Source organism: Lepidochelys olivacea (assembly GCF_965140295.1).
Source record: "Lepidochelys olivacea isolate rLepOli2 genome assembly, chromosome: 2".
In the NCBI taxonomy this organism is placed as follows: Eukaryota; Metazoa; Chordata; order Testudines; family Cheloniidae; genus Lepidochelys; species Lepidochelys olivacea.
The window spans coordinates 42,786,718-42,930,896 of NC_140412.1; positions in this window are offsets into that span (position 1 = coordinate 42,786,718).

Below are 144,179 nucleotides of genomic sequence, written 5' to 3' on the forward strand. Positions count from 1 at the left end.
CTAAATTTCGTATGACTTATCTGACCAATCACACAGCTCAGTCACAGAGATCCAACAGCAAATATTTGTCATCAAGTCAAACACACACACACACACACACACAAAAGACAGTGAAATAAAGCTGAGTAAATCTGAGGGAACTGTGATTGCTTAAAGATGTTCAGTAATCTGAAAAAGAGGTGAAATGTGTCTATTAAATTTGTTGGGCATTATCTGCTCAGCTTCAGGGCCAGGTTCACTTCTGTGGCTGAACTCCATTTAACACAGGAGAGGGGATTAGGGCAGGGGTTCTCAAACTTCATTGAACCCCTTCTGACAACAAAAATTACTACATGATCCAGGAGGGAGGATTGAAGCCTAAGCTGCCTGAGCCCCACTGCCCTTGGCCTGAGTCCTATCACCCTGGGCTAAAGCCCTTGGGCTTTGGTCCTGGGTGGCAGGGCCATCCTTACCCATATGCAAAGTGTGCAGCTGCGTAGGGCACCAGGAAATTTCCCCCCACTCCCCCAGGGACTGCAGCAGGGCTCGGCTTGCACTCACCGGCGGCGGGAAGTGCAGCAACCCAGCCCCAGCCATGCCGCCAGTGAGTGCTGGGGGAGGTTCCCCCTTGCCCCCCAAGCCAGCCCCGCCTCCCCAGTAGAGGCCTGTGGCCAGTCCCATCCCACACAGAGGCCTGCCCTTCCCCCCCCCATGGGGCGGGGGGCTGCGTAGGGCCCCAGAATAGCTAGGGATAGCTCTGCTGGGTGGTGGGGCTCAGACTTTGACTTCATCGCCGGGCAGTAGGACTCGAACTTCAGCTTTGGCCTCGGGCCCCAGCAAGTCAAACACCAGCCCTGGTGACCCCATTGAAACAGGGTTGTGACCCCCAGTTTGAGGACCACTGGATTAGGGAGCTGGTTACAGCTCCTTGAATCTGCTCTGGTCCTGGCCCTTGTGAGGCCAGTGGAGTACAGGCATAGCATGGCAGAGCCTGGCCATGCCTCTTTCCCTCTCCCTCCCCACAGGCCTCTGCCATTCCCCAACATGCCTCCTCCACTGAGTGGAGATGACACTACCGGCATTCCCTGCTAGCTGTTTGCTTTTGCAGCCAAAATCTGGGTCCTTCAGACTGGATCCTTTGAATGGCATAAAGAGGCCATGTTTCATCTGATAATCCGTCCCTTTCTCTAGAGGTGTGAGCACAGGGCTGAGAGCAGGAAAGCCTGGGTTTTAATCTCTGCTCTGACAGTGACTCGCTTTCTGCTTCTGGGTAAGTCGGGCAACACCTCTGCCTTGGTTTCGCCGTCTTTAAAGCGGGGAGTTTGCTTGCCTACCTGAAAGGGCTGCTGTGAAGATGACTGTGTAATGTTCTCTGAAGATGAGGAATACCATGCTGCTGCTGCTGTTTCCATGTGTGAAAAGGAAAACAGGCCCCGTCTGTCGAATGACTAAATGACTTCTATTTCAGAGTAAAGAAAACAGCCACAAGACAGAACAAAAGTGAGGCCTCAATGAGAGAGCACAGTGTTTAGAACTACTCTATTACAACACAGAACATCTATGGGAAAAAAAAAAAGCTGTCGAATGCTGCACAAAAGGGGGAAGGGGTTCTTAAGCATTGTACACAGGATACTAAAACCTTCACAGCCTCATAGCAAACTATACCCAAGCTCAGCCAAGATTTTCAAAAGGGACTAGTGATTCTGGATGCCTCAGTTTTTGGGTGCCCAACTTGAGACACATTACAGAGACCTGTGTTTTAGAAGGTGGGTGCTCAGGACTTGCTGGAAATCAGGACACATTCAGGTGTCTCAAGTTGGTCTCTCAAAAATCCCTTTTGAAAACTTTGGCCATCATAGGATTTGTATTTTGAATAGGATATGTTTCAAAATGGCTCCCAGTGCCTCTTTCTGGGATAATCAGGAGGCAGGACATAGTATTCCTAATGGTGAAATTCACTGTTGTGCAGGAAGCCAGCACACAAGGCATATGCATCACTGAAGTCCCTCTTAAGTCTTGTTTTGAAGAATTTTGTGGGGCTTAATTAATAAATAGGTTTTGTGCTGTTCCTCAGCCTGGAGGTGATTTTCACCCAGAGAACTTTGAGATCTTAAGCTGGAAAGAACAAAATAAGTGCAAAGGTAGGTAATTCTAATTTGTCCTTTGCTTGTGCCTGTCACCAGGGAAAACTCCACAACAGTGCTGTGAGTCTGGAAAAAGATCTGTCACTTGAGGAAATCATTTGAGATGAAGGAGTAATCTGAACTCGGGCACTGAGATGCCACAGTGCTGCAAAAAAATACAAATAGATAAATAGATAGATAGATAAATAGAGCTAAATTTTTGTACACCCCAAAATGGCTCTGGCTATGTTCCTTAAGTAGAACAAATGTTCCTTTTGAATAATAGAGACAGTGGATTGATGGGAACAGTGGGTATGCAAGCCAAGTTTCTGACATCTATGTCTGTCTTGAATCATATGTTTGTGATAAGCAAATAATATTTTATAGCCCACAGTAACTTCACAATCCTGAATATTTTGCTGCCTGCGTATTTCACTAAAAAGTCCACTAATTTTGAAAGGTCACACAAGTGTAATTGCTGGCCCAGATGTGGAAACCAAAGAGACAATATTATCATTACTGAATAGAAAGGGACTATGTTACCTTTGGATTCTTAAGTCATCACTCATTAGTATGTTGGATCAGCTGCATGCACTAATTATCTATGTGTAGCTATTAGGTCCCAGGCCAATACTTGCTCCTAGATCATTTGCAAACCTTTTGAAAAGAGATCCTTTTCTTTTCCATTTCTAAATCCTCCTTCATTCAAGTGATATAAAAGGCTGAATTATAGCATTATAAAACAGAGGGGAAGTAGAGGGAGGCATCATGTCTATTGAAGACATAAAATCTGATTTTTAGATCTGATGTGCCCCATTTAAGGCATCCCAGCCAATGCAGAGGGACCACAAAGCCGGTTTATCTGGCTCCAGGGGAATATCCTTGGTGCAAGAGAGTTCTGTGTGTGGCATAAGGCTGGTGGAATGGCTGCAGGAATGGCTCTGGTATAGGGGTGTGCTGGGTGGTGCCCAGGCATGAAGGTGCATGCCTGGGATGTATGGGGGAGTGACCACAGGGCTGCTGTAATTTACAGAGGTGAGGCACGGCCCTGTCAGGACCCAAAATCCTGCAGGTTCAAAGGCCGTGTAAAGTCATCATATCCCCTCCGTCCCCTGAGCTGAGATTTCTGTGAAGTACCTCTATAGCAGTAGGAATATGCTATCAGCCACCTGGCTAGGACGGTGACCGTGATTGTGAAATGCTCAGGGAGACTAGAGAGGCTACAAAGGCAGAAAACAATAGTAATGGGGGATTTCAGCTATTCTCATATTGACTGGATATATTTCACCTCAGGACAGGATGTAGAGGTAAAACTTCTAGACACCATAAGTGACTGCTTCTTGGAGCAGCTAGTCCTGGAACCCACAAGGGGAGAGGCAATTCTTGATATAGGCTTAAGTAACACACAGGATCTGGTCCAAGATGTGACTATAGCTGAATCACTCGGTAATAGCAACTATAATGAACTTAAATTTAACATCCTCATAGGGAGAAAACTGCCAAAGAAACCCATCACAGGAGCATTTTACTTCAAAAAGGGGAATCACACAAACAAGAGGAGGCTAGTTAAATGGAAATTAAAAGGACCAGTCATAAGGGTGAAATACCTGCAGACTACCTGGAGACTATTTAAAAATGCCAGAATAGAGGTTCAAACTATATGTATATCTCCCGCACCCCACCCCCTCAAAAGAGTAAGAGATCCAAAAAATGCCACCATGGCTAAACAGCAGAGTAAAAGAGGCAGTTAAAGGCAAAAAGGCATCCTTAAAAAATTGGAAGTCAAATCCTACTGAGGAAAATAGAAAGGAGCACAAACTCTGGCAAGTCAAATGTAAACGCATAATTAGGCAGGCCAAAAAAGAATGTGAAGCACAACTAGCTAAGGGCACAAAAACTAACAATATATTTTTTTAAGTACACCAGAAGCAGGAAGCCTGCCAAACAGTCAGTGGGACTACTGTTTGATTGAGGTGCTAAAGGAGCATTCCAGGAAGACAAGGCCATTGTGGAAAAGCTAAATTAATTCTTTTAATTGGTCTTCATGTGCATAGGATATGGGGGAGATCACCACACCCAAGCTATTCTTTTTAGTTAACAAAGGTGAGGAACTGTCCCAGACTAAGATGTCGGTAGAGGAGGTTTTGGAACAAATCGATAAATTAAAACATAATAAGTCACCAGGACCAGATGGCATTCACCCAAGAGTTCTGAAGGAACTCACATATGAAATTATAGAGCTACTAACTGTGGTATGTAGCCTATCACTTAAACCGGTCTCTATACCAGATGACTGGAGGATAGTTAATGTAACGTTGATTTTAAAAAAAGGCTCCATAGACGATCCTGGCAATTACAGGCTGGTAAGCCTAACTTCGGTACCAGGCAAATTGGTTGAAACTATAGTAAAGAATAGAATTATCAGACACATAGATTAAACACTACATGTTGGGGAAAAGTCAATGCAGTTTTTGTAAAGGAAAATCATGCCTCATCAATCTACTAGAATTTTTTGAATGTGTCAACAAGCATGTGGGCAAAGATGATCCAATGGATATAGTGTACTTGGTCTTCAGAAAGCCTTTGACAAGGCCCCACACCAAAGGTTCTTAAGCAAGCTAAGCAGTCACCAGATAAGAAGAAAGATCCTCTCATGGATCAGTAACTAGCTGAAAGATAGGAAACAAAGGGCAGGACTAAATGGTCAGTTTTCATAATGGAGAGAGGCAAATAACAGGGTTCCCCAAGCATCTGTACTGGGACCAGCACTATTCAACATATTCATAAATGATGTGGAAAAGGGGGTAAATAGCGAGGTTCTCAAAATTTGCACGATATAAAATTACTCAAGATAGTTATGTCCAACGCTGACTGTGAAGAGTTTCAAAGGGATCTTGCTAAACTTGGGGCCTGGGAGACAAAATGACAGATGAAATTCCATGTTGATAAGTACAATGTAATGCACACTGGAAAAAACAATCCCAACTATACATACAAAATGATAAGGTCTAAATTATTGTTACCACTCAAGAAAGAGATCTTGGAGTCATTGTGGATAGTTCTCTGAAAACATCCACTCAATGTGCAGTGGCTGTCAAAAAAGCAAACAGAATGTTAGGAACCATTAGGAAAGGGATAGGTAATAAAGCAGAAAAAAACATTATTCCACTATATAAATCCATGTTACGCCCACACCTTGAATACTGCATGAAGTTCTTATGGCTCCATCACAGAAAAGATATATTAGAATTGGAAAAGGTACAGAGAAGGGCAACAAAAATAATTAGGAATATGAAACAGCTCCTGTAGTAGGAGAGATTAAAAAGACATGAACTGTTCAATTTAGAAGAGAGATGATTGAGGGGGAGATATGATAGAGGTCTATAAAATAACGAATGGTGTGGAGCAAGTGAATAGGGCAGTGAATACTCCTTCATATAACACAAGAACTTGGAGTCACCTGATGAAATTAATAGGCAGTAGGTTTAAAACGTAAGAGGAAGTACTTTACACAACACAGTCAATCTGTGGAACTCATTGCCAGGGGATGTTGTGAGGGCCAAAAGTATAAGTGGGTTCAAAAAATATTTAGATAAGTTAATGGAGGATAGGTCCATCAGTGGCTATTAGCCAAGATCGTCAAGGAAGCAAGTCAATGCTCTGGGTGTCCCTAAACCTCCAACTGCCAACAGGTGAGACTGGATGACAGGGGATGGATCAATTCATAATTGCCCTGTTCTGTGCATTCCCTCTGAAGCATCTGCCACTGGCTACTGTCAGAAGACAGGCATCTGGGCTTGATGGACCATTCGATCAGAGGTTTTCAAACTGTGGGCTGTGGCACCCCAGTGGGGGTGTGTGGAGGAACATTTGCAGGGGCACCGCCAGCCCCCCAGAGCTGACAGTGGGAGCCCCACCTGGCATCCCCCTGGAGCTGACAGTGAGGGCCCCAGCCAGCAGCCACCCAGGGCTGACAGTGGGAGCCCTGGCTGTCAGTGGCTGATGGTCGGGGCTCCCACTGTCAGCCCAGCCGGCTGCCCACTGTGGATCCCACTGTCAGCCTCGTGGCTGACAAAATTGTGGTGGAAACCATGCTCATTTCCATAGCAACAACTACCTCTTCTGCCTTTTTATAGCAACAACTACCTTTCCCACTTTCCGGTTTAGTATATCATCTCCTGTCCTTTCAACAAACAGTTGTGTGGTGCTTATTCTGCTGGTGAGGTTGATATTTTTTCATATCGTTGTGAGGTGAAAAATGGTTGGGTACTTATTGCCAAAAGATGGTAGTGTTCTGAAATAAAAGGCAAGAGCTGAAACGGCTAAAGTCAATACAGAGAAAAAAAATCAAAATCAAAAATAAAAAAAATCTGATGAAACATAATTGGACTTTAGTTTCACTTCTGTTGCAGTTAACAGAGAAATTAGGCCTCTGTGTGTAGTCACTTTAGCACATGATAGCCTGAAGCCAACAAAATTAAGAACCAAAACATGGAAATCTGGTAGGAAAGAACACAGAGCTTTCTGAATGAAAGCTACAAGAAATTAACCAACAAAAATCCCACAATGACCTGCTACTTTGCCTTTCCACTCCTGATCTCGCTTCCTCCATCCAATCCCACATTCCAGCCTGTCTTTCTGATGTCTCTTTCCAGATGATTTGCCATCACTTTAAACTTAATATGCCCTGAATTGAATCCCTGGGGTTAGATTCTCAGCCCCATTAAGGCTGCATTATGCCATTCTAATGATGCAAAGCAGCCTTAAAGCTGGCTTAATCGACCAGTGTAGGATTCCCTCTGTGAAGGAGAATCCTCTGGTGTCATATAGCTGCCAGAGCAGCCCTTATAACAACTCCTACCTGTCCTCAGCATAGGAGATCTGTCTAGGGAAAGGAGGGTGTAGATAAGACATCCTTATGTCCTGTGAATCCTTGACTTTTAAAATAGTTCCTTGGGGCTCTGGGTAGCTGGCCATAAATTACAGCAGCCCTGAGCCTGCGCTATGTTACACTGGAGATTGAAGCATCCACCAGAAGACCAAAGGATCAGGGGAACAGAAAGGCGTTTTAAAGCTTTGCCCCTCAAAAAGGTCTGGGGAGGACATAGGACCATGGCTCTGCCCATCCCCTGTGCCAACCAGCTCCACAGTGGCCTGCATCCTAAAAGATGGTGTGGCCCATGAACTCCCCTGTATGCTAGGGAGATTCTGTAGAGATTGTGCCTAAAGGTAATGCAGCTTTGAATAGCCTCTGTAAGAGGTGATTGTTTTCAAAGCACATTCTGACCCCTTAGATTTGTATGTTTTTGAGCAGTAAGAGTAACATAATTCAGACTGTCTTTGTCTTAGGTTTTATATGCAAGGGGACACTATATGCTGCATGATGGATCAAGAGTTCTTACCTCAGTAACTAGACCCGTTTGTCTAAGGAGCTACACCTTAAATCTCAAGCTAGGCAATGCTTCTCTGCCAGATTAAGTGTGTAACAGTAGCCCTTGGATGGTTTAAGATTCTATTTCACTTTCTAAAGATAAAAGGATGTTCCTACATGATGTTCCATGCAAGTGGCATGGAATATGCCTATTCTTTCATATATTGTTTGCAGTGCTGTTGTAGTCCTGTCGGTCCCAGGAGATTAGAGAGACAAGGTGGGTGAGTAATACCTTTTATTGGATCGCCTTCTGTTGGTGAAAGAGACAAGCTTTCAAGCTACAAATGATAAAAGACAAAAACATCCTACCATCCGGGATCGAACACTTTTCACAAAAGAGTCATACCATATCTGATCTCTCGGTCCTCATCCTCAAAGGAAATCTGTACAAAACCTTCAGAAGATGAGCCTGGGAGCTTAAATTCATAATTCTGCTAGATACTAAAAATCATGGTCCCAGTAAAGTCACTTGATTTACGGTTTATTACAGCAATCTGTAAACCACTGTCAGAGCTGTCCCTTGGGTATGGTGAATAGGGGCGACCGCTCCAGGTTCTGCACTTTGGGGGCCCCCGTGCTTCAGTGTGTGTGTGTCATGCGAGGGGGTGTGTGTGCTAGGCCGGCCTGGGGGGGGTTGGGTTGGGGTGCCTCGGGGGCCAGGACAGCCTGGGGGGTGGGGTTACAGGTGCAGGGGGCCAGACTGGCCCAGGGGCTTAGCGGGAGCCCTGGTGCCGGCAGTGGGGGTTGGGCCTGCATTCACCGGCGGGAAGAGCACGTTGTATTTCTTTTTCTTGCTCGGCATTGTGGGGCTCGGGCTCAGTCTCCAGCAGCAGCAGCAGCGACCCCAGCCTGCCCAGCTCCACCTCACCAGCTCCCAACGTCACCCGCCACTGCACCGGCCGCCAGCATCCTAGCATCACCGGAACATGCCTGTGCCAGGCTGACCCATCCATTGCCCTTCCGCTCTGGACCCCTCCTTTTTCCGGGATGCCCCAGCACAGGGGGCCCCCTCCCCGGTAGCACCGGTGCCACCCTGTGACTTTCCATTGTCTCTCGCCCCCCAGCACTGGGGTCCCCTCCCCACACCAGATTTCACCTGTATAAAAAATGTTAAGGGGGGCCCATATAGGCTGATTTGTCCCTGGCCCCAGACCCCACTAGGGACGGCCCTGCTCACTGCCCTGTGACTGCAAAGGTGTTAATGGGCCACTTCACTTTGAATGGTCTCTTACAATATGTGTTAACTACGTGTGCAAAACAATCTGTTCCACCTTCTATTTAGCTCTGACACTCTGGGTACACTTAGGCTTTGTCTACACTAGCACTTTTGTTGGCAAAACTTTTGTCGGTTAGGGGTGTGAGAAAAACACCTGTCTGACAAACATAAGTTTCACGGACAAAAGCACCGGTGTGGACAGTGCTATGTCGGCTGGAGAGCGTCTTTTGCTGACATAGCTATCGCCGCTAATTGGGGGTGATTTAATTATGCCGGCGGGAGAGCTCTCTCCGGCCGGCATAGAGCAGCTACACAGGAGACCTTACAGCGGCGTAGCTGTGCAGCTGTAAGGTCCATAGAGTAGCTGTAGCCCTATGCAGAGATATAAGCCCTATGGCAGGGCTGCAGCTGGCCTGGATCAGCTGCCTTGGGCTTGAAGGGCTTGGGCTGTGGAGCTAAAAATTGCAGTGTAGAGGTTTGGACTTGGGCTGGAGCCCAAACTCTGGAGCCCTCCATCCTCACAGGGTCCCAGAGCTTGGGCTTCAGCCCCAACCCAAACCTCTACAAAGCAATTTTTCACTCCCGGAGCCTAAGGCCCTTGAGCCCCTGTCAGATGACCGGGGCCAGCTGCAGGTTTTTTATTCCCCTGTGGACAAACTCTCTGAGTACCTTTCCCAGACCTGAGGAAGAGCTCTGTGTAGCTTCAAAGCTTGTTTCTCTCACCAACAGAAGTTGGCCCAATAGAAGATATTACCTCACTTATGTTGTCATCGTTCTAATACTCACTTTGGCTTCCCAAGATGGAAGGACACAGGGATCCTACATAAAAGGTAACAAATAGAAAACTGAGAAGTCAAATTGAATATTAAAGTAATTAACGCAAACTTTCTAATAATACTCAGCTCTCACATAGTGCTTGTCCTCTTCAAAGTGCTCTGAACCTTTAACTAGTTCATTCTCACAACACCTCTGTGAGGTAGGGAAGTACTTGAATTTTAGTTTTACAGTTGGGGAAACAGGTAGAGGGCCAGAACCTAAGGCCTGGTCTGCACTACAGAGTTAGGTCAACACAAGGCAGCTTATGTCGCTCTAACTATGGAAGTGTCTAGACTTAAATTTCACTCCCGTCGATGTAACTGACCCTCTATGCCAACTTAATAACTCCACCTCCATGAGCAGCGTCGAGTCACGGTCCATATAGTTAGATTGATGCAGTGTCCGTGTAGACACTGCGTTGCTTTGTTGACTGTTACTGGCTTTCAGGAGCTGTCCCAGAATGCTCCACAATGACAGTACAGTTGATATAAGTGCTCCTGGTGAAGATACACACTGCTGACACAAGAAGCAACGTGTAAATAGGCACAAGCAATGTAATTACTGCAGTGGCTGTACGCCAACATAAGTTAGGTCAACTTAATTTTGTAGTGTACACATGGCCTAAGGTTTGTGTACACAGGGACACTCAGGAAGATTAATCCAAATTAACTAAAGGTTTGAATTTAACATGGATTTGTTAAACTGCATTAAACCCATGAGTGGATGCTCTTATTCAGAATTGAAGTTAATTTAGTTAGTTTTATCTTAATTCACTTTGTAAATGAGTTAAGCTAAACTGAATTAAGGCCACTTTAATTCTGAATAAGCGTGCCAGACAGGGGTTTCATACAATTTAGCTATACCAAATTAAGGTCACTTTAATTCTGAATAAGAATGTCCACACAGTGGTTTAATACAGTTTAACTAATCCACTCTAAATGTTAATTTGAATTAACTTTCCTGAGTGTCTCCTTGTATACAAGCCATAAGGCCTTGTATACACTTAGGCCAGGTCTACACTACAGATGTTTACCGGTATAACCATGTCACTCAGGGGTGTGAAAAATCTACACCCCTAAGCAACGTACTTATACCAACCTGCTCCCCTGTTTAGACAGTGTTATGCTGACAAGAGAGCTTCTCCCTTAGACATAGCTACCGCTTCTCAGGAGGTAGATTAACTACACCAACTGGAGAAGCTTTCCCATTGGTGTAGGAGTGTCTTCACTTAAGCACTACAGCAGTGCAGCTGCACAAGTGCAACTGTGCCGATGCAGCATTTTAAGTATAGACCTGCCCTAGAAAAGTTTTGCTGGCATAGCTATCCTGGTAAAACTATACCAGCAAACCCTCCTAGTATAAACACAGCTTGTACCAGTATTAAAATGCTTCAGCCAATACACTTACACCAGTTCCCTGAGAGACATAGTGGTTCACAGTCATACTAGAAGGGCATAACAAGTCGTGTCCCGCAGGGACCAGTTTTGGGTCCAGTTCTGTTGAATATCTTCACCAATGATTTAGATAATGGCATAGAGAGTAAATTTATAAAGTTTGCGGACGATACCAAGCTGGGAGGGGTTGCAAGTGCTTTGGAGGATAGGATTAAAATTCAAAATGATCTGGACAAACTGGAGAAATGGCCTGAAGTAAATAGGATAAAATTAAATAAGGACAAATGCAAAGTACTCCATTTAGGAAGGAACAATCAGTTGCACACATACAAAATGGGAAAGTACTGCCTAGGAAGGAGTACTGTGGAAAGGGATCTGGGGGTCATAGTGGACCACAAGCTAAATATGAGTTAACAGTGTAACTCTGTTGCAAAAAAAAGTGAACATCATTCTGGGATGTATTAGCAGGAGTGTTGTAAGCAAGACACGAGAAGTAATTCTTCCGCTCTACCCCGCACTGATTTGGCCTCACCTGGAGTATTGTGTACAGTTTTGGGCACCACATTTCAGGAAAGTTGTAGACAAATATGAGAAAGTCCAGAGAAGAGCAACAAAAATGATTAAAGCTCTAGAAAACATGACCTATGAAGGAAGACTAAAAAAATTGGGTTTATATATTCTTGAAAAGAGAAGACTCAACAGATTTCAAGTACATAAAAGGTTTTTACAAGGAGGAGGGAGAGGAATTGTTCTTCTTAACCTCTGAGGATAGGACAATGGGGCTAAATTGCAACAAGAGAGGTTTAGGTTGGACATTAGGAAAAACTTCCTAACTGTCAGGGTGGTTAAGCACTGGAATAAATTGCCTAGGGAGGTTGTGGAATCTCCATCACTGGAGATTTTTAAGAGCAGGTTAGATAAACACCTGTCAGGAATGGTCTCTAGATAATACTTAGTCCTGCCATGAGTTCAGGGGACTGGATGAGTTGATCTCTCAAGGTCCCTTCCAGTCCTATGAGTCTGATTCTATATCAGCAAAACCAGTTTTATACTGGGATAAGTGCATCTTTGCTATGGTTTATACCAGCATAGCTGTGTTAGGAACAAAATCACATCCCTAACTGACATAGCTATTGTTACCCAAAATTGGGCCAGCTAGTAAGCTTAGAGAGGACTAATGACCCACCAGAGTTTGGCAGAAAGCAGCACGTTTATTATATTGATAACTAAGCTCAAAAGAAAGGGGACGGGGTCACACTCACACTCGCATACTCACGCTCCCAGGACAGGCACGGCACTGGAGATGTCAGGATCCTTCAGGGTAAGTGTCCCACAGCACAGCAATGGGTGGTGCAATGAAGGTAAGTCTTCCCAAGGCACGATGGAATGCAACTCAGTGAACCTCTGGCCAGGCGGTCTGAGCGAAGGGCCTTTTTGGGAGGTACAAGCTTGTGAGTTCACTCCTGAGCACATGGCCACTTCCCCTTTTAAGGACTTGCTCCTCATGGCCTGCAACTAGAGATGACTTGGCTGCATCTGGTTGGTCACACTCCACCACAGGCAGTGTCCATGCATTGGATGTGTGATCACTGCTTAAGTAGCGTCCCAGACACCTTGTCTACCTTGGAGCTCTTCTGAAGCAGCCCATTCATCCCACAAGCATTCCAGGAGGGAGAGGGAGGGGGAAAGCCACTTCACAGGTATTCAAAGAGGAAGAGGAGACAAAAGGCGAGGGGAGTGTAACAGACCTTTTTGAGCATAGAGGTTATACATAGCATAGTCAGACAGAGCATACAGATCACTGCTGCTCCTACAACAAGTATAAGTTTTAAGTGTAGACCAGACCTAAGAGTCTAAGGGCTTGTCTACATTACCCGCAGGATCGAGGGGCAGCGATCAATCCAGCGGGAGATGATTTATCGTGTCTAGACTAGACACAATAAATTGACCACCGAGCGCTCTCCCGTCAACTCCGGTACCTACCAGAGCGAGAGGCGCAGGCGGAGCTGACAGGGGAGCATCAGCTGTCGACCTACTGCAGTGAAGACACTGCGGTGAGTAGATCTAAGTAAGTCGACTTCAGCTACATTATTCACGTGGGCTGAAGTTGCGTAACTTAGATCGATACCCCCCCACAGTGTAGACCAGGCCTAAGAATTCTCACTGTAATTATTGTTTCAGACAATTTACCTGGTGCTGAAGTAAAGCTCACTGCTCTGTAATTTCCAGGACCTCTTTTTTTTCAAGCTAGGTACCACATTTGCTACCCTCTATCAGTCTGTGTATCATATAGTAGCTGGTTTTAACAAGAGGCTGGACATTTTTCTTACCAGAACCACACTGGAGTTTTACCTCGTGACAGAAGTTGAATGCTTCCTGCTTCATTTTGTCAATTAGTTCCAGCACAGACTCTTTGGACACCTCAGCCTCTGACAATGGGTCAGCTTTATGACTTGAAAAGTATACATCTTGGGTAGATTGCTCCTCAACAGTCAGAGTGGGGAACAGAAATTGTTTAACTTCTCTGCAATCACCTTATCCTCCTTAATTGCTCCCTTCACCCCATCGCAGTCTGGAGAATCCACTTGTTTTCTTGCAGGCTTCCTGCTTCAGATAAACTTAACAAATTCCTTGTGACTTATTTCTATGTCTTTGCCTCGTTGTCTTTCAAAATGCCCCTTAGCCCTCCTAATTTCCATCATACACATTAGCTGCCATAGTTTCTTTTCCTTTCAACTGCCTTGCCTAGGATTGAATTTCCATTTTCTGAAGGATACCTGCTTGGTTTGAACAACCTCTTGGACCTTGCCATTAACTTTATGATTTTTTTCTTGCCTTCCTATTTTCTCTTGTGTTTAGAGTCATGCATTCTTTCTGTAGTTCTATTAAGTGTGCTTAGGTAGCCTCCATGCTGACTCTAAGGATTTTAATTTCCTTTCTTTTGACCCTAGGGTCTTTTTCACCAGTTTAAACTTTAAGCTAAAGTCAGGGGGGTCTTTTTTGCTAGCAAATCCCAAAGGAGGGCACTGGTAGTGTCACACTGCCTCTGCCATCTTTTTCCTCTTTAGGGTCCAAGCTGCTGGCTGACATAGGGTGGAATAATTTACAATCCCGAGTGGAGACAAGAGTATCTGTCCCATTGTCACTTCCAGGACTTCATTCTGGAGTGTTTATATTACTGAACGTTTGACACTCTGAGGGAGCTGATTGTTGATTTATTGTACATTTTCCTTTCTAGATCATTTCCCATGTGAAACAATGTAAGCAAACTGCTCTGATCCCCAAAGAACAAATCCTTGGTTTAATCTTCCATTTCCATCAACCTTCAACTTTTGCTTTGACAGCCAGGAAAAGGTGCCAAATTCTGCAGTTTAATTACAAAGTATTATTCATTGCGGCTAACCCTCCTGCTTTCTGAACAGATTTCTTCTCTCCTTCACCTATCACCAGTGACTTGATCCAATAAAAGTATCAAACCTCATACATCATGCTTGGTAAGACATTGTAAAATATGTCTTGCTGGTTCCTCCTGGTACTAAAGAGCTTTTTTATCAGTGAAACACAGTTTCTTTGCCCACCTCCTAGCTATTCCTCTTTGGGATAGAACCACACTGGAGTTTTACCTAGTGACAGAAGTTGAATGCTTCCTGCTTTAATGTTTATTTAGTAAAACATTTTACATTCCTGGAGAGATACCAGTCTGCCATTAATGGATTCTTGGCTCAGGGCCAGCAGCTAATAGTGTTATTGGTTCTCATAACATAGCTATGTGATTTGGGTAACTACACTGAGCTGCTGCTGCTTTTTTTCTTTTAAGCCAAAAAACTGCATGAAGGGCTAGGTTTAGGAAGCCACTAGGTATCTCCATTACATGGGGGGAAGGGCAAGGAAAAATGCTCCCTCCCAGACCTTGAGGCAGCTGGAAAGCCGCTCAGAGGAGGCTGCTCAAGCCCTGTGTGGCCCGCATTTCGCCCAGCCTGGGGGAGGGGGCAGAAGGCAGACCCATGAGATCCATGCGGCGGTTGATCAACCCCTTGTTGCATAAGGTGCAGTGGCGGCTCGCGCCTCTTTTGACAGGTGAGGCACAAAGCACCTAGTCATTGCCACCCCCGCCCAATGTGTCTATGAAAAGCTTACCTCACTGATAGCGAAGTAGCAGCAGGTGGACCTGGGAGCTGGAGCTACCCAGGCATGTGCAGGTGGCAGAGCATGAGGTGGTTCTAGGGCTCTGTGGCGGTTCCTCGTGCATATGCATGGGACCCACCTCATGGGGTTGGGGGCCAAGGAGGTGCAGGTTGTAGGGCACGGGCCCCAACCCCACCCCCTGCAACCCTTCCGCCCCTGTAGCCTGGGCGTTAACCCCTACAATCCTGCTGTGGCCTCCCCGAGTGGTGGTTACCACAGCAACACCCTTTTCAAGGGACCCCTGGGCATGGTAAATTGCCGTGGTAGCAAGGCAGCTTTTTGAAGCACTAGTAGCTATACCAAGATTTGAGCCTCATGCAACACTGCACTCTTTGAACTTTCTGGCATTGCGCTTCACTACTGGAGCGAGTGAGTCATGCCATTTAAATCCAATCACAATTTGTCCTGACATCTGTATACCTGTATCAGTTAAACCAAGGAGAATATGGAACATGTATTTGGTAGCATTTGGGAATTCGTGGCTAGGCTGGGCCTCTCTTGCCTGGGCTGCCACGCTGCCACTGGTAAGATGCCCCCACAAAACTCAGTCCTGTCTTACACGTAGGGAATGTGCTCACCACCAGGTAGGCCCACCCCGTACCCTCTCCCCCCAGCCGAATTACACCAAATCTGGTGCCAAGCAGATTGCTGCAGGCACAGGAATGGGTGCAGGATTTGTAAACATGATTGTACATTTAAACTGTCTATCTGTCTAGCTCAATCTCATCTTCCTACGGCAACTCAGATGGAAACATTCATCTTGTTAGAATCTCCTTGTTATTCATACTTTGGTGTATTTTTCAAAAGGAAAGGCAGTGTCCTAATTATTTTTAAATAGGGTTGACTTTCGTCTTTCAGCTGGAGAAGCCAGACTGTTATATATGTGCATATGCATTTCAATTGTATGACGTAGCTGGAGAAAAATGAGTGCTTTGGTGCTACAGGTCAAGTTTATTTAACACTGCAATGCTTTAAAACAGGATGATGCCATTTCAATTAAATGTCCCAGAATAACAGAATGTTTTGCAAGGTAATTGTTTAAAAAACTTTTCAGAACAACTCTTGCAAATCAAACAAGTCTTGTATAAAATACACCAGCAATAAAATAGTACGTGTTAAAAATGAAACTTGGGACTTGGTAGAAATGAGGGAAGCAGTAATATCCTTTTCAGGACTGTCTGGTTTGTAACAGAACATTATTACATAAATCAGCGGTACCAGTTCAGGCCATATTCCATTCGAAATATGAATGCCTTGCATCTATCTTGTTGTATGATACACAGACAATTAAAAGAAAGAAAAGACCAAGGACAAAGTGTTTGCATTTCTGGTGAGAGCACTTGCAACTGCTTTTCTTTCAGTCCTGGCAGCTCTTCCTATGATCTCCATTCCCATTTCCCACCCATCAAATTCATTACCACAGCTGAGACTGGCTGATACTCTTAGTAGGAATGTATGTGACACACGTGAATGGATCAGTTACAGATACAAAGGACATTTACAATTTTAGCTGTGGCAAGGTACGTCAGCTTTGAAATCTTTGAATTTGAAACGAAACTTTGTGGCCCTTCCTTAGTATTGTCAACCCCACTTGAAAATGTTGCTAAAATTGCTGGAATTTTGGTCTTTTTTTAAAGAAACATTTGAAAACTTGTAGGACAATGGGGTTGGGTCCAATCCCATTTTCACTGAACTCAAATATAAAGATTGGAAAACATGCCTTATAGTGCAAGGCACTCAATCTATTCAATTTAACAGAGGGATGGTCTAAGGGTGATTTGATCATAGTTTCTAAGGGCTTGTTTACACGATGCTTTAGTCTATACTAGAGTGTAAATTTTAGTCTGTACTAGTGTGTTGTGTACTCACTGGCCTGTGTTTGAAACAGCACTACAATAACATGCACTAGGGAACTTTGAGAGTGTGCCAACAAGTAGTACAGGGGCCAGTTAGGTGCAATACGCTAGTGCACGCTAGAATTCATACCCATCTGGTGTGGACTAAAGCACTGGGTAGACGAGTCCTACATTTCTACTCGGGTAACAAGAAATTGGTAATGGGCTCTTCAATCCAGCAGACAAATGTATAACAAGATCTAATAGCTGGAAGTTGAAGCTAGAGAAATTCAGACTTGAAATAAGGCATACATGTTCATTAGTTTTCAGAGTAGCAGCCGTGTTAGTCTGTATCCACAAAAAGAAAAGGAGGACTTGTGGCACCTTAGAGACTAAATAAATGCTCAAATATATGTGTTCGTCTCTAAGGTGCCACAAGTCCTCCTTTTCTTTTTATGTTTATTAGTGAGGATAGTTAACTGCTGAAACAATTTACCAATGATCATGGTGGATTCTCCATCACCGGCAATTTTAAAAGAAAGATTGGACGGTTTTCTAAAAGATGTGCTCTACTTCAAGCAGGATTTATTTTGGGGAAGGCCTGTAGCCTGTGCTATGCAGGTCAGACTACATTATCAGAGTGGTCCTCCTGGCTTTATAATCTCTGAATCTATGAACTGCAAAATTCCCTTTGGCATCAGTGAGAGCTGTATGGAGCCCATGGCTTAGACACTGGGTGCCAAATTCTGATCTCACTTACACCGGAATTCCAAAGTAACTTTGATTTCTGTTGCGTTACTCCAGATTTATGCTGATGTAACTGGGGTCAAACTTTAGCCCTGGGATTCTCTATCGGTTCCTCATTTGCTCAGCTAATATCTGCCTGCTTGTTTCTTGCTCTTCCTATTGATTTCTGACCTGCCTTGTCTCACCTGCTGCTCATGTCAAAGCTGAGCGAACTTGAGAGTTAATTTAAATGGAGCTCTCTGTTCCACCCAGTGGCAAAACTACAAGTGGCTGTGGATCCTCCACATGATATTTCTGGTTTCCCAAAGGCTAGAAATTAATGACCAGTAAATGAATGGAGAACAAATAAAAGGAAATATTACTTCACACAGCATGTAGTCAACCAGTGGAATTCACTACTACAGGAGGTCACTGATTCAAATAGCATGGCTGGATGTGAAAACTGGCTGAGTAATTATCTGACAATTAATCACCGTTGGAGTTACGCAAGCTAATATTGAGGTAATCAGATCTCTTGCTTCAGGGTGCATGCTGATTGTCTGCAGTAGTCTAGAAAGCATTTTCCCCCTTATGCACTGTGTTGCCCAGCGGCAAATTCCATGATGTTTTCCCCCGTTTTCCTCTGACGCACAAAGTCACTGTTGGAGGCAGAACGAAGGAACTCATGCATCAGTGGTTTGAATGGGTTTGTCTACTTCAAAACCATGGATTCCCAGCTCCTCACAAATTTGGGTCAGTTAAGATCTAAAATCCAAGATCCAAATCTTATGCTTGGGCCCAATGATTAATTATTAGTTATTATTATTATTACTTGAATGTTGTTAGTGCACTGACGTCTCTATATTCACATTAGAGAGAGAGAGAGAGAGAGAGAGAGAGAGAGTGTGTGCCAGAGTCCTTGCCCTGTGATATTTACAACATACCTCAAGCACACAAACTCAATTCAAAAGCCAAGATTTTCAAAAATGGGTGGCCTAAGGCTGAACTCCTGCTCCAAAGATTATATGTAGGGACCCAAACAAATCGCTTGATTTTCAAAACTGCTGAGCACCCAGCAGCTCCTATTGAAGCCTCTGACGTGTCTGCATATGGACTCAGAAGCCTAATTTTGGGCAGCCATTTTTGAAAACCTTGAACTGAATGCACAGTGCAAGAGAGAAGGTTGTTTTTTTAAAATTACCTATTATAAGGGGGAATTCGCATGCGGTGGTGGAAGCTGTGTGTTTTATGGAGATATTTGAATGAAGACAAGGAAGTTGAATAGTACACAAGGTGAGGCTGTGAGCTACAATCTATTGGGATTCCCTCCAAGACCTTTTCCATTCGGACACCTTGTCCAGTTCTGGGAGAACACTTCCTCCTGTTCTAGGGGATCCAAAAAACTCAGTTTGACTCCAACTCATTACTCAGTTTACTTTACACTTCTTGCATATAAAGACCAATCACTTTGAAGATTGCGTGTAGGTCAGTTGCTTTGCAGACTGAGTAAGGTTCAGTTCAGGATGTTCCTGCGTACTTTATTTACTATAAACATGCCAACAATAGTTTAATTAGGTTCTGTGTCCCTTATTTATTATAAACATATTCACAATAGTTGTTTCAGCAATTACTTGTTGGGGCTTGATCAGCAATTACTTGTTCAGGCTTGTCATGTCTTAACTGGGGCCTGCTCATGTCAGCTAAGCTAGTCCTACATTCCACTCCCTTTCATTTTCTTTTAAGTTAGCATTTGTTTCATTTGCATCACATTTCTCTGTGCTTGCTTTTAAAATTTTATTATCCAGCAACACATTCTCATGACCACAACAGTTGTTATTATTTGAACTCCCATTAAGACTAAACTTACTGTATTTACTGGGGGTGCAAGCTCACCTCCTCTGGTATGGGTGTTTCCAGAGCCTGTATGGCTTTGTCCCCAGTTTACTGTTGCTTGACTAGCAGCTGGGTAATGGGCACCAACTGCTGTTTGACATGGTCTACGCTGGGGTGCGGGGGGGAGGGAAATCGATCTAAGATACACAACTTCAGCTACGAGAATAGCGTAGCTGAAGTCGACGTATCTTAGATCAATTTAGAATCACTTACTTCGCATCCTCACGGCGCAGGATCGACGGCCGCTGCTCCCCCGTCGACTCCGCTTCTGCCTCTCGCCCTGGTGGAGTTCCAGAGTCGACGGCAGAGCCTCTATATGGCCTTTAGGGCTGACTCATATCAAGCAGAATGGGAATCTCTTGCTTATGTTTAGGAAACTTTGCCCCTCAGAGTCCAGATAGCATGAAGATCCCAGTTTTTCCTTGTCAGGATTTTTATCTCCTTCACTCCAGAATCCAAGCTGATGGGATGAGATCATACGCAGGCTTCCCCTTCCTGGAGGGAGTGAGGAATCCACAAGCATCCTTTGATGCTACCCAAAGCATAATTTGCCTTCAATGGGCCACCTTGTTTGCAGGATGAGCACTTCACCTAAATTAATGCTTCTTTTCCTGTTTGGTGAGTTACATAATGACAGAGGTTTACAATGCAAACACTCAATATAACTTTATACCACGGGATACAGATATTATAAGTAGGATTAATACATGCAGCATCCTACAAGCATTCCATAAAGTCTAAACACATTATTATAACACGAACATCTATTTCAAGTATACTAACCCACAGGTAAGCCAGACTGGTTTCCAGCTACGCATTTGCCCTGGGCTTTTGACATGAGCTAGCACCTGGTTTGACAGTGTCATAGATACCACATTTTTTTGCACCTGTAAACTTTGCTTCTGGAAGTCCTGTACCCAGGCTCCTGACAAGGCTATGGTTGTCAGATGGCCTGGTTGAGAGTGCATCATATTCTCCTGCAATCTCATTGGTCTCCCCAACAAGGCCTCATCTGGGGAAAACCCCACAGATCTACATTCTCTTGCTCCGATGCACATAAAGACCAGTCACAATATTTCATCCCAATTACTACCCACGTGGTTTACTCCCTTCTGGAGTTCAGTTTTAATGGTTCTACTCATTCTTTCCATTTGCTCCATTCCTTCAGGATTATAAGCAATGCATAATTTCTGATCAATGCCCAACAGTGTACACACTTTCGTGACCACTGATCCACAAATCCACTACTACTGTCTGAATCAATTACGGTAGGAACCCCTTCAATGACTGAACAACTGATGGAATAGTTGTTTAGCTGTTGTCAATGCAGTCATATGTTTAGTTGGGAATGTCTCCACGCAGTGTGAGAATACGTCCACTACAACTAGTATGTATTTGTTCCCTCAGGGGGTTAAGGGTTGTTCCCCAGTGTAACTGATCCGGATCCTTTCCCAGGGTCTCCAGGAAGCCTGTCTCATGAGTGCCCTGCTGTATTTTATATTTGAAGGATTTATCTAGCACAAATAAGGCAAGAATTAAACTGTTCATTCAAATCCTGTTCCCATCTGGACCACCATCTTATTTTCATCAATCTTTTCTGGGCCTCCTTCTGTTTAGGGTGACCACCCATAGTAGATCCATATTCTCATGTTAAGAGGTCTTTCTGCATATCCCTTGGTACGACCCATACCGAATCATCTTCTGACTTTACACTCAGAGCCCCTGCTCTAGTATTAACTCCTGACCATCCACCTTTAGTCCCAGGCTTTGAGCTTCCTTCTCTAGCGGACCTAACTCTGACTACTGCTGCTGGATGCTCTGCAATCACCCTGTCTTAGCTTGTATCGATTGCTGCTGGCTTTGGTGACCAGTGCTGCTGGAACAGCTTGTAACGCAGTGTCCTGCCACCAGAGTGGTCCAGTTACCACTGCATCTTTGGCTGCCAAATCTGCTTCCTGACTTCCTTTTACCAACTGCCCTTTCTTTCTATACACTTGCATTTTTATTATAGCTACTCTTGCAAAATATCATCCAGCATTTGCCATGTAGTGCTGAACTGTATTTCTCCTCCAACCCTGCCCGATACTCAGTCTGTTCCCACCAGCTCAGCATCAGCACAGCTCCCCTGAACACCCAATCCAAATCCAAGACTCGTTCTGCCTGCTGAGCGGACTGACTCCCACACAGTCCGGGAAGAAAGCAAATCCTCTGTTCTTCTGTAGAAATCCTCACATGTTCCAAAAGGCTTTCTGAGAGGCAAGCATTGAAGTGAAGGGGAGAAATCTCTCCGCCATTTTCAGAGAGAGCCTCTGATGGTGACCCTTAATAGCAGAAGGAATTAAAAGAGGCTTCACGAAAGCACCATGACTTCTTTCTATCCTTTGTTCTTGTTGATTCTCTTCTGACTGCTGCCATTTCAAAAAATCTTCACAGGGAACAGGCCTGGGACACTACCTGACTGAGATATTTACGTTCCACATAGTCAATAATTTTCAGCCTTGGTTGGGCACCCAGGGAGTTGTTGTTAATTTGCTGGAAGAGTGAGGGCCACATGTAATTTGTATGTGACTGTCAACAGGAGTTTAATTAGAGAGCCATGCACAGGTCACTAATTTTTTGTTGATAGAGCACAGTGAGCACACTCAGCACTTTCACCATGGGGGCGGGGGGAGGGATAGCTCAGTGGTTTGAGCATTGGCCTGCTAAACCCAGGGTTGTGAGCTCAATCCTTGAGGGGGCCATTTAGGGATCTGGGGCAAAAAAAAAATGGGGATTGGTCCTGCTTTGAGCAGGGGCTTGGACTGGATGACCTCCTGAGGTCCCTTCCAACTGTGATATTCTATGAAAAGAGAAATGAGGTTTCTTGTTATTTCAGTGAAAGAAGGATCAATAAGCATGCAACTTTATCACCAGTGGTGTTTTGGTGTGAGTCTGTTAGGCAACCGCAGTGGTTTGAGTTGTTGAGATTCTTACCACAAAAGGTCTCTTCACAATCTAAGTGCTTCCAATGAGGTTTACACAAATGCCAACCCTCTGACATGGCTCAGGGGAGCTGTCACTTGGCAGGTGCTTATAGAAAATCAGTTTCTTTCTTGAAATTTGACAGCACAGTGGATCACATCCATTCTAACTGGGCATTGTCCTTATCTTCTTTGGGTTCAGTCGAAAATGAGTTTGCAGACATCACAAACATTTAATTTGTTCCTCTGGAAGTTTCTGAGCTGTCAGTCAAACAAATCTTGAAGTTTCTTACCGCATTCAGAATAATTAGGAATGGTTTCTTGAGCATTTATTGGCAAGCAGGAAAGATCTTTCTTTTGAAGTTGTCCATGATAAAGCTTGCAGCTGTAAAGAAAGATCTATAGCCCCCCACCCTTCTTGGAGATGAAAACAAAGGCCTCCTCCCTTGGGGCTTCTGGTAAGCACCAGCTTCTGTTTTCCTCTAGTTTTTTGTCAACTACAAATGTAACTCTTCTACCCATCAGAGTTGGCAGCAACAAGGGCCAGGTTCAGTATCTAGGGGTTCCATTCCAATAACACAATGCAAAACCAGCTCAAGCCTCCACCCAGTGACCTGGGACAAATATATACCACCCCCGCTGGGTGCCTCTAAGAGACAATACTTCCCCTCTCGCAAGCACAGAGTCTGAGTGTAGCAAAAGCCTTTTAATAACAGAGAGAAACAAGGTGGCATTATGTTGGGGAAACACCACCACCCGGATTCATAACACAACCCATGAGCCAAAACCCACCCCAAGCAAATTGAGCCGTATCCTTTCCCTTTGGTTCTTGAGTCCAGCAACCCAAAAGTCACCCAAAGTCCCAAAAGTACAACAACCCAAAAGTCTCTGTCCCTGGTCAGTGCAGCCCCAGAGTTTGAAAGTTTATCTGCAGAGTTTTACCTCCCAACCTGGGTGGAAATGGGGGGGGTTAAGGGGCATGTTACATGGTCCGAAGCCCACTGCCCAACCTCTCCTTGGGGCTCCACTTTGCTCCACCAGCTGTCCCATGAATTGCTCTGCTCTGCCAGCCGCTGTGCTCCACCCTGCTCCACCAGCCATCCTGTGAGCCACTCCCGCTGTCCCACAAACTGCTCTGCTCCGCCAGCCATCCCACAAACTGCTCCGCAATATATCTTCAGCACCCCCCCACTACTTAACACAACACTCAATGATGTCAGCTCTTAGTAATTTTAGCTCTTTAGTGATTTCAGCTTGTAGTAGGGGAGCCTCAGGGCTGGTACAGCATTGGGCCAAAGCGAATTCAGCTCAACAGCCTTGTAACTAGACTTCTAGCAGAATCAAAACTAACTTGGATATCCCACCATAGAGAGCAGAGAAGATACACTTGACATATATGGCCCATACCACTAAATATTAGTGCCTATCCCCAGCCTCTCTCAATTCACTGGGTTTGGGAACCCATGACCCTTGCCAGTGAGTGCTGCTTAGTTGATGGTGAGTCCCTCCATCATAACAAAAGGCCAAGGACAGCTCCACTGTCCTTGATTCACATAATCAGGATAAAAACAGTTTATTTTTCCTGTCCCAATAACAGAGAAACTGGGTCTCCTACAGCAACCAAAGTGACCTTCTAGGCGGGGTGGGTGTGCCTATGCAAATAAGATCATCCCCTGAAGTTCTTTTCCATAACCCACCATGACTCACCACCAGATGTCAGAGTAGAGCTCATCCTGACTCTGCCTACACAAACAAAGACCCAGTAGCACCTGCAAATGAGGGTCCCCGCTCACCTCTGCTCCCCTAGCAGCTGATCACAAAGGTCCTGCTCTCTGGTGGAGTTTAATATGTTAAAGTTCCTGAAAGTAATGCTTTGTCAGCTGTTGAGAGTCAAGAAGGGGTTTAAGACTTGTTGAGAGTGGAGTCCTCATTCAGCCTTGCAGAGAGTCCCACCATCCAGGATAAGCTACAGAATGAGCCTTCCACAAGCTTCACCAGTGGATGCTTCTGAGCTGCTCAGACACTTAAATCAGGTCTGCCGCTGCTCTGATAAGACCTCAAATCAGGTCAAACTATTTAGGGCACACACAGAAATTCTCTTCTCTTATTTTCTCTTCCAGAGATTTACTATAACTGGGAGCAGTTCAGGTGCTGTGGGCTGTGCAGCACGGACCAGCAAGTTCTTTTCTGTTAAAAGCTGATGTAAAGAGCAGCACAGAGGAAGCCATTTGCAGTACACAGCAACAATGAACTTTTATTGGTACCACAGAACCCATAAACAATGTTACACATTCTTGAATGCCACCTACTGTCACACTTTCCATTAATTATTTACAGACAGACAGAGCACTCTCATAATGTTTTCCATCTCTAACTTCCAGAGAAGGAAAATGGTGCTCTGCAGTCATAATGAATATAGACATTAGCTGGTGTGACAGTTTGGGGAATCTGCTTTTGTACAGATTATGAATTCTGTTTGATGTTGGGGATTCTCTATGTGTGTCTGGGCTATATTGCAAACTCCATTTGGAATGTGGGGCTTGTCTGCCCTATCGGCTGCCTTTCAACTCCATATTGTGTTAAAGCCCACAGGAAGTGGCAGGTGAAATTCTTGCACCTGGCAAATGGTTAACAATGAAGGGTCATTAAACAGTGAAGGGTCATGATGAACCATTCAAATGGAGTACCCTTGAATGAAGAAATGGCTGCCATCCAGGGCAAACCAATTTCTCAAGTCTGAACTCCATGGGGGTGATAACTAAGCAATGGATCACTTGGTGGGGGATTTGGATCACCTGATGACACTGATCAGGGTGGGAGTGGGGGCCACCTGACAACAGGGACAGGAGGTTATAAGATAAAGGGTCTCTCATTGGCTATTTGCTACACACACACACACACACACACAAAAACACCAACCAAACAACCACCCCAGACCCAGGAAAGCTGGCCATGGAAGAGAGAGAGAGAGAGAGAGAGAGAGAGAGAGAGAGAGAGAGAGAGAGAGAGACTCCATGATTTGGAAAAGATGTCCTATGCAGGAAGGGGGATCCTAGATTCCTTGGAGGACTCTCACCTAAGCCGAAGGAACACTCAAGAGTGGTGAGGAAACTGAGGCATGGAACTGAGTATAGATGATTTATTGTTTTGTCTAGATATGTATATCTCTTGTGCTATCTAAAATAAAGAGTGATTGGTTTTGAAATCTTTGCAAAGTCTCCGTGTTATGTGTGTCCACTATCACATGTCCCTGAAGGGGTAAATTGTAAGCCAGAATGCCCAGAAGGCTGAATTTCTTGTACTTAAACAACTGGGGTGTTTTGAGGTATCAGCACTGGTCCTGAGGTCCCAGGGCAACTGGATTGCTATGTCCCACTACTGTGAGGGGTGGCTGTACTAAAGAAAGCTTGGGCCAGAGACAGTGGCTTGAGTCTACTGAGACCTATGGAAGCTTAAAAGGGTAGGCCTCACTTGACATAAGTAACTTGCCTCATTTCTTAGTGGGCACGACTGGGAAGGTGAATGGAAAGTTAAATTGTAAATAAGGGCTTAACAAGCACTAGGCTAAAAAGACAGAATGTTGGAGCCAGCTAAGATAAGCAGGAACACCCTGATGTTAGGGACAATGGATAAGATAAACCTGGAATGTAAAGATCAGATTCTACATGAACAATGTATGGACAGAGCATGCTATACAGGGATTGGTTCCTGCATCGTAACCAATCCAATTTTAAAAAGTGTGATGCAATGCAAGTGTAAATGTATACAAAGGAAGAGGTTTTCTGTGTAACCTTGGATGTGTGGTGCACTCTATACCCACCCCCTATGCTTGAGTCTGATCAACTCACATGCTGTGCTGTGTGCTAAATAAAGGAACCTGAGTGACAAAATCTGGAGCTGAACTGAGTTTTTTGGATCCCAGAGAACTGGACGAAGACTTCTCCCAGAACTGGACAAGGTGTTCTGGATAAGCTGAGTGGAAAAGGTCTTGGAGGGAATCCCAACAAAATGCACATGGGTCCAGTATGTGGGACCCAAATAGAGCAACCTGGTGAGTGTTGGGAGGAACTGTGGCAGTGGGCTATATCTGTTAAAATTGTCAGCAATAAAAAAATGTTGATATTTAAATAGCCATCGGTAAGTTCAGCGTTAACCCACTGAGATTAATGTGGGCAGTTCACAATCTTCTAGAGCTTTTGGTCCAAATCCACTGGTCTGCTCCACCTGGGCTTGGTGCAAGAATGGAGTTTGTATGTGGTTGTGGTGGTTTGCAGCTCCCTGGATCCTGGGACCCACCTATGTCAGCCTGATGAAAGGTAGAGTAGTAGAGCTCCTCCACTAACTTCCCTCCCTATGCAGGGGGTGAGTCTGAGGAAATCAAGGGTGGCTTTATCTCTCCATGGTTCAGTGTCCCCCAGCTGCCAGTACAGTGCATAGGGCACCTGGCAGCCAGCACAGCTAGGAGACCAGTCCGTCACTGAACAGGCTGAGATGCATATGGTTACAAAGTCAGCACCTAAAGCACCTTTTGCCCCCGGCCCACCAATTCTTGAGCCACGCACACTCAGCTGGACCAAAGAATCTGGCCGTCAGATAGCTTTAACTGCATCCTAATAATTTCTAAATAGGAGCATTTATAAGAGGTTTTTTCCCCCCTCTTCGCGCATGTTAATAGTAAGAATAACCATGATGTCTATATCCCTGTCCCTGTGGAATTCCATGCACCGCATTAATCAGTCATGATACAGGACTGTGGTTAACGCTTTGGGGGTGCCAGCTGATTGGAGTCATCAGCATTACAGTCTCTCTGGGGTCACTTGTAAAGAGATGTCGTCCACATCATGTTGATTTGCCAGAAGCTGTGTCTGACCCCAAAGGACTTTGAAATGTGATTCATTTTGTGTTACAGAATGTCCATTCCTCTGGGCCGTGATTAAAAGGCCTTTGATGCAGATCACTGTGTAAGGACGACGCGGGCTAAATGATGTCATCAGTTTCCCTTCTTTCCTCTGACGGACTTAGTGTTGCCAATGTCAATATGAAGTGGTGACGCTTGATGTTTGTGACCAGTGTTCTGAGTCGTTTAATTTTATAGGAACAGCCAGTATTATATCTTTCAGCTGAGGTGCAAAGTTTGCTTAATGAGTATTTAAATTTTTTAAAAGGCAACTTTTTTGGGAGCAATAGTTTCCATTTTAGAAAAAGGCCAATTTTTTGACAAAAAGCTTTTCATTAAAAAAAAAATGTGACCATCTCTAATTGTTTTATTTATTATTATGTGTTTGGGTTGTTTGGGTGTGTGTGCACTTTTTATTCGACGTTAGTTTGATGCAATTCATTTAACTAATATATTTATTAACTCAATTTACCTTTGGTTTGTTCAAACAATGATAGGTACTTTGAGTTACATCTTGCTAGAGACCTAGAAGACATCAGGAATGGAGTATCATATAAATAAATACATTCATGCATCATAAGTATAATTATGTAGCTATTATTAGCAGTATAACTATAATAATTATTATTCATTATTAAAAAGTGGTCTTTAGTTAGTGACAGAAAAATCAAATTGGGTAGTTCAATGCCAGAGGCAAAGCCTATCTGACTGGATCACTATTAATATAGAGGGTTTACCAGTATTATCAATTAGACTTTTTAAATTAAAAAAGGAAGACAACCCAATGTTTAATGTTCTGCCCGTGTAGTTGTTGGTGTTCAATGAATGTGTTTGCCAGCAGGTGGAAACAAGAGTCTTCTTTCTGAACCAGCTCCTAGTGTTGGCGCCAGCAACTCTTGTTGAACCGAAGGGGAATTCTGGCTGCTCAACACCTCTCCAGATGTGTGCCTCTGGAATGAGTGGTTCAAAGTATTGCATTAGTAAGACCAACTGCCAGCAGGCATATCTGTGTAGCGTAGCATGGATTTACAATGGCCCTCATTCTGCCACAGTGTCCAGTCCCAGTAACTCAGCTGGAAGTAGGGCACTCCATGGGGGAAAGTGAGAGAAGAGTCTTCACCCCACATCCCAGAAGGGGAGTGGAGTTGTTCTATGCTTGTTTCTCCAGCCTGAGGGGCAAATCCCATTAATCTCAGTGTCAGCATTCTCATTGATTTCAATGGGACTAAGATTTCCCCTAAAAGTAGCCTCTAGGTCTATTGCCCCTTTCCCCTCTGTGTGAGGAAGGACTGAAGGCTCTATGTAATGGCTGGTTCCTCCAGCTCTACCCCCTGTTCTTTATGTGCCCCCCCACAAAGAGCCACTGCTTGCGGTGTCACTGAGAGCCTCCTGGATCTGTGCTCTCCAGCACCCATAAACTCCAATCCATATGCTCCTTCCAGGGCAGTGAGACTGTAGAAATTTCACTGTGATGCAGAGGCGGGAAGATTTGCACCTAAATGAACCTAGGGATTGAGATTTTAGGTCAGAATTTGCTTGCTCTCCTCTCCCCAAATACTCCCGGAGGACATTTTTATGTGTCTCTCCCACCATGTTTTGGACTTGGAAATAAGACTGGGAAAAATTCTATACGGTGGCAACATAGCCTCAGATGCTAAAATCCAATCTCTCATGTGTATAGGATCTCATTAATACAAATGATTTACAACCAGCGGAATGAGAAAGTGACAGCCTTGACAAATTACAGCTTTTTAATGGTTGTAAGGTAGCATTATTAATGTCTGCTGACTTGGTGTCCCTCCTTTCACTTTGAACTGCTCCTTCCCGTTGCATGGGCCTGGACAAAAGCTGTGTGAGTTTTGAAATACATCCACATAAAATAAGCTCTTGAGCAATGTGAGTGTCCTAATGGGCCATACTAAAAAGAGAGCAGAAAAAGCAGCAATCATCGTTCTCAATTAAAACCGAACAAGAACTCAGCGAGAATAAATATGACCCACAACTGCAGTCCTCTACCAGGCAACGCCCAATGACCAGAGTGGCATTTTAAAACATGCATTTAGAATACCATTCACCTGATTTTTTGAGGCATGACAACTTGCTCGGTAGTGTCAGGGTCGGGCGAAACGGGCACCTTGTCTCACTGCAGTAACCACGGGAGCAGCAATCTCCTGAGCGACTAACACTGGGTCTGAGACTGAATTCACTTAAATGTGAACAAGATGATTCAGTAGGTGCTAATGCTGCTAATTCACTAGGTGCTAATGTGTGAATAATTATAGATGTATTTAAGCAGCTGCTGCGCCTTTCATGCCTTCTGTGCATGAGAATTAATAGTTCTCTGGTTGGAGGTGTATGTATGACTATATTAGAAAGTGAGGGTGCTGGTAGCAACTCCACAGTTAAGGCTGCACTGAGATTTGCACTTGAGGGGGACTCTTTTGCACTCTAATCATTGAATTTAGTCTCCAAACATGGCACAAGAACTCTTCAGAGGGTAACTGAATTTTCTATGTATTACTTCAATAAAATGACTCACTTAAATTTTTTAAATGCTCCCTTCTAGAAAATTTAAATTTTTCCTCCCATTTCTTGGGGTTCCTCTAGCTGAAATTCCCACAAATTCCCCCCGAACCCTCCACACCCAAATGATATCTCAGATGTAGACCACTTTTGAGATTGTAAAATTACACACAGAAAAGCACGTTCCCCTTATTTGGAAGAACTGTTTTGTGCTATGCACAGAATACCCAGCTCAGCACTCAGATAGTGACTGAACTTGTTCTAGATTAGGGAATTAACATAGTAGGGCCTGAGTACCCTCAACTTCCACTGCTTTCAGTGGAAGTTGTGGCACTCAGGATCCTGCTGAATGCTATGCTCAGACAATATATTAAGGAGGAAGTATAACAACACAGTGTAATAGTGAAAACAGGCTGATCTAATAGCGTTTTAGAATGACGTGTTTCAGTGACTATCCGAGTTCTAGTGAGGTCATATCTTTTATTGGACTGGCTGCTGTTGGTGAGACAGACAGGCTTTTGAGCTACACAGAGAACACATCTTACTGTTAAGACAGTAGGCGCCAAGCATCTCCCTCAAGATATTCAGCACCTAGTAGAATTTGGCCCCTTTTCTGATACAGGCACGGACAAAAACTTTCTCACATGTCCTCTGTTTTGCTTTAGGACAGTGAACAGGGCAAATCTGACGCAGTCGGGTAGGTCTCCGTGGTTTATACATACAGCTGTAGAAAGGGCTTTATTGCATCTTCCTGATGTTTGTGAAGCCTGCTTGCTTTCTTTTCCATGACCCTTTGGGAACCGAGGGGGTTGGTGACATTTCCCCTCTAAGTGCTTGTGCTGAGATACTGCACAGGACAGGCCCTTGGAAAAGAGAAGGTTATCCCAACAGAGAGAGACTTCAAGAGAGTTATGAAAGCCGCTGGGAATACTTCTGCTTCAAGATCTGCTCACTCAGGCAGTCATCGCTAATGCAACCTCTGACGTGAACTAAAGGCAATTTCTTTCCTTGAAGTGATGCTGCAGGGACGTAGCTTTCCAAATGATACAATGCACCGTATGTTCCAAATGAGGCGCCATTTAACAGCACAGACTTCCTTCAATCCCCCAACATAACACATATGAATATGAGCATTCCAGACATGGACCAGTGTATTTTCCAAAGAAACACGTTACATGAAAACAGTTAGATCAACCTGATTGCTGACATGTTAGCACTTTTACTTAGAGCTAGCAATGTAGGCTCAGGTCTGTATTTGTTTAGACCACTAAAATGGTCATTCTTGAACAGTGGCATAAGCTTGGATGAGATCCAGTCTGCCGCCATCTAGCCTGTCTCAAAGCTTAGATTAATTATAAAGGTATGCAAGGGGGCATTGCTGCAGCAGCTGGTTTAAATAGCTGTACATCAGTTTGACTTTCAGTGCCTCCATTTTTAATAGATTATATCATGTGAAGGTTTCACATTATCAGTTGGATGAAAGTCAGATATTCGGAGATGGAATGATATCCAGAGCTTTTCTGTGTTTCTGGGAACTTTTCGTTAATATACTCTGTGTTCCTTTGCAAGATGCATAAAGCTCTCGTCCCAGGGCTTGACACACTGCATAAGAATGGCTTACAACTGCTAATTAAAAAAAAAAAAAATCCAAGATGACAAGCAGGAAGGCCTACTCCCTTGTACTTTGTACACAGGCAGGGAAGTATCTGAGTTCATGAATGGTTCATTGATACTGCACGTTAACTTATCTGCTTTTTGAGTGCTCCCAGTCTGCTAAAAATGTCAGATGAATTTGCACTAGATACCCCTTGCCTAAACTGATTGTCAGTATCAGATCCAAAAATAACTTAATTCTTCTACATGTTACCTTTGCTTCCTATTACACTGGATAGTACTTTATTGTCTCATTGTGTTGGACCACATTTTGGCATGTCAGTTGAAGCTATTTGATGGGATAAAATGGGAGATGAAAGTGCCCCTGTAGTCTTTTACAAACAACAGAACAATCGACTGGGAAATACACGTTAGCTTGGATGCCCTCTAACAGTCTGGATAACAAAAAGTTCATTTTAACGTTTGCACGAGGATCTGTTAATTGTCTGTGGTTCATGGCCATCGCTGGCTCCCTTCCTTCGCTCTTTAAGCATGCCCTCTCTTTGCCTTACTGCTCTCTCCTATCAGCTCATCTCCCCCCTCCCCTTTCTCTTCAAAAGTTAGACTGGAAACTGAACCATGTGCCCACACATGGGAATAAGTAGGAGTGTCCCCCCCACTTCTGGTGCTGTGTGGGTGACCTGGATCTTGGTCTGGGTGTGCATAGGTAAGAGGTCTTGCACTCCCAGCTATTCCCTCTGCACCCAGAGCAGGCAGGTGGGGAATGGGTAGAGTTTTAGCTTGGACCCCTCATGTACCAATCTGCAAAGCTGAGCTGGCCTGGGGACAGCAGGGATAGTAATTTTCAGCTGTCCTGAAGGAAATTACAACCCTCTCTGGAACAAGGGGGAGCAGGCAAGAAAATGTGGTTCTCTTTGAGCCCAAATTCCTCCCCTGGGGCATGCAGCTCCCTTGGGCTGTTTCCTTGAGACACACTGAGGTTCCTGGGTTTGCCTTTCCTGAAGCCTCAACTTCCAGTCCTGCAATTATTTATTACGTCCTCTTCAGTCAAGCTCTGGCCTCCTCCTCTCATTATGGAAACTAGTCTCCTATAGTCCCTGATAAAAATCTGCACCGTGAGGAAGGTAAGGCTGAGAGCACATAAGAGTAATGACAGGTTTCAGAGTAGCAGCCATGTTAATCTGTATCCGCAAAAAGAAAAGGAGTACTTGTGGCACCTTAGAGACTAAATAAATTTGTTAGTCTCTAAGGTGCCACAAGTACTCCTTTTCTTTTTTCGTAAGAGTAACGTAAGTGCGAAACCCCTAAACCCTTATCTAGCCTGTCTCTCTATTTGCTTCTCATTCTGCCTGTCCACAGCTCTACTTTCACCCTGAGTTTGCTCTGGACTTTCTGCCTTCTCCCTGCTCCATGTTTCAGCCTCTCCAAAGGGACTAAATGCAAACAATTTAGATGCAAACAATACATTGAAAGAGTGCCTGTCCAGGGCTCTTGGCACTTCTGGTGTGTTAAGAATACAACCACACTCCTACTGGTTCCAACAAGCCCATTAGCCTCACCCCTACATAAAAGCTAAACAAAAGAAAACAACTCCTCATCCTGCCCAGCCCCCAAATACCAGTGCCCAGCTCCCAAATACCAGCCCTCTACTTAAAGATGTAAGCAGAGACAGGGTGGGCTCCACCCTGACATCTGGTGGTGAGGTGTGGCAAGTTGTGGAAAAGAACTTCAGGGGCTGATCTCATTTGCATAGGCACACCTACCCCGCCTAGAGTGAGGCCATAGCTGCCCAAATCGTCACTTTGGCTGCTGTGGGATCCCCAGTGTCTCTGTTATTGGGGCGGGAAGAATAAATTGTTAGTACCCTGATTATGGGAACTGTGCTTGGAACTGTACTTGGCCTTTTTGTTATGATGGAGGACTCACCATCAACTGAGTAGCACTCACTAGGCAAGGGACATGGGTTCCAAAACTCTGTGAATTGAGAGAGACTTGAGACAGGTATTAGTGCCTGGTGGTGTAGGCCCCTTTGTGAGGGCCTGAAGCACCAATTGCACCTCTGTCTCTCTCCACTGTGGAATGTCAGAGCTAATTTTGGGTCTATTAAGAGTTTTGTTACAGGTACTGTGCTGAATTCACTTCAGCCTTATAGTGCAGCAGCACTAAGGCTACCACTACTATGAGCTGAAATCACTGAGAGCTGAAATCACTGAGCACTGTGTCAAGTAGTGGGGAGCCGGAAGATCTAGTGTGCAGTAGAGCCGGTCGTGAGACAGCGGTGTGTTCGTGAGACGGCGAGCTGAGCGGAGCCGGTCGTGAGACAGCGGTGTGTTCGTGAGACGGCGAGCTGAGCGGAGCCGGTCGTGAGACGGTGAGCTGTGCAGAGCGGAGCCGGTCGTGGTGGAGCGGAGCAGAGCCCTGTGGGGCAGTCAGCTTCAGGACACGTAAGGTGCCCCTTACCTCTTTCCCCCACACCCAGGCACATTTTAGCTAGATTGGGGAGTAACACTCTGCAGGTGAACTTTTGAACTCCGGGGCTGGACTTTTTTTTTGGACTTTGGGTGATTTGTGGATTGCTGGACTCAAGAGACGTTTGGGTTCTGGGACTCAAGAGCCTGAGGGAAAGGATGTGGCCCAATTTTTCTGGGGTGGGTCAGTGTTCATGGTTTGGTTAATGAACACTAGTTGTGGTGTTTCCCCAATTTAATGCTGATGTTGTTTGCCTCATGTTATTAAAGATTCTCTACTACACCAAGACTCTGTGCTTGCGAGAGGGGAAGTATTGCCTCCTTGAGGCGCCCAGGGGGTGTGTAAGATTTTCCCAGGTCACTGGGTGGGGGCTGGAGCCAGTTTTGCATTTGCTTTAATGAGAGGGAACCCCTGTGTACTGAACCCGGCCCTTGCTGCTATCAACTTGGCCTGGCAGAAGGGTTACAAAAATGCCAGTCCTCTGTGCACAAATACTTCCTGTGCACTTCCCTCCTGTCCCGGATCCTGAGAAAGACATAGACTTTGCTGCATGCCTCAGAGGGCAACAAATTTGGTTATTTTGGGCCCAGGGAAGGAGTGAATGTGAAAGTTGAGGGCCCATGCCAAAGAATGTCCTGCGAGCAGCTATTTCTTTTTCACAGTGCTGGGCTCCGGCTTGGCTGGTTGTGCTGAGCACAGCTGTGGCAGGATGGCATGGCGGGGACAAGTGGTGATTAGGCTGAAAGAGTTCATCCAAATCCATCCTTAGCAAGGACAAATTATTTGGAAGCCACCGAACTTGCGCTTGTCCACAGCACTTGTTTACTAACCACGTGTAAAGGCAAGACAGGACTGGGTGGTGCAGTTCAGATCCACATTCAAAACTGAATCTGAACTTTCCCTAAGTCGAGAGATGTTCTGCTTCAGATTCAGATCTAGAGAGAGGCCTGAAATGTGATCTTCACCTCTGAAAATCCAATTTGGGCCTATGCACTTGGCACTGACGTACACAGCTACTGTACCTTGGATAGTGAAAACAGGGCCGCTCCTTGTAGCCATGTTTGAGGTCTTTGCTGCTTTGTGTACTCAAGTGGTGAAACCTCACCCTCATGCCAGTCTGCAGCTGCTTATTTGGAGCTCTCTTCATGAACAGCATGCAGGCTTCACATCCCTGGTCCTGTAGAAAAGTCTCATCAAAATGAAGACACGCCTCATAAGTCAAATATTACTGAACAGAAGGATTTTGATAATTATAGTATCCCAGGCTCACAGCTCTGCTGTGCCAAGAGAACTTAACCAAGAGTCTACACAGCTGCAATCTCTCAGAATGAGGAGAAGGGAAAAGAAGAGAGACATCCTGAGTGTTTGGTTGCAGTTCATCCCAAAAGCCCTGCTACACAGTTACAACAGCCATCTAATGAAGGAAGAGCCTCTCACAGCCTGACAATGAATGTCCTTCAAGAGATGATTGTCTCTGCTGAATCACTTTAGCTAATAAATGACTTTTGCTTCTGATTATACAACAGGGACAGTCTTGCTTACATTAAAAATTGCATCTCAATATCTTGATATTCCTCTTTCCCTCCAGCATTACTCAGAATGTCGTATCGATGGAGTTCTGGAGTCTCCTTGTACTAGACTAGCATCTGGTTTCTATTATCCACTTGGGAACTGCTTTTCTCGAAACTCTAGGGCAGGCTAGACAGAGAGTGGCAAGACACAAACATTTTGCACCCTGTAAGCAGAGGCAGCTATGCCACTAAGCTTAAATGCATGGGCAACATATTTTAGAATAGCCAAATGCCTCAGAAATGCCAAGATTAACTCTGGGCCAGGACACAGCACTTTTGGTGGCACCATTTTAGAGAGGCAGCCACTGAGGTAGGAAGGGAAGCAGCAGGGGCACAAAGAAGATTTGGGTAGGCAGGGAACCTGTGGAGCAGCTGGCCAGCCAGCTGATATTGAGCAAACTGAAGTTTTGCTGGCTGCCAGCTATGGAGAGGAGGAACAGGTGATGGGAAGGAGAGAATGAAGAAAGAGGCCTGAGGAGATGATGCAGAGCTGGCTGAGGTGAACTACCTCTGTGAAAAGAAAGGGTTCCAGCCCAGCTGGAACATTGTCATCCGTTGACCTCAGCTGTTCACTGATGTGGAGCATCAGTGTTAACAGATTAAAAAGTATGGGGGAGGAGATGCCTAAAACAATAGAGGCTCTTTACTGGTGCTTATTGGATTGACCTGGTTCTGATTATGCTAAAGGACCATTCTTCCGCAGAGAAAGAAACAGTTTAAAAGAGGGTCATAATGACACAGGGGCTTAACTGGTATCAGCAAACAAACAGAAGAGACTTAAGGATACATTTAGTACTTGCGGAAGCAATAGCATGAGTATGCCTACTCTGGGCAAAGACAGCTTAGCGGGGAGGGATAGCTCAGTGGTTTGAGCATTGGCTTGCTAAACCCAGGGTTGTGAGTTCAGTCCTTGAGGGGGCCATTCAGGGATCTGGCGCAAAAATTGGGGATTGGTCCTGCTTTGAGCAGGAAAGCAGGGGGTTGGACTAGATGACTTCCTGAAGTCCCTTCCAACCCTGATATTCTATGATTGTATGGTACTCATGTTTCTGACTCAGCCACTCTCCCAAGTTTTCTGTATATCCTGTGGAGTGTCTTGATCAGGGACTGGGAGTGCATTCCCATAACATAAACTCTATGGCTGCTGACATCTAGTTGCTTAATTTCACCTTGGTCCTACATAATGTATAGTAGATATATGAAAACAGATAAACTGAAAGCAATGGTGGATCATGGGGGGTTACAAAACTTTAAAAATACCTCACTACCCTGATCTGGCTCTGGAGAACGTATTAGAAAGGTTTTTCTTCAATATGATAATTTCCTTAGTAGGTGAGTGTGACTAAGAACATAAAGAAAATGTAACGAGAAACTCTCTTTGGAAATCTTCAGAATTTCCATCCCCACAACCCCAAAACTAGGCATGTAGGATATACCTGGTTGACAGCTTAAGTGGTTGTCCTAATTTGCACACTCACTTCATGACCTGTGAGCTTTGTGTTTCTAAAGTGCCTAGACCAGAGGTGGGCAAACTTTTTGGCCCGAGGGCCACATCAGGGTTGTGAAACTGTATGGAGGGCCGGATAGAGAAGGCTTTGCCTCCCCAAACAGCCTGGCCCCCGCCCTCTCCCACTTCCTGCCTGCTGATTGCCTCCCTCAGAACTCCCGACCCAGCCAACCCCTCCTGCTCCTTGTACCCTGACCGCCGCCTCCTGGGACCCCAGCTCCTAACCGCCCCCGGGACCACATTCCCTATCCAACCTCCCCCTGCTCCCTGTCCCCGACTGCCCCAACCCCTATCCACACCCCTGCCTCCTGACAGGCCCCCCAGAACTCCCATGCCTATCCAACCCCCCCTATTCTGCGTCTCCTGACCGCCCCCCCCACCAGAACTTCCACCCATCCAACCGCCCCCTGTCCCCTGACTGCCCCCCCGGAACCCTGTACCCCTTATCCAACCCGCCCCACTCCCCACCCCCTTACCATGCCACTCAGAGCAGCAGGAGCTCGCAGCCCAGCCAGAGTCAGAGCCAGACGTGCGGCCCAGCAGGAGCGGCAGGCCAGAGCACTGGCAGCGTGGTGCGGTGAGGCTGCAGGAGAGGGGGGACAGCAGGGGAGGGGCCGGGGGCTAGCATCCCTGGCCGGGAGCTCAAGGGCCAGGCAGGACGGTCTTGCGGGCCAGAAGTGGCCCGCGGGCCGTAGTTTGCCCACCTCTGGCCTAGACAGTCCCTGCTGGGATGAGTTTCCAATATAAGGAAGAGTTTGAAATCTATTATTAGGATTGTAATGAGTATTATGAGTCCAGCAATGTGCTAGATGCTGGGCATGCTAAATGAAGACAAGGCATCTGTCACAAGGAAGCGTTTGTTTGCAAGAGTAGCTCTACTGCAATAACTCAATGGGACTACTCATGTGAGTAAGGCGTACTCTGTGGCTATGCCTACACTACGAGCTACGGGTGTGATTCCCCCTACTGGCGCTATTTCTCATAAAGCTAGGGCAAGTATAAATAGTAGTGTGGCCACAGTAGCATGGGCAGCAGCCAGAAACTGGTGGGTACATACTTGGCATGGCTAAGCCACGCCTCTGCGGCTACACCGCTGGTTATATTCACATGAGCTCGATGAGAGATAGTGCGAGTATTTGTACGCCAGCAGGGGAATCACACCCCTAGCTTATAGTGGAGACGTAGCCTATGGGCGAACTTCAGCCCTATGCAAAAGGCCAGCGTGGGGCCTTTGCATCACTTCAGTCCCATTTAAGGCCTCAAAACAGAGTTCAAGACAGAGGCTGAAGCGATGCACAAGCCTCAACCTGGCTCTCTGCACAATGGTCCATTTCACCCAATGTGAGTAAGGATTACAGGCACCAGGCCTGATGGCGTGATTACAATGGCAACAATAAAAGAATGGGAGGAGGTAGGCACAGTGACAGTACATGAAAACCTTTCTAAGATGTGGAGAGCTTCACTTGTGTTGTGTGATATTTTGTGCAAAGTTCTTCTCCCTGGGCCTGATCCAAAGCCCATTAAGAAACTAAGGATGGTCCAGGGATTATGGCACCAGCCAGAGACTGGGGTTTAATTCCATGCTCTGCTACAGACTTCCTGTGTGACCTTGGGCAAGCAGGGGTGAAAGTAACTTAAAGGACTTACTGGTACGCTGGAGTCCTGAGGGGGCGTGGTCTCAACTGGAAGAGGCGTGGCCTCAACCGGAAGACGCGGGATCTTTAAATCCATATTTAAAGGTCCCGGGGCTCCGGCTGTGGCTGGAAGCCCCAGGGCCTTTAAATCACCCCAGAGCTACCAGCTGTAGAGGCGGCTGGGAGCCCTGGGGCTCAGAGGTGAATTAAATGGCCTGGGGCTCCGGCCGCCATGGAGCGCCGGGACCCTTAAATCACTGCGGGAGCCCTGCCACCGCTACCCTGGGGCTCCGGCAGTGAGGCTTGGGCGGTGCTTTAAAGGGCTCCGGGCTCCCCGCAGCCCTTTAAATTCCCGCCGGAGCCCAGCTGCCAGAGCCCCAGGGTAATGGGGGCAGGGCTCTGGAGGGGAATTAAAGGGCCAGGGGCTCCGGCCGCTGCCGGGAACCTTGGGCCCTTTAAAGCGCCGCCTGAGCCCCGCTGCTGGAGCTCTGGCGGTGATTTAAAGGGCCGGGGCTCCCCGCAGCGGCCAGAGCCCTGGGCCCTTTAAATCACCGCCAGGGAAGCCAGTCCGGTCCGGCACGGTGTACCGGCTCTTGCCAGTACGCTGTACTGGACCGTACTTCCTTACTTTCACCTCTGTGGGCAAGTCACTTAATCTCTCTGCGCTTCAGTTCCTCTCCTGTAAAATGGGGACAACAGCACTGCCCTACCTCACAGGGGTGTTGTGAGAGTAAATACACTGCGAGGCGCTCAGACACTATGGCATTGTGGAACATACAAGTACCTTAGATAGACTGAAATCGAGGGTGTGGGGGTCTTTCCATCGACTTCAGTGGGCTTCCTCTTTCTCAGATAGAAAATGGATGGTCTCAGATTACTACCATATGTGACAATATGGGAGCATTTTGCTTGAGTGCCATCTGACCTGTGTGTACTGTATGAGAGACCCAACTTATGAAATACTATTTATCACTCCACACACACTCACTTAGCTCTGCAAAATAATAGCTTGTTTGTACAGAGACAATGCAAGAAATTAATTATGCCATTAAAAATATTAATATGCCTAGGAAAATAAACAGAGTAAAACACTGTTTTCTACTTGAGAGGGGATAAATGGGAGGACTGCCTCATATGCAGCTCAAAAAACAATCCAAAGGAGCAGAGATCCAAGGAATTCCGTCTGCAATAGAGACACTGCTTTCCCATCGTGGACATGCCATAAAGTGACACACCGCTGATCTTCTTTGCATTTAATGTAATTAGGGAGCAGGGAAAATATGACGGAAGAACAATTTAGTACTATAAATGATTATGAGGGATTTGGGCATGATGTGCATTTAAAAAACTGTCACACCACAAAAATTGGTGTGAACGTCACAAAATATGTAGAGAGATGATGATCATTTTCAAAAGCCCTGTTGGTAATATTTGGAGCCCTAACCTCGTTCACTGTACAGTGGGACGAGGGTAAAACTCTACAACATAAAACCCATGACTGCACAATTCATGTAGGGCCCTATTCTGTTGACTGTGGGCAATATTCATCCCAGGTTCTACACAAGCCTGAGGTGCATTGGGGAAGGTGGCAATGGTGGGAGGCAGCCCCAAATTCCCTTCTGCCAAAGAGGAATCACAGCAGAGGGCCAGTGCACCCCCAGAGTGGGCAGCATTTACTTGAAAGGAGCCTGGTGCGGGGATATGTCTGTTCAGTGCATCACCTCTTCACAAAGAGAATGGAAAAGAGCCCACACAATCTGTGGGAGGGGAGATACAAGCCAGACTTCTACAGTCCCCACCGGGTCACCAGCCACAGTTGATTCAGTCTCAGAACCACAGGAACATACAACTACAGCATTGGTTGATAAAGGTAATAGAGTTGGTATAACATACTTAGACTTCTGTAAGGCATTTGACTTGGTATTGCACAATGTTTTGATTATAAAACTAGAAAGATAAAAAATCAACATGGCACAAACTAAATGGATTCAAAGCTGGCTAACTGATAGGTCTTAAAATGTAACCGTAAATGGGGAATCGTCATCAAGAAGATATGTTTCTAGTAAGGGCCCTCAGGGATCAGTTCTTAGCCCTGTGCTATTTAACATTTTCATCAATGACCTTGAAGAAAACATAAAATAATCACTGTTAAAAATTTGCAGATGACACAAAAATTGGAGGAGTGGTAAATAATGGAGAGGACAGGCCACTGTTACAGTGAGATCAGGATTGGTAAGCTGATGTGAGCAAACATTATACACTTGAATATGTCTAAATGTATACATCTAGGAATAAAAAATGCATACTTACAGAATGGAGGACTCTCTCGTGGGAAGAAGTGACTGAAAAAGACTTGGCGGGGGAGGGTCATGGTGGATCATGAGCGGGACATGAGGTCCTTGTACAATGCTGTGGCCTAAAAGGCTAAGGTGATCCTTGGATGTATAAGTAGGGGAATCCTGAGTAGGAATAGAGAGGTTATTTGACCTCAGTATTTGGCACTAGTATGACTGCTGCTGGAATACTGTGTCTGGCTCTGGTGTCCACAATTCAAGAAGGATGTTGCCCTATTGAAATGGGTTCAGAGAAGAACCACAATACTGATTAGAGGATAAGAAAACATGCCTTATAGTGGTGGACTCAAGGAGCTCAGAATATTTAGCTTATCAAAGAACAGGGTACAGGGTGACTTGATTACAATCTGTAAGTATCTACACGGGGAACAAATATTTAATAATAGGGCTCTTCAATCTAACAGAGAAAGGTATAACACGATCCAATGGCTGCAGCTAGACATATTCAGAAATAAGGTACAATTTATTAAACAGTGAGAGTAATTAACCATTGGAACAACTTGGTGGATTCTCCATCCTGACAATTTTTAAATCAAGATTGGATGTTTTTCTAAGAGCCGCTCTAAGAAATAGTTTGGGAAAGTTCTATGGTCTGTGTAATACAGGAGATCAGACTCAATGATCACAAGGGTTCCTTCTGGCCTCGGGATCTATGAATCTATGAACACAATCTGGTGGAATATTTCCCAATTTTGATTTTTTCGTTAACATTTTGAAATTCAAGAACAACAACAACAAAAAAGAGATGAATTTTTGGAGAACATTTTCATGCAAAAATCTTCTCTTTTTCAACTAGCTACAGAAAGGAACAAAATAAAGGCATACATTTTTTGAAAAAAATGTCATGAATTTTTTCCCCATCTTTGACCAGCTCCACATACGACCTATATAAACAGAGAGAGTAATCTTGTAGATTTACATGAATGAATGGGCAACTCGCTGTAAATTACTCTGCTTTGGGAATCAGAGTAAGTAAATAAATGCTCAAAGAAGTCAAGAAGATGAATCACAGAATGTCATTTGTTCGTTTACTGAGAAAGCACAGCTTAATTTCAATGATGAACGATAGCATTTCAAAATGTTTTAATAAATATTCAGAAGTATAGTGTGTAAAAATGATGACCTCTTAGTAATATGAGACCTCACTACAGGACTCTACTATTAAATCTTTGCAGAGATGATGTTGGGTTTTGTGAGTGCTAATTATGGTGTTTGCCAGTTAGTAAGCTTCCACTGTACAACTGTACACAAGACATGGTAGAAACGTACAAAGCTGTATACAATACTATTTGCCAGGGGCTGACCTGCATTTGAACTGCTACGTAAAAGGTGCTTTTCACTAAAGAATCAAGTAGCTCTCCAATCTCATAGTTTCCTCAAAACAAAATAAAGAAAGGTTTGCAAGGAAGAGTGAAAACATGGTCCAACTTTGTTACCAGCTATTCTAGTAGTATGGTGTACGTCATGAGAAAGGTGGGCCAGCTAGCTACGGAGATGGAGCCTGTCATGGAAGAGTGCTGTGAGCAAACATTCTCTGGAGCTGTTCAATAGAATGACTTGGGTTCCTTGCATAACTCACTCACTTGGTTTCTCTCTGTTAGCTGCCTGACAGGGCTTACAAGGCTAAAAGATCAAACTGGAAACTAATATACATACAGACTCGGTAGGTGACCCTTGACTCCCACCCATTAGGTTAGTTGCTGCATGTTTTCACTTTTTAATCCAACCACTTCTGTTGTAGTTCTAGCCTGATACAGTTATTATACATGGAAAAGCCACCATTAAAATAAAGTCCAGTCAGATGCCCCTTAAATGCACAATATCCTGCAGAGGCCACATTTTCAAAGGATAGCACTTACATTTACTAAAGAAGATGGAAAGAAACAAAGTTACCCAGAGATAGGAATGTCAAAATGCACTTCACACACCAACACAGTTCTTTGACTTTGGCAGTATCAGTTTTAAAAGATCCTATTTTCACCTACCATTTTATGGTGCAAATTGACATCAGAGAAGTAGTAGTCTGGCAGAAAAGGATGAAGAATGGAAGCCAATTCTCTATATAAGTTGAAAACTGTTCCCCAGGGAATAGAAGTACAGTATAATGAGAAAATAATATTATGGTGGAGTCACCAGATGGCGCTACTGCACAGACTTCGAGTCTTTTTTCTTTGTATGGGCGTAGCGTAGGACCTTTGAAGAAATGCTATGTTGTTAGTTTGGTGATGTTATTTCTCTTCGGAGGAGCTGTTGCAAGTAGCAGAGAGTTTGCTTTCTGCCTAAATTTCTCTAATTAGAATCAATTCTTGAGGAAGAGCTTCTCTGTGGGAACTAATTCTTGATATTTTGGCTGAGATTCCTGAAAGAGGGGATTGCCTGTGCCTGGTTTGTGACCATTTTTGTTCAAGGACTGGTGCTTATAGTGTAAATAAAACAAGTTATACTAGGAAAATACTCAGACTCTATAACACTGATTTCTCCTCCAATGGAAACCTGACCTGCAAGACCATAAAATTGCTATTACCCAGCAGAGGGGGACAATAATATCTGGAAATAAAATAGGCAGTAGAAACCCTATGGTATTACCTTGTAGTCATCCGCTTTACATTGATCATGGATCATTACTTCCAAGCCTGGAATACCCTAATCCCTCACTGGTGTGAGATAAGGGACCTGGCTCTCCATTCACTTGACACCAGTTTTACTCTGGTGATATACAGCTATATAAAATGAGCAAAGGATTGGGACCAAGGATCTGGAGAAAGACACAGGGACAGAAGCAAGTATAAAAAGGAGAGAAGTAGAGGAAGCCAACAGAAAACAAGAACTCCAATGATAAAGAATGAAGGGGGTCCACACTGTATATGGCTGTATATGGCTATCCCAGTAAGGGATCCTTAGGGCATTAACAAAACAACCACATGTACCCCCCAGGCCTTACCGTCCCCATGGCAGAATAGGGTCCACAAATGAAAACTTCTATAGGGCCTAGGGTAGGGAAGGAAAGGAGCTGTGCTTCCCTTAAGGAGCTCCCTCTCAGGGGTCCCTCAGCAAACACCAACCAAATAAGAGATGTGTCCTCTGAACCCACACAGCTAAAAGTGGCTCCCCCCACCACAACATTCATTGTAAAGTGTCTTTTTTGAAAAGGTACCTCTCCCTTGGCAGTGACTATTGTGAAGAGAACCTTTAAGAGTTAGATTGGGCAGGTACTGCAAGCCTGGCGTGATGGGTAGTGCATCATTCTGCGGCCCTGGGAGCAGACCAGGGACCAAACTGCAACTCAGAGAGTCCCAGTTCAGTCCCTCTTATCCCCTTCTAGGGGGAAGTAAACCGTTTGTTCAGTTGTGCTGGGTAGTGGAGCCAAGGCCTCAGCTACTCCTTGTCTACCTGGGTAGCTGCTCTCCCCCACCACACACAGACCAGCAAATTGGGTAATCCACTCTGGGGAATAAAGGGGCCTTCACTCTGATTCTCCCCTATAGGGCTGCATGATAGAGCCCTAAGAGAACACAGAGCGCAAACAAAGGAAGTGCCACACTGTGGCTAACTCTGGGGAATAAAAGATGTGATTCTATGCCATGTACTTGAGTTCTGCAAGGCCCTCCAGGAAGGCAGGGCAGTCTGACAAATCCTCCAATACAGCCTCAGGGCTCTGGGTGAGGCTCAGGATTTTGTAATGCTGGACGCGAGTTTATTTTATCTTCCTTTTGTTAACAAACATTTTGTTTTCTTCCCACTAATTGAATCTCTTTGCGAGTCTGTTTGGCCAGTGACAGTGCCCAAACTCCGTCAGTTTTGTTTTAAGTGTGGGAGCAGTAAAGTCACTGATTTCCAAACAACGTTCAGACCAAAAGCTTGACCCCTAGATTCCAAGTGACAAGTGAAATGTACTAATGGACATTTTAAGAGTTCCACGGCAACAGATATATCTTTCCACAAACTGGTTGGAGGTTATTTGTGTGAACTTGTGATAGTTTTTCCCCGCAACTTCCCACTCTAAAGAAAGTAATAAATTAAACTGATCAATACATATACTGTAAAGGTGATGTAACAAACTAGTGCTTTGAAGTAATGTTTTTCAAAGAATGATTTGTATCAGAATAATATTCACAACGATGACATCAATCTAATGCTATAGCCTTGATCCTTCAAGTGCCTCCTGTGAAGTGCTTGGCTCATAATGGAGACAATAGGAATTTAGGGCACTCAAGCATCTTACAGGGCATTCTCAGCACCGGAAAGGCTCCAGCTCTAAGGCTGTGATTGCGTGAGACAGTCCTAGTAACATCTTAAACCACAAGAACGAAGCTTGATAATTTGGGGCTTACTTCTACTATCCTTAAACCCAAGCCCTGTCCTGAATGCTGCATGGGTGGGCCTTCATGGAGCCTGGTACAGGATCAGGGCCTTACACTCCTGAGAAGACTTACTGAAGTTAATGGGATAGCACAGATGAGTAGGTGCTACTCAGCTTGAGTAAGAGTGGTTGAATTGAATGAGTCACGCTTAATCTACACTAGCCTTTTTCTTAAAATCTCACACTGCTTTGCTGCAGGTGGGCTCAGTACAGGGGTAACTGAGTGAAATTCTGTGGCCTGTGTTAGACTTAGGTCAGACTAGATGATCTAATGTTTCCTTCTGGCCTTAAAATCTATGCATTTCTGAATTTCACAGACGTGGAAACTGAGCTACAAGAAGTTTTAAGTGACTGCCCAAAGTCATGCACTAAATCTGTGGCAGAGCCAGAGACTGGAACCCACATTTCCTCTTTTGCAGGCTTTGGTTTAGCCACAGGCCAGCCCTCTAGCTCATAGCCTTAAACGTCTGTGCTTAGACTTCTAAATACCAGTCCACATGGACAAATGCCCTATTTCTTCAACGAGACTGGTCATTTAGAAATTTAAGCATCCTGACATGCATATTTTTGTTCAAAGCTATCAATGCTCTATTAAAATAATCTGGCCTCAATGCCTGCAACATTCTATTTGATTAGCAATACCTGGGAATAGGCAAAAGATGATACTGCTTGCATGTTCAAGGGTGAAATCCTGGCTCTCTTGAAGTCAAAGGTCTGTTGAAGCCATGGACTTCAATGGGGCCAGGATTTCACTTCAGCATACAGCTGGAGCCACTGGGCTGTCTTTTTTGAACAGCAGAAGTTGCTTCGATCTGCTGTATCTATAAACTCTTTGCAATCTTTTTTCCTTTGTCCCTTTCAAAGCTAAGCATTTGCCAGAAGCTGCTCTAGCTATAGGCATGCTAGGCAGCTGCCTTGGGTGGCAGAGTGCTGGCAGTGGTGGTGGAAGATGAGGCTGGCAGGGCTGCTTGGGGCGGGAGGTAGCCACCAGCTGGTGCTCGGAGGAGCAGAAAGCAGCCCTTAGACACTCCCCCGACTCTGTCCACTGGGAAGAAACCTGCTACCTGCTGTGTGAGAGAGGATCAGCACCCTCACCTTGGGTGGTTTCATGCGGGGTAGGGAGAGTCCACACTGCCTGTTAATAGGGGCCCATCAGGTTGGCAGCAGCTCCCTGCCAGTGATTGGGTGTTGGAGTGTCCCCATCCTGTGGGCTTTGTCACTAGGTTTTCAGCCTCTGAAGCCCCAGGCCAGGGTCTGACCCATCAGCCTCCAACTTGGCTGCATGACATTTGGGGTGGGAGTGGCAGTGACAGGGGTGTGCCAGGGGTCTGCCGTATACTTCTAAGGGGCCAGAAGGGGGGTAGCACACTGGTGTTTTTCCTAGGGCAGCAAACTCTCTGAGTAGTCTTTAGCATTTGCTCACGAGATACAAGTGGGTGTTATGAAAGTTCTCAGTCTAGTTGTTTTAGCTGGAAAGTACAAGTTAAAAGGTGCTGTATACACCAATAAATGCAAGACTACCAGAGTCACTAGAAAATTCAGTTAAAACTGCAGGTATTTGACTAAGGGGCTAAAAAATAACAATTTCTATGAATGAAAGCTATATTTGAAAGATTGCATAAATGTCACATTTTGCCAGTTCCTGTTAGCAAACAGATATGTTTGCATGTACTTAAAGACAAAGTCAGTAGCAACATGGTTTTCATCATACTACAAAATGTACTGTTTAATGTATTATCTGGGATATAAAATATACACACACACATATATATATATATCTGTGTACATTACATTAAATCATTACCTGTATGAAAAATAATTATATTTATTATGGATATCTTTTAATAGCAAATCAGTACATTTATGAATATACTGTAGCACATTAAGAGATGCATTAGTTTTTGCTTTAGGCTGACATAGAATGAAAAAGTGTTGTTGATATACCAGTGAATAATTCAAGACATGAAAAAATATGAATTATCCCACATTCTTTATTTCCATTACAGCTAGTTAAAAAGGCCAAATTTTGAAATGTTTGGAAGAAACAAGGGGTTACACTGCCCGCAAAAATGTTTGCAAAAATCCACCCTGGTTTCAACCAGCTGTAATTTCCATAAAGTTACATGTTTCATTAACAATGTGTGTTCTACAGCAGATGAAAATATGTGGTATTCTAAAATTATGGCCAAGGGCATAAAACAGAACTTGGGAACCTCTTCAGAATGCAGTGTAAGTTGAAACACGGTGATGCCTCAGACACAATATCTCAACAACAAAAAAGTTAATCTGGTGTTGACCATGCTTACTCAGCCACAGTTGGTCCATTTTTGTAATTATGTGTCTAATCAAGTCCAGTCTTGCCTCAGTCTCCTTAGCCAACAAACATCCCAGACTTAAATATAACCGTATGTATCTGCTGTGATTAGAATAGACACAAGGCACTTTCAGCTATATCATCCTGCCTTTCACTGACCCTGCGTGTTGGTGTGTCACATTCCATATTTTATCTGCTAAATATGCAGACCAAATGCACACAGCGCAGCCTTTCCCCTCAGTGTTCAGGCTTTAATCCATGCTGATATTGATTACTACAGTCTAAGTGCCAAATCTGCTCCCTGGAGCAGAGCCTGACTACAAGTGATTTGCTGATGGGAAGCACATGGCCTAAGGGAGGATGGAATCCTCTCCCCAGTCTGCAAGTATGTTTAAGGGTGCCTGATTGTGGCCTCTACTGGAGAATACAGGCAGGAGTAATAGATGCAGTCCACTGTGCCCCCCATGCAAGTTTGTGGCTGTGTATAGACCCTGGTGTGTTTGGTGATCGCTCAGTGCTTCAGGACCTTGCAAGAGCTCTGTGTTATTCTGTGACCAGTGTATTACAGCAAGAGCTTCACGGCATCCTGCCCAGACTCTCTGGGAAGGTCAGCCCTTTAAAGGCGCACCCCCAACACTACATCTTCCTTTGCAAGCCAAAACTTAATGATAATGAAAACCAGAATTAATATAACACACAAATACTCATAACCAACCCATGATGACTAAACTTTCTAACGGTCTTTGAGGTGCTTTGCTCAGTTGCTGGGACCTCTTGAGCTCCCTGGAACATTAGCACTACTGCCGTCAGGAGGCAACAAGGCCACTTGTTCAAGTTGTTCCTTGTCCACTGGGGCTCCATTGTCTCAACCTGCTGTAGTTGTCTGTCTGAGACCCCACTGAGCAAAATGGAAAACTCTGAGCTCCTTATCCCCCTCCTTTCTGGGATATGGAGAAAGGATTCCTAATTCAAAGCCTGAACGGACCATTGTGATCATCTAGTCTGATCTCCTGTACAACACAAGCCATAGAACTTCCCAAAAAATAATTCCTAGAGTAGATCTTTAAGAAAAAAATCCAATCTTGATTTGAAAATTGTCAATGATGGAGAATCCACCATCACCCTTGGTAAATTATTCCAGTGGTCAATCACTTTCATGGTTAAGAATTTACACCTTATTTCCAGACTGAATTGTTCTGCCTTCAGCTTTCAGCCATTGGATTGTGTTGTACCTTTCTCTGCTAAATTGAAGATCCCACTATTAAATATTTGTATTAGATACTTGTTGACTGTAATCATGTCACTCCTTAACCTTCTCTTTGTTGAACAAAATATATTGAGCTCTTGGAGTCTACCTCTATGAAACATGTTTTCTAATCATTTTCATGGCTCTTCTCTGAACACTCTCCAACTTATTAATATCCTTCTTGAATTGTGAACATCAGAACTGGATACAGTATTCCAGCAGCACTCACACCAGTGCCAAATAGAGGTCAAATAAGCTCTCTACCAACTCAGGATTTCCCTGTTTATACATTCAAGGATCACATTAGCTTTTTTGGCCACAACGTTGTTCTGGGAACTCATGTTCAGCTCCTTATCCATCATAACCCCCAAATCTTTTTCAGAGTCACCGCTTTCCATGATAGAGTGCCCCATCCTGGAAGTATTGCCTATATTCTTTGTTCCTAGATGTATACATTTATCCATATAAAAATGCATATTGTTTGCTTGTGCGCAGTTTATCAAGAGATCCAGATCACTCTGAATCAGTGACTTATCCCTTCATTATTTACCACTCCTCTAATTTTTGTGTCATCCGCAGACTTTATCAGTGATTATTTTATGTTTTCTTCCAAGTCATTTATAAAAAGTTAAATAGCACAGGGCCAAGAACAGATCCCAGTAGGACCTCACTAGAAACACACCTTCTCGATGACGATTCCATTTACAATTACATTCTGAGACCTATTAGTTATCAAGTTTGTCATCTGTTTAATGTGTGCTATGTTAATTTTATGTCATTCTAGTTTTTTAATCAAAATGTTGTGTGGTACCAAGTCAAACACCTAACAGAAGTCTAAGTATATTATGTCCACACTATTACCTTTATCAAACAAACTTGTAATTTCATAAAAAAAGAGATATCAAGTTAGTTTGACAGGATCTATTTTCCATATACACATGTTGATTTGCATTAATTACATTACTCCCCTTCAATTCTTTGTTAACCAAGCCCTGTATCAGCTGCTTCATTATCTTGCCCAGGATTGTTGTTAGGCTGACAGCCCTATAGTTAACAGGGTCATCTTTGTTTACCCTTTTTAAAGACTAGCACAACATTAGTTTTCTTCTAGTCTTCTAGAACTTCCCCAATAGTCCAAAACTTATTGAAAAGCAATATTAACAGCCCAAGGAACTCCTCAGCCAGCTCTTTAAAAACTCGTAGATGCAAGTTATCTGGACCATCTGATTTTAAAACATCTAAGGTGTCATCTATTCTGCTGTAGTATGTGTCCTTCTGGAGTGACAGCCTCATATGACCACCAGGGAACCTTTTATGATACTATTTATGACCATTGGTTTCCCATCATAGTGATGCCCAGCATCATTTTCATGAAGTGGTGGTAGCTCCCATTACCCTGAATCATATTGATTTTTTTTTGTTTTGCCTCACTGCTCCAGGTCACTTTTCCTGTAGTATTTTGGATTCTCTCTCATGTCCACAGTGTCAGAACACTGTCCTGTCTCCAGAAGCTTCAGTCTGGACTGGGCGATTCCCTTTGCTTGGTGAATGCTGATGGCTTTGTCGAGGGTTAATTCTTGGTCTTCCAGCAGTCGCTGAGTTTTTTGTTCCAGATCCCAGTCGTGCTCTGGTCTCATACTAGGGACTCAGACCTCCCAAACTTACGAGATTGACTCTTCAGTTTTGACCAGTCACAGACTCTACTATAGTTTCACCTGCTTTTTGCCCTCTGTGTAAACACTGAGCTCTCATTCATTTCATCTCTACGGGAAGTGCAGTACTCCTCAAATTTCTGAAATACAGCTTCAAAGTTTACTTCCTATGCCTGAGTTAACTGAAAACTGTTAAACACATCAGGTGTTTCAGAACCAGCTACACTATTGTCAAAAATAAGGCTACCTATTAAATGTCTTCCTTTCTGCTGGCATCGATTGCTTGCAGATACGGAGTGAAGCGATGTTTAAACCTCCCACTTTCTACATTTCCAAAGAGTTTCAGTTCTGTTGGGATGTTTACCTGATCCATTCATGGTAGTTCTTAGTTCCTTTTTACTCCGGGTACCATGTGGTGTTCGGTGATCACTCAGTGCTTACAGAGCTTGCACAACAGCTCTGCTTCTTTTTGTGTCTGGTTCCAACTTGGCACCAGACACAGCAGCAGCATGACAGCACCCGGCTGTCCCAGACTCTAGCTCAGCCTTTAAAGGCACAGTCCCCACTGATTAAGCCTCCTCAGTGATCCCTGTTCCAGCCATACTCCAGCGAAGAGAGAGCCAACTGGAAGCTTTGCTGTGCACTGAGGGTTACAAGGGCAAGGGCTTTCCACTGCTTGCCTTCCTGCTCCCCCCATTCCCGTGTATTAGAAAAGCTCCTTTCCATTGCTTTTAGGACCTTGTGTGTCCTCACTGGGGAAAGGGGACATAGGGAGGAGCAGGATTTGCTCTAAGTGCTTTCTACAGTTACCTTGGCAAATTCATTATAATATGTCTATAAAAGCAAACTAAAAATGCAGCGAGGAAAAAACAGAAACTCACAATAATACTTTTCAGGTTTTCACTAGGTGAACAACAGGGTTTATTATCTACAGTGTTTGTAATATCATCCAGGGGGCTTAGTTCTTTGATAATATTCTGACTTTGCCATGCCAATACCAAAGTACACAGGTAATTAGAACAAAGCCACAATGCTCATTACTTGCTGACTTCTGTTCAGTCACTGGCCCACCATATTACAGGGTTAGCTATAGAGCCATGCAAATAGCGGATTTCTTGGTTTGCTGGCAATTTTGAAAAATCTAAAAAAAAATCATTTTTAGTCTTGGTGAATCTAAATTTTGGTGAATCAAAAAATAATATAAAAAAAAGATTTCAGGTTTGATTTCATCTTTGGTTTATTAATTTCTGGTCATGGGGTGAGGACAGCTGCTGGCTCAGGTTTTTCCTTTTGTGCAATTGTATTTTTCATGTATGGCAAAGGCACTGGGGCTACACTGCACCTTTGCCACCCAACCTGAGCAAGAGGCAGCGAGCACATTGTTACGCTGCCCCATGAGCAGATCAGGTTCCCTCCTTGCATTGCGTTAGCAGTACACCAGGTGCAGATTACTTCCCAGGTTGTGCTGTCTTAGTTGTGTTCTGTTGCAGGGCAGAACCAAGGCTTTGTTCATTGTCTCTCCACCAACCGTCTGCCTGCGTGGAAGGAGGCTGTTCTCCCCCCGGCACTGCTACCCCCAAGGTGGGTAGCGAGTGCAGGGGAGTAAGGGGCTGCAACATAAAGGCCCATAAAATAGGTCAAACTCCGGCCCCCAATAGGTACTATTTTTATATGCTTTACAAATAGAGCAGGGTGAAATTTTCACACAAAGCTTTTTTTCCAGGGAAAAATGCAGATTTGGCAACATCTAAACATGTTGCGAATTTGTGTTGGTTTTTCCAAATTGTTTCAGTTGAAAACCATCCCCTGCAAAAAACATCAAAACAGCTCCGCTTGACATTTTCAAAATGAAACATTTTGACTTTTTGCTTAACTTTATGACCCAATCAAAAACATTTTAAAAGGCTCAAAGTTGAACCAAACTTCTCAGGTTCAGGTCAAACAAAAGGTTTCACTAGATACAAAAAGCTTTTTTTTTTTTTTACTTTTTGCTTCCCTGAAAATGTAAAAAAAAATCATTTTCAGTTCAGCCCACAGTGAATTTAAAAAGTCAGAATAGCTAGCAAGTCAAAAACCAGTTGTTCACACAGCTCCAAGTACAAATAAAAAGCAATGCCCGAGAAGGACGAGTGGGTAAATGGTCCCTTTCATGTGCAGTCTATCCATGGCTGCAGGTGAAGATTCCCTCAGTCACAGTGATGATGATGATGGAGTCGGGAGGGAACAAAGATGTCAGTCGGAAAGTCAATCAGGCCCAGATCCTCAGAGGTATTTAGGAACCTTTGTGGGTCTGGGCCTCAGTTTCTCTGTGCATGAGGATGCCCTGCTCATTCCCCTAAGCTGAGCTGCTACTAGTGTATATTTTATTTTATAGATTAATATTTGTGTATTTATACCATATTGAGCTCAGCATGGAGCTGTCAAAGCACATTAATAGAAATTAAAGGAACAACTGCTGGCAGCAGTTGTCACAAGTCAAACAACTGGCATAGATCAGGCTCCACACTAGCCGCAGCCATGTCACCCATCCAGGGGACAAATACCAGCTAGCCCCAGGCCCAAATTAAGACAACACCACAGTGCACAAATACCTCTTGCACTGAGTCAAAAAAATGCCAGTGCTGGGCCCCGTTGGCCGGCTGGGGGAGTGAATTCCAAAATCAAGGAACTCTCCAGTAAGAGTGCCTGACCAGCCCATCACCCCACATGCACCAGCAGAGTCCGGCCCTGGGACAGACAGCCAGGGCTCTCTGGCAACAGGTAAATGTGAAAAAAATAGTTATTGCAGTGAAGTTAGTGTTACAGGCAAATCACAGTATTCTGAATGTATATTGGGGTTCAAAAACGTTACTTAAAAACACAAAACTGAGGAAATTCAGAGTGAAAAAATAAAGCATTGACACAATGAATAATGGCTCTGGGCCAGATCTTCAGCTGGTGTAAATGAGGGGAGCCCAAATATCAGTTCCTTGGGAATAGAGTTAGGCCGCGTTTCACCAGCAGCCTGATCCAAAGCCCAGGGAACTCAGTGATAAGCCTTCTAGTCAATTCAGTGGGCTTTGAGTCAGGCCCCAGCTGGGGAGCTGGGCCAGCACCCTGTTTGTACGAGTTGAAAACATGGATTTTCAGAATGAAGCAGCCAGAATTGCCACAGTACTAAACCCTCCAGCCTCTCTCTCCCTGGTCTCCCAACATCAAGGCCAATTAAAGAAATCTGGGGGGCCTAATCACAATCCACATGGGACCCCCATGGCCACACCCCCAGACCAAGGCCCTCCCCCTATGCCACCCATCCCTGGAGCCTCAACAGGTTTCAGAATTAAGATGAACAGGGCAGTTCACACCACTTGGAGTGGTGGCTTCAGGAGGTCTGCAGACTCAGGCAAGCAGCTCTGACATTCAGGTTCTCAAGATTTTCTTTGCATCCACGAGCTCTAGAAACATTGTTTTTAAATGCCAGTTGAGAGTCTGATCTCATCATGGGACTCCAGGAGCTGGGACTCTAGGCATGGGCGTATAATGTCTATGCCTTAATCCAGTGGTTCTCAACCAGGGGTACGTGTACCCCTGGGGGTAGGCAGCGGTCTTCCAGGGGGTACGTCAACTCTGCTAGATATTTGCCTAGTTTTACCACAGGCTACATAAAAAGCACTAACAAAGGCAGCGTAAACTAAAATTTCATACAGACAAAATGTGAAAGCAAACAATTTTTCAGTAATAGCGTGCTGTGTCACTTTTGTATTATGTCTGATTTTATAAGTGAGTAGTTTTTAAGTGAGGTGAAACTTGGGGTACACAAGACAAATTCGGCTCCTGAAAGGGGTACAGTAGTCTAGAAAGGTTGAGAACCACTGTCTTAATCTGGCCCTACCCAACATGGCTTCTTTCTCTCCATGACACCAGTCCCGGCATACTCCCTAAGCCAGATGGGGCCATGTAGAGATGCATATTCCAGCCCTACACAGCTCCTGTGCTGGGGGAGCTCTCCCCTGGGTCTGTTATGGTCCCTTCAACAGCCCTTTTGTGCCGCCTCTGAGGTACAAAAGAATGGGACACCTGGGATGATCCTGACCCCATGAAAGTGCTGGCAGTGTGTAGTGAGCATCTGTACCAATATGTATCCCGTGTACCTCAAAAAAGAGACAGCTGGCCCTGGAAGAGGCCCTGAGGTTTTTCGCCTTCCTCTGTAGCATGGGGCACGGGTCACTTGCTGGAGGATTCTCTGCTCCTTGAAGTCTTTAAACTACGATTTGAGGACTTCAATAGCACAGATATAGGTGTGAGGTTTTTTGCAGGAGTGGTGGGTGAAATTCTGTGGCCTGCGTTGTGCAGGAGGTCAGACTAGATGATCATAATGGTCCCTTCTGTCCCAAATATCTATGAATCTATAAATCTGTGTATTGAGCACCATTACCAATTTCCCTGGACGTCTACCTCAAAAATGGGATGATCCTGAAAAAGTGGCAACCCTATATGTCCACTGAATGCATGCGATGAAGTGAGCTGTAGCTCATGAAAGCTTATGCTCAAATAAATTTGTTAGTCTCTAAGGTGCCACAAGTACTCCTTTTCTTTTTGGGAATAAGACTAACACGGCTGCTACTCTGAAACCTATACCTGAGTGTAGATGACAGGTGGGGCCAGAACCTGGCCTTAGAAATTTGGATCTGTGTATGAAAAATAGAATTGCAACACAATGCACTGTGAAATCAGATAATCACAGCCTCATTTCTATTGTAGCATAACAAGCACATGCACTTGTGATAACTTAGACTACGATTTAATCACAGGTGTTTTTCATTTCAGAGGGGTAGCCGGGTTAGTCTGTATCAGCAAAAACAATGAGGAGTCCTTGTGGCACCTTAGAGACTAACAAACTTATTTGGGCATGCTTGGGGGTTGCTAACTAATTATGCGACCCCCCCAAGCATAGCCAAATAAATTTGTTAGTCTCTAAGGTGCCACAAGGACTCCGCGTTGTTTTCAGTGTTTTTAGTAAACTCATGGACAGCTCACGGGCAAGAAACAAAAAATCATGGCCTGTGACCTGTCCATGAGTTATACCATAAATACTCCTCATTGACTCTTAGGAGGAGTGGGGGGTGTGACACCAATGGCCGGGGGAGGCGGAACCCCGGGGGGCCCACGGCACCAGCTGCGGTGTGGGGGAGGAAGCCCAGGGGGCCTGGTGCTGGAGGGGGAACGCCTGGGGTCCAGCAGCTGCTCTGTCCGCCGCCATTGGGGGAGCCCCCGAGGGGCCAGCAGCTGCTCTGTCTGCCCCTGGGACTGCTGCTCAGGCGGTCCCTAGGGCCAGCCGCATTGGCCACTGCTTGCGGGGTGGCTGGCTGCGGGGCCACCTGAGCGGCTAGCTGCAGAGCCGCTCCAGCAGTGGCCGGTGGGGCTGTCCCCAGGGCCTCCTGAGCAGCTGGAGGTCACACTGCCCGCTGCACAAGTCGTGGAGGTCACAGGAAGTCACAAAATCCATGACTTCCGCGACCTCCGTGACAGACATGGAGCCCTAGTGGTAACCCATTTTTGTAATGTAATATTGAGATTTCTGGTTGTAGCGATGAGATCCAGCCGCTTTGACTTGTTTATACTTTTTCTTTAAATTTCCCATTGTGGCACTAACCCTGATGCAGCTCCGCCAGCAGTAGCAGTAGTTGGAGCTCTAGAATGGACAAGGCCCTGGTAGCTGCCAGCATTTTTACTACCAGGCTGTCTAGACTGGCTCTGAGCAGGACTGGATGGCGCAGTTATTTTCACTGTGGTAGTCCTGAGATCAGTCTGTGAGATGGTTGGATAAGGTTATCTCGGACTGTCTGGTTGTTCTCAAGATGGGTTATGGCAACAGAGTTAAGGTTATTTTAGGGATATTGACTGCACAGGTGCACTCTTTTAAGTTTCAAACACTTTGCTTAGGGTTCCTTTTTTAGATAAAGACAGCCCGGAACTTGAAATGTCTGTCTTCTTTTTCTTCTTTATTATTTGTATTACAGTAGCACCTAGGAGCCCTGCTCCTGGATCAGGACTGCACAGTGCTAGGTGTTGTACAAACACAGAACAAAAAATGGTCTCTACTCCAAAGAGCTTACAATCGAAGTAGTGTCAAACCTGTCTAACACTGGTGATTTCTGAGAAGACTACAACGTTCTCACAAGGATTCTTTTGGCATAAGTGAGTGATAGATTGCTAGCTCAGGTTAACCACGTTTCTTGCTTGGAAATAAAACATTGAATACCAAAAGCCCACTTCAAGTAATCAGTCTGTACAACTTTCATTGTTCTTTTTAAACAAGTCCATAGAAATGATGGGGCCAAACCGGGGTCCACTGAGAATTGTGAGAATTTTAGTATTTGGCCCTTTGAACGGAGTTCATATGGAAATAACAGACCTGGGGTAGCTGCAGTTCTATAGCAGTGTGAGAAATGTTTCCAAGAAGTTGGCAGTCATGGCTGAGTTTTACTTTTGGTAAGATAAAATAAACAGGTGGCTATAGGGATGGATATGGTGTCTGAGTATTTGACTTGCACAGGGGCTGAAACCTTCGCTCTGTCCGCTTTGTTTGCACTAGCCAGTATAAAACAATCTACATACCATAATCTGAAAGGAAAGGTCATCCCAAAGGTCACAGGTTTTAAGGGTGCTACTTCAAAGACATTTATCTCCTTTACAACACCATTAAGTCTCTGGTAATGGTCTATTGTCTTTCATCATCTCAACCTCTTCACCTGCTTGTTTACTTTTACCCAAACGTCAAAATTCAAGGCGCAGTGTAAACAGGTGCTTGGTGGAGCATGCTTGAATGAACACACTCCACGCTGTTTAATGACAAGTGGTGAAAAAGCTGCAGGCTTTTACGAGAGTATCAGACTGTAATTGTTACTATTCTGCTCAATAGAATACCTTCTCTGCTTCTTCAGAAACCAGAAGTTAATCCTTGCAGTTTGCTACCGTCTTTTATAATCAGGCCCCTATTTCTTGGTATAAGAACGTAATCTGATCTCAGGTCTCCACCAATCTGCATCCTCCTTGTATGATCTGCTTCCAGCTTTCTGCTTATTGGCCATATTGAGAAACTGGGCATTGCCACTTGAGGAACAACCTTCACCTCAGCAGAGCCAAAGAGTGAATTTGTCTGTAGTCCCTTGAGATTATCATGTTCCTTCTTTAACCTATTATCTATGTTAGGGCCAGACTGCACCATCACCACTGACTTATAAACCTTAAGGCAAGAGCCAGATCCGCAGCTGATGTAAATCAGCCTAGCGCCATTGATTTCAATGGCGCTAGGCTGATTTACACCAGCTGAGGTTTTGAATGTCCATGTGAACCTGAGAGAACTACCAGTGCCAGGTAAAACCTTGCTCCTGGGTAGGAATTATATGAGCGGCTATCCTCATTTCCTGGTGTAGGTCACCATGGCTGAATTGCCAGACGGGTCCTCTTCAACCTGCTGAGGAAGGTGGTCAGACAATACTAGGATGTCTCAAGCCGTATTAGTTTCCTTTAGACTCACATATTCAAGTGATTACGACTCTACTGTTTCCTGCTACCCCTGCCTCTGGCTGAGGTGAACAATTACCATGCCTAGTAAGTCAAAGCGAAGTTTCAGGTCATGCACCAGGGATGAGATCAGCCCCTTATGTCCACACTGCCTTCCAGCAGGGGCATTTCAGAAAAATTCTGGGGGAGGCAAAGCTGTGTCAGCATATAGAAAACTATATGTGATTATATCAGACAGGGAATGGATCACTTGATAATTGCCATGTTCTGTTCATTCCCTCTGAAACATCTGGCATTGGCCACTGTTGGAAGACAGGATACTGGGCTAGATGGACAGTTGGTCGGACCCAGTATGGCCGTTCTTATGTTCATATCCTGCAGTCTGGGCTTGGGGTGGGGAGGTGAAAGGTGGACAACCTAACAGATCATATAGACCTATGAAAATTTGGGGGAAGGGCAAATCAAGGTATGGGGTGGTGGCAACTGCCCTGCTTGCCCCACAGCAAATGATGCCCCTGCTTTTCAGCAGCCACAAAGTATACAATCTGCAGCTTTGCCGAGAAACATTTTTGTCTCTGCCATATGCTCCAACACTTCATTGGGACACTGCGACCATCACTTCACCCACAGGAGAAAGCAGGGTCACCCTTTAGAAAGATAGGCCTCGGTCTATCTCTGACTGCCAGTCATTTAACTTGTCATCCATCCTATTTTCAAGGCCCCTTACCTCTTGGTAATTAAGCAGCGAACAAAATTAAAGTAAACCATCAGAGCCAAGAACACTGAATGTTTTCTTTCTCCATTCTCTGAAGGTGAATCTAGGGACTCGTGGAACAGGACTGGGAATGTCTGATGCTTGGGTGGAAGAGGGGGATCTGCTGGATGGAGAATGCAAGGAAGGGGATCCACTGGGTAGGGGGGAGTGGAGAAGTTTTGCTGGGTAGATGGAGGGAGTCTGCTGGGTAAATGGCCTACTTAGTGTGGGGGGGCTGTTGGGAGGGGACAGGAAAATTGGGAGGAGCAGAGGAAGAAAGGCTGCTGGGTATGTGGGAGAGGCAGAAAGGAGGAGTCCACTGGTCCCAGCTGGGTATGGTCATGATGGAGGCTGGAGTGATTAATGGGTACAGCTTGAGATGTCTTTTGAGTCCTGTTGGGTGGCTGGACTTGTGCTTTACCTGGGGTAAAATAGTTCTTCCTTCATTCTCAGCCTTTATTATGAATTTACCTATGGATCCCTGAGTACATCCGGACAGCTATGATTTCCAACCGCATTTATGAATTACTTCTTAAATAGTTCTTCTAGCTGGTTCCATCCATGGATATAGCTGACACATTTTCCAAGCATATTATAGGAGCAGCTGGTAGCACTGCCTGTAGTTAAAGTTGCCCAACACGTCCCATTTTAAAACCCTGCTTTCAGTTGATAACTTTGCTAAATTTAACCATTTGGGCTGGAATTTCCCATGCGGGTATCTGCCTCAGGCTGAAATTTTGGGGACAATTTCAGCTAAAACAGTTCAGCCACTTCTGAGAAAGAGATTAGGGAAAAATACATTGTTTTGCCCATGTTAAAAAGAAACTTACAATCATTTCATTAAGAAGCTGTAGTGTGTCCATGCTTTGGAACAGGGGCTTGAAATTTGGCCGAGGAGGGGCGGGAGAGGCAATGGTGGTGGGAATGTGTGCTTTGCTGCTAGCATAAACATTCACTGAATTTGGCCAATTTATAAATAGCCTTGGAAAGATTAGATTTTTATCGGGTTCACTACATACACACAAACTATTGAAAAAATATTTCCAGTGTTAGTAATAAAAATTTACAGATAGGAAAAGTGAGAAAAATGCTGCTTAAGAATTTGTTAGAGTTTGATTAAAGGCTATTTACTGTATATATTTTGACCCGCGATATTAACAAGTTGTGTTTTAATGGTTATAAACTTTAGCTTTTTGAATCTGAAGGTGTACTGTCAATAAATAAAAGGAGTACTTGTGGCACCTTAGAGACTAACCAATTTATTTGAGCATGAGCTTTCGTGAGCTCATGCTCAAATAAATTGGTTAGTCTCTAAGGTGCCACAAGTACTCCTTTTCTTTTTGCGACTACAGACTAACACGGCTGTTACTCTGAAACCTGTCAATAAATAATTATTGTTTGACCTCTCTCCCCATAATTTTCCACAACTGTGAAAATTTAAATGGATAAAAATGCTTAAAACCCATGACTCTGTGCAACTGGGAAAATTTAAAATGTATACAAATTGCTTGAAAATAAACAGTGAGATTATCTATTGAGATTATAAAATACAAAAATTGAATTTTGCCAAGTCTAGTTATAGAGCTGGGAAACTCACTGACAAAAATAAAAATTTCTGTCCTGCGAGAAGTTCTGAATTGAGATGAAAAGTCAAAATACCAGCAATTTTTGAGGGATGTATATTTTTGTAGAAACGCAACCTTAATTCTGACATTTCCTAACTTTTGAGCTCAACTTTGCAACCTTAGTGACTTTTCAAAATAACTTTTTTATAATGTATATAATGTACATTAATATGTACATTATGTAGGTAAAGTGTGACAGATATATAAATGGGTGTGGATATATCTGTACATTGCATAGCCTTGGAACTTTAGGTTTGCATTTGTCCTGTAAGAAGGGAGAGATTTTTTTTTAACAGGAATTCAGTGTTATCTAGTGGACAGTTATAAGCTCTCAAAATTTCAAACTGTTTTGGTTTTGATGATTATAATGAAAAGGGTTTGTTTCCCTAAGCTATGCACAAGAAGATCCAGTTACACACATATACAATTCATTTCTGGGACTTTATAAGGACACTGGACACTCTGGTGTCTGTTTTACTGGAACACTATTTTAACTGACTGTACACTGTGGCTGTATTTACTTATTTATTTGCATTATAAGGCCCAGAATTAGACTCTTGCGGTCACACAGCCCCAGTTGCAGAACGAGTGTCTCAAATTGTTACAGCTGAACTATCAGCCTATTTCTCTTCTCGTTCATGCATTATTCATTTTAATTGGAACAATGCAGGAACATTTACTATAGATAGGAAACAGATTCTTCTTCCGCACTAGTCTCTTTCTTGTACTGCAGCCCTAACTATTCTTCTGACAGTGCTTAAAATCTGAAAATCCAGAGGCCAGATTCTCAGCTGGTGTAAAGTGGTACAGCCACATTGAATTCAATGGCATTATGTGAAATTACACCCACTGAGGATCTTGCCCCATATTTTTAATTATATATAGGAAAGAGTGAGGCAACATTTCCAAAGCCCTGGAAAGACGCACTTGTTAAATGCTCCAAGTAGATATTTTTAGAGCCTTGTCTCTTCAAAAGTGAAAAACTAGTTATTTTTTTTCAGTTCCCTGCCAGCACTCTCTTGAAACTGGTATAATTCATAATTCATTAAGTGGAGTGAGAACGCTTCACTAGGTGCATAAAAACCTGTGAAAATGTGTCTAGTGGGATTCTTCCCAGAAAGCCGAGAGCATTTGTTTTGCTTAATTCGGATTTTTGTCCTGTAGCTTCTTTTCACTATTGCTCCAGTGTAGCTAAATGAGTTATTTATGAATCTTGATGTGGCTAATTTAGGGTGAACATGTTAATAATCAAAATTAATGTTCTTTCTTTCGTTCTTTCTTAACCGAGAACAGCTCAGGGGCAACGAATGCCGGGAATTGTGCATCACTCTGATGGAAAACAAATAAACACTTCAATAGCACTAATAATGTCAGTTATCTGCCATAAAAAGTGTCCATCGTGGTGTGCCAATGCAGTTACATGCTATGTGACCCACTGCAGGGAACAGAGCATCCAAAATGAATTATTTTGATTTCATACTTAACACCTCCCCTCAGAATGTTATCTGGCCTGCGTTAAATAATACTCTCTGAGCTCCAAATACTTCACTATGGGTACTGTATTTTTAAAATTCTATAATTGTAGCCAGCTAAGAAAACAGAGAGAGACCAGCAGAAGGAATATTGACAGTGCTCACCAAAACTAGAAAGTTTGGGGGAGTAATCATACAGTCATTCTGAACTGCTCCCTGACTGGGTTTTGAACTAACTTATTTCCAAATAAAAAGAGTTTAGCTTTGATAGCTCCTCCTGTATCTTTGTTTCTTACCAATAGGAAAAAGGATCCAATATAGTTAGGAAATACAATTCTGTTGTATGTGCCAGTGTAGCCCAACATTTAATTTGATTAGCTATCAGAATTTTTTGCCAATTATGTGACTTCATAGTTCACAGATTTACTAGTTTATTTTCTATATTCTATATAGAATAATATTTTCATCTGATCTGGTTCATTTTAATGTGTGGGTTATAAGATGCATGACACACATTTGTCCCATGTATTTTATTTTTAAAATTGCCTCCTTTGTTGCCCCTGTAATTCACAGACACAATAGGGTCATTTTTGGATTTCTAAATATCTAAATAGCAAATCCAATACTAAGAAGGACAAATTAATTAATGTCTGCATGCAAAACTGTGGGTGTAAGATGGGAGGCCTAGTTAAGAACAGACTGAAAATCAAGCACCTACTTTACAAGAGTTAAAAATTAACTAAAGGGTGAATTCAAACCTACCAGCATTTAACTCACCACTATGTGTATGTATTCACATTATATACTGAATAGTTACAAAAATCACTAGAAATAGTGGTTAATCTTAAGTAACAACAGATCGGTTAAAATGATAATGAAGCATATCTAGTAAGTACCAGTATTTTCAGCTGCTTGAGTAAATGCAGAGATTAGGGGCTCAGGAGGGAGGTGCAGGGGGTAATAGTGAAGGGGGTGCAGGGATTAGGGGCACAGGAGGGGAGTGCAGGGGTTGGGGTGAAGGGGGCACAGTGCAGGGGTTAGGGGTACAGGAGGGGGCAGGTGTTGGGGTGCAGGAGGAGGTCAGGGGTTGGGGTGATGGGACATGCATAGTGCAGGGGTTAAGGGGGAAGGGAGTCTGGGGAGCCCATGGGTCAGGGGCAATGGGGGTGGGGCGGCACGCCCACAGGGACCAGGGGCACCAAAATACAAGTTTGCTCAGGCTGCCATTTTCCTTAAGGCTGGTCCTGGTACAAGTAGCCTGTTGAATGCTCCAGCTGGGATTGAGTGTGAGCTTGATAGTCACGTTCAGATCCCCTGAGCGCTCAGGGTGCTGAGGCCTCCAGGAGAACAAGCCTGGGACGTCGTTAAGGAGGAAGATACTCAACCTGGATTTTCAAACTAGGGCACAGCACTGACATAACAGAGGCCTAAGAACTACCAAAATGGTCAATGAGTGGCCAAGCCTTTCTAAACCGGAGATTCAGGTGTCTGCATCAGTCTGGTGGGATATATAGCCTGAAAGGCAGGTGGCCTGATGGTGAAAAGCTTTGTTAGACATGCATGTGCACTATCATTTGTTGTGACTTTTATAGTATTTATGTGTAATTTGAGAGGCAGATACTGACAAAAAGCACACTCCTTTCCCTTCTAACTAAATACCTATGTAAAATGGCCTAGCAGATAATCATTGGCCAGATCTGTTCTACCACTCGGTCACTATGTGCTGAAACCATGTGAATGGTGGGTGTTGTAACCTGGAGAATTTGGTATCTGTGCCCCTGTGCTGGGGCCACTTTATGCAGCACCGCTGGCACAAAGTGGCACTAAAGTCCATGTAGCTGGCCACAAGAGGTTAATCCCAATGTTGGGGGACTCCCTGGTGGCATAGAATCAGTGCCAAGACTTCTATACCCCTTTGCTCTTGTGGGCAGTATAGGGGTGTGTCCAGGAGGAGGGGGAGTGGCCAGGACTTATCTGCACCCTGGTGAACCCCAGTTACCCTAATGGTCCTCTGGGAGCATTGGTGGTTGGCATAAATTGAAACAATCTTGTAGAGAGAATCAGTGTATGAGGAGAAGGAGAGAGAGAGAGAGTCAAAAATAAACCCAGTTTGTGGGTCTATGGGACAGGGAAGATGATGGAGCTGTCAACAGCAATAGAGAAAGGAGAGGGAAGGATGATATTGGAAGACTGATAAAGAGTTCTGTTTTTGACATGTTTTGAGTGTAGCTGGCATGTGGCATCTAGGAGGGGATGTCAGAGAGACAATAGGAAATGCAAGTGTGAATTGATGGGGAAAGGTCAGGGGAGGAGAGAGAGATCTGTGAGTCAATAACAGAGCCGCAAGCAACTCACAATTTCACTGAATAGTCTGACGGATAGGAGAGAGAATAAGACCGAGCCTTGTTGGAATCTGGACACAAGAGCTGGTTGGGTAGAGCTGCCTATCATGAGTGAAACCAACGTAGAGTGGCCCTATTTGACTCCTGCCAGTTGAGGGAGGCAGGCCAGCAGAACGTTAAGGTTGCTACTGAACAGCACTGACAGATCTAGTAGGATCAGCCTGGGTGTTCAACTTTTGGTTAGAAGTGGCTATAAGGAAAGTGCTGGCAGTGCTATATCTGTGCCATAGACATGCCAGAAACCTGAACAGGAAAATTTTAGGATAATGCTAGGGATCAGATGCTGCTGGAATTCTTTTATAGCTGTTTTCTTCATAACTTTATCCCAGTAGGAGAGCTGGGAGACAAGGCAATAGTGAGATTTCAGCATCCCACTGCCATTGCAAAGAAGCCCTCAGTACTTCCAGTTGTTGGATGACAAGGGACTACCTGTTTCAATTTATTGAAAATGGACACAGAAAGATCTGGAGGAGATACAAGCCAAAAGAGTTTTAAAACTAGGACATGCAGGCCTGGTTCTTAGCTATGCTATAGCAACTCAATGAGATTCTACTGCAGTCACTGCCAAGACAAGATCAGCATCATACATGTTGGCCACGCAAAATGGTTTCACTGTGGTGGAGACGTTTATCATCTTTTAACGAGAGCCACAATGCCGTTATTGGATGGATAGTCTCAGTTGAAGAATTTCAAATCTAGAACATGGGACTGAGCTACCTTTTTTGTGAGAACATTTCCTCCCTGGAGACATTGTCATTATTGGTGACAGCAGGTGATCCTGGGTGAACTTCTCCTATGTCACGAACTGATTTTGTTCTAATTCCTGTTTCACATGCACGGTCATGATGAAAGTTCCTGTGTCATGGTGTACTGGAACAGATGTCATTACTTGAGACTCAGACCCCACCCCCATATTGGAGATTCTTCTTATTAATGGTGAGGCCCATATTTTGGAGGAGAAGAATGGCAGGGTTAAAACATAATTTAAGGTAGCCTATTCTCATTTTCTAGTTAATAAAACATTCCTCTTTGGGAGGAATCTGATAGAGATTGTAGATTCTAAGCTCTTCAAGATGCATATGTCTTTCTATTTATTCAGTAAAGTATCTTGCACATTTCTGGGTGCTGTATTAATAAAATTAATATTAATAATGTGTAGTAGATTGAGATTATGTATGGCTTTTCATAGAATTTATAGGCTGCCTTACTATTCCATCTTGAAAATTATGGGTTGACAGACTTAATTTCTCTGCCAAGCATCAGAAAGATAAGAGTTTGTTGCTGGTGCTTTTGTTAGCTGGAGGTTTATGTAAATGCTAACTTAACACACGTGAATTGGGTTTAGATATTCATCACATTCCTACTTCTACCTGTTACCAGACAATAGAACAATGAGATATGTGAATTAGGAAGCAGTGGAAAAAAGGACAGCCTTCTGCATTAATCATATGCCACAATATGAAAGCATAAATATATGTTCAATATCCAACCCCAAAAAAAGGATTCTTCCTATTATTGAAGTCAGTGTAACTACTCAAATTCTTAAAGTTAGGCATGTACTTAGGTGTCTTGTTGTACTGAGACCTTTAATAATTCCTTTCCACCGTGTAAGTAAAGTATGTGGGAAGTAAAGTAAAGTTGTGCTTTTATCAAGGGTCATAACTTTTAAAGTATAAATAAGAACATTCAACAATAAAATACAAAATTGTGGGGATGGGAATCAGAAATATTTTTCTTGAGACTGAAAGCATGACTTAGGCTTTTATAAGGTTGGGGTGGTTTTAGTTGATTTAAATGTAAATCATGATACAATCAGGTTGGATTTGCTTGCTTTGGAGGGCAAGAAAAAGCTGTGAAACCCAAGCTTCAAAACCAAATTAGGGTAAGATACAAAAAATAAAAAATGTTTGACACTATGTCACGTAATGTTCCCTTTCCAGTACTGGCATCCTGTAGAGCTGATCTTCCCCTCAGCTTCCACAAGGAAGGGGGCTGTATTGGGCTCACGATAGCTAGGGGGAAAGCAGCCTGTGTAGCAGTGTCCACCACTCCTTGGGACCCTGCAGAAGCCCCTTCAAGAATGACCACTGGGGATCAGGATCTGCAGGGTTTGGCTGGTGATATGCCTCATAGCATTCTTCTTGCTACAGACAGTGAACATCCAAGCAGATTGCACCTAACTCAATTCTCTTTCAAGCAGCATTAACTAGATCTTTGTGCCCTCAATCTCATAAAACTTATATACAGGGGCAGGGTAGCTGGAGTTTTTCTGCTAGGGAGTGGAGGGGCTAGAGAAACAGTACCAGAGAGGCTGACCCTCTGCAGAACTGCAGTCTCCTTTCCCTGTGCATCCCAAGATCCCCTCCCAATCTGCCACCCTTCTGTGGTGGTTTCCATGGGAGGGCTCAGTTGGGATCTATTGATGATTCTTGTATTATGAAGAAAACTCACTCTCACTTTGTGCTGATTCTCCTGGTTTTACACTGTATTTTCTGCCTGCACTACTTCCTTTGTGCTAATGAGTATAGACTGATTGCAACCCCCAAGCTGAAGCTACACCCAGTGTAGACTAGACTCCTGTAGGCACAGAGCCAGTGTATTCAGCTCCTATGAATCTCTCCCCATAGCCTCTGGTGCAAGGGGTGTGTTAGGAGCAAAGACGAGTCTGATCAGGGTGCTGAAGGGCAGGGCAGGGGAATGGCTGGTATGTGATGCATTCTGGCTATCCCCAGCTGATGGATGACCGCTTTGGGAGTGGGACCCTAGCCCATGGGCACAGCTAAGAATACCCCCGTAGGCTACTTTAACCTTTACGTGAGGTTGGGACTAGACAGAAAATCAAGGACTCGTTGCTCCCTGATGCACCTCTCCCCCTCCCCCACTGCACCCAACAGAAATTAGCTGCAGAAGAGAATCTGGCCCATCAGTTTCAGTGGAGCCCCTCCTGATTTACGCTGGTGTGAGACAGGAACCAGGCCCTTTGAATGAAGAATATTGTTAAATTGTGTGGATCAGAACAGCTGGCCTAATGACACCTGAATCATGACCTATGGTGAGAGTCATCTGTGTACAAACTGGTGTCACTGGAAAATAATTCTAAAACTGCAATCTAAAGCAATGTGGAAACTCTGCATACCAGTGATATTCTTCAGGATACACTGCAGATCACTGCACTTTGGAACGCCACAATTCAAATGGAGTCATGCTAGTGGAATAACACAAAAATGACACATATTGCAGTAGTTTTATGCTCTCAACAAAATGTACCCCAAGCACAAGGAATACAAAGAGAAGGAGGAAGGGAAGTATCTGGCTATTTAACTGAAAAATGACTTTTCTCTGCAATCACCTTCTGTCAATAAAATGCTTATTTTCTGACATGTCAATTAGGTGATTCAAAAGCCAGATGACCATTGCCTTCCATTTAGCACTGCTCAGCTGGGTTAAATGTCTTAAGTGTTTACCTTTTATGACCAGTGGCATGTATCTGTTCTAAGTCAAACTGTGCTATGCATGACATGTTTGCCTGTAGGTTCTCTCCTAAGGTAAAGTTAACCATGATTATCAGATTCTGAGAAAAATGGTAGATTAGGACAGTGGTTTCACTGACAGCAATGGATACAGCTCGTTGTACAGTAATGTGTACTAGAAATATGAAACAGATGAGAAGAATTCACATAGAATTAACCAGCCTGTAATTTAAAGTGCTGTCATTAAATGGGATCATGTATCCGTATTTGGTACTTCAAAGGCAACCTCTCCTCTGTAAGGCCAGTTATTAGTGAGGAACATTTTGTCCAGTATCTGAAGCCATTTTTGAAAAGAGCTGATTACAGCCCCCAGCCCCCTGTTATAATGAAATTATGTTTCTTAAGAATATCTAGGGCTTAATGCGTGTCTACCCAGAACTACTGTTGACTTCAATGGGAGTTTCAGTTGTGGAATCTTGGGAGAAATGCCCCAAAAGATAATAGAAGGTTAAACTTTTTTTTAGTTTTTTTGCACATACAAAGCTATCTGTTTTACACATAAAGATAATGCAGATTGTCACTAAATGCTCCTTAAGGGTAAATGACTCCTATTTTTATGCTTAGCAGGGTGGCTCATTAGTGTATTAAAAAGAAAAAGGCTAAATGCTGAGCATGTTAGAACTAGCATAATGCCATTGAAGTCAATGGAGCTATACCGATTTACACCAGCTGAGGATCTGGCCCAGGTTCTTTTGATTGGGAAAGTAAATATTTTTCTTTTCCCATTTCTGGCCTGGATTAAATGTGGAACATTCTTTTTTTTTAAAAAAAAAAAGAAGTCAACACAATAAACACTACCCCCAACCAAAAATCACAGCCTCTGAGAGGAGGCCTGCGGAGTTCTAGTGGGTCTGTAGAACGCACCCACGCAAGCACAGACAAGTCAGCCAGAGCCTACCACTTAGGTGAAGCATTCCTCAAGCAGAACAGGCTTGAAAGTGTAGTGTTCGAACCCTCGAGGCAAAACATTTCATGTATCACGTGCATATTAGAGGCACAATGGAGTCAAAATACCAACTCACCTCTAGGTACCATCAAAGTTCCAGAAAGTAAATTAGTAGCTCGACTTGGCTAGTAGCCCCCAAAATACAGGATGAGTTTATCATATGAGCCTTAGATATGACAACTGTCAGTGCAGATGGCTCTAAAAATGGGGTACCCAGCCAAAGGAGGATCACCGAATATCGGGATGCCTGGATGTTGGAGAGCCAGTAGAGTGGCTTCTTTGCCAAACTTGCAACTGGCATAAGAAGGTGTTACCTCAAAGGGGCATGTGGTCAGGACTCCATTACATCCTGGTGCACAGCAGATCCAGGAGTGAGGAGCACAAAGATTTACAGCCCACCTCTTGAGTTACATGGGAAATTGTTGCTATCCTGATCACAACATTCCAGACAATATGTCACCATAATAGAATGACGTTTTCTTCCTCTCTTTAACTATGCTCAAACTGGGTTTATGAAACATAGATCAAATACTAGTAAGCTCAGAGAACAGGCTGCTTTGTCTCATATAGAGAGAAAGAGAACAAAGAACTCTCCAAATAGCAGCAATCTTGCTGCTGACTATGTTCCCTGTTGCACTTTGATTTAGCAGTAACCTTCCATCAAGAATCTGATTTTTCAGGCCTACCAATTGAGCCAGTAGATCAACAAAGGCCATTGGACCCACAGCTTATCTCACCCCTGGCCTGCCACCATGCCCTGTCTGCACCTATAGTGCTTCAGAGAAGAACATAGTTCACAGAAGGTGTCACATCCCTCTACAGAGATTCTCATTGTCCTGCCCCCGTGCACAGGTACCGTGGTGGTTCTGATCCAGTTAGCATCTCTGCATCCAGCAAAGTGCTCCAATTGTATTTCAAAACATCCAAATTTCTCTGACTTTTAGCAGAGGAAAGGGGGAGATATCGATGTCTACCAAGCCTCAAACAATCAGAACTGAGTGGGCTCCATTTTTTTGCTCCACCCTCTAGCCCTGGCTAGAGAAAATGGCGCCTCACAGAGGGGCGAATGGTGAGGCCAACCTATTTGAATTAGTTATAATTAAAGAAAAGAAACCTTGTTGCCAACTAGTGCCTGAAATGAATATGAAGACAAGCCAGCATTAGTGAAGGTGAGGGAGTTCGCTTTTGCACTCATTCATTAGCTTGTTTAAAACCATGGAAATGCAATGAATATTGACATCTGGAGGGAAAAAAAATCATGTTGCTATTGTGCACTCTTAATGGCTACAACAACGGGGCCTGAGATGTGAGATTTCATTTAATTAACATGCTCATGAACCTTATTATCAAGTTGAATGTGAATTCTTCTTGATATTATACTCACTGTGTTGCCTGAGGCTGGCTACAGGAGGCCTTAGCCCTACTTTCCTGTAAAAGCTGCTTCCACATTCCACATCCCAATTACTCTGAAGGGCATACCCAAGCTCCCCATAAAATCATGCTGCAGTCTATGCTGCCTTTAAATGCTATTCTACATGTGTTTCTGATCATAAAATCAGATTTTCAAGGTCAAAATTATTCTCCAAGTGGAGGCTGAATTATAGCCTAAAACTTTGTACTTGAGTAGAAAGCTGAAAATTAAAATATGAAGCACCTGAAAATTCGCTGCATTGCTTTCTTTATTTCTGTTTGAAGCCAAGGCTTCATATATATTGTACTGCAGTTCCTCTATGCTTCTTCAGATTGTAAGGTCTTTGGGACAGGGACTATCTCTATCTGCCTAGCAAAATGGGTCCACAGTCTTGACTGGGTTTTCTAGCTGCCGCCTTTATTACAAATACGTGATAATCGTATTAAATTTCAGGTCTTGGTTTTACTGGTCAAGATCTTGAGTGGTGGAAGTACAGAAGCAATAAACAGGTCCTCTGTTTAGGGCTGTCTCTTCGATGTGCCCTTCCTCAGCATAACCTGATTAGCGTCTGTTAAATATTTGTGTTGAGGAGCATCCCATCAGCAGGACTGTTTATTGGTGAGGAGGGCTGATGAGCAGGAGAGTTTTGTTTTGGCTACAGCGAGTTTGTGGACCCGAGCTGGAAGGCTCCCTACTTAATGCCATGCTCCATGAAAGCTCAGTTAGTAGTCACTGAGTTTTCTGGTAGGTGATCTGCTGTATGAGTGGGTGGGAGCCTGTGTTCGGGAGTGGGGTAGGAAGTGGGGAAACTGTGTTCCACTTCAGTTGGTTTTGCCTATGAGGCACAAGATTGGGGTCCAGCCTCATGTGACCTGCCTAGGGACTGCATACCTGGCATGTGTCCTTTCCACACACACAGGTGGGGATTGGGCAGAACCTTGGCTCAGGCAGCACAGCTGAGGCAGCAGAGCGGGAGAAGAGGCGAACTGCTACTGGTAAGGCCGCTAGCGGATTACTTACCCATTAGAAGCAACTGGGGAGCAGGGAAAGGTTTGTGGCTGAGGCACACTCCCTTTGTTGGGCTGTGGGATAGCCGTGCACTGCTTCTCACACAGGGCAATGCCTTGAGGCACAGTCTGGCCCATCGTACTTTCCAGAGGTTAATGCTTAGCTCCGGCACTGGTGGCTGGTTGGTTCAACAAGTTCTCCTTTTTTTTAAAAAAACACTGTTTTGTCGATGCTGATAATAGCTAATGATTTACTACATAATATTCTCTTCTCAGCTACATTGCTTTTCTTCCGTCTGATGCTCCCACTAAACTTCAGTAATGTAAAACAGTTCGCTGGAACACGGCTCCGTACTTTCTCTCGTTTCTGGTTACTTACTAGGAGTTGTCACTTTGAATCCATGAGAATTACAGAGAAAGATGACAGATTCCACAGGCTGCCCATTTCAGAGCTGGAGGAAATGGATACTAAACACAACGTCATTTAGATTTAAAATAATGGCTCTTAAGCGTTCCCTGTTGTTTGTAATAAATATAATATATATAAACTTCAGCTTGCGGCTGAAATCTAAACTATCTGTTTTAAATGAATGATAACATAAAACATGTCATAATTCCTGGCCCATTAGTAGTGATGAGGCACAAATTAACATTCCAGAACCTGGATTTAGCGAAACATACCTAGCCATTGAAAGCTGAAAGCATTTGAATTCTGAATGTAAAATTCCTATTGCCCGTGGCATATTGCAGTTTAATATCAGTACTTTCTTGTAATCATTTCTTGCTTTAATGTTAACCTGGACACTGATTATCTCTGGATCTGAAGATGCTTTTTGTTTCCTGATAATGCAACCCCTGAGTAGGATTTGTGAGGCCGTTATCTATCGATCAGCAAAGACTAAAAGCCGCACTCTACTTCTACGCTTCACTTCCGTTCCTGATAGAGAAACTAAGCCCTCTTTATCCAGCCCTGTATTAGACAGTCAAGTCTGGCAGAAAACTGTTTGTTTGGGGCCCACTGCCTTTATCAGTGAAAACCAGCAGGTTTCCCTAAATCTGAAGCTCATCACAAGGTGATATGTCCAAATGGCTCTGAGAAAAAACATCAAAAGAAGTGTAATGCCATATCCAGAAGCAACTGACAGGCAGGGTCATCACATACAAGCTTTCACCGAGCAAAAACTATTAAAGTGGTGAATGCTTGAATTGTGAAGAGATATGTATCGCCAGGGTCTGACATAATAACATCAGAATTCACTCACTGCACTACCAGGCTCTAGGAAGTAATCTTCAATACAATTTAATAAAAAAAAAAAGGGGGGGGGGGGAGAAGGAGAGGGAGGAGCAGACACCAGTCTTCAGTTTCTAGCCTTTAAAATCATTCACCCAGGGTGAATCTGCACCCATCCTCATACTAGGAAGACTCAAATGCATTTGATTCCTGCATCTATGACAGTCAAACTGTATTATGGTTAGAGCTGGATTTTTTAATCTTCATTTCATAAACTCATTGGTATTCCATTAACTTCCCATTATAACTTTAACCAGCTTTTGGATAGTCTTTCTTTGTCACTAGTTGTTCGCAGTAGCGCCCACAATGGGCTAGGCACTTTCCAGATGTACAAGAAGGGATGGTCCTTGCCCTGAGGAGCTCACAGTCTAAGGATGGACAGAAAGGCAGGCCAGGGGGAACAACAAAAGGGTTTTCTATACAAATCTGCCTTAATTAGGGGAAGGTTGACAATTGTTTTTCTAGTAGGTGCTATAGATAAACAAGCCGTCCTAGCTGATAGATAGATAGAAAGAATACCATCTACTGACATGTAAGATATGTAGCATTGTTAGTAAGTTGGTAGTTCAGTAAAGTTGTGCACTGCAGTAGCTTCCCGATGAAGCAACTCTTACCAGAGCCTGTATCCTAACAAAACTGTAAACGTTACAGGGTAACTGTCAAGGATTGAGACACCAAATGTGATGTCTAGCAACCCAGTTTCTATAATCTCATCAGTTTAGGTTGCACACTCTTTGGAGAAGGGACTCTATCTTGCTCTGTATTTGGAAACGTCCAAGAGCTCACTCAGGGGACCAATATCCATGACCTTCTTGACTGCTGAATCCCCAAAATGCCCTCTGCCTCTACCACAGGCTGAGTGATCCAAGAGAAAGGCTGCATCAATGACACAGAAGACCACATGAAAAAATTCCCCAGCTCTTTGGCTGGCAGTTGTGGAGCTGCATAGACAAAGGAGAACTTATGAGAGGCCCCACCGGGGGGTCTGGAGGTGGCTGGAATACTAGCTAGCCCAGAAGGAGACTGGGAGGCGTGTTCAGACCCACTGCCCCCCGGTCTTATCTGGTGTACCAGGAAAGAGGAATGAGACAAATGGCTGGCCCCTAATCCAGTGGCAAGTAGGGGCTACAAGGCCACTGAGTATCTCCCCTAAAAGAGAACTAAAAGTAAAGGGCATGTTAGGGAGAGAATGTTCCCTGTATGAAGGAGGTCTGGATGACTCTTCATAATGAAACTGAAGACATTATTGTTTATTTTCATACAACAAGACAATATGGTCAGCACGACAAGCAGTGGTCTCAGCACACCAGCAGCCTAACCGCAGTCAAGCTTTTTGTAGGTGTCGCAGCAAAGTAGAATTTGAAGGACAGATTTGACGAGGAAGAATGAGAATTAGGGAGGTGGTGGACTCTTCTTCCTTAGAAGTTTTTAAGGTCAGGCTTGACAAAGCCCTGGCTGGGATGATATAGTTGGGGACTGGGCCTGCTTTGAGCAGGGGGTTGGACTAGATGACCTCCTGAGGTCCCTTCCAACCCTGATATTCTATGATTCTATGAACTTTGGGGACGTTTATGGGGAATGCCTTCCACATGTGAGGGGTACCATGGGAGAATGCACAGAGCTGCTTGTTTGAAAATGTAGCAAGTGGGTGATGGGCCAGTTGGAGGCAGGAGTTGACATCTTGATAGTGAATGAGAGATGAAGGGTAGGGTGGGTTAGGCTGTGAAAGGCATTGATAGTGAATACATGTAACTGAGGTTTGATGCGAAAGCTGGTGGAGGGATGCAAAGAGAGGAATAAGAAAAGGAGTACTTGTGGCACCTTAGAGACTAACCAATTTATTAGAGCATCTGATGAAGTGAGCTGTAGCTCACGAAAGCTTATGCTCTAATAAATTGGTTAGTCTCTAAGGTGCCACAAGTACTCCTTTTCTTTTTGCGAATACAGACTAACACGGCTGTTACTCTGAAAAGAGAGGAATGACGACCAAAGCTGGGCCATCTTGGTAACTGAACCCAAATTTTGCAGCACCTCATGGGACTTGAATCCCGGCAAACCAAACCCACCAGAATTCTTTGCCAAGACCAGTATACACTGCAAAGCTGTTAGTTTTCTCGCAGCGCTAACTAGGCCAGCTAAGGACACCTTGTTTTGGACTGTGGCTCATTTAAAGTTCTCAGCTGGAGAAGACAGTGGAGTCCCAGACCCGTGGCAAGGGAGCAGCCATAGTAAGTCATCTAAGGCAGTATTCTGAGGCTGTGCTTTGCCTTCACAATGAAGATCAGATGTCATGACTCTATAAGCTAGGAAGCCCACAGACCTTCAGATCAGCAGCCCTGGTGGCTCGTTTGGCTTAGCTAGGGCTTTGTGTTCCCCTTGTTAATTTTGCAGCAGCAGATTAGTGACAAACACTATTCACGGAACTGTGCTGACTACGGTTGATTTTTGTACAGAAGCAAGGATGGTACGGCAAGAGACAGTGCTGTGTAACTTAAAAACACATTTAATAAAGGGCCAAACCCTGATGTCTTTCTCCCCCAGTCTTACAAAACTCCCATTGACTTTACTGAGAGCTTTACCCAAGCCAGGACTTCAGGATTTGTCTCAATCAAAACAGCTACATCAGGTTAATTTCAACTCCATTCAAAACATAGGGGGAACGTGAGGGCTTGCCAATTCAAACAAGAAGGAAACTGGGAGAGAAAAATGTTTTTTCAGACTTCTCAATTGCAAACAATAGAGAATAAAAAGCAAACTGAAACAGCATTAAATTATACCTTTACAGTGTGCTTTTAAGTTGCCAATAGTTATCGCAGATACTGGGGCTCTGTGGATTTGAACTAGAAATCAATGTCAGATAAATATGAAATCTGACCTCCCTTCTACAACTGGCTCAGATTAGGCAGAGATTCCCTGAAACCCTATATATCGAAAATATTTTGGATAACAAGCCAGATAGCCATTCCCCAGGACTACTATTGTGCAGGTTTATGAGGCATTGGGAAACGTCTATGAGAGAATATCAGCCCTTTGTGGGAAAAGACCAGCAGCTTTTAATTTCACTCACTGTCTGCAGCACATTCCATTCTGTCTTGTGAAACCGAAAACAAATTTGGCAGCAGGCGGTCATCTGATTTTCATGTAATTCAATAATTTATCATGAAAAATATTCATTTATAAACAATTCCTTGTTTTGGAATGATAGCAGCTGTCATTTTGCAGTCTGTAGTTCCCCCCATTGGGATATTATTGTGAGTTTATCCATCATTAAATCATGCAGTGTTCAATGTTTTTGGGATCTGGGCTGACTGCACTTTACAATGTGTTTATGTTTGGGTATGTGCATAATATCATTTTTACTTTACAGTCATGAAATCCCACGTTGCCAGATGTAGAAACTTCTCTTTTCTGAGCAGCTCCCGCAATATGATTCTCTGGCTTTATGGAGTAATATTCCCATACAGACACAATATCCAAAATATCACTATTTATATTTCATAATCATGATTGTAGAAATATCTAAAACAAACACATAACAAAACAGCTCCAACTAGAATCCCTTTTAGCGCAGCCCATGTACGCACTGGCCTTTGGGTTCAGAATGAAAAGCAGACCTGAAAGATGCTGATGGTTTTCTCATTACTGTTTGGAAATTTGACCATTTTGAGATCAGACAAGAAGCGATAAAGACTTTGGCCCCAATCCTGCTTAACTTTATGCACATGGGTAGTCCCACGGACCACTGACATCATCCTATATGGAACTAATTGGGAGTCTGCATGAAAACTGCAGGACTGAGTTTTCTGAGAGAATTAGATCAACAAAATTAGCTTCATAATTGTGCCTTTAAAAAAAAAAACCCCACAACAACAACAGCTCTCTCAGCTCACAGAAGCCTTGAGAGAGGTTAATAAAAATTAATGGCCAGTTTAACAAAAAGTCCATTGACTTACTTCTAAGGTAAATGGCAAAGGATTTTACAGAAGTTGGGGTTATGCCATTTTTGCTACTTTAATGTGTAAAGTTAATTTGAAAGATGTTTTTAAATAATCAGCTCCCCCCCAGCCCTCTGCTTGTTTTTCCCATAGAAATTTCAGGAATGTCAATTCTGGTCTTCTCTGGCTTTGCTGGACAACTTCTTTGGATGTTTATTGGGAGCTCTCACACCTTATTTAAAGTGGCAGGGTGGCTGGAGTTTCCACACAGATGCTCTTTCGTCTAAGTTTTCATTAGGAATCAAAGTTTAAAAGGTCTGAACAACAAGAACAACAAAAACCAAAACAACAACAACAAACTCTCTAACTGAGAATTTAAAATAATCTGAATAAAAATTTCTTCCTTTCTGGCTTGCTCAGCTTTCAGTCTCTTGTAATATTATTGTTTCAGGAGTTCTCTGGTTACCTTATCGTCTTTGCATATAAGGGAGAACCAGCTGACATAGTTTTTCTGGACCTTCTAACAACTTCTGGCAAAGTCCCACACAAGCAGTTTTTAAGGAAACCAAGTAGTCCTGGGTGAAAACAAAGGTACTGTCAGGGATTGGAAACTGGCTAAGAGACAGAAAACAAAGAGGAAGAATGATCCATTTTTGACATTCACATGCAAGAGGTAAGATGGTGTGACAGGGTCAGGCCAGATGGCTACAGTAGAGTGATGGCAAATATATTAGCCCCAGGTTAAGTAGGTTCCTTTTCTCTGGGTAAGGTAACAGGGAACGTTCCAGAACAATCAGGAACCTTCTGGAGACAATTAAGACAGACAGGCTGATTAGAACACCTGCAGCCAATCAAGAAACTGCTAGAATCAATTAAGGCAGGCTAATCAGGGAACCTGGGTTTAAAAAGGAGCTCAGTTCAGTTTGTGGTGTGCGTGTAAGGAGCTGGGAGCAAGAGGCACTAGGAGCTGAGAGTGAGAACACATACTGTTGGAGGACTGAGGAGTACAAGCATTATCAGACACCAGGAGGAAGGTCCTATGGTGAGGATAAAGAAGGTGTTGGGAGGAGGCCATGGGGAAGTAGCCCAGGGAGTTGCTGCTGTTGCACAGCTGTTCCAGGAGGCACTCTAGACAGCTGCATTCCAAGGGCCCTGGTCTGGAACCCGGAGTAGAGGGTGGGCCTGGGTTCCCCCCAAACCTCCCAACTCCTGGTCAGACACAGGAGGAGCTGACCTGGACTGTGGGTTCACGAAAACAGCCAAACTGAAGGCTGCCCTGAAGCTCCAAGGCGAGCAAATCTGCCAATAAGAGCAAGACCCACCAAGGTAGAGGAGGAACTTTGTCCCAATGGTTTAAGGTTCTACGCAAGGCCCCCAATGCAGCAGTCCATCCCTAGACAACAGGACACTTAAACAGAGACTTAACATTATGCATGTGCTTACGTCTCTTTGTAGTGAATTGGAGGTCAGTCTAGCATGTGTTTAAATGCTTTGCTGAACTAGGGCTTAGGACTGGTGTTATTTAATATATGTATTAACAATCTGGCAAAAAGGAGTGAAAAGCAAGGAAGGAGAATGTGGAGGTGACATAAATTTATGTAGGTTAGTCAAAGACTGTGGAATTTTAGAGGGACCTAGCAACACTAAATGAATTGGCAGCACGATGGCAGATGAAATTCAAGACAGACAAAGGCAAGGCAATACACATTGAAAGGAATACTTTGACCTACTCAGATACATTGCTGGGTCCTAAATCAACTGTAACCACTCAAGAAAGAGACCTGGTATCATTGTGGACAGCTCAGTGAAAACCTCTTTTCAATGTTCAGCTGGAATGACAAGCCCAAAAACAATGTTAGGATGCATAATAAATGGGAGAGAAAATAATACTGAAGATAGCAAAATGTGACTGTACAAACGAAGGGTATGGTCCCAGCTGGAGTTTCACGTTCAGTTCTGGTCACCCTGTCTCGTAAGATAAATAGCAGAAGTAGAAGAGGTTCAGAGATGCAAGACAAAACTAAGAGGCATGAAGTGATTAAAAAGATAGGGCCTGTTTAGGTTACAAAGGAGATGAATAAAATGGAATATGTAAGACTTATACAGAATCACAACCAATATAAGGAGGGTAAATCATGTGCCTCTGATTTCTCATAATCCAAAAATAAGGTAGCATTCAACAAAATTTAAAGCAACAAATTTACAATGAAATACTGTTTTACACAGTGCACACAATCTATGGAACTCATTGGCACAAGGTATTATTGAGGCCAAGAATTTAGAGCAATTTCAAGAAAGGATTAGACATTTACATGGATAATTAGACTATTGATAATTATTTTACACAGGGTATATTTTTATGCTAGCTATATAAAGCTCATGCTTCAGGATAGAGGCCAACCTCTAAATGAAAAGGGGTTATGAAGAAAATTTGCCTCTGAGCAGGTTATTCTATAATTATCCACTACAATTCTTCCATCTTCCTGTAAAGAATGTGTGTCCTGTCAGAGAGCAGATACTGGATTAGACGGATCATTCGTCTGATCTGCTAAGCGATTGCTATGTTCCTTTGTTCTTCCAGAGGAGTCTAGACCTCAATTTCCAATGTAAACAACAGACAAGGAACAACCCCCTCTAATTTTTCTGGGGGAGGCACAAAACCCTTTTGGGCCTTCCTACATTATCAAGGAACAAAAATAGACAGAAGCTCCCTTTCCCCCCCACCATTAATCAGTTGTGATCTGTGGAGAATGATTAGAAAAAGAAAGGAGCTAGGGGAAGAAAAAAACATTCCCACCTCCTCCCCGATTCTGACCCTGCAAGGGTAGCTCACTCTTGTCCTTCTGTGCTGCACTTTCTCCCCCGAATGCAGCCAAGCACATGGCCAAGTGAACAGCATTTTGCGTGGCCATTTGATATGATGGGCCAAATGTTCTGCGGGTGCAGCTCCATTGGAGTTATGTCAGTAAAGAATGTAGCCCAGAAAGACTTAACGCTTACATAGTGCTTTGAAGATTCCAAATGTTCACTCAGTAATCCCTGCAACAGCCCTGTGGGGTACCTCTGTATTAGTATCCCCATTGTCCAGATGGCTAAACAGACAGAGGGGTTAAGTGACTTGTTCAAGATCTCAGAGGAAGTCATTGTCAGAACCAGGATTGGCTCGTAGGAGTTGCTGGCTCCAAGGCCCATGAGCGAGCACAACAGCTAGCTGAGGATTAGGTCTCAATGTATTAGTCAAATATATATAGGATATTACTTACTAAATATTGATGCACAATGGGCATGCAAGTGTCAGCCTGAAAAACGTAAGAAAGAAAAGAAAAACAAGCATCTGGAGGAATGCAATGCATTTGAAACCTGATAAGTGGCTGCTGGTGTTCCCAAGAATTACCTTTTTTAACAATCATAAAGGATTTCTGACAACCCCCGACCCAACCCAACCCCCAGAGCAATGCCTACAAAGACTGATTCATGCTGGGTTTGCCATTGTCCTATACTTTGTAACTGTATTACATCTATATGAAGGTATTTAAATGGCTGGATCAAACTAATCCAAACTTGAGGGGAAAAAACCCCAACGACGCGTGGCTAATAACAAGCATACCAAAATTCAGAGTGAGCTCTAATATGGTCTGTGAGACATAAGCCAGTCAAAGCTGGCTTTTTGCAGAAAAGGTAGACACAGCCTTGCTTTACAGTACAGTATCTAGTAAAATGGCACCAATGAAAAATGTCATCCTGAGGTAACTGCCCTGAAAATATAGTACCATAAGAGCATACAGCTCATCGTGAGGCTTACTCAGATAAGAAAAGAAATGCAAGCTCAACCAGGCCCAGATCATGGCTTGTCTTGTGGGTGGATTCAAAAGGGATGTAAAGCAACCCTTTACACCCTGGTATTGGTGCATCATGCCACCCCTTTCTACCATCAGGGGGCAGCAGTCTTCAGCGGGCGGCTGGGAAGGGGCAGGGAGTCAAGACTCCATCCCGCTCCAATGCACTCAGCAGTGTAGTTATGACATCGCTCCAGGGAACATAAGAGGCATTAGACAGATCTGTCACAATTAGAGTTGGGCAAACATTTCTGGACGAATAGTTTATTCCCTGAAAAATGGAGGCTTGGGTTGACTGAAACCACTCACCAATCAGGTAGAAAAAAATACTGATTTTTGCTTTTCTAAAAAGTCAAATGTTTCCTTTGGGCAGTTTCAAAATGAACTGGTTTCGATTTTTTTTTTCTGTTTCGAAAGGACATTTTATTTAGAAATGTAGCTAGAGGTATTATTATTTGTAAGGGCAAAAAAACCACCTGAAAATGAAACAAAATGAAAAAAGTGGTTTCAGGTCGAAGAAACCATTTTGTGTGACCCAAAATGACATTTTATGGGGGGAGAGGGCATGAATTTCAGTGAGAAAAACCAAAACCGTTCTGTTTCGGGTCAATCCGAAATGGAAAAACATGGGATTCTTTAGTTCAGCTCCAAACAGAAATAGCAATTATTTTCTCAACTCTCGGCACAGTTTCTTTCCTCCTCAGAGCAGAAGCTTTTAAACAGTGAGCCTTGGTGGGGGGCCTGGACCTTTAAAAGCAGGGAGCTCTGTTTGGCCTCCTCCCTTCTGGTGGAGCAATTGTGGAAGAACTTTGCAGAGATTTCTTCCCCTTCAGTTCCTTCCCACAAGTTTTCCGCAAGAGGCTGCAATCAGGCCCTGTACTCATTAAAGTCACGTCAGAAACTATGCTCTAGAGTAAAATAGCTATTGCTCCACACATACGCATGGAGGTAGCATAGCACTCTTCAGGCTGACAGGGCTTTCAGAAGAATCTCTCTCTCTCCCCATACTGGTCAGAGAAGCCAAGGTAGTGACAACTGTACTTGAAAACTCGTTTTGTACATGGCTGCTACTAGCATGATTCAAGATGGAGTACAGACAGAGCATTACAACACCCCTGTACTCACCTGACCCAGATGTGCCAAAGCTCATTTTCTCTCTCTCACCCACACAGTCAGAGATAGAGAGACCCACAGACAGTCAGATCCATCGTTATGCCTTTATTCCCAGTTGCCATGTTATCTTTAACATTCAAATTGAGTTGTTGTATTTGAGTCCTCTCTGAGCTTCCTTCTGATCTCATGTCCCATGGGCAAAAGTGGCACCCCCAAAGGAAATTCTTTGCATGTGTGCCTGGTAGATGAACACAGTGAATTCTTAAGTGCTTTTTCCCTGCAATGTGAATCTCTGGCAAATAGCTCACTGCAGCGTGCATACAAACACACACACAAAACTCTTTCAGAATGAAAATAAATGATTCCACAACTGCCAGGCAACACAGGCTTGATAAATTGGAGTTTTAGCCACCGATGTTTAAAGTGAACTCAGTAAAGTGTGGATAACGCTGGATGAGTCGAAAGTCTTTTACTAAATACAATAGTCCAAAGCAGTGTTTCTCAACCTTTCTGATGCCAGGGATCAGCTTGCTGCCTTCCTAAACTGTGCCAGGGAAATCTCAGGGACCGGTGCCGGTCCACGGACCAGTTATTGAGAAACACTGGTGTAAAGAAATTTGGGTGTAGTAGTAATAATTAAAGTGGCTGTGAGTTTAACTAAAACAACCCTTGTATGGAGAAAAATTATTGGGATTTATTATCCTATTAGTTGTTTTTTCTCTTTTTATAGAGCAGCTCTCAGAGAGTCCTGGACAGCAAGTCAGAATCTCTATTTACCAAAGATTTTTTTTTTTAAACATCCTCTTGAAAGTTGAAACGACCGAGTTTTTGATGGGATACCATAAATATATTTGAACTGTTGTCAGTACAAACTATGCATCTTGAAAATGTAGCACATCTCCACTGGGCATAATATTGTTAATGTTTTTGAAACATTTTCAGAACTTTGCATTTATTTTTAAATATCAATGTTTGATTTCATTCCAAAAATAGCTGCATTCCAAAAGTATCTCCTAGTATAATAGTTAAAACGACTGGATGGACAGAAAGATAAATAGATGATTTTGTAAGGCACAAAAGAATGAAATTTAGATTGAACATGTGTTTTGGGACTCGTGTTTGTGCTAGGATTCATATTTTGGCTGAATATCCATATGTATCTGTTAGATCAGTGGTGTCCAAGTTTATCAGCCTCAGGGCCAAACATCATTTTGAAAAGGTCAATGGGCTACAATTAATACTTTGAGAGCAGATTCTCTGTCCTGTTTTGCTCCCTCTGCACTGATCAGGTGGCACAAAAGGAGCTGAAACTATCCCCAAATCTTCTGGAGATTCCTCCAGGAAGTCCTACCCCTTTTACCTCACACTCCTGGCACAGGGCACATCAGGTGTGGGGAGGAGGAGTGGCCGGAGTGGGTTGTGCTCCAACTAGTATATGGCCCGTGGGGAACACAGCGAGTTGGGCTGCTTTAGCTAGTCTGGGGCAGGTGGGCAGGAAGCTGTTGCTGGTTCTCAGCTTCTCCTTTCCCCCATTTGTAATAAGATTTGATATTAAAATTGTCTTCTTTATTGATCATGTCTATACTCCATAGAGATCTACTTCCAGAGTCCAGTTCCAGCACACGCTGAGCCCAGTGTAAGAGCCAGCACAGTGTGTTTGGCTGTTGTCTCTTCTTCTGTTCTTTCAACATGCTGCTCAGGAATGTGGAGGGAATCTTCATATCAGGAAATTGTATCCAGAAAATTAGGGTTCTAGCCCTCCTCCCCTGACCACCTGTGGATTTAAAATAACATGCTGGCGATTCTCTCTCAGTCCTTTCCTCAGCAAGGTCAGTTAGCTCATATGGTAAAAAATGGCAACTTTCTTCTGACAGCCAACACCACAAGATCAATTTTGTATCTGAAAGTCCAAGTTGTCTTGCTAGTGTCCCATATAGTGTCATATCACCAGTCACACAGGTTGTACAGTTAGAATGTCTCTGTCCATTTTGTTGTACATAGGGCCATATCCTTGGCTCCTGATAAAGTAAATCTGTGCTGTTGCCCCTAAAGGGGCCAATAAGGGTTCCACCATGGTGGGGGAATCCTGGGCTGGCATAGAGACTACATAGATGGCTTTATACCAGCTTCTCCCACTTCTTTCCCTCCCTTGTGCATGTGGCCCAGAATTGGGGAAGATGTAAAAGACATCATACTGGCCCCTATCATCACTGTGTCTGAGCACCTAGTCCCAGTGCTCTGGGGTGCAACAGTAGCATACGGTGTTCTACACCAGAACTGTAGCCTACACCACTGATGCCATTTTGAGCCCCATCCTGTATCTGCTATAGGAACTCCCATTGAATTCATCGAACAAAATGATGAACAGCTGCTCTTGGGAACAGGTGTCCAGAAACTCTGGTGATGGGCCCACACTCAAATAATGGAGCGACTGCTAGTTACTCAATAGCTAGGATTTCAGCCGCCTTGTTAAAGCCGTGGTTCTCAACCCGGGGTGCACATACCCCTGGGGGGTACACAGAGATCTTCCAGGGGATTCATCTACTCATCTAGATATTTGCCTCATTTAACAGGCTACAAAAAAAGCACTAGTGAAGTCAGTACAAACTAAAATTTCATACAGACAATTGCTTATTTATACTCCTCTATGTACCATGCACTGAAATGTAAGTACAATATTTATATGCCATTGATTTATTTTAGAAGTATATGGTTAAAAATGAGAGAGTAAGCAATTTTTCAGTAATAGTGTTCTGTGACACTTCTGTATTTTCATGTCTGTAAACAAGGAGTTAAGTGAGGTGAAACTTGGGGGTACACAAGCCAAACCAGACTTCTAAAAGGGGTACAGTAATCTGGAAAGGTCAAGAGCCACTGCTTAAAAGCAAGATTTTGCATCCTCTCTAAAATCTAAAATAAATAATCAATCAGCCCTTGAAACAAACTAATAAACAAATAAAAATCAATTTTCCTTAAAAATGGGGACATCAGGTAAGAGACCATCAGAGATTGTAGGGAAAAGTTTGAACTCAAAATGGGGAGGGGACGGGTGAAATGCTGATGTTGAAGATGTTAATGAAACCCTTGTTTACTGTTACAGTACAACATTAAACATCTTTGCATAATCCAGGGGTCTGTGTCAAGTTATTACTGGCTTACTCCCAGTGTAACAACCACCAGTGACCATATTTTTTACCTTTTGTTAAAGATACAGAAAAAGCAGGAGAAACAGTTAAGGTACGAGGAAGGGGGTATTAAGTGAGGCTTTTATTTTAACAACATCCCTTTCCCTTTAGCTGGAGACGGTTTTTATGGGGAGCTCCTGCCCTCGCGCCCCCCCCCCCCGACATACTTTTAGCTGGTATTAGAGAAGGTAATAACTGCCCTTTGAGTGGGTGGGGGAAGCGAAGAAGTTAGTTGAGATAGGCTGCAGCTGCTGTCATTGCTGTTCTTGTTAAAGTCTGATCCTGTTTCCTTGAAGACAAAACAAGACCAACACACATAAGGGGACGTTTCAGAGTAGCAGCCGTGTTAGTCTGTATCCGCAAAAAGAAAAGGAGTACTTGTGGCACCTTAGAGACTAACAAATTTATTTGAGCATAAGCTTTCGTGAGCTACAGCTCACTTCATCGGATGCATTCAGTGGAAAATACAGTGGGGAGATTTTATATACACAGAGAACATGAAACAATGGGTGTTACCATACACACTGTAACGAGAGTGATCAGGTAAGGTGAGCTATTACCAGCAGGAGAGCGGGGAGGAGGGGGGGAGCTTTTGTAGTGATGATCAAGGTGGGCCATTTCCAGCAGTTGACAAGAATGTCTGAGGAACAGCGGGGGGAGGGGGGGGAAGAGGGGGGAATAAACATGGGGAAATAGTTTTAGTTTGTGTAATGACCCATCCACTCCCAGTCTTTATTCAAGCCTAAGTTAATTGTATCCAGTTTGCAAATTAATTCCAATTCAGCAGTCTCTCACTGGAGTCTGTTTTTGAAGTCTTTTTGTTGAAGAATTGCCACTTTTAGGTCTGTAATCGAGGGGAGAGGAAAGAACAGCAAAGAGAGAAGCAGCATCTTCTTTGTTTGGTGCTGACTCCCACTTGCAACCTTGCTGCTGGAGAAACCCAGGCCCAGCACAGTCTTATCAGCCATTCTGGAACCTGCTAAACCTGTACCAGCATCGGGCTGTTGAGGGCATTGCTCTGAGCTGTGTTACCAGTCAAGGCTTATGGCAAAGTAGGCAGTCTTGGCCGGCTGAGCCAGACTGTGATTAAACAAAAGGCAAGAGAGAAAGATCTGGAAGAGAAGAAGTGAGATGGGGAAAGAAAAGGACACATTGGGGGGAGGGATGAGAGTTCAGGCATCCTGGCTCAAATTCCAGGTGATGTTCAGAATGTAGCGAAGCTGGGGGAAGTGGTAATGTCATTTGGTTCCCTCTCTGTGGCCCACTCGGGTCTGCATGACCTTCAGGATCAGGATGATGAAGGCCTAGTGATGTCCTGGTGGATCCTGGGGGTCTCAGGATATGGTGGGGATAGCAGCTATGATAGTAAAACTCAATGTTTTTGGTCCACATGCTCCCCTCTCCCACTGAGTAACTGAGATGAACAATGTCCAAGAGCGTCTCCTCCCATTCTCATTAACCAAGTTAAGAACATTTCAGTCATTTGAGCTGTAAACATTTCTTCCCATTTCCAGACTCTTAACTCATTGCCATGCCAACCTGTGACTTTACCAGGAGCCTTGAAGCACCCTGATCACTTGTAACCTAAACAAGCCAATTTGTCCCAGTCTATTTATCTTTGTTTTTGCTGACTGTCATAAACAGTTTTATGTAGCAGGCTGAGCTAGACATCTGTTATCTTGGCCAATGCAGGGTATGTCTTCACTGCAGCTGGGAGGGAGCTGTCCAGCCCAGAGGGACAGACCCACGGGAGCTTCGCTCAAGCTACCCCACTAAAAATAGCAGTGGGCTAGCTTGCGGCTCTGGCAGAGACTCGGGCTAGCCCCACAAGCTCACACCCAGCAAGGTTGGGCGGGCTTCAGCAATGCCCATACTGCTACTTTTAGCAGGCTAGCTTGAGTGGAGGCAGCGTTAGCTGACTCCCTGGGCTGGGAGGCTCGCTCCCAGCTTCAGGGTAGACATAACCTCAGAGTACAGGCCTTTCCCAACAGCCCAGCATCTCCAACACTTCAGCACAGACTTCTGACCCCTGCCTCTGAAGGCAGCAAGAATTATGGGTGCTGCCAGCCCCAATAAAGCAATTAATATGAAGCTCATAGACTGTAAGCTCTTTGGGGGTAGATGTTGTCTTACTCTGTTTGTACAGCCCCTAGCACAATGGAGTTCCAGTCCCAGTTGGGGCCTCTAGGCATTTCTAGATTACCGATAAACAACATGAAGAGGTGGATATGCACAATTTTATTGTGTGAAAAGAAGAGCACATAAGCATCCACAGCTGATAAGTCATTATTTAAGAACAGGTAAGACATGGAATTGTAAAAGGACATAGTAACTTCTAAAAGGATTCCATATACAACATAGGATTTTTTTCATGGTTATTATAACTTAAAGGAACAGAAGACAGTCTGGGCAGAAACAAGAAATAGGCGACCACAGCAATCATCTAGAAATATTGCACCACGCAAGATGGCAGAAATGAAATATTTTCCTTCCATAGTATTTCCTTTTTTAAAATCTCTTCAGGCCTGGGTGCTTAGAGAAACACAGCCTCTCCCCTTTACTGCCCCCACCCCCCAAGTGTAAAGCACTAATATGGACTTTTACTAGAGTGGAACCTAGCAAGTGCTGGCTGTTCTTCTGGTGGCTGTTAGCTGGCTCAACACTGCACAGTCACCTGCAATCCCTGCTGAGCTTCCATGCCTTTTATCAGCTGCCTCAAGGAGCAATTCCCTCATTTTAACATATCAAGATCTAGAAAAATACTGTTGTCAGCTCCAAGGTAAGCTGCTCAGAATTAAACGGAGGTCTCTTGATTACTGCTGATACATTCCCATTTCGGAGTGCTGAGCCTCATCCCAAGGTCAATGAGGCAATGCCTCATACAGCTGGCATTTTGTCTACAACTTTGTCTGCCTTCTTTCCCAGGTCTGCCCTTTGTATTTGCAGGGCCCCTAAAGAACAGGGTGTCCCTGCATAGAATCAAAGGGTTAGAAGGGACCGCAAGGGTCATCTAGTCTAACCCCCTTCCAAGATACAGGATTTGTTGAGTCTAAACTAGGGGTGGGCAAACTTTTTGGCCCGCGGGCCACATCTCAGTACGGAAATTATATAGAGGGCTGGATGGGGCAGGGATTGGGGCACATAGGCAGGGATGAGGGCTCCAGCTGGGAGCTGTGGGGTGGGGCTGGAGATGAGGTGTTTGGGGTGCAGGAGGGTGCTCCGGGCTGGGATGGAGGGATTCGGAAGGCGGAAGGGGACTCTCAGCTGGGGTAGGGGACTGGGGTACATGGGGGCATTGTGAAGCTCCAGATGGGGGTGCAGACTCTGGGTTGGGAGGGTTGCGGGAGGGTGCTCCAGGCTGGGATCAAAGAGTTTGGAGGGCAATCAGAGCTGGGATGGGGGTTGGGGCGCAGGGTGGGCTCAGGGGTGCAAGGTGGTGCTTACTTGAAGTGGCTCCTGGAAACAGTGGCCTGCCCCCCCGCTGGAGGCGGGCCATGCCACTCTGCATGCTGCCCCATCCACAGGCACCTCCCCTGCAGCTTCTAGCCAATGGGAGCTGCAGAGCCGGCACTTGGGGTGGGGCAGCGTGCAGAGCCTCCTGGCTGCTCTTGCTTCTGGGAGCTGCTGCACATGTGGAGTGGAGCAAGGCAAGCCCACGACGCCACTCCCTGGCTGGAGCACAAGAGCTGGGAAAGCTCCTAACCTTGCTCCCCAGCGGGAGCTCGAGGGCCGGATTAAAGGTCTGACGGGCCGGATGTAACCTGTAGTTTGCCCACCCTGGTCTAAACCATCCAAGACAGGGGGCTATTCAGCCTCCTTTTGAAAACCTCCAGTGAAGGAGCTTCCACAAACTCCCTAGGCAGTCTGTTCCATTGTCCTACTGTTCTTACAGTTAGGAAGTTTTTCCTGAGAGTCAGTCTCAATGTGCTATTCTGTATCTTGAACCCACTGCCCCTTGTCCTGCCCTCTGCAAGAACAACTTTTCTCCATCTTTTTTTATGGCAGCCTTTCAAGTATCTGAAGACCACTATCATGTCCTCCCTTAATCTCCTCTTTTCCAGACTAAACATACCCACTTCCTTCAGCCTTTGCTCATATGGTTTGCATTCCATCCCATTGATCATCTTTGTGGCTCACCTCTGGATTCTTTCCAGTTTTTCTACATCCTTTCTATACATTGGCAACCAAAACAGGACAAAGTATACCAGCTGAGGCCCAGACAGCGCCGTGTGGAGCGGTACCATCCCCTCTCATGACTTGCAGGCTATGCCTCTGTTAATTGCATTTGCTTTTTTTTTTTTTTTTTTTGTAATAACATCGCACTGCTGACTCATGTTGAGATTGTGAGCCACCACAACTCCCAGATCCTTCTCCGCCATGCTGCTGCCAAGCCAGTTATCCCCCATTCTGCATTTGTTTTTCCTTCTCTAAGTGTAGCACCTTACATTTGTCTTTGCTGAGTTTCATTGTGTTGTCTGTAGTCCAGACAGGAAAGAAGACTGGCAGCAAACCGTTCTCCCCAGTCCATTGCCAGAGAGAGAGGAAGACATCTGGTGGCACAGAGTTCTTCCCTTTCCTCCACCACCAGCAGAAGAAAGCAAAAGAGAGTCATCCTGTGAGGGGAAAAATTTGTGCTGGACTCTGGCTACCCCTAGAAATGTATGACCCCAGTTAACCACTTGCTTGGCTTGTGCATTAGGCTGACACTTAACAACAATACCAAAATATCCCCAAGTGAGCAAATTCACATGGAGCGAAGTGACCATCTGACAGGACTTTTCTTCTATAGCAGTCTTAAAGAGTTAAAAAAAAAATAACTGCCCTTGTATCGCAGCTTCCAGGCCAGGATCTCAGCATGCATCCTAAACATGAACAAAATGAAGCCTCCCCAAGGCCCTGGGAGGCAGGGAAGTGTTGTTATCCCCATTGTATAGAGAAGAAACAAGAGGCAGAGAGAGGCTGGCTACAGTTTTCAGACCGGAGTGCTGATGGATCAGAGGAGTGCCACTCGCCCCCTATAGGAGTTACTCAGAGTAATTGTCTTACAAAAAGAGCTGGGTGGAGAAAGGTAATTCTGCTTCATGGAGGATTTTGACATTTCAAAATTTGGATTCACTGCAAGTCAAAGAAATTGAACCAGATCCATGAAACAGTTTCATTTCGACAACTCAGCAAAATTTAACGAAAATGTGTTTGATAGGAATTTCTCCAACCTGCTCTATTTACGTTGTTTTCACAGCTATTATAGCTCTAGGATTTAAGCAGACACATGTGCAACCAGATTTATACATTTTCATATTAGAGAACTGCAGATCAACAGGCTATTTTAAAAACTGAACTTTACGATATTAAGTCACTTGTGCAATGCCATAAAATCCTGGTACTAAACAAGAGAGTTAAGATGTTATAGAACAAGTCATAAAAATGTAACTTGAGAATTCTAGTTAATTTGGAACAATCTATTCTGCCAGAGTCTTCTGATTATGTTTAAGACCACCATGGCAAAAAATGGCCTCTCTTATAGAATTCCCAAACCAGCTAGTAGGAGCTCAACCCATTAGCTGTCTGTGCGTTCCTACACTCTTTTGGCAAGCATCAGACATTTCTTTGATCAAGACAAAATCCTAGTGAGAATTTGCCAAAAGACAAAAGCTGTGTATCTGGGATCACATCTTCACAATTGGCAGCGGGAAGGTACATATGGCACACTTCAAAGATTTGGCACAGGGAGCTCACCTTAGAAGAGAGCATTTTAAGTCATTGGAAAATCAATTTTGTTTGACTGGGGTGGTGCTAAGATGTCTTTTTTTTTCTTTCTTACAACAATAAAACCAAATTCAACTGGAGGCAAAGAAATATATTTTCAAAGGCAATGATGAATAAATGTTTTTCGGATACCAAACTATTGCAGCTTAAGTTACTAGGTCAAAGCAACCTGAGGAGGACAAAATGACTATTAATTCTGTTATATCAGAATTAAGAGTGATTCTTCTATCAATATGAGCTCCAATTTTTCTCCTTGGCACAGATCCAAAGGGTGTGCTGTCTCTCTGACCTTTATACAACCTTTCTGGGAGTGTCCCCTTCTGAGTACTAGGCCCTAGGCCTTCACATTTCTTTGTGGGAGCCCTGTGACTCTGCAATGCTGAGACTGGGTTCCTTGCTTCAGCATGGCTGTTTCTCACCGAGGGTACTTCAGCAGTCCAAAGGAGTTTGGACCCCTGTTGGAGACTAGCTGTGCAACCAGCAGGTGTCTTCCATGACCCAGGACAGCCTTTCCAAAACAATACCTTGTTTATTAATACAGGATTGAGGGACATTGGGTTAGAATGATCAAGCAAGGCCTAAACTAGTGTCTCTGACCTAACTTGCCAGCGTCTTCTTGCTTAGTTAGGTGGGTCCCTCTCTGCCCTGGCCTGGAAGGCAGACTGACTGCTTGTAGCAAACCTCCATGGCTTTGCCCAGCTGTCCTGGATTTGATTATCCCATCTTCTGGGAGAGCAGGTTATTTATCCCTGCCTCCTAACACCTTAGCACTTTGTCTCAAGTCCCAGTCATGCTGTTTCCACATCTCCCCATCCCAGGTTCCCTCTCTCCATTCCCACCAGCCTCCAGTCCCAGTCTTCCCCTAGGCTCCTTGCTTCAATCTACTCCCTCTGTCTCCCACTCCGACGTCTGGCTCGTCTCTCCTCTGCATTCGATTCAAGTGACTTTCCTCCTGTATGCTGCCTGGGTATCAGCAGGGGGGCACAGAAAGCACAGGAGGGGCAGGCTCTCTGCTCTCAGATCAGATGCCTGGACTCCGAACTGGAATGGCCTGCAGCAGCCCAAAGGTGTGTTTGCAGGGAAAGTCCTCCTGAGCCAGAGACTGGAGCACACTCAGTGCAGACAGCAACTGCAGGGAATTAAACTGTGAAATCCCAGCAATTCTCTCCTGAGTATATGCAAGCCATGATTTCTTGAAGGATGGGAGTCCCCCTACCCCTCTTCCACAGACTGGATCTTTGTGTAACATCTGCAAAGTTCAGTGATGGGCACTGGGGAGAGGTGTTTGAGCCTCGTGTTCCAGTTTGGGGCCATGTCTAGTATATATTGTGGCACCATGTGTCTCAGCTAAATGAGGAGTGAAGGAGAGGGAAGGTGTCTGTGAATCACTTGGGTGGCTTCTCAATCCTGGAGCAGATCCAGTCCCTAATCATAAATTAAAGAGACTCAGGTGTGCCTATGGCCGCAAGGTGCAGTTCCAGCAGCCAGAGATCAATGGGGCAAAGGAACATCCTGGTCATGCCCCTTTTCTGCTGCAAACACCCCTCTATGCCACCCAGAGATTCACCTTGCACAAGGATGTCATCCCCAGGGAGCCGATTAAGCTGGCTCTTAGGCAGCCCTGCCCAGCTGCTCTGCATCTGAGAACTGGCCCCCGTGGTTTTCATGAGATGTCTACATACAATCATATATTATTTAAAAGTTGTTGAGATGCTACAAATATGGACCTTTGAAATTTCTTTGCAGTCATGAAAGATAAATAACAATGATAAATAGCTGCATACTCTTAACAGGCACAGCCTGCTGAAGACAGAAATGTTCCAACTAAGTGACTGTCCTGATAACTACAGTTTTAGATTTTGCCACAGCTGCCGAAGCCCCTGGAACGTGAGTCTCCTTCGTGTATTCTCCATGCTATGTCACACGTGGACTTGTTGCAAGAATGCCCCGCCCAGAACTCTTGTTAAAAAGCCACGTCATGCTTTAATTTGGGTGAGAATGAATTTCAAAGGAAAGAAATGAAGTTTTCTGATGCTGTCCATCAGGTCAGAATGAGGAAGATACCATTGATTTGGTTAGCATGAGCACCAGTGAGCCTGTAGTCGGAGATAAACTGCTTCATCTCCCCTGTCAGCAAGGGGAGCAGGAGATCTGGATAAGGAAAGAAAAAGGTAAGATGAGATAGATTTAGGGCCCTGTCTACAATGGGCTTCTCCTGAGTTAAACTGCCCTGTTCAAACATGAGAAAGACCAGGTGGGTGAGGTAATATCTTTTATTGGCCCAACTTCTGTGGGTGAGAGAGACAAGCTTTCGAGCTCCAAAGAGCTCTTCCTCAGGTGTGAAGAAGTGACCTGAAGAAGAGCTCTGTGGAGCTCGAAAGCTTGTCTCGTTCACCAACCGAAGCTGGTCCAATAAAAGACATTGCCTCACCCATCTTGGCTCGCTCATATCCTGGGACCAACAGGGCTACAACAACACTGCAAACCACTGTTCAAACATGTCTGATTGTCACGCACATTTAAACTAACCCCAGCCTTTTAAAAACAAAAGAAGAACCTTAAGAACATGCATTTCAGACATTCCTTAGCCCCATCCACCCTGGGCAATCAAATCATGTCAGCAACATTAGCTTAAACATTGTCCATGAACTCAGTTTGGACAGTGCAGATGGCACCTTAAACATAGAAGCTAGGATTTCAAAGGAGTTAAGTGCCCAACTCCCATTGAAATTCAGTGGGATTGAGAGCTAAATTCCCTTTAGTCACCTTTGAAGATCCCAATCATATTCGCTGATTCACATAGAAGAAGATGTTTCCTGCTTATCCACGGTAATGCCAACAATGTCAACTATTTAGTGAGTAGGGAACTTTCTCCAATATAGAGACTACACAAATCGACGACGAGCTACATCTGAGTCAGAACAAAGCAGGATTGTGGACTTCTTTGGCATGAATTGAACATATGTACTGTATGTTCTTTTAAAAAATCTATTTATTTATACAATGAAGATAGAAGGAACACATGGTACTATTATTTGCATATAAGATGACATTGCTATATTAAGAGGGGACAAATATTAAATTATCACAAAACCCTTAAGACAAGTTAAGTCAAAGACAACAGCTGTGCAAGGCATGGAGAGAGTACTGTGGTAACAAAGTAAACATAAACAAGAACTCAGATGAACTAAAAAATTAACACTAGCAGCCATTCCCGGTTAAAACATAAAAAGCTGGTTGTCGCACTCATGCAGGGAGTTGTTGAAGCTGACCTGCAAAAGGAAAAGAAATATTTTTGTACCCTCTTTTGCTCCTTTATGGAGCGTAAAGAAAGCTGGAAAGATTTCCCCCACTGCTTGTTTAGTAATTCAGGTCTTGTTTAGCCTGGAAGAACCTATGGCAATCAGAGAACTACAGTATTGCCATCCCCAATTGCTTAAAAATAAAGAGATTAAAACAATAATAAATATTGGGGTTTTTTTATTTGTATCCTGGTTTTGGAGTCTTTAGGGGTTAACTTTTTCAAGTTTTTCTCTGCAACCAAGATGGCTAGAAATTCACTTTTAAAAAAAGGAAAGCTGAGAATCTCATGTCATCCCCTGATTTCGAGAGTTGGGGATTTAGAAAAAAACCTAATATCATGAGACTTAGCTCCCTAAGAGCAACAGAACCAAACACGGTCAAGCTTATCTCTCTGCTAGCCTCCTTCTCTGTGTATTCACCTGCCTGCTCCTGTTTCAGTTTCATTGACTCCCACAGAGTTCCAGACAACCACAAGCACAGAGCCAGTTCCAGGACTGGAGCCTTGACTGGGTTGTGGCTGAATCCATGAAGGTATCTTGATTAAACCTCTTCAGTTTTAGCACTAAACATGATTTTTACTAGGATTTGTGAGTTTGTGAACTTGACAAAAAAATCCAAGCCCAACAGGAACTCAAGAATTTGGAAAAAGAAAAGGAGGACTTGTGGCACTTAGAGACTAACAAATTTATTTGAGCATAAGCTTTTGTGAGCTACATGCATCCGATGAAGTGAGCTGTAGCTCACAAAAGCTTATGCTCAAATAAATTTGTTAGTCTCTAAGGTGCCACAAGTACTCCTTTTCTTTTTGCGGATACAGACTAACATGGCTGCTACTCTGAAACCTGTCAAGAATTTGGGTTTACACACTTGTTGAAACCCATTGTACAGGAAAGTAACTAATCTCCCAGTAGTGAGTACAGTACATGCTTCATATGTTTTTAACACAGAGAAGTTGCTTCAAAGAGGAAGAGGATCTAGCACATCATGTGTTAAAAAATCCAGGGGTCCTGCATCAGTTAGAGCCGCCATGTCATAATAGTTTACCCTTCTCCATAATTTCCCTCCGCCTGATCTTGAAGAAATGTTCTTTCTGGAAACTTGCCCGCTTCCATCCACCCCCCAAGTGTATGAAAAGGTGAAGTATGATGAACAATGCCCTGGGCACACGTCTGTTTAGAGTTTGGACAGAAGACTGGATTCATCAATGAAGTTAAAAAGGATGGCTTAAGGCTACTTCAATTAACACCTTTAAAGATCTGGGAAGGGGAACTAGTTGTACATCAGGTCACTCAGTATTTGATATGTTGACATTATTTATTACAAACTAGGCTTTTAAGCATATCATTCACCAACATAAAAGTCTACTATAGTATTAATTTCACCTAAATCTCATCAATATTGCCTTATAGTATAATTTCATTGACAACATTGGTGCGTTTAGTGACTCATATCATTGCGTATGGAATCCATCAACGTTTTGAGTTGTAGAGGACAATTTTATTGAACTGTGATTGCCATTTATATTGTGTTAGAGCCTAGAGCACATTGTGCCCCATTGTGCTAGATATAAAAAAACATGTAGCAAATGAAAGTGCCTGTTCCAAAGAGCTGACAGTCAACAACAACGACAAAATCTTACATAATGACAACCCTGTTATACTATCTACAATAAAACCCATTGACCATGCTGCTTGGTACATAAAACACACACAGAGAATAATTTCCCGATCATTTATTTAAATGGGTAGGGATGGTGTCCCTAGCCTCTGTTTGCCAGAAGCTGGGAATGGGCAAGCGGGGGATGGGTCACTTGATGATTACCTCTTCCGTTCATTCCCTCTGAGGCACCTGGCATTGGCCACTGTTGGAAGACAGCATACTGGGCTAGATGGACCTTTGGTCTGAACTAGTATGGCCAAGCTTATGTATGTTCTTAAAGCTTCACATGTTAAGAAACTGATATCAAAAGAGAGAAAGTACAAAATATATGGGGATGAAAGGCCTAGAGTTTACATTAAAAAATCATCCAGTATTATAAAAAATAATTGAAATTAGGGCAGAAGGATCTGATTCTACTCCCACTGAAATCACTGGGAGCTGGATTAGGGCCATTATTGCCTTAATTTTAAAAGAATGAGGAGAAGAAAGCTAGATTTTAATTTAAGATATTAGCTTAATTACTCAGTGAGAGGAAGGGTATCAGAGTCTGGGCCTATGTTTGCACTGTTTGGTCTCTATTTCCTGAACAAACAGCATGAAGTTTCTTCAGGTATTTGCTCTAGCATGACAACTTAACACTGGAACTTGTTCTGTGGGGCATGTTTCCTTAGAATCATAGAATCATAGAATATCAGGGTTGGAAGGGACCCCTGAAGGTCATCTAGTCCAACCCCCTGCTCAAAGCAGGACCAATCCCCAACTAAATCATCCCAGCCAGAGCTCTGTCAAGCCTGACCTTAAAAACCTCTAAGGAAGGAGATTCTACCACCTCCCTAGGTAACGCATTCCAGTGTTTCACCACCCTCCTAGTGAAAAAGTTTTTCCTAATATCCAACCTAAACCTCCCCCACTGCAACTTGAGACCATTACTCCTTGTCCTGTCCTCTTCTACCCCTGAGAATAGTCTAGAGCCATCCTCTTTGGCACCACCTCTCAGGTAGTTGAAAGCAGCTATCAAATCCCCCCTCATTCTTCTCTTCTGCAGTCTAAACAATCCCAGTTCCCTCAGCCTCTCCTCATAAGTCATGTGTTCCAGTCCCCTAATCATTTTTGTTGCCCTTCGCTGGACTCTCTCCAATTTATCCACATCCTTCTTGTAGTGTGGGGCCCAAAACTGGACACAGTACTCCAGATGAGGCCTCACCAATGTCGAATAGAGGGGGACGATCACGTCCCTCGATCTGCTCGCTATGCCCCTACTTATACATCCCAAAATGCCATTGGCCTTCTTGGCAACAAAGGCACACTGTTGACTCATATCCAGCTTCTCGTCCACTGTCACTCCTAGGTCCTTTTCCGCAGAACTGCTGCCTAGCCATTCGGGTTCCTAGTCTGTAGCGGTGCATTGGGTTCTGCCGTCCTAAGTGCAGGACCCTGCACTTATCCTTGTTGAACCTCATCAGATTTCTTTTGGCCCAATCCTCCAATTTGTCTAGGTCCCTCTGTATCCTATCCCTGCCCTCCAGCGTATCTACCACTCCTCCTAGTTTAGTATCATCCGCAAATTTGCTGAGAGTGCAATCCACACCATCCTCCAGATCATTTATGAAGATATTGAACAAAACCAGCCCCAGGACCGACCCTTGAGGCACTCCACTTGATACCGGCTGCCTTCCTTAATTATATTTTTCTCTTACAAAACAAAAAACTGCCACCTCGATGATTTGAATTTGAAAAAAGCCCAGCGTGCTAAGCTCTGTTGAGAGTCGTCATTTTTTCCTTTGACGAAGACATCCAAGAGGTTAAGGGCCTGCTCTTACAAACCTCTCTTGCTTGGGCTGTCCTGACTCAGACACACAGTCCCCCTGAAGACAATGGGCTACTTGCATGAGGGAGAATTTTAAAGCTGGACCCTGAGAAAGGAAGTGCATTTTGGAAAAAGAAAAAGCAAAGGATAGGTGTGGTTGACAGTGCTTTTCCCCTTGGATACATGTTTTGTATATGGTCCAATTTAGGCTAGTCAAGGAAAGCAAACTACTTTTGTGAGCCAAAACACAAGTAAAGGAAAGTTCCTAAATCCAGTGAGATTGTGTTTCTATTTCATAAACCAACCAGGGCATAAACACATGTGAAAAACAAATGTTGATACTAGAGCTGACCCAGCAATCGGTGACAGGAAATGTCTAACAGCCTTTCTGGGTCCTCCTTACAGCGGATCTGTGTGTTCTCTCTTGCTTGCTTGCCTTGTAGTTACTGCTACTAATCTCGATAATAATATGAGGTTTCTAAAGTCTCCCTGAAAGTCAACATTTAACATTGTGGTTCCCAGCTTGTGGGTTATAACCACCATGGGCCCTGTCTGCCTGAAGAATCAAAGCCACAATTGAAAACCACAGTCAAAATAGTGTAGACAGGGCAACAGGAGCCACTAGCAACAGTTTGGTGCTGAATTGTGATCCTGTTCCCCTTCCCTTTCTCCCACAGGAGTGGATCTGCACTGGTTCTTGCAATTATTCACTGCAGGTGCCGAAAGTGTCCTGTAGTCTATTGTGATTATTCTCACAAGGTCTCCTTTCAACCTGCGGCAGGACTCAGCACGAGAGTTGAGCAAATCATCGAGGTGGCAGTTCTGAAAAACCGCAAAAAATTCCATTGGGGTCAAACCAAATCTGAAATTTTTAGTGACTCACAAAAGTCTGTTTGAGAGCACGGATTCAAACCCGGGTCTCTCAAATCCCAGCTGAGTGGCCTAACCGCTGGGCTAAAGGAAGGGGAGGGTAATCACCCGCTTTGTGGCTAGCCAAAACTATTTGTGTCAAATTCATAGATTGTTTGAAGTTGACTGAACCTGCATTTTTTTGTTGAATAAATGATTTATCTGAAAAGTTGCACCAAGCTCTCCCCACCACCTCCTTTGAAGCTCAGAGGTGCAAAGCATTCTGTGGTGCATTTGTGGATGACTGGTTGAGAGACACACGGCTCCTATTGTGATGGTGGACAGACAGACTGTAGGTCCAGCATGTAAAAGTTAGATGATCTAAATTCCTGATCCCATTCTTAATTTCGTAAATATGTCTTTGCTGAGTTTGTAATAAAAGCGTGAGCTATGGCAATTTCAGAAAAAGAGCAAGGAAGCCAGGGATATTATGTTCAACCAAAGGGCACCTCTCCTTTCTTTTCTATTGAAAAACAATGTTAAATAAATAAAAGTTGATATGGAAAGGTAATGCGGGCTAAAAAGTTTGCATCAGGTATTTAATGTACTGAAATAGGAACAGAGAAAGCAGATCTGTGACAGTTTCAGTCCCCTATTCAGCAAGGCACCAAGCATGGAATTAACATCAAGCCCCTCAGTAGTCCCACTGACGTTTATCATTCATAGTGATTGAGGTGCTTAAAGTAAAGTATATGCCTAGTACCATGTTGAATTGGGGCTTAAATCCAGAAAGCCTACCATGTATTCCCAATATATGAAATTAAGGATTTGGAGGAAAAAAGGAAAAAGTAGAGAAATATAATAGCCAACTCTTCTAACTCTGAAGATTATAGGAGCCCTGGTTTCAAGCTTTGCCTTATGGTCTATATAAATGAATATGTTCAAGCATGGTACAATATCTTGCATAGCTAAAACCATCTATTTTGTTTTAGTGGACACACGTCTTTATAACTACTGCAATCATAAATCTGCCACATCTAGACTTACGGCTTTGCCGTTCTGGTTCTTGTCTTACCCTGCTACCTTTTTAATGAGGACTTGTAGATGACCATTTTCAGATATTACTTACAAAAGTATCTGATAAATCTGGTGAGGAATGGCTGAGCCCTAGCAGAAAGTCAGAAGAATACTGGAGCTCCCTCTTCAACAATTTGTTTCAAGTTTTGCTATAAAACTCAAACGCTTGGAAACCTGCTTTGCTTGCAGATTTATGAGCAAGGAGCATGCTTCAGTTCAGCTGAATGTCAGGTGTACAGGTCTCTGTGCCATGGAGGGTGTCATCATCTGCAATGCAAGGATATCTGGCAGTCTATCTTGGAGTGTAGCTGGCTTGAGAGCTTTTATGGACTCTTCTATTCTCAGGGAAGTCACCTATGTCACTACACAATTTGAACTACTGGCTCAGAAAGACTTAAATAGAAGAACATAACACAAACAATAAATTACATAAAATATTCAGTGGCTATTTTGACTGTAAGCTCTGTGTGTAGAGTTCATCTTCTATTTTATGATTGTGCAGCGCCCAGTACAAGGTGGTCCCCTCTTGTTTAAAATGTCTGGGTGCTCCAGCAGTATACAAATAATAGGCATGAATCTAAATAAATAAGTCTCAATGAGTCTAAGTCAGTCCAGAGAACTTCTAAAGGGAGGCAACATACTCACTGAAAGAAGCCAGAGGAAGGTGTGACTTGTACTGTTTTTTTAGTCTCCCTCTAGACTCGCCTATGAATTTGGCCTCTGTTCTTCCAGCTGTCACTTCAGACACTGTGGTGACGGGGGCCATATACGTACCTAGGCAAACAGCCCTCAGAATAAACTTCAATCTTCCATGTCCTCCCATCAAGGGACTATATCCTGCCCTTGTGAAATGGTAGGCTTGATGATGTAGTAGGTCTATTCCATTCTTTATTCCAATGATCCTAAATTGCTATAGCTAGTTTTACCTCCCCCTTTCCCTATGGGCCCTGTATCCATTCTGCACTTTCTCTCTTGGGAGTCTGAACGTTTCTGCCAAGGCAGCTGCTCAGTATGAGATCTGACACTGCACGGAGGAGGGAATTCTAACAGAGAGCCCTATATACACTCAGGAGTGCCAGGAAGGAATATTCTTGGCTCCTCTTTCATCCGTACTGTAAATGATGTATCTGGTGAGTGCTGAGTGGTCATGGTGGTTTACATCCAAATCCCAATCAGCCAGAAGTATGGTCATAAGCAATAAACTAATCCACCCCTGCAAAGCCCCACTTCCCATGAGGAGTAAATCCTATTCATACAGAGTGAGCAAAGACTGCTATTCACAGGGCCCTGTAACGGTAAAAGCAACTGAAATCAGGTTATTCACTGACATTCATTTTTCCCCTAGGGAAGAGGGATGGGGAACAATCACAGACTCCACCTTGCTGCATAGCATTGGAATAGTTGGGGTCCCTTCCAGACAAAAATAAGCAATTTCCCTGGTGCTATTTGCCAAACAACACAAAGGGCAAAAGTTTCAAAAAGGCCTAAGTGAATTTGGAGCTGAAGTCCCATTCATTTCCAATAAGACTTAGGAGCCCAAGTACCTGAGTTACTTTTGAAAATGGGGCTTTGGCTCTTAAGTCACGTAAGCATTTTTGCGTGTTCGACTCAAAGGCTTTGAAATCTGCTTTAAGTCTTGGAAGGACTCCGTGTCCCAGAGTTTAATGTGGGATGGGCCACAAATCCCAATGGAGCCACTGAATCTAAGCTCTGGAGAGCGGTTAAGAATAATTAGAGTTTATAAACGACTCTGCAGAAAACAACTAGTCACTACTATTAAACTAGCAGAAAACAGTCATTCCACAACCATCATCTTTCAGTTCATTTTACCCCAACAAGCTTTTTTTTCCAATAAAAGATTAAAAAGTTAAACAGGAGGGGCCTGCCAATAATAATAACAATCCAAGGGAACACATTGCACATGTCACCAAACAACATAAGAACAGAAGTTTCCCTGTGTGCAGGAGCAGATGGAATATAGACCCAGAAAAAGAAAGGAAGATATGGCAAGTATCATGAGTCACTGCAAGTTTAGCCCTCCTGTTTATCATTGTTTTCAGTGGAAGCAACAACTTCCTCTTAATATAGGCTGATTTGAAATGCTGTTGTTGTTGTGACAGTGCTTTAAATACTTCCAATCACAGTGTAAATACACCAAAGAAGCAGATACTCCACCCTACCTGTACCATGTTCAAATGTTTTCCAACACCACACGGACACATGTGGTGTAGTATCATGCTTAAAAAGTAGCGTAACTTCCCATTCGTTTTACTATTTACCATAACTCTCATAATAGTTACATATTTACATGTTTAAAAAGTAGAGTTAGACTCTTGTAATAAGCTCCTAGTAGTTTAATTTTGCTATCACATATACAGGTTTCACTAGGCCTGATTTAAATCAGTTTAAAAAGAGGAGAATCAGGTCCCTAGCTTTGTTTAACTAGCATGCACAGTATTTGAGAGTTTCCCTCCTGTATTTTTATTTCATCTACTGCCTAGAATTATCTAGGCCTCTTTGTCAAACACGACTTTGATCAAACTTATTTTTTCCCCTTCATTGTTCAAAAAATGATTAAAATAATAACAAAACCAGAAATGTATCAGCAGTGTTTGCAAGGCAAAGCCCTATTGCCAGGAGGCTGAAAGACTTCAGTAAACAAGATGAGCAACAAATAAGCTGAACAGAGAGAGTTTATCTGGTGAGTGCCAGTGATCAGAGTAAGCAATTAATTACTAAAATAGGAAGGTAGAGCATCTGTCAGCTCATCACTTACATAAGACTTTGGCTTAGGAGGACTTAAAAATTACACTGATAGTGACAAATATGATGATTTCTATTTACACAGCACCTTGTATCCAAAAAGATACAGAAGTACTTTACAGACCTTTTCATAACCTGGATATATAATAGAATGTCTGGATGTTTGTGGCTGGGCTGCCCACCTCCATAGCAGGACTCACTCTGCCCATTGTGGACCATCTCCCCCAACATATACAATTAATTTTGTTGTTCTAACTAGATTCCACCCCACCAACAAAGAGCTCTGAGGCTGTAATTCCATAACTCAGCATACCTAATAACTAGTAACTGATCACAAGCTAATACCTGAAGCAGCAAATCTATTTACTACTTACCTCACAAAGTTTTCCCTTGTAGCCCTGTCTTGCTTCCCCTTTTCCCATAGTTATTCAGTTCCTGTGTTCAATGCTGGCCTCACTGATGCCCATGGTAAAACTCTCCTTGACTTCGATAGGGCCAAGATTTCACACTCACTTTAATGCTAAGATTCACAGGAGAAAGGTTTCCCTTCATAGTTACTGGCCTCCACTCTACAGGGACAGGTCCAGAACAATGATAAATGATTTACACATAAACAAATAGGCAGGACATATGATTAAGTGGCTAAGCTGTAATTTTCGTATGAACATGTACATAAAAAAAGTTGCACAAAATCCAACCCATCCCACGAGTTTGTTTTCTTTTCTGCTAACATAGAAATTGATGGAGTGGTAAATATTGATAATAGAGTGGCCAGATGTCCTGGTTTTAGGGGGCAGTCCCAATATTTGGGGATTTGATTTATATAGGCATCTGTTAGCCTGCACTCCCGTCCTGATTTTTAACACTTGCTATCTGGTCACTCTAATTGATCAGATGGTCAGTTCTACAGAGCAATCTGGATCACTTGGTAAGTGGGGCCCACTCAATAACATGTGTTTTAATGCAACCATATGCAAAGTCGTATATCCAAGAATGTAGGTCACACTTACAGGATGGGAGAACGTGTCCTGGAATGCACTGAAAATCTCCTTGGACAGCCAATTGAACATGAGATCCCAGTGTGGTGATGTAGTTAGGAGAGAAAACATGAATCCTGGAAGAATAAGCAAGAGAATATCAACTAGGGGTGGGGAACTGATATTACCCCTGTATATGGCATTAAAGAGTCACTGGAATACTGTCCATTTCGAGTGTTCAGCCTTCATAAACGAAGTCGACAAATTGGACAGGGTTCAGAAAAGAGCTACAGAAGGACTAGAGGGCTGGAAAGCATTCCTTTTGTTGAGAGACTTAAAAAATGCATTCTATTTAGTTTATCCAAGAGAAGATTAAGAGGTGACTTGATTACGGTCTGTAATTACCAACATTGGGGGATAACTGCTCACAGTAAAGGGCTCTTTAATACAGCAGACAAAGGTATAACACTGGATGGAAGCTGAAGGTAGATGAAGTCAGATGGAATAAGGTGCAAATTTTTAACAGCAAAGGTAATTAACCATTGGAGCAACTTACCTAGGGATATGGTGGACTCTGTCACTTGAAGTTTTTAAATCAGAATTAGATGGCCTTGCATTTGGCTAAAAAAATATGTCCTAGCTCAGCCAGAAGTTATGGGCTTGATACAGGAATCACTAGGTGAAATTCTATTACCTGGGTATGCAGAGGCCAGATTAGATGATTGTAATGATCATTTCTGGCCTTAAAATCTATGAAATCTTTCAAAATTAAATGTCTGTGCCACATATAGCTTCCCTTCCGCCTTTCACAATATTTCTGATAATTAGTCCTAGCTATAAATCATTTAGTCTGGTGCATTACATGCATAAACTTTGTTTTCATGTTTATGAGATCATAGTGCTGCTGTATATGTGTTTGAACATTCAAGCTGTGGTCCCATACCCTGCTTGCATTGTGGATCAGAAGCAATGCTGTAGGAAGGATTAGGATTACACTCTCTGGTGATGTCTATTTACAAGATCTTATCATTTGGCCAAACAAATTCCTACATCATATATGCCAGGTGAGAGGTGCATTAGAAATGGAAGGCAGGCAAGAAGGAGCAGGTATATTGGATCTCAGCTTGACAATGTAGTTTTTTATTTATTTGCTAGTGGTAATTTGAAAAACTGTTTTTGTTTACATTGTTGGCTCCTTACTGGGTGCTGCCTTTCCCCACAGTGCAACAGCCAGCCAGCAGACAGCTCTGCAATCTCTCCTGCGCAGGAAAGGGAAGTACTGCCCAAAGTCAGAGGGCACCTGGCCTAGGAAAAAACGAGAGGCTGTGTGAGTGTGACACCAGATACCCAGGAACTGGTGTAACACAACACTCACTGAAACACAAACATTGATGCATGGGCATTTGAAGACATAATGTGATGACTTATGGCCTGATTCTGTACCACTGATCTCACTGGAAGTTTTACTACTACTGCAGCAGGAGGAGGATTGAGCCCCTACTATGGTTAGTGTGTCTTCCACAGAGGCAGGACTGGTCATTTGGGCACTGACTTTCATGAGGGTGAGGATTGAGCTCAGCATAGGAAATATTTATTTTTCAGTGTTTTCATTGACTTTTAGTTTAACAAAGACTACAAAGGAAAGTAAATTAAGAAAACATTGTCTAGTAAGAAAAGAAAATGTTATGATAAATAAGTAGGTACAGGCAACCCAAATGCAATGTATCCAAGTATGTGAGCAACCGTATAGAGACTGGACATCATTCAAAGTGTCAATGTCTGTGATATAGCAAGTTTGCCTTTCTTTCAGTCTTTGTACCCTGCTGTCTTGTAGAAATGTTTCTGTACCTTTGCCTGCTTCACTTGTATCTTCAAAATAAATATTTCCCAGCAGTGTCCCGTTGTTTCTTGGCATTTGAACTTGTAATGCAAAACTTATTCTCTATGAAATGCAAAGCGAATCGTATTTCTGTTCCTTGCACATTTCAGAACAACTAAAAAATGGCCCCATTTTGTGGCAAATTTTGATGAGATCCGTGGGCTTTTAGTTTAGTTTTCAGTAAAACCAGATCAACTTTCCAATGAAAATGGGCCAGTTTTCACAAGCAAAAACAAGTGAATTTTTTCCCATTGTTGGGGGGGAGGAATGGCTTTCACTTAGAAAACATCTGAAAATTGGCATTTTTGAAGTCTTTCAATGCAAAAGTAGTCCTTTTGTCGACATGGAAATTAAAGCAAATCTCCGAGATGGGACATAATGAGAAACTGAAAATTTTCATGCAAATTCTGTGAACCAAAAATTGTGAAGTGTGACATTTGGTGCATAGCTCTGCAAAAGACCCTGTTGTAATGTGTCTACAGAAGAGCAAAAGAGTCTGATCCTCAACAGGTATAAATAATAAAAGCCAATGTATACCAGCTAAGAAGCTGGCCTGTAGACTGTGGGTAAAAGAAAGGTGGGCACACAGACCAAAGAGAGCCTTGGATCAAGAGAGAGTGGAGTAAAAGGGAAGGGGACAGAAAGCAAAGCAACCTTGTGGGCTCTGTTCTCAACCTTAATGTGCCATTGTCGTCATTTTTCAGGCTGAATAAATGCACATGTGCTGCTTAGCTCCCCCTACGGGTGGGTTACTATTTGTTGGGGAAAAGTTTATAGTTCGCTTTATTATTTTTTTCTGACAGCAGATTAGAATGGCCTTTCCCCAATTAAGTTATACACCTGGAAATAGTTTCAACTTAGGGTGGAGTGTTTTATCCAGCCATATTCAACTTGAAGCTATTTCCCCCTCCTCTCTAAACAAATGGACTTGCATTTCCTGTGTGTCTGTCTCCCATAGAACTGTCTTGCATTAGTCTCTATAAGCTGTTGTTTCACATTATGAATAAATTGGTTTTCTTCACTTTAGTTATCCCCTAATCCCTTTTAGGCATCTGATAGTTTTGGAACTTTATACAGTGTCTCTGGTTAATGTACCTCTGAGAAGTTAGATAGGGCTGATCCTTATTTAGCCTACATTCAGTAGAACTACATTGAGCTATTTTTGGCCATGTGCCCTTTTAATTTTCCAAGCTCTCGACTGGAGTCATTTAAAATATAAAAGTGTATGAACATCTTTCTTTCCTCTGAACTAAATGGTACTCTTTTTCTTGGCTAACTTTCCTTGGGATGTAAAAGTCATACTCTACTTCACCAGTTTGAGCAATCAGTAATGCAGCGCAGGTTGCCAAATGTAGAGATTAGATAAGTATTTGGATTTCCAGTAGTGTTTTCATGGAGTTATCTTTATACAGTTCATATTCTATTTTGAGAGCTCCAGCTGGCTCAACAGCACACACATCGTAATTTGCCTCTCAAAGACAATGCTCCATTTACTAAAATGGCACTGCCTGCCATGCACTCCCAAGTGTCCCTGGATAGCTCTGCTGTCTGAGGACAGGATATGAAACTGTCCTCACCCTGCCCTTTGGGAAGATCTGTATACATGCAATGTTAGCTTCACACTGTGCCTGCACTCCTGAGACCCATGGTGGCTGGCCCCAAACAGGAGAACAGACATGGAGGCACCATCTCACCCTGCTGGCACACCTGTACCAGGCCAGGTATAGTATGGACCTAGGTATTCCCTCTTAGGCCTGGTCTGTACTAGAAAATTAGGTCAGTTTAACCACATTGTGCAGGAGTGTGAAAAATCCACACGCCCGAGCAGCACAGTTAAACTGACCTACATCTCCCTGTAGACAGCACTAGATTGATGGAAGAAGCTCTCTGTTGACCTAGCTACCATCTCTCAGGGAGGTGGATTACCTATGCCGACGGGGGATCCCCTCCCATCAGCATAAGTAGTGTCTACACTGAAGCGCTGCAGTGCTGTTGCTGTAGCATTTTAAGGGTACCTAAGCCCACACTGTCCCACAGATTCTCCTCCTCAACATTAGTGAATAATTCAAAGTATCGTGAATAGAGATGGACTCAAACTGGAACCCCATATTTGAACAGATCCTAATACTGGAGAAGTTCAGATCTGGATGTTCCTGAGTAAGGCAGATCTATCTTCAGTGAGGGTGAATGGTCACTATATGAAAGTGCTGTGTACCTTTCTCTCTGTCTTTACCCTTCTAAATCTCAGGGCTTGTCTTCACTTACCAGGGGATCAATGCTGTGCATTGATCCCCCGGGGGTCAATTTAGCGGGTCTAATGAAGACCCACTAAATTGACAACTGATCGCTCTCCTGTTGACCCTGATACTCCACCGGAACAAGAAGAGTAAGGTGAGTCAACGGGAGCATTTCTCCCATTGACCCAGCGCGGTGTAGACACCGCAATAAGTCGACCTAAGGTACGTCGAATCCAGCTACATTATTCACGTAGCTGGAGTTGCGTAAGATAGGTCAGATTAGCCCTATAGTGTAGACTTGCACTAAGAATGCTTGAAAGTTTCTCCCAGTGTGTGTTTCTCTTTATATATTACTTATTCATGTTTACCCAGGTCCTAAATCCTTCAGCAGTGCCTCAGGAGATCATTATTTTGATATAAAGCTAATAACTTGTGTATCTTTCCAGTATCTAGGTAAGTGGAGAAGAGCCCATTTTCCTAATGCCATTGGCATCGACATTGTATTTTATGCATTTTATCATATGGAACTAATATCTTAGTACATTTCAAAAAGATTGTACTTAATGCACTCCAGCATTGTTGATTACACTAGCCAATTTTTACAGCATTATGAAACAATTATGATACATGTACAATGGGAATGTGGCATAAGTAAAATACCAGCAGAACAGCACGATGGCGAACAGACCTGTTTACTAGACACGCTTTGCTGGATGTTTGAAAGAACACAGCAGGACACTGAATAAAGGTCCTAAGAAGGCACTTTTTAGTGGGGCTCTGGATGTGTGTGCACAGGTAAAGTCCCATGAAGTCTTGAGGCTGATGTTGATGCAGCATATTCAGTTGTCTGTACAAGAAAAATGCAGGATGAAAATGAGCTGGTTTTGCAAAAATGGCAATATCAGCGTGCACACAACTCTCATCCTGCCATCATTGCTGCCTGGGCAGACCCCTGCACCTGTGCAGAACCCTACCGAAGTCAATGGGAATCCCACATGGGTACCTAGCTCTTCCCTCCCAGTTCCAATTGCAGGACTGGGGCCAATGCAAAAGTCAGAGATGTTGCTCTTGAAGTTCTGCAGATATACTGTTACACTGATTAAATTAGTAGTTTGCTTGTGCTTCCTTTCAAGATAGCTAAGGACCAAAGTATCTGCCGGTGAATTGTCTGAGTAAAAACAAGAAGAGAAATATTAATGAGGAGCAGATTTGTCTGTTGCCCTCATTGCACAGTGCATTTTAGCATCGTGAGATCCAGTTGGCTACATTGTCCAGAATATAGTACGTGATGGAGAGTGGTTACTGCTGAAATTTATAAGGCTCATCTACCCCAGTTCACTGCTCTAGGTACAAATAATTAACCTAAGCACTGATTGTGCCATTTACCTTTGCAACCATGCAGCATGTTCCCGTGGAAAATCCTTGCTGTAGTATCCACACATGGCATTTCCTCCAACTGTTATGGTACCAGTGGAAGTCCAGAAGCACCTGTTCTGTGGCTTTTACCACAGTGCTCCTAAAACAGGTTGGTTTTGGAAATTTTCAGGTTATTGTGGGAGATGAATGGTATTCTGCTAGCTTTGGTGAAATCCTAGGTTCAACAGATGACCTTAATATAATTAATATATTTGTATATCAGTAAGCAGCTATCACATACTCTGAATGTGTTTAGTTGTTTTTAAAAAACAGACAGTATCACGTCTATGAAGTATTATCTGGTTTGGTCTGGTCTGGTCTTGCAGCTGTGACAAGTTTTAAAATTGCATAATTCTATTAGCGATCCCATAAACCATGTGGTCTCTGGAACCATACAAACTGTAAGTCATTTACCTTTTTGTACTTTTCATCGTTTGGTTCTTTATGAAAATAAAGAAAAAATGAATCATGCACACACACTCCATATACAGCACAAGCCCAATGATAAAGCCTCTTAATAGTTTATATATCCCTTCACTCACTTCTTCCCTAAAGGGAAAAAATAAATGGGCTTCAGAATGGGTCCGGAAGATTAACAAATTCACACTTTATTTTCATATCTATTCCTCAGTTTATGCCTGCTGAGAGGCTCACCCTGGATATGTTCTGAACATTCAGAATGCTGATCTGCCCCTTTAGTAGAATTAAACATAGGGGAGCAGCATTATATTGGTACAAGCTGCCTATATATATAAAAATGATACCAAAATCCTCTGAGGCTGTGCTGAATCAATGTAAATTTCTTGAGTGCTCAACACTGCACTGGGATCTTTTCATTAGTAAATGTGTGTAAAAAAGTCAAACATTGCAAAACATCTCCCAACTGATTACATGTCTGAGAGGACTGTAGAGAACAAATTATCCTGTCTCACATTAAGATTAACATGTGCTTCTAAACGCCAAGCCACACCCCGGGACTCTCAGTGAACTGTAGCTGTGTCCACACGGGCAAACTGGTATACAGTAGATTTACACCCTGGCTTGTCGTGCAATAACTTGCCACATAGACAAGCCCTAAAGGCCAGATTCTATGAGTTGCTGAGCCATTTCTGAAAGAACCAAGCATCCCGCCCCTGACAATCTTCACTGGGATGGGGTGGGGGGCACTCAGCATCCTGCAGGACTGTGCATATCATAGGAAATTAGCACTTCAAGAGATACATGTTATGAATACATATATACTGTAAAAACAATTTTGCTTCATCTAGTGAGCAAAATAAGTGAGCATCAATTCATTGGTTTGCATTCTGATCTCAGTAACGTTGACGTAAATCAGGAATAATTCCACTGAAGTCAATGAAGTTACAACAGTGTAAAGCAGTGGTGGGCAACCTGCAGCCCACACGCATCCCACCAGCGTAATCCGCTGATGGGCTGCGAGACAGTTTGTTTACATCGAGCGTCCACAGGCACGGCCACCCATAGCTTCCATTGGCTGGGAACGGCAAACCGCGGCCACTGGGAGTTGCAGGTGACCATGTCTGCGGACAGTCAATGTAAACAAACTGTGTCGCAGCCTGCCAGCTGATTACCCTGACGGGCTGCATGTTGCCCACCTTTGGTGTAAAGCCTACATCATAGTGCAAATCAGTCTAGTCCCATTGACTTCAAATGGGCTACACCCATTTACAGCAGCTGAGGATCTGGCCCATAAAGAGTTTGTGTCTGTACTGCATTGCGAGTTGTGCAAGCTTTTGCAACTGTGCAAAGGGAATGTAAAACCTACTGTTCTGAATTTGTTCCACTCTGCACTCACTTTCCACAGATGCAAATCACTATAGAAAATGTACAACAGTGGAGAATCAGGCTGACATTGTGAAGTGTGTATGTGTGTATAAACTGGACATAGAAGACAAATGGAAAGAGTTTTTCCAAACAGAAAACTGGGTTTTCAAGTTTACTTATATATGGGCTAATCTCAAATGGACTTGAAAATAGCCATGTTTTCAAATATTGTCTAATGTCCATATGTTAGGAAAATGCTAAAGATACTACGCAACCCTTGGAAATTCATGGGACAAAAAAGGAGAAAGTTACACATATTTTAATATGTACTGCTCTAACGTATTTTAATCATGGTGAGATGCTGAAGAATTAGCAATTCATTTGAGACTGTCCAAATGCAGGAAGAATAGCCACTATGTGAGAGTGACATGCTTTAGAAGAGTTTACTCTCCAAATCCAATGGAAGGGTGTGCTTGATTAGACAGAACTGTTATTATAAATTAAAACCACTTAATGTAAATCTTGTGCAAAGAGTCACTAATTGTACATACAATTATTTTTTTAAAAATCCTATTAAATATTCATATATAATACAGTAGGTTAAGTGTGCACATACTTTATACCATATAGGACTACCCAGATGCTCTCTCCACTTTAATTAAAAAGTTTGAAAATGCCCCAAAACAAATAGTTATAATGAGCTAAGCAACGAAATAAACATTACTCAAAACACTCCCTGAACACTAATAATCAGACTATGTGTCTCTGGACAGTTGAAGAAAGAAGGGTTTTGTATTTCCCTGTGCAAATTAAAATATCAAGTCCCGAGCTGTGCGCTTGTGGGCTAATAAAATATTTACTTAGGACACTATAAAAATGGAAATAATAAACGTAAGTAATTTCTGAAACATTTGAGTCTACGCGTTTCTAACTTTGCTGTCACTAGTGCTTTATTTGAAAAGAAATCTTTTAATGAATGTTAGAGTTCAAACAGTCTATATCTTCAAACCCTGTTGGGGCAAAAGTACATTGGTTAAAATGAGGCCAAGACGGAAGATAGCAATTTTTTTAAATGTGCAAGTCTGATCAGCTGTTAAGTATACCAGTATATATTATGCATTTATTAACTTTACCAATCCACCTTTGAGAACAAGCCCATTAAAGCTGTAAGACAGTTTCATTTTTTAGGATATGTTAATCCACAGCCGCAGGGTCAGTTCCAGCACACTGATGAAAAGACCCTCTTGACCAAGCCATTGTTAGCGGCATAAAATGGGCTACAGTCTCCACTGCATCCAAGCTCTGCTTGGTGCAGAGAAGGGAAGGTAGTGCAGGGGCATCAAGAAGCTGATTACAGCTCCTGGAATCCATGCTGCCTGGCCTCAGCATTATTAGAGCAGCCCAGGCGCTGCTCTATGCTGCTGGTGACAGGTCCATAAACAACACGATGTCAGTGAAGAACAGAAGTGGTGGGACTCTGCTCCACCACAATCCTGGTCCACCCTACCACACTTCTTCCTCTGATAGTGGTCTAAGGGGACAGCTGGGGCAGGAGCCAGAACCGCTCTCTTAGTTATCTTTATCAAAGCAGGCTATTCTCCTCCACAAGAGGAATTCTCTGCAGGTTGTTTGCAGACAGTGGGCCGTGCTGCATTGCCTGAATGAAACAAAGTGAACAGATCTTACTGCAGAATCTGGACCCTTATTTTTCCATATTAGGATCATCAGAACTGTCATAGTGGCTTAGACCATTGGGGTTCGTCTACTGTATTTGAGCAACCACCACCAGCAATGGTCAAGACATGATGAGTTAGTGAAAAACAAAATACCCCCCACCATAATGCACCTAGCCATTGTGCAACAGTATAACAACAAGGGGGAAAAGACATCCTTCCTGATCCCTGCATTTGAGCAGCATTCCTCCTGAAGCACATTTGACCACCAGTATCAACGCACTAACTTGCATGATTTATAAACTTTCACAGAGAAATTATTAATTTAACATTTATATTGTGGTAGCACCCAGAGGCCTCAGTCTGTCAGGGTCCCAGTGTGCTAAGGGCTATACAAACAAGCTCTGCACCAATGAGCTTACAATCAAATAATTTAAAGTCTAAAAGACATGCACCTCTTTCCTGGTAGCAGATTATTTCCACCCATTCTCTAGCTACAGATTTGGCTACTGTAAAGATAATGAACACCAGTTTTCATTGGTAGACTCCCTTTATGAACAATATACTGTGCAAATAATGCATATTATTATGATGATGATGAAACTAAATCTATAGACCCCTCCACGTTAAATACATCACCTCCATTTTTCATGAGAATTTTCATCTTGTGATCTTTTCTGCAATGCAATGTAGCGAATAAGTCTCCCTCATTTATCTCAGGCACTGGTTATGTCTGCTATAGTTTAGATTACAAGACAATTTACTTGTAAGCCCCTATTTTTAAACACTCATAACTTTCCAAAATATTTACCTTTTAGACTGAGAATTCCCATGCTTTATCTCTGCCTAAAGGTTTGGAGGTTTCTTGTTTCAGCAAATCCATGTTTTTGATTTATGGAGGAACGGGGGGGAAAAACCCCTCACTTTTCCCATTGCGAAATATTCTAACCACTCTTTGAGTACAGCTGGCACTGAAACTATGCCTGTCAATAGCCCATAGTGAGAAATGTTTGTATGGTTTAGGGGGAAAAAATTAGGTAACATGAAAGTTACAAGTTATGAAAATTACTTCTGAGCATGCTCACTAGGCAACTGCGAAGGTTTTTACAGATCTTAAGCCCTGCTCACTTTGAACTGGATTCAAACTTAGCTGAAATCACTGAGCTCTTCCCATTGATTTCAGTGGGCTGTGGATCAGGCCCGGTTTGATATCACTTCATTTTTTCTGTTCCACCTGACAGACTCGCATTCTGTCGCTGGGACAATTTACATGAGGGAAACTTGCAGGCCATATGATGCCATCCATCCATTTTAGCAGAACTCTCAAATGTAATCAATAGGGAGTTCTGCTAAAAAAATGCATAACAAAACAACTTTCCGTCCTGCTGCAGGGAAAGCACCCATTAGACACTGGGGAATGTGGCTCATCACCTTGCATAGCCAGGCAAGTATAAGATATTACCATTCTGCTTGGCAGAGTTTTACACTTATTTGGTGTTCACTTGATGCAGGACTGTGGATAATCTGACCTATCAACCTTAGCCTGCGTCAGGAGTGAGTAAGGATCTCAAGGGATTTGGCCCTGTAACCAGACACAGACTCACTGGTGGCACCTCCTGCAGGTCATCTCAGGGAATTAGCATCCTCTTCAGGCCAGTGTCTCGCCTGGCTGCTGGCGCCCATGTCCTTCCCAGGATCCAGTGCTCCTTTCACTGGGTGCTGCCCCCTGGCAGTACCCCACAGTTCTGGGTCTCCCGCTCCCAGGGGAACCCCCCACCCACTATCCCTACCTCACCTCAGTCGTAGGCTCCTGCCAGTCACCAGCTAGCCCCCGCACCTGGGGCAGACTGCAGTATGAGCCACTCATCACAGGCAAGGTTAGGTTTGGACCTGCTGCCTCTGCCTACTCATGGCTGCCCCTGCAACCCCCATACCTAAAAGGCCTTCCCAGGCCTGCAGCTTTCCTAGGCCAGAGCTCCCTTGGCATTTCCCCAGCCCTGCTCCAAATTAGGTCCTCTATTCAGGTCTCTGCAGCCAGGTCCCTCCCTCTCAGAGCTAGAGAGAGAGTGCTCTTCTACTCCTGGCTTCCCTGGCTTTTATAAGGCCCGCTGGGTCTGTTTGGGGCGTGACCCCTGGCTGTGGCTGCTCTGCCAATCAGCCCAGCTCTTCTCCTGCCCCAGCCCTGTCCCAGGGCTATCTTAAACCGCTCTGGGCCCAAGCGGGTGTCCACCCCGCTACAGACCCTTAGAAAAAACATGCAAGGACCATTCTGTGGGGGAATGCCTAATCCATGATCCTGTTCAACCTTTCCAGGGCAAATCTCAGATTTGCACGTGTTTATTACGCTGCCCTGGAAAGTTTCAATTTCTAAGTCATTGTAAATTGTCTCTGCAATGATCCTCCAAACAGGACACAAGCCTCTTTCATTCATTTGTATGCTGTTGGCTTTGTGAAAACACTGCCAGCTTTGCGGTTATGTGAAATGGACTCATTCATCACTGAATGTGGTGATGGTGATACCGGCACTCTTTACTTATGCAGGATGCCTTGCAGCTGTCTGATGAGACAGATTTTTAGTTTCTCTGGCAAGTCTTCATTGGAAGCACAATGCTAAAGATGAAAGGTCAGTTTTATTTAATGGATGAAAAACAATGAGTAGCAGATTAAACTAGCTTTCTGGTAAATGGAGCCATTACTTTCCAGTAAATAGTGTCATGAATTACTTGATGAATAACATAAGTTGTAAGATAAAGAAGATACTCATTAAGTGATGGAAAATTAGGTATCTCTGTAAACTCAAATATGTCTTTAGTTTTTTTCCCCCTATGATCTAGTCCTTGAAACATTTACCAGCAGGTCATTTTATCTAGGCTAACTAATGGAAACAATAGACAATTTTCAGCTATAAAGCACGTCCATAGAAATAGTACAGTTTAAGTGGTCTCCTTTTTCAAACTTCTTTTAGGCATTTGGAGTGATGCAAAATATGCAACCCCCTTATGCAAGTAGCCCTTTGAAATTAATGGGGCTACTCGCATGATTAAGGGCTGCAGAATCAGGTCAAAAATAATAAAATATGTGTCTGGTCAGTAACTTTCAAATAAATTCAAATGAGAGAAGGGCAAATACTGGAAAACATTCGTGAGCAGTTGTTGAAACTCTGAAAAGCTGTTTGGTTCAGCCACGTTTGTGGTCCTTTTTCTTCACTTTCTTCACTTCTTCATGTTTGTGGTCCTTTTTCCACAAACATTTGTGCACATGGATTTCTGCTTGCCCAAACAGTTGGGCAATCAATAGTTGTTCTCTGTGTGAATACCTGTATTCACACGCAAACAATATTATTTGCACAGATGCTTATTTCCTCTTTGAGCCAGATGTACTCACCCCCTCCGTATAATGTTTCAATTGTCCAATCAGGGAGTAGAAACAAGACATGCCATGTGACTTAGGAGGCCATTCACATGCCAGGGATGTAGCAAATAGTCAAAGATGTAGTTGAAGAGTTCACAAATAAATGGTAAGCCAAAATATTGTTGCCTGTTCGACGATTTTGAGGCCTCGTGTTAGGTCAGTTTCTATTGTTGCAGAAGTCAGTGATATCAAGAGAGGCCCAGTGCATTTTATTTACACTAAGGACATATACTATTTAGACTGTGTACATAAACACTGTTGATTTTAAACAAAGGTGGTCACAATTGGACATACGCTACTCCGGAAATCTCAGTTCAGTCACCACTGCCCTGCCACTAAGGAACAGCTGTTTCCATTACAGTGTCCCACTTGGGTCTACAAGTGCTTTAGAAAGTTCTATTCCTTTTTGAATACTAGATGCTTCGGAACACTCTGTTCTGTCCTTTTTCCTAGTTCCTGGGCTGTCTACCTGGGAGACGCCAGTCCAAAACCATAACATCTCCGCTTCCATAATAATAGGTTTGCATAGCATGATTGATGAACAGTTCTGAACAAATGCATCATAACAATCAAATTCTGTTCGTGAATCATTCACAAACTGATGAAAGGGGTACTTTTACTGGGTAAATTCTTCACTACAAATAATTTTCTAGGTTCCACTATCTCTTATCTGGAGGATCAGTAGAACTAAATATCAGAAAATACTGCAAATCAGATGCGAGGAATGCAGACCCAACAAACAGATATTTATATAATGTCATTTAAGGTTTCAGCCCAAAGAGAATGTGGAAAAAACAATACAACAATGCTTTATAAACATCACTTGTCTATGTCCTCATCTAGAATGTGGTACAAATTCATTTTCTAAATTATTTTCAAGGAAGGAGGGAAATGAGCCTCAAAAATACATATTATGCTATTATAATTCATCTGGAGTTTAGCTGCATAAAGCAGATTTGCAAATACATTTTTCTCCAAACTAGCCTGTTGTAAGAGCCCCATCTTGCCTAAGTAGCTACACACAGATCACAGGAAAAGGGAGTCTACTATTATTAATTTCTTCTCTCTGGTTGCAATAAAGATCTTCTGTTTTTTGTTTGTTTTGGATAATGTGATTATGTTTTTTTCCTACAATGCTGTTGTTGGCTTCTGCGTCATCAGAACATATTGCCCTCAGTCAATGTACAATGCATTTGACTCAGCATCCAAAATGAGGTCTCTCTGCATCATCTCAAAATCTAACTCGAGCTTGAGGATCTAAAAATTATAGAAGGCCCTCCCCAACGTTTTTTTTTTTACTGGCACCCGCAATATGCAGAGATTCCCACATGTCTGGTTCAGCTGATAGTCAGTCAGTCCACCATTCAAACACCACACAATTCTTTAGAAACAACTTGGAAAGCTTTCCCAACTCCTCAGCAGTGCCCATGCATTGCCAGCCTGGATTCTGTAGATGCCATTTGACTTTCCATCCCTTCTATCCACATTATTTATTTTGGTTAAATAGTTTTAGCCTCACTGTCAGCATTCAAAAGGCAGCCTGTGTATTTTAGCATCCCATTGTTCCATTATTATCTGTATTACAGTGGGACCTGGAGGCCCCAGTTGAGATAGGCCGTTGGGCTAGGCACTGGACAAACAGATAGTGAGACACAGTGAAGAGTTTACAATCTAGAAAGGAGAAAAGAAGCATTCTACTCCCTATTTTACAGATAGGGAGCTGAGGGGCAGAAAGAATAGGGGCCACAATATAGCAAAGCACTTAACAGGTGCTTAACTTTTAGCATGTGCTTAAATCTCATTGATCTCAAAGTTTGAAGTTAAGCAGGTGCTTAAGTGCCGCCCTCAATCAGGACCGAAGTGACTTGTCTATGGTCATACAGGAAGTCTGTAACAGAGCTGGGAACTGATGCCAGATGTTCTGAGTCCCTGTCAGCATCTTAATCATAAGACCAGCCTAACCCTGACTCGTGACTCAGTCCACAAAAGGATCCATCTTCTTCACCCCCTGGAGAAACAGGCGTTGGGTACGTTAATCCTATGTAAAGCTGGAAATGTGGCATGGTCTGTGGATGCTGCATAATTAGGCTTTTAAAATAAGTCTGACTTTTGTTTGTTATTTGTTTGTTTGAGGCATATTTTAAAATATTAAACAATTCTCAACTACATATCTTCTCTCAGTAGCTCTAAATTACAACAGAAAAGTCTCTGACATTGGAAACAAGAAATCTAAGACACTGGACCTCTAATACCCTCCAAAATAGTGTTTAATTTAAGTTGTGGACACTAGAAGCAGAACTGTAGGTGCTACAGCTGTTTTCAAATTTGATTGTCAAACGTGGGTCTACCGTATTGCAATGTGACTGTGGCTACCACAGGTTTAGCAGTTTCTGTATCCAATCTGGAGGGAGGATTTTTTTTAAATCACTGTGCTAACAGAAGTCATGCTATCAACCAACCTGACGGCATGGTTTTAAATGTTGTTGTAACATGGTCTGTAATCATGTTTCACGTGGAAATAAACTAAGGTCCTGCCTCCCCAACAAACGGAAACATGCTTAGGATAATGGGGTTCTGATTTGGAGCCAGGTTTGGTTTCTGTGCCGACTACTGGCACAGCCCTGTTAAACACCTGATATGTTCTCTGTTAAAAATCTATGGGTCAGATGTAAACCTGGAGTTATTTCACTGTCTTCACCACAATTAGTTGTGCCCAGGGCCGGCTCCAGGCACCAGTTTTCCAAGCAGGTGCTTGGGGTGGCATTCAGAATGGGGCGGCAGTCCATGTCCTGCGGCAGCAATTCAGCGGCGACTGCTTGGGGCAGCAAAATTGGTAGAGCCGCCCCTGGTTGTGCCCACTAATACCAGGACTGAATTGGATCCAATACATTTGCATGGAGAATTTAAAGAGAGAACAGGTCTCTTATTGTTACTTTTTGCAGAGAACCACATAGATAACCAGGTTTGTTGAAAAACTCAGAGAATGTCATTGGTTCTTCCAAAGTCTATATGCATTTTTATTCCTCCATTCCCTTGGGTCTCACTTAAAAGCAGAGGGGCTCTGGAAGGAACTCATAGTTTCCTATTCATTTTGAATGGAACACTAGAAATTTCACCTGAAATCCTACCAAACTTTCCACTTTTGTTGCGTGAACAGCACCATGGCACACTGTAGTTTCATCAGTTTAAGAACTTAGTTAGTAACCCTATATGTTACCATGTGTCTTTGCTTCTGCTTAGTATACTATTACAATACCTATAGCTGTACAAAATAAATTATTGCAATTCAATATATTGGAAAGTAGATCAACTTTGTACATATACCATTCAAAGCATATTTCAATAGAAAATATTAAAAATATATAATTAGATAGTAACTATTTCAGTCTTCTTAAACAATTTAAAAATAAACATCATATTTATCATATTTTTATGGCTGGTTCAGGGCTGCTTTTCATTTAGGAGCACTAAAAAAAAAATAAAGAAAAAAGAACTCTTTAAACACGTCGCTCCTTAGCAACCTTAGCAACCTTCTCTCCTCCTTTTAATTTCTCAGTTTTAGATAGATAAGACTCCTTTCTAATTCCATAGCACCTCACTCCAATGTCCTATTTAGTTTCTGAAATGAGAAAACAGTTTCTGCTTGTAATCCTTTGTGGAGATGCCTGGTCTGGATCAAAATAATGTATTTCCAGCTCCAAACGACTGAGACACAAATCAGTATCCCATTCAGAGTATGGTTGTTGTGAACACTGGCAGACTGGGTCATGTCAGAGTATATTCAGGTCAATTCACTTTTGTGTTAGTATAGATCAAAGCAATTAGTGTTTTGGGTGTTTAAACTTCATAAAACTAATGGGATGTTACATGCATTGTTTTAACTTATTTGTTCCTGTTATAATGTAATAGCAAACGTTTACATTGCAAATACCCCTGTAACTAAATAACTCATCAGACATGCAAGAAACCTTGGGAAATGCTAATGAACAACTTTATCAGAAAAGGTGCTAATTCCAAAACAAATGACTGGAGGTCAAAGTGCATTCCTCACCCATTGTCATCAAAGGAAAAGCCCACATGGGTAGAGACACTGTCAGAAGTTATAAATATGGATTCAAGAAAGATCCTTCATCTCTGGACTGTTTGGATTCTAAGAGGGCAGAAAAACTGAACGAGATGTTGGAGATACCTAGAGTTATTCCAGGTAGCCCTGAAAGACTTTTGGGAAACTGGCAGTTTATTACATCAGTGCCACCATGGGAGTTACAAACTGTGATTCGTCTGTACATACATTTTACCTGCTTTCACCTCTCAGTAATTTTCCTTTCCTTTTTAGCTAATAAATCTATGGTTAGTTAACTACAGAATTGGCTGCCAGCTTTGTCTGTGGTGTAAGATCCAGAGAACCAATTGATCTGAGGTAAGTGAAAGATCTCTTTCAAGGAGTCTGGGACTGGGAGCAACCTGATATAGTGTGATTTTTGGTTTAAGTGACCGTCATCACAAAGTTCAGTTTGCCTAGGTGGCAAGCTAGACTGGAGAGTCTAAGGGGACTGTCTGTGACTCCTTGGTAAGACTGGTATAGTGATCCAGGAGTTCGCATTTGTTACTGGCTTGGTGAAATCTAATTATAGAACATACCATCAGTTTGGGGGTGTCTGCCTTTGTTTTCTGCCCTGAGATGGGCACTACAGTTGTGAGCCACTCAGACAGTGTGACAGTTGTATTGTATTAGTAGGTGGATCATTTCAGTACTTAAAAAGAACAAACGAAAAGGTGCTCGCTGCACTTGTGCCAGAACTGCAGCACTATTAGTTTAATTGGACTTGGATACATTTGAACAGATTTAGATCTCCAGGCAGGAAGGTTCCCATCAGAGGCCTTCTTTGCTCTTGATTTGTATTCATACTTCTAACTCTTGCTGTGGCTGCAGCTGCCAAAAGGAAGGCCAGTTCTACATTTCACTCAGCCTTGCATAAATAAAAATATCATTAAGTGCTATTTAAAATATGTTACATGTAACAAATTGGTATTAAATCTTTCACAATTTATTACATCTGACAATATTATTAAATGTGGTCTATACTTTAAATCAAGAACACATTGGCTGGAGGTGTGTGAATTTGAAAGTACTTTTACCCATATTTATGTTCCCATTTCCATTAGGAAGTTCTCTTCTGTTTTATTGCTTGTCTGTCTTGAAGAGTGACTACAGTATATATTTCAGTCAAATGGCATATTTCTCTCTGCTGCCACCATATGAGACATGCTTATTTCTCATTGAAAATGCCATGTTGTATTGATTATCCATCTCAATAAACACATTATATGAGCTTTCACTGGTTCTGTGCTTTCAAAAACGTCATTTGAAGATAGCATGATGTGAACAATAGTGCTTTGCCATTCTTGCTGGTCAAAGTCTTTTGGTGAAACTGTTAATGGTCTCCTCTAAAAACCTAATACACAATTATAGACATTGATAAATTTTAAAAAAGAGGCACATTTTAAAGAGCTGTCATGCAGCACAGGGTTTTACAAATTCCAGATGTTCTGATATGATGCAGAGATATGCATTAAGGTCCCAAATGCGGCATCTGGGTACGTCGACACTGCAAAGGAAAACCAGCAGCACCAAGGCCCACAGCCTGGGTTAAGTGATGCGGGCTTTCAGGGTTGGGGCTGCAGGGCTAAAAGTAGCAATGTAGATGATCTCACTCTGGCTGGAGTCCAGGCTCTGAGACTTACCCCCTACACTGGATTTCAGAGCCTAGGCTCCAGCCTGAGTGGGAACATCTATACTGCTATTCTGAGCCCCACGAGCCCAAGTCAATTGACCCAGGCTCTCAGACTTGGCATCGCTGGTTTTTCTATGCAGTGTAGACATACCCATGTGTCACACATCTACCCCCTTTGAACGCAAGGGGAGCCACTGTTTTCTATTTGTTTCCTGTTGCTATCAACAGAATTTAGCAAAAGAAATTAGAAGCAAGAGGAAGGAGCAATTGTGTAGGCCAGGGATCTCAAACTCAAATGACCATGAGGCCCACATGAGGACTAGTACATTGGCCCAAGGGCCGCACCGCTGACCACCCTGCCCCCTGCTACCCTGGCCCCACCCCCACTGTGAGGTCCCGCCCCTGCCCTGCCTCTTCCCACCCCTTCCCTGAAATCTTTACACTGATTCTTTTGAGCATTTTGAAAATTTTACCATGAAAATAGGGCTTGTACCTCCAAGCTGGGAAGAAGTGCAGAAAAATTCTCATAATCCCTTTGCTACTCTTCCTCTGCTGCACCGGTTGTACAACCTGGTGTATATTAAAGTACCAGTAACCTCAGAACAGGGACACTGAACAAAAGCACTTCAGAAATGTGGTAGACCTGGCCATGAAGCCTTCATTGCTTAGGAAACTCCAACTAGTACAGAATGTTGCAGCACGTCTCCTCGGCAGCCCAGGCAACTGCAAGCACATCATACCTGTCCTCTGCTCTCTACGCTGGTTTCCCATAGAATTGCAAATCAAGTTCAAGGTCTCAGTCTTTATCTTCCAGCAGCCCATGGTCTGCACTCAGGATATCTAAAAGACCATCTAAAGTTCTGGCATGAAGACTCTGATCAACAGCTGTGATCCTCAGAGACATTGAAACTCTCCACAATAAGGGTAAAGTTCACCGGTGCAGGAGACAGATCTTTCTCCCAGGGCATCCCACACTGCTTCCAGGGCAAGGCGCATTTCTTTGACCTTGCCTTCTCTAATATAAGTACTTAGCAACATGTATATTAAATAAAAAACTCACAACCTACCAAATCAAGATTCTCCCATGTACATGCTTCTGCCACTGGAGAGAGGATGAGAGAACAAACAATACAAGGAAGAGGCATAGTCATGTTGCCTAATGCACTATTGGAAGGCACCTAGAAACTATGGTGATGAGCATAGTATAAATAACTATATAGAATAGACTATGTCTAGTGTCTCACTACATCCACTTTGCCTAGATTACTCCATATTTGAGATTTGCTGAAGTAAAAATATATTTTTTTCCTGTTAGCATCACAAACTAAACATAGGAGGGCAGCACTTCTGCTGACATAAATCAGTGTAGATCTATTGAAGTATCTCCTGCAGGCTGTTCTTCCTCGTGCTAGGGGAACAGATTGGTGCAAAGCAGCCTCATGATCTGGAGGGTGGGACACAAAGGTGCCTTAATGGGAGCCCTGCACATGCACTTCCAACTTTCCCATTGCTATATTGACTCTGTAATAGGAGCAGCAGTAAAAACTTGACAGTACTTTGGCAGTAAAACAAGCAGATATCACCCAAAGACATGCAAAGAGCAGATACATAGATTAGGAAGGTGCCATTTTACAGTCATTTTCCTGAGTTCAGCGTTCCATTCAAATGCACTGACGGTTAGGGTTGTACTGGACATTCACTAGTACAACAGTTTTGTTCCATCTGGATGTATCTGGAACTGTCAGCATTGGTTAATTAATGAAATAATACTTAAACAGTTAATTAATTAAACAACCTCAATTTGGGTTTTTATTAATGGCTTAGAAGAGATTCTGGTGGGACGGGTCGGAGAGAAATATAGGGTCAGTAATACAATCTAGTTGATTCTGTAATGATGATATTTACTGTTTTTTTCTACTGGCAGTAATCAGACTCCTTCATTGGGATAAACTACAGCGGTGGTTCTCAAACTTTTGTACTGGTGACCCCTTTCACACAGCAAGCTTCTGAATGCGACCCTCCCTTATAGATTAAAAACACTTTTTTATATATTTAAGACCATTATAAATGCTGGAGGCGAAGCAGGATTGGGGTGGAGGCTGGCAGCTCGCGGCCCCCCAGGTAATAATCTCTTGACGCCCTGAGGGGTCCCGGCCCCCAGTTTGAGAGCCGCTGAACTACAGCTAGTATGAGAACGATGCTAGTCTCCTGTGAAATAGAGTCCCTCACCTACCATCCCTTAGGTGCAATGCACAGTTACATCAGTTTACAATGCTCTTTATAGGTGAAGCAGCCAATGTCAGCTTTTTGGCAAAACTTAAAAAATCGAGATGTCAGAACACGTCATTTCCTAAAAAAATATTTTAAATGTTTGTGTTAACACAAGAGTGCACTTTATACTCGCTGTTAAAACTGTCATGGCTCATTTTTCTGAGGTGCAGGTTTAAAACTAAGCCAACTATTAAGCTTACTATTGATGTGTACGGTTAGCAGGTTTGATTGGGTTCATGCCATTTCTGTTCCTTATTAAAATTCCTCTTCTATTTCCCATTGATAACACAGTAAATGCAATATGATGAATCTCTATTCAGGAGATTGTCACTCTTTTCAATGTCATATTTCACAAGCAGGAAAGCTTCAGAGACCAGAGACTGTGTCTTCACATACTCATGCCCGCTTCCATAAGACAAATTCTGTCCTTGGTGTAAACAGGCATAACTTCATTCAGTTGATGGAATTATGCTTTCTTACACCAGGGCTGAATTTGAGCTACTGAATTCGACTACTGATCTCAAGTCAATAGAAGGCCTGCATGTGTTAAAATTTGGGCTTTAAGATTTCTTACCCGTGTCTAACTTTATTCTGCATTATTTGGCATTCTGAGTACATATTACACCAATGTATTTAAGTAGCTTTCAAACAGAGAATAACACAAAATAAAGTATTTTGCATTAACCTAGTATAGTTTATTAACTATTGCTAGATCTGATTTCTCTATTTCTAAAGAGAAATTTTTTTGATGACCAAAATCTTCTTGGACTATTGAGAAAGATAATCTGATGTATCCATTGCTATTGTAAGCAGAGTTAGGATGAACTCTACCCTGACATCTGGTGGCGAGTTGTGGTGGGTTGTGGAAAAGAACTTCAGGGGCTGATCTCATTTGCATAGGCACACCCACCCCGCCTAGATGTTCACTTTGGCTGCTGTAGGAGCCCCAGTTTCTTTGTTATTGGGGCAGGAAGAATAAGCTGTTATTATCCTGATTATGTGAATCAAGGACAGTGGGACTGTACTTGGCCTTTTGTTATGATGGAGGGACTCACCATCAACTAAGCAGCACTCGCTAGGCAAGGGTCATGGGTTCCAAAACCCAGTGAATTGAGAGAGAGGCTAGGGGTGGGTATTAATGCTTGGTGGTATGGGTGCCTCATGCTAATTGCACCTTTTTTCTTGCTCTACTGTGGAATATTAGAGCTAATTTTAATTTCCCTAGAAGTCTAGTTACAGGCTGCTGAGCTGAATTCACTTTGGGCTAATGGTGTATCAGCACTGATACTCCCCTACTACAAGCTGAAATCACTGAAGAGCTAAAATTACTAAGAGCTGAAATCACTGAAGAGCTAAAATTACTAAGAGCTGAAATCACTGAGTGTTGTGTTAAGTAGTCGGGGGGCTTGAGGATATATTGCGGAGCATTTTGTGGGATGGCTGGAGTGGCTTGTGGGATGGCTGAAGAGCAGTTTGCGAGACAGCTAGAGCAGCTCATGGGATGGTTGGCAGAGCAGAACAATTTGTGGGATGGTGGGTGGAGTGGAGCGGAGCCCCATGGAGAGGTGGAGCAGTTGGCTTCGGACCACGTAAGGTGCCCCTTAACCCCCACCCAATTTACACCCAGGTTGGGAGATAAAACTCTGCAGATAAACTTTCAAACTCTGGGGCTGCACTGACCAGGGACGGAGACTTTTGGGTTGTTGGACTTTTGGGACTTTGAGTGACTTTTGGGTTGCTGGACTCCGACATGGCCCAATTTGCTTGGGGTGGGTTTTGGCTCATGGGTTGTGTTATGAATCCTGTTGGTGGTGTTTCCCCAACATAATGCCACCTTGTTTCTCTCTGTTATTAAAAGGCTTTTGCTACACTCAGACTCTGTGCTTGCAAGAGGGGAAGTATTGCCTCCTGGAGGCTCCCAGCGGGGGTGGTATATATTTGTCCCAGGTCACTGGGTGGGGGCTTGAGCCGGTTTTGCATTGTGTTATTGGAATGGAACCCCTAGATACTGAACCTGGCCCTTGTTGCTGCCAACTCTGATGGGCAGAAGGGTTACAATATGGAATGAATTTGCAGTGAAAAGGGACTAGAAAACAGGGTATTTTCAATCAACAATCTCTGTGGTCTGAGACCCAGCTACCCTACATGTCCTTGTACAAATTCTCCTTGTAAAAAAAAAATTACAAGCACAATTTCTTTTTGAATTACACATCTCAAAGGCTCATAGACTTTAAGGCCAGAAGACCACCTTTAAGACCATCATGATCATCTAGTCTGACCTTCTGCACATTGCAGGCCATAGAACCTCACCCACCCACTCCTGTAATAGACCCATAATGTCCAGTTGAGTTACTGAAGTCCTCAAACCATAATTTAAAGACTTCAAGTTACAGAGAATCCACCATTTACACTAGTTTAAACCAGCAAGTGACCCATGTCTCAGAGGAAGGCAAAAAACCCCAGGGTCTCTGCCAATCTGACCTGGGTGAAAATTCCTTCCCGACCCCAAATATGGTGATCAGTTAAACCCAGAGCATGAGGGCAAGACCCAACGGCAAGACACCTGGGAAAGAATTTTCTGTAGTAACTCAGAGCTCTCCCCATCTATTGTCCCATCTCCAGCTGTTGGGGATATTTGCTACTAGCAGTCGCAGATCGGCTACATGACATTGTAGGCAGTTTCATCATACCACCCCCATCACAAACTAATCAAGCTCATTCTTGAAGCCAGTTAGGTTAGCCAGTTAGAAACCTTTGCTTAATTTCAAACCTAAACTTGTTGATGGCCAGTTTATATCTATTTGTTTTTGTGTCAACATTGGTGCTTAACTTAAATAACCCCTCTCCCTCCCTGGTATTTATCCCTCTGATGTATTTTAAAAAAGCAATCATATCTCCCCTCAGCCTTCGTTTAGGATAGGCTAAACAAGCCACACTTTTTGAGCCGTTCCTCATTCTTCTCTGCACCTGTTCCAGTTTTAAATAATCTTTTTTATACACGGGAGACCAGAATTGCAAACAGTATTCCAGGTGAGATCTCACGAGTGCCTGGTTTAATGGTAATAACACTTCCCTAGCTCTACTGGAAATACTTGCTTGATGCATCCTAAGATTGCATTAGCCCTTTTCATAGTCATATCACACTGGCAACTCATAGTCATCCTGTGATCAACCAATATACCCAGGTCTTTCTCCTTCTGGGTTGCTTCCACATCTAGCTACCAGATTTTCACCTACAATCAGGTATATATGTGTGCAGTGTAAACACAAAGATTTGTACCCATAATTAATTCCATGCAAAAATATGGACACAAATTATGCCTGGTGAATACAGGACAAGTAAAATGTAACTTTAAGAAATCACTGTCCCTGTGCAAGAGAAGGAAGGAAAGAGAAATAATTGTTATCCATTTCTGCTGCAAGGTAGAGTCTGGTTGAGGACAAGGTTTTGTCCAGTAAATTCTTTACTAGCTTAGCCCTGGTCTACACTAGGAGTTGAGATCGAATTTAGCAGCGTTAAATCGATTTAACCCTGCATCCGTACACATGACGAAGCCCTTTTTTTCAACTTAAAGGGCTCTTAAAATCGATTTCCTTTCTCCACCCCCGACAAGGGGATTAGTGCTGAAATCGGCCTTGCCGGGTCTAATTTGGGGTACTGTGGACACAATTAGATGGTATTGGCCTCTGGGAGCTATCCCAGAGTGCTCCGTTGTGACAGCCCTGGACAGCACTCTCAACTCAGATGCACTGACCAGGTAGACAGAAAAAGGCCCATGAATTTTGAATTTCAATTTCCTGTTTGGCCAGTGTGGCAAGCTGCAGGTGAGTGCAGAGGTCATCAGCAGAGGTGACCATGCAGAGCACATCAGCAGAGTTGACCATGATGGAGTCCCCCAGAATCACAAAAGAGCTCCAGCATGGACCGAACGGGAGATACAGGATCTGATCACTGTATGGGGAGAGGAATCCATGCTATCAGAACTCCATTCCAGTTTTTCAAATGCCAAAACATTTTGTCAAAATCTCCCAGGGCATGAAGGACAGAGGCCAAAACAGGGACCTGAAGCAGTGCTGTGTGAAAGTTAAGGAGCTGAGGCAAGCCTACCAGAAAACCAGAGAGGCAAATGGCTGCTCCAGGTCAGAGCCCCAAACATGCTGCTTCTATGATGAGCTGCATGCCATTTTAGGGGTTTCAGCCACCACTACCCCAGCCATGTTGTTTGACTCCTTCAATGGAGATGGAGGCAACACAGAAGCAGGTTTTGGGGACGAGGAAGATAGCTCACAGCAAGCAAGCAGAGAAACCAGTTTTCCCGACAACCAGGAACTGTTTCTCACCCTGAACCTGGAGCCAGTAGCCCCCAAACCCACCCAAGGCTGCCTCCCAGACCCGCCAGGCGGAGGAGGGACCTCTGGTGAGTGTACCTTTTAAAATAGTATACATGGTTTAAAAGCAAGCACATTTAATGATTAATTTGCCCTGGCATTCGCAGCTCTCCTGGATGTACTCCCAAAGCCTTTGCAAAAGGTTTCTGGGGAGGGCAGCCTTTTTCCATCCACCATGGTAGGACACTTTACCACTCCAGGCCCGTAGCACATACTCGGGAATCATTGTAGAACAAAGCATTGCAGTGTATGTTTGCTGGCGTTCGAACAACATCCATTCTTTATATCTCTGTGTTATCCTCAGGAGAGTGATATCATTCATGGTCACCTGGTTGAAATAGGGTGCTTTTCTTAAGGGGACATTCAGAGGTGCCCGTTCCTTCTGGGCTGTTTGCTTGTGGCTGAACAGAAATGTTCCCCGCTGTTAGCCACAGGGAGGGTGGAGGGGCTAGCCACCCGGTGTAGGGAGGCAAAATGCGACCTTGTAACGAAAGCACATGTGCTATGTATGTAATGTTAACAGCAAGGTTTACTGTGAAAGAGTGTACCCACTGTTCTATAAAATGTGTCTTTTTAAATACCACTGTCCCTTTTTTTCCCCTCCACCAGCTGCATGTGTTTCAAGGATCACAGGATCTTCTCCTTCCCAGAGGCTAGTGAAGATTAGAAGGCGAAAAAAATGCTCTTGCGATGAAATGTTCTCTGAGCTCATGCTGTCCTCCCACACTGACAGAGCACAGACGAATGCGTGGAGGCAGACAATGTCAGAGTGCAGGAAAGCACAAAATGACCGGGAGGAGAGGTGGCAGGCTGAAGAGAGGGCTGAAGCTGAAAGGTGGCAGCAGCATGATGAGAGGAGTTATTTCAGGCAGGACTGAATCTCCATTAAAGTTTTCAAGGTGCCCCTGACAGACCTCACCAAAATGACTGTTGGCCATTGATTTCATGGAGGGAGAAGCAAATGAATACAAAACAAATCTGGTCTATTTCTTGTTTTGATCCACTCCATCTATCTTTTATATCTTTGGCTGGCAGCAGACGGTGCAGTAGGACTGGTAGCCATCCTCATCTCCTGCCTGCCCGGCACAAGATGGTGCAATAGGACTGCCTGCAGGACTAAAGAGAATGACCTGGTCGAGTAACTCCTAATTTTGTCCCTGCCCCCATGTCTGCCCAGGCGCTCCTGACCAACCTTATTGAGGCGGCCAGGAGCACCTCGGCCACGATGATGATGGTTTTCAGGCCTATTGCACCATCTGCTGCCACAAGGCAATGGGTTGCTGCTGCTGTGTAGCAATGCAGTACCCTGTCTGTCAGCACCCAGGAGAAATACAGTAACAGTGAGCTGAGCGGGCTCCATGCTTGCCGTGGTATGGCGTCTGCACAGGTAACTCAGGAAAAAAGGTGTGAAATGATTGTCTGCCATTGCTTTCACGGAGGGAGAGCCTGACAACATGTACCCAGAACCACCCGGGACAATGTTTTTTGCCCCATCAGGCATTGGGATCTCAACCCAGAATTCCAATGGGCAGCGGAGACTGCGGGAACTGTGGGATAGCTACCCACAGTGCAACACTCCGGAAGTCGACGCTTGCCTCGGTACTGTGGAAGCACTCCGCCGAGTTAATGCATTTAATGCACTTAGAGCATTTTGTGTGAGGACACACACAATCGACTATATAAAAATGATTTCTAAAAAACCAACTTCTATAAATTCAACCTAATTTCGTAGTGTAGACATACCCTAAATGTGTGGAATAACAGGACATAAAGAGGCTCTTTCCATAAAGACTTCCTTGTTAATAATCATAAAAGATTTTAGGATCAGAGGAATGATTCAGGAAAGCACCCCTATTCAGGACAGCACTCAATGTGGTAAAAGTGAATCTATTAAAGTGAGGTCTTGAATCAGGGCCAGAATTAGGTGCTCCTTCTGGCATGGCTCATTATATAGCACAGAGAATCATATGCACCCAGTATATGAGACAGAATGGCCTGCCTTGACTGCTTGCGTTCTGATATATAAGATCACACAGTAATAGGAAACAAGTTCACCCTGAAGGATCTTCTGCACTGGAAGTGTTATGAAAATTGTGCTGAACAAGGGCAAGAATTTTATGGATTTCTGTTGAGTGATTAAAGAGGTTGCACCACCTCTAATATATCATCTCTAACATAGCTATCATGGTCAAGGAAAATCCCACACAATCACTTTAAGGCAAAGAGCAAAGCGGCAGGTGTGAGTGAACCCAGAATTCCTGAGTGCTTGTGTTATACTGTTACTGTTGTCCACTGCACATGAAAGACCCCATACAGTGATCCAAATATTCACCAGACCATCCATTCACACACAGATCTAAAAGGCTAGACTGTGCATACCTTTGGTTGGGTGGAATGGGGAAAGAGAAGAGGGCACACAGGGCCAGATCCCTATGTCTTGGCATGGTATGCTCAGTGCTGGAATGGAGAGAGGAGCACAGGTTGACTTTATGAAATTATCTTGTGGATGTATGGAGAGTAATACCTTATTTACTTAATAAAGAGGCACCTTTCAGAAGTTGCATGTGGCACTATAGACTTGATAACTAAACACAAATCAAGAGGCCTGACCCAGTGCCCATTGAAATCAAGAAAAGTCTCCCACATGGGAAAAATGAGGTCCTCTAGATGTAAGCTTCAGTTGTTGGGTCTGCATGCAGATGCTGGGTGGTGTTGGTGGCCTGTGATATACAGGAGGTCAGACTAGATGTTTTGGTGGTCCCTACTGGCCTTAAACTCTATGGCTCTATAAAAGTGAGCAGACTTTGTAGAGCCAGAGGCCAGAAAAGTCTTGGTTGTCTGGGTATTTCAATGTCCCATAGGAGTATTAGGCCTAGAGATAGACTTTTACAGGCAATTAGATGCCTAGTGAGATTTTCAAAAGCACCAGGGTGCTTAACACCCATTCTTTTCAAAAGTGTTAGGTGCCTAGATGCTTTTGAAAATCCCACTAAGTGACTAAATACTTTTAAAAATCTGGCCCTCAGTGCCTATATAGAGCTACTGTGTTAGAATACCAAACCTCCCTTTGGTATATTAAGCAGAATTCCACTACAAGTATAATCCGTTGTTAATTTCAGTAAATTTAGCTACATTAATTTAAGCAAAATTAAAGTTAAATTAAAATTTCTGCTTTATTCCTGAGCATGAGTGACCATGTCCATTACACACTTATAAGCCAGGAAGAATGCCCTTAAAGAGGAGGAGAATTAAACATTGGCATGGTATGCTCCTGTAGCCAAAATATGCATTTGTTCATTAAAACAAACTTGAAACTATTGGCAAAGCCATAGAGGGCCTATGTTAAAGCTGTATAGCGGAAGCTCTGCACTGAGCTCTGGCTATTAACACTGTTCGAGTTTTTACATCTTTTTTTTCAAACCAAGAAACACCTGGCACATACATTATGTTTAAAATACAGAAAGAATGTCATAAAGAAACAGACTGCACCCTAATATAATGTGACCTTTTGTACTTTTCAAATTTTACAGGTGAAAAATATTACCCAAAGCCTTTATGAACTTCTTTTTAGTTTCTTCTGTGCCTTCGCAGAGTATTTTAAAATGAACAGTGGCTGTTCTGATGAAAAGAAAGGCAAAAGATTGGGAGATTGGTGAAGTTGCTAAGATCTACATCCAAAAGTTGCTGCTTGTGAAGTGTCTGTATTTAACTATTAGAATATCCTGTCTTATTTAACTATTCAGAATCTTGTATGCCTATTATTCAAGGCCAGTACTCTGTAAATTTAATTTAGCAGAGCCTGGTAATAACACTCCCAACATTTATGGGTTTAACAACAGTTCCAGTTATAAATTCTCTTTAGTTAGCCAAGAAAATCTGTTGGACCTGAAATTTGAAATACAATCTCTTAACACGGGACAGAAGCCCTCTTTTTTGCCCTTAAAGGAAGTGGCTTGATTCTATTCTCATTTACAGTAGTGCAAATAAGTGGTTACTCCACTGAAGTCAATGAAATTACAGTGGAGTAAGTGAGAGGAGAATCAGGATTAAGGTTTTGTTGTTGTTGTCATTCTCTAGTGAAAATTTTCCCTTAAAGAGTTCAATCTGTCCTTGTTTTTGACTGTTGTATTAAGATGAATTTTTAAATAATTTGAATATTGATGACTATTTTCTCTAGTTTTTCATTCTAGCTCTATATTTATTTCTGTACTGTGGTTTTCCCCCATGATTCCAGTATTTAAAATTAACATACAAGGAGATATTTCCAGATTAGGTTACTACTTTGCAGTGCCAAACTGAATTTGACCTTTGTTCTGGTACTTAGCTGTTTTATATTGGTGTTTTGCTTGACAAAGTAGGGTAAATATTTTACAGTTTGATTTAGAAAGGAAGATGTGCAAAACAGAATCCATTTCAGTTGATATATAACCTGATGGAACCACTCTAGCCCAAATTACATGAGAACACTGCATGACAAAGAAATGAATTCATAGGGTACACGTGTTAGTAGGCATTGTAAATATATTGGGCTAGTTTCTGTACATCCAGAATTACTCCAGATGTACACTTGTGTAATGGAGATTATAGTAAAGTAGGGCATGTCTACACAACAAAAAAAGACTCACAGTAGCAAGTTTCAGAGCCCGGATCAATTGACTTGGGATCGCAACATTCTCTGAGAGGCTAAAAATCACAGTGTAGATGTCTGGGCTCGAGCTGAAGCTGAGGCTCCAATACAGTCGTCCCCCCCATACCCTCTTCACTGGGTTTCAGAGCCCAGGCTTCAGCCCGAGCCCAAACATCTACATTACTATTTTAGCCTGGTAGCACAAACCTTGTGAGCCCAAGGCAGTTGACCTGGGCTCTGAGACTTGCTGCTGCAGGGTTTGGGGTTTTTCTTGCTGCAGAGTCATACCCTAAGGGTATGGCTACACTATGAAATTACTCTGATTTTACAGAAGTCGATTTTTGGGAACAGATTGTATAAAGTCAAGTGCATGCATCCACACTAAGCACATTAATTCGGCGGTGTGCATCCACAGTACTGTGGCAAGCGTCGACATTCCGAGTGGTGCACTGTGGGTAGCTATTCCACAGTTCCCGCAGTCCCTGTTGCCCACTGGAATTCTGGGCTGAGCTCCCAATGCCTGATGGGGCCAATGCCTGGGCACTCACTCACTGCTCCTCTTCACTGGCCACCCAATCATTGTGCCTTTCTGTGGGGCTCCGTTCCAGTCCTCTCTACCAGTTGTTTTGCCAGCTGTCCTGCCAGCTGATTGCCAACCCACCAGGATGTCTTCAGATCTCATCACTTAGCACAACTCTCCGTGATTTCAGATGTTAGTGGGGGAGCCTCACTGCTGGTGCATACTGCGCAGTGTTTTGCAACAGAGACACTGTCCTAAAGCAGATCTAATGCTTAGATCTAGGTATCACTAATTTCAGCTCTGCAGCATGTAACAAGACTCTCAATTGAGTCTAAATTAATTATTTTATTAGACAGTGGAGCGAGGGGATCAAATAATGTCTGGGGCCCTTGCACAGAGCCAACACCACCAGGTACAAGGACCTATCCCCCACCCTCCCTCAACTCACAGGGCTTTGGAACCCAGGTCCCCTGCTTAACAAATGCCATTGAGTTAAGGGGGAGTTCCTTAATCAGGGTATGCCAGCACAGTTCTGCTGCCCTGGATTCACACAACAAGGATAACAACACTTTATTACTCCTGCCCCAATAACAAGGAGACTGGGGATCCAACACCAGCCAAAAGTGATCATTTGGGCAAGCAATCCCATCATACTGAGCACCTAAGCAGGGTGGGTGTGCACATGCAAACGAGATCAGCTCCTGAAGTCCTCTTCCACAGCTTATCACTAGATGTCAGGGAAGAGCTCATTCAGACTCTGCTTATACATGCATAACTACAAGAGTATCTGGAACATAGATTTGTCTGCTAGCATTTGTTAATCATCCAACCAGCAGCCAGATTCTTGAGGGATCATCCATAAATGTTTCACATAACTAGAGAGAGTAGTCAACCCACTCTTAATAAATTTAGCATTTTCACAGATTCTCTGGTCAGCTTCATCCTCTGAGGTGTATTTTAAGGAGACATATATATATATGTAACCTGGAAATCATCCAAACTCATCTTTAAAAGTCAGACATGCAACACTGGCTACATTAAACAGGACCTTTATGCATTTGTAATAATGTTACTCACAGCACTGAAGATTTAGTCTGGGTAGAAGTGGGCTCAGCAGAACTTATGAACTGCATATATGTCATAAGATAAGGATGTTGGGAGGCTGTGGATAGATCAGTTAATTTAACTACTAGGCCTTACCTTTGCATTGGTATCTGCCTGTTCATAATAAGTGATGTAAATCTAGGGAGTATTGTAGGATTGACTGTTTCTGGTACCCATAAAAGTGAGATACAAAAAATGGTTGTTCTCAGGCGTGTTATTTGGCATAGCTACTTGGTTTGAGGAAGCTGGGCAGCATACACCTGGCACAATGAAACATTTTCTAATGGACTACATGACAGCTGTATCTAAATGTATGATTTAATGCTCAACACATAAGTGAACATGCTCTTAAAATTTCCCTGTTATATATTACCTGCCTGGTTCCTAACAAAGAGATGTTTGACCATTGAGGGTAGAGGGAATATACAGTTACGGTATAATCTTAGTCTGAAAAGAGAACACATAATATTTTCTAATCAAAGGCCCAGCTCAACGAGTTATAATCTGGAAAGCTGTCAAAGGTCTTAAAGCAAGGTAGGGTACTTAAGGAATTAGCTGAAGCAATCTTGGAACCATTAGCGATGATTTTTGAGAACTCATGGAGGACAGGTGAGATCTCAGAGGACTAGAGAAGGGCTAACATAGACCTATCTTTAAAAAGGGGAACAAAAATGACCTAAATAATTAAAGACCAGTCAGCCTAACTTCACTACCTGGAAAGATGCTGGAACAAATTATTAAACAATCGATTTGTACACACCTAGAGGATAATAGGGTTATAAGGAATAGCCAGTTAGCATTTGTTAAGAACAAATCATGCCAAACCAACCTAATTTCCTTCTTTGATAGGGTTATTGGCCTAATGGGTAAGGGGAGGTTGTAGATGTGACATATGTTTCACATAGTAATATATCTTTCAGTAAGGCTTTTGACGCAGACCCATATGACATCCTCATAAGCAAACAAGGAAAATATGATCTAGATAAAATTACTATAAAGTGGGTGCAAAACTGGTTGAAAGACTATACTCAAAGAGTAGTTATCAATGATTTGTTGTCATACTGGGAGGACATAGATAGTGGAGTCCCACAAAGGTTTGTTCTGGGTCTGGTACTATTTGTTTTTTTTTTTTCATTAATGACTTGGATGATAGAGCTGAGAGTATGCTTATAAAATTAGTGGATGACATGAAGCTGGAAAGGGATTTCTAGAATTTTGGAGAATAGGATTAGAATTCAAAAAGACCTTGACAAATTAGAGAATTGGTTTGAAATCAGCAAGACGAAATGCAATACAGACAAGTGCAAAATACTATTAGGAAGAAAAAATCAATTGCAAAACTACAAAATGGGAAATAACTGGCTAGGCAGTAGTACGGCTGAAAAGGATCAGGGGATCAAAGTGGATCACAAATTGAATATGAATCAACTATGTGATGCAGTTGCAAAAAAGGCTAATATCATTCTGAGGTGTTGTTGGAGGGTGTATAGACCCCATGCGGGCCTGCCAACCAAGAAGTTGATACAGGAACTGCCATCCAACACTGATTGGTAGCCTCATTGCAGCTGGGAGACCGGGGATATGTCTACACGGCAACGTAAGCCCGGGCTCAGACTCAGGCTTCTATCTACATACAAGTCTCTTAGACTTGGGCTCAGGTTTAGGGTCTTAGGACCCTGCAAGGGTGGATGGCCCAAGCCCAAGTCCAGCCAGGACCCAGGGTTTGAGCCCTATTGCTTTGCAGTATAGATGCAGCTCCTGCCCCCACCCCCTCAACTTGGGTCCTAGGAGTCCACCAAAAGTATTACATAATCCCAACCTACTTTATCTCTCTATCCCAAGAATCTCCCATCAGCTCCAGGGAAACAGAAGTGACCCCCCCTTGATGTAGCTGTAGAGTAGCAGCTTGGTGAGCCAGTGTTAACCCTTCCATTGTCTTCTGAAATTGAGCTGCAAACACACCATCAGAGCTGGCCAGAGAAAAAGGTCTTGCCAGCAAACTAGTGAGAAGCTGCCAAAGAGTGACAACAACCCAAAGAAGGGAGGACCAAAGCCACAGTCTGCAGAAGCCTATAAAACCAAGGGAGGTAGGAAAGAGCTCAGGGTATGGCAAGAGAATTGTTGAGGACTGATTCTGACTGCTTGGGTTAAGGGCCCTGAGCTGGAACCCAGTGAAAAGGGTGGGCCTAGGTTGCCTGTGTACCCCTTAACAGAAACTTAAGAGCCAAAGGGGCTACAATGACCAGAAAACAACAGAACATAAGAACAGCCACACTGACCAATGGTCCATCTAGCTCAGTATCCTCTGACAGTGGCTAGTGCTAGATGCCTCAGAGGGAGTGAACAGAACAGGCACTTTACTGAATGATCCACCCTGTCCCAGCTTCTGGCAGTCAGAGACTTTGGGACACCTAGAGCATGGGATTGCATCCCTGACCACTTTAGCTAATAGCCATCGATGGACCTATCCTCCATGAACTTATTTAATTCTTTTTTGAACCCAGTTATACTTTTGGCCTTCACAACATCCCCTGGCAATGAGTTACAACAGATTGATTTGTGTGTTGTGTGAAAAAGTACTTCCTTGTGTTTGTTTTAATCCTGCTGCCTATTAATTTCATAGGAGGAGTCTATAGAGGAAGGATGGGATCCACCTAAACCAAAACAGAACCAGATTGCTGGCATGTAAAATTAAAAAGGTTGTAAAGAAGTTTTTAAACTAAGGATTGGGAGAAAGCCAACAGATGTGGAGGAGCACAGGGTTTTGAAAGAGGCATCCCTTGGGGAGGATTTATTAAAGGGGATACTCTATATCCAAGTAAAGAGGATAGACAGTGATAAAGTACAGTTAGGATCTGAAGAGAAACAGTCAAACAAAAGAGTCCCATTCAATTACATCACACAAAGGCAGATAACAAAATATTGATCAATTTTATAAGAACTTGTTTGCAAAGTAAGAAGTCTAAATACTAAAATGGGTGAACTTGAAGGCTGGGATTAAATGAGGACATTGATATAATAGGCATCACAGAAACCTGGTGGAATGATGATAATCAATGGGACACGGTAATACCAGGGTACAAAATTTATAGGCATGACAGAATAGGTCATGCTGGTGCAGGAGTGGCACTATATGTGAAAGAAAGGAGAGAGTCAAATATAGGAAAAATCTTGAATAAATCAAACATACCATAGAATCTACGGACAGAAATTCCATGTTTGAATAATAAGAATATAGCAGTAGGCATACACTACTGACCACTTCACCAAGATGGTGACAGTGACTGTCAAATGCTCAGGAAAATTAGAGATCCTAAAAAACCAGAAAACCTAATAACAATGGGGATGTCATTTACTGTCATATTGATTGGGAACATGTCATGAAGGGATGCGGAGATAAAATTTGTAGACATTAGTGACTGCTTCTTGGAGCAGCTAGTCCTGGAACCCACAAGAGGAGAGGCAATTCTTAATTTCATCCTCAGTGGTGCACACGACGTGGTCCAAAAGGTGAATATAGATGAACCATTCAGTAATAGTGACCATAATGTAATTAAATTTAACATTCTAGTAGGGGAGAAAATACCAAAGAAACCTACCACAGAAGCATTTAACTTCAAGAAGAGGAACTACACAAAAATGAGGAGGCTAGTTAAACGGATATTAAAAGAAAGAGTCACAAGAGGGAAGTGCCTTCAAGCTGCATGGAAACTTTTTAAAAACTCCATTATAGAGGCTCAGACTAAATGTATATCCCAAATTAAAAAAAAATAAAAAGTAAGAGGACCAAAAGAAAAATGCCACTATGGCTAAACAACAGAGTAGAAGAGCTGGTTGGAGACAAAACACATCTTTTAAAAACTGGAAGTCAAAGCCTACTGAGGAAAATAGAAAAGAGCATAAAGTCTGGCAAATCAGTGTAAAAGTATAATTAGGCAAGCCAAATGTAACCGCTGCCAAACATAAGGGAAAGTCCGTACACTCCAGTGGGACAGAAATTAACATCCTGACCTCCAGAATAGAACTATAGAGACTCACACGAGAAGGGCAGACTGACCACCCCACTGATTCAAGCAGACTCTGCTCAACAACCTATCTGACCAAAGGAGTACACTGATGCACTGGGGTACCAGCTCACAGATATATTAACAGGGGTGTCATATGTAAGGGCATGTCTACACTTACCTCCAGTGCGATCGATCCAGCGGGGGTCAATTTATCGTGTCTAGTGAAGATGTGATAAATTGACTGCCGAGCACTCTCCCGTCAACTCGGGTACTCGCCGGAGCAGTAGGTGGAGTCGATGTGGGAGTGTCAGCAGTCGACCTACTGCAGTGAAGATACCACGGTAAGTAGATCTAAATATGTCGACTTCAGCTATGCTATTCACGTAGCTGAAGTTGCGTAACTTAGATCAAGACCCTCCCTCCCCCGAATGTAGACCAGGCCTTAGGCACAGGAGGTAATTGTCTTGTTTAAGGCTTTGTCTACACTGGCACTTTTGTCAGCTGGGGTGTGAAAAAACACACACATAAGTTTCACTGACAAATGCGGCGGTATAGACAGTGCTATGTAGGCAGGAGAGGGAAAAAATGACTGTCATGCCAAAGGTAATATATATCCATGCTTAATATTAGCTTTGAGCTTTTGATTTCCATAACTTGCCAGTAAAATCTACTCTGCTGTGAGAAAACTTGCCATTGGCCTTGAATACTGTCAAGTGGGAATAATCACAGGTAGCTGCCTTGGACAGAAACAAGAACAGAAATAGACAATGGCCTGACTTGATGAAAAGTGTCAATCTTCTGCCCTGAATAATGCTGCAAGGAGGCTTGTAAGGAGAGACCTGGATCCAAATCCTGCAAATATCCCTTATCTTTATAAAGGATTGAAGCATAATCCTGCCCCACAAACTGGATTTTGTAGCTTGAGCCCATCTATATTTTTCAGTGAAGCTAAATTTGGTGACAAACCAGCATCTTTAGCACTGGGTTGGGAAGATGAGATTTTAATAAGAAAGCACATACACGTGTGCACATACAGAGTGGGTATTCTAAGAAGAAGCTTGTTGATCTTATTGTACAAGCTGCTGAGGTAGCTTCCAGTCACCAGCTGAACTGGTGTTCTGTAGCTGTCACTATAGAAAAGAGGTATGTTTCCTGAACTGTGTGTTAGGAGGAAAGCAAAGAATTTGGCCTTCTATAGCAGCAGTGCTTGTGTTGGGTCTCTGCAAGGTAATCCAGAGGATATCAAAAGGAAGGTATTTCACGCACAAATAAGGGCTTGACCATAATGGTTTCCAAACAGCATGCATCCCTAATATGAAAGAGAAGCAGTGGCCTTAAGAAGTGCCTTTCCACTGATTTCAGTGGAATTGCACTGACATGCACCATGGCTGAATTTGGCACATTAGCCTCCAAGAAACATGAGGGTGAATTATAGGAACATACCGCATTCATACAAAGATTGGGACAAACTCAGAAAAGTGTGTATGAAGAAACACAATTACAAGATACACTGAGCCAGAAAACTTCCCACATTTCAAGCCATTGTCTTGCTAGCCAGCCACAGATGCTCACCACATGGGAAGTGAAAAGAATGCGCCTCTGAAGTGTGATGATAGTTCTGTATTTATACTGCAGGCTGAGAAATATTTACTCAGATGAGCAAGTTTATGCAGAGGAACACCCTTTGCAAAGTGTGTGTGTGTGGGGGGGGGGCTTGCGGTGTGGAAAATGCTAATGATGTGAGGGTGAGTAAGGACTTGTAGGAAAAAGGTGGGGCTGTACAATTCTGCATGAGAATGATAGCCATTCAGAAAATAGATAAAACATATACGGTCCTTTATTATTTGTAGCAAACCCAATATGGACCCTTAGCTGGGTTCCCCAACTGGAAACTTCAAACTGTTTCACCTGAGGACTGGTCTTGATCACCTAAAAGCTGAACCAGGTGGTCTGGTTTGTTTGACATAGGGAAATCCCTAAGAGGCATAAGACCAATGTAGTCAACTGAACCTACCTCCCTCCTTGTGCTGAGGTAAAGCCTCGGTATAAGAAGCATGTTGGTGGTGAGACTAGGGGAGAGGGAAAAGCCGGAGTACCGCTAATCTCCAATGAGCCTTGGCTACCAGAGCAGTCCCTTGGAGGGTTGCTGTATTTAGGTACAATTTAGAGCAGTCCCGAGTCTGCTCTAAATTGCACTGGGCCTGAATCAGCACTTAACTAGCCCAAGAATAATGCATAAAAGCACCATTGTTGCAGCTCCCTTAAGCACAGTGCTGGCACAGCTGAGGATCTGGACCTTTAACTTCACTGTCCTTCAGCCAAATAAAATTGGTGCTTCTACTCCTTACCCACAAATTACATCATTGGGAAGTAATGGGCCTGGCATTTCTTGGAGACCACTTTAATCCCCTGACAGGATTCTACATGTGCATATTTTTGAGGGGAAAGTAAAATAAAGCTGCATCACAATTTTATATTAATAAATTTAAGAAACTTTGCTAATCTCCATTTTGCTTCAGCCCCAATATCCAGAATTTCCTTGAGACTGCCCACTTCCAGCCCCATCTCAGAGGGCTGTGGCAGTTACAATAAAATAACAACAAGGTATGGGCATCAGAGTAACTCCCAGAGCTGCAATAGATGTTTCACAGGAAACAACTGATGACATAATCATGGATTAGATGTGAAAAAATGAACAGAAGGTGCTGAACAGTAGGGAAGGAATGAGGCAAGGAAGGACCAGGGTTAGAACGATCATGTGCCTAATTGACTTATGTATATACACCTTATAGTGTTCTCTGGAGGTTTTTAAAATATAGACGTATAGAAGATAAAAATGTAGGAGGTTCATACTCTTGACTCGCATACTGAGATCATCACACAACAACTCCCTCCTCCCACTTTGACAGCGAACCATTGAGAACTACTCTTTGAGTATGGTCTTTGAGCCAGTTGTGCACCCACCTTTTAGTAATTTAATCTAGACAATATTTCCCTAGTTTGCTTATGAGAATGCTATGTGGGACTGTGTCAAAAGCCTTCGTAAAATGAAGAATTATCACATCTACTGCTTCCCCCCTATTCACTAGGCCAGTAACACTGTCAAAGAAGGAAACTTGTTTGGTTTGGCATAATTTGTTCTTGATAAATTCATGCTGGCTATTCCTTATAACCTATTATCCTCCAAGTGCTTACGATCTGATCGTTTAACAATTTATTCTAGCATCTTTCCAGGTATGGAAGTTAGGCTGACGGATCTATAATTCCCCGGGTCTTTGTTCACCTTTTTAAAGATAGGAGCTATGTTTGCTCTTTTCCCGTCCTCTGAGACCACACCCTTCCTCCAGTAGTTCTCAAAGATAATTGCAAATGGTTCTGAGATTGCTTCAGCTAGTTCTTTAAGTACCATAGTGTGAATTTCATCAGGCCCTGCTGATTTGAACACTTCTAACTTACCTAAATATTCTTTGGCCTGTTCTTTCCCTGTTTTGGTTTGTGTTCAGTCCTCCTTATTGTTAATATTAATTGTGTTGAGTATCCGTTTTTTAGCGAAGACTGCAGCAGAAAAGGAATGAAACATCTCAGTTTTCTCGATGTCATCAGTTATTAGTTCTCCTTCCCTGCTAAGTAGAGGCCCTACACTTTACTTCATCTTTCTCTGGCTCCTAGTGTACTAATAGAACCTCTTATTGTCTTTTATGTCCCTTGCCAGGTGTAACTCATTTGAGCCTTAGCCTTTCTGATTTTGTTCCTACATGCTTGTGCTATTCTTTTGTACTCCTCCTTAGCAATTTGTCCATGTTTCCACTTTTTTGTAGGATTCCTTTTTGATTTTCAGGTCATTAAAGAACTCCTGATGGAGATATATTGGCCTTTTACTATTCTTCCTATCTTTTCTTCACTTTGGGATAGTTTGCAGTTATGCCTTTAAGATTGTCTCCTTAGAAACTGCCAGCTCTCCCGAACTCCTATTTCCCTTATATTTTCTTCCCATGGGACTTATCAGTTCTCTGAGTTTGTTAAAATTGGCTTTTTTGATGTCCATTGTCCTTATTCTGGTGCTCTCACTCCTTCCTTTGCTTAGAATCGTGAAATCTATAATTTCACGATCACTTTCACCCAAATTGCCTTCCACCTTCAGATTCACTACCAATTCATCCCTGTTGGTCAGAATAAAGTAGAAAACAGATGTCCTCCTGGTTACTTCCTCCACTTCCTGGAACAAAAAGTTTTCTCCAATACATTTAAAGAACTTGTTGGAAATTTTGTGTTTTGCCATATTACTTCTTCTGCAGATGTCTAGATAGTTGTGTTTTGGATATTTCTGTTATTTGTTCAAGAACTGCCTCATCCACCTCTTCTTTTCTGATTTGGTGGTCTATAATAGACCCCCTACCATGACATCATCCCTATTTCTTACCTCTTTTATCTTTAACCAGAGACTCTCAACTGGCCTGCCTCTCACCTCCTTCTGAACCTCAGAACAAGTGTATATATTCTTGATGTATAGTGCAACATCTCCTTCCTTTTTACCCTGAGTGCCCTTCCTGAACAAGCTATACCCCTCTATACCTCTATTCCAGTCATGAGACTTATCCTAGTCTCTGTGATGCCAATTGTCATAAATTAGCTTATGTACTAATACTCACAGTTCTTCCTGTTTATGCCCCATACTCCTTGCATTTGTGTACAGACATCTAAGATGTTGAATAGATACCTTCACTGATTTCCCTCTCATTCCTCCTGTGACCCTACTGTAATTTTCCTTATTCCCCCAACATCTAACACCTTGTTGAGGTCACCTTTTTTATACTTACCTGTGTGCCCCCTTTGAACCTAGTTTAAAGCCCTCCTCACTAAGTTGGTGAGTAGATGTGCAAAGATGCTCTTCCCCTTCTTGGTCAGATAGAACCCATCTCTCCCCAGACCTTCTTTCCAGAACAGTATTTCATGGTCAAGGAACCCACAGCCTTTCTGTTGACACTATTTGCACAGCCATGGATGCACATGTCCCTGCCTGGGCCCTTACCCTCAACTGGGAGGATGAATGAGAACATAACTTACACACCTGACTCCTTCACCCTTGATTTCAGAGCCCTGTAGTCACTTCTGATCTGCTCAGGGCCAGACCTGACAGTATCATTAGCGCCCACAGGGATAAGCAGAATGGGGTAGTGATCAGAGAGACAGATGAGCCTTGAGAACCTTTCTGTAATGTCTCAGACTCTGGCTCCAGGCAGGCAGCACACTTTTGAGGACATCATGTCAGGTCGGCCAATGGATGCCTCCATTCCCCTAAGAAAGTAGACCCCGACTACCAGCACTCTTCATCTCCTCCTCTTTGGTGAGGTGGATCCTCCTCTGAGCCACTGAGGTCTGCACCTCACCTTCTGTTGCAAGTACAGCATACCAGTTTTTCACCTCAATGGATGGGGGATCTGGGTGGAGGGTGGAGCACTGTCTACTATCTGAGGTGGTCAGCAGCCAGTCTCCTCCCCATAAAGTAGCCAGTTCTCCTTCCTCCTCTGTTCTACTGTAATCATCTGGAGTTGGCTACCATCCCCCATCACTGATGTCTGCATGTGCATCCTGTTGATGAAGTCCTCAAGTTCCCAGATGCTACGCAGACAAGCCACTTCCTCCTGCAGCTCTGTTATCTGCTTCCTGAGGGACTCCACCAAGAGACACCTCTTATACCTGGTGGTTCCCCCAGCCTGCCTTTCACTGGTGGGGATATGCAGGCCAGATTCCCAACAAGTCCAAACTAGGATCTGGGTGGAAGCCTCCAGGATCAGGATGCCTGTCTGGTGGGGAGCCGCACATGTGCAGGCAGAGAAAGGGTAAGCAGTGGTGTTGGCAACATGCCATTTTCCTCCCATGGCAGGTTCTTCCTTGTCATGTACCTGCAAGTTAAGGAAACCAAAAACACACAACCCTACCTCCCTGCCTCCCTCCACTGGCATACACAGCTGGCTAACTCCTTAGTCTCCCAGCTGCCTTTGTCTCACCAGCCACATGCCTTATTAATACTTATTAAACTACCTCATGTGGTTGTTGTGAATATTAATTAATGCCTTTACTGCTCTTTGAAGATGGAGATGGATGTAAGTCCTTTGTATGATAACCCTTGTAGTTCCAATTTAAGATAGAAAGTTTTAGATTTTTTTTGCCAATGCTTAAGAATGATTTTAATGTGGTTGAAAGATTTCAGT